Source organism: Xenopus laevis, chromosome 9_10S (assembly GCF_017654675.1).
Source record: "Xenopus laevis strain J_2021 chromosome 9_10S, Xenopus_laevis_v10.1, whole genome shotgun sequence".
Classification (NCBI taxonomy): Eukaryota; Metazoa; Chordata; class Amphibia; order Anura; family Pipidae; genus Xenopus; species Xenopus laevis.
Genome location: NC_054388.1, coordinates 1,611,865 through 1,753,157, shown reverse-complemented (window position 1 = coordinate 1,753,157; position 141,293 = coordinate 1,611,865). Strand labels below are relative to the sequence as shown.

At 42.1% G+C, this 141,293-nt stretch overlaps 2 protein-coding genes across 3 annotated transcripts; one reads left to right on the top strand and one right to left on the bottom strand.

Moving 5' to 3' along the window:
* The first annotated feature begins 22,706 nt into the window (after window positions 1-22,706).
* thra.S (thyroid hormone receptor alpha S homeolog) lies at window positions 22,707-110,762 on the top strand. Of its 2 annotated transcripts, none has more exons than XM_018237969.2 (9): window positions 22,707-23,083; window positions 77,638-77,859; window positions 93,619-93,680; window positions 97,712-97,812; window positions 99,757-99,904; window positions 101,067-101,272; window positions 104,422-104,568; window positions 105,541-105,799; window positions 105,917-110,762. In XM_018237969.2, exons 2-9 carry the CDS (start codon window positions 77,807-77,809, stop codon window positions 106,165-106,167), a joined length of 1,227 nt encoding a protein of 408 aa, XP_018093458.1. In that variant the 5' UTR covers window positions 22,707-23,083; window positions 77,638-77,806; the 3' UTR covers window positions 106,168-110,762. The 2 variants fall into 2 exon arrangements, with proteins under 2 accessions (XP_018093458.1, XP_018093457.1); XM_018237968.2 differs by having other exon boundaries at window positions 97,682-97,812.
* Window positions 110,763-123,677: 12,915 nt separating this feature from the next.
* LOC108702483 (nuclear receptor subfamily 1 group D member 1) lies at window positions 123,678-131,474 on the bottom strand. The gene is made up of 8 exons (XM_018237967.2): window positions 130,641-131,474; window positions 126,694-126,981; window positions 126,511-126,599; window positions 126,256-126,400; window positions 125,733-126,151; window positions 125,132-125,317; window positions 124,791-125,001; window positions 123,678-124,547 (listed from the first exon to the last, which is right to left on the bottom strand). Exons 1-8 carry the CDS (start codon window positions 130,669-130,671, stop codon window positions 124,348-124,350), a joined length of 1,569 nt encoding a protein of 522 aa, XP_018093456.1. The 5' UTR covers window positions 130,672-131,474; the 3' UTR covers window positions 123,678-124,347.
* Window positions 131,475-141,293: the final 9,819 nt, after the last annotated feature.

The window sequence follows — 141,293 nt, the reverse complement described above, 5'->3', positions numbered from 1 at the left end:
ATAATAAACATATAAAACTGAAAATAGTTGAATTAAACTTCTCATTATAGAACATTTGGAGGAGTGAGGGGCATTCTGTCTTCTGGGTGCAGCAACAGACCCAACCAACAATGTGCCATAGGCCTACTCCTTGTAACTTTATTCTTTATTAAAAAGTCATCATCTTCAGGCTGACAATTAGTTTCCTCTCCACTTTTTATAGCCTCCCAATAATCTGTTTTTACAAGGTAGCAATCCAAGGAGCATGACATATCATCAAGGGTGAGGTCACTTTTTCTGGGCCTCTCCATAGCAGGGTTTTTCTCGTAGATTGTATATTGACATAACATAATACAATGTCATCATAGGTAATCCACCCTAGTAATCACAATTCTACAGAGTATAAAGGCCTGGCTTCCAACATCTGCTTTCAGGGTTGTCCTGGGACCTCTACTATGTTGTGAGGATAGTACTGGAACCTGATATTCCCTGGACTTTGTGGGAACACCCAAGTGAATGTATGCGAGCCATGACACTGTTTTGCTTCATCATTTCATGTGTAACATGTTGGATGATGACAGGGGAGGATACTTTGAGCTGGAAGGCCCAATATGTTTCATACTGTGCTGCCCAAACATGGGAGTAACCAGTAGGCTATGGTCTGTGAGTACGATTTGGAGAGCAGCAATTTGTCTGAGGAACAGAGATATTCCCACCAGATGCTACAAGGTTCTGTTCTTAGTCCTTTGTAATTCCCCCCTATACACTCTGTCTCTGGGAGATCTTATCCGCTCATTTGGCTTTAAATATCATCTGTATACTGATGATGGCCAAATATCTGTAATCTATACGGTATTTATTTATTTATCGATATAAGTCCCTCTGCTTTCAAGGGAATATGGGCACCTCTTACCAAGAAAGAAGAACTTCAGGTACCGAAATCCATCACGTCAACATGGATCAGGGTGAGGGAGAGCCCAGGTGGGTGGGAACGGTTCCCAGATTACAGAAACTGATGTTTCAGGTATATTGATCTGAGGTTGGGGGTTTGAAATGCCTGTATCTTCAACTGATCTCTCCTATATACCCTTTCCCTGTCTATAATTTCAGTAGGTAAAGGTGCTTCATGAAAAGCACCCTCCTAGGTGACACATTTTTCCCATGGTGTCGCCTTGAACCTGGAAACATAGCTTTTCCTGCCAAAGACCAAGCAAATATATCAATGGCATGGAAAACGTTAAACAACGTCTGATGCATATGGGTTCCACATGAGTGTCACATTTGTCCAATGCCTACCATGGTGCCATCATTTCCTGGGACACAAGATGGAGTTCAAGAGTGCGCCAGCAAGAATACAGAAGGGATTTTATCTCTTCATGCCGTGCAAGTCTGTTTTCCTCATAGCTGTCAAACTATATAACAAGATGCATCTTATGGAAGTCAACTGACAGTACAGATGGCTTCACAGAGGGACTTTGCTAAGGATCTCTACGTGTGTAACTGAAGCAGCTGCAGCAGGTAGATAGGACTTAAGACGTAGGACTTTAGTATGGTGGTTGACTAATGTGGTCCCTAGAGTGGGAGACAGTTACATATATTTGTAGTATGAAGGGACCAACTCACAATCTCTAATACAGATCTAGGTAGATTTTAAAAAATGGTGGTGAACGGGGGCCAGGGGATTCTGTGGGCACCATAAGGGGACACAGATTGTGCATAGAGACCACGTGCCTTTTGTTAAGCAACAAACTTTTTTTTATCAAATAGCGATGCATGATCCTTGTTAAATGAACAAGGGGGGAAGGCAGTAGAGAGAAGAACAAATACGAAGCAGATGGGGAGCTCTATTAACAGAAATAAAAAGTGAAGTTAGGAAATAAGAAATGCAAGGTATGATGATGATGATGGTGAGGCATTGGCACAAAGTGGCAGATATATTTAGACATAACCTACAGACAAAGGCAGAGACACATGGGCCAATGGAGCAGGCAGGAGGGCACCATACAGACAAAGAAGCTGCTGCACCCTTAGGGATGTAGAAGATAATGGGGTTCATAAACTGATGCTCTGAGCTCTGTCGTTGGGCTCGAAGAGCACAAATGTGCAAGTCTTAGCACTTGAGCACAAATGAAATGTTACCTCTTCATAACACACAACTTGAGAAGCCGTTGCAAGCTGCCATTTTGAGTTGAAAGAAGTCACTTCAGTGTGAACAATGTGTGCAATTTGGGAACCATTTTTTACCCAAAAAACAGTGTTTCCACTGTTCTTCTTCATTAAATCTCCATTAGAACCCACATTGTTGGCGAGGAATTCTTTAAAACCCCAGGTTTATTGAGATGAAACTTCAGACACACTCCATAACTGCCGAGGATAAAGCCAAATCTTGAGTAAATCATATCATAATGAAACTCGAGTAAATGCACTGGTCTGGGCTGTTCTGATGAATTGCGCAAAAGTGCAAAGTGCAGAAAACACAGACGGGGGTTTGGGTGGACCAGAGGCAAGGTCATGGCAGATTGGCGTGGGAATGGGGTGGGCACCCTGGACTCTGCTCCTTCTCTGTATACACAAGCAATCTTTCATGCGGCAGCCATGTTGTTGTGCACACAGATGTTTAAGGGGCATTGAACGTTTCGAGGTTTGCAATTTACCCCTCTCACCCAGCATGCTTTGCAAAGAATTATCAATGACTGCTCTCAAAAGGCAGATTCATTGGCAGAAAGGCTTTCCATACGTTCATCCGATTTCCCCCCATTCCTAATACTTCTCCAGCCATTCCAAATGATGAGCTGTCTTAAAGGGATACTGTCATGGGAAAACATGTTTTTTTCAAAATGAATCAGTTAATAGTGCTGCTCCAGCAGAATTCTGCACTGAAATCCATTTCTCAAAAGAGAAAACAGATTTTTTTATATTCAATTTTGAAATCTGACATGGGGCTAGACATTTTGTCAATTTCCCAGCTGCCCAGTCATGTGACTTGTGCCTGCACTTTAGGATGGAATTACTTTCTGGCAGGCTGCTGTTTTTCCTTCTCAATGTAACTGAATGTGTCTCAGTGGGACCTGGATTTTACTATTGAGTGTTGTTCTTAGATCTACCAGGCAGCTGTTATCTTGTGTTAGGGAGCTGCTAATCTGGTTACCTTCCCATTGTTCTTTTGTTTGGCTGCTGGGGGGAAAAGGGAGGGGGTGATATCACTCCAACTTGCAGTACAGCAGTAAAGAGTGATTGAAGTTTATCAGAGCACAAGTCACATGACTTGGGGCAGCTGGGAGATTGACAAAATGTCTAGCCCCATGTCAGATTTCAAAATTGAATATAAAAAAACCTGTTTGCTCTTTTGACAAACGGATTTCAGTGCAGAATTCTGCTGGAGCAGCACTATTAACTGATTCATTTTGAAAAAAAAAAAATTCCCATGACAGTATCCCTGTAAAGGAAAACAGAAAGTCTGACAGGCTACAATGTTTCATTTTTTTTGGGGGGGGTAATTCTTTTTAAATGGCTACATGGGGGTTAGGGTTTATACGGCAAAACTGACAGTTTTCTGAAAAAAAACCCATTGCTTTTAAGTCATATCCCGAGGTTAAGGGACTTGTTTATCTGGAGACATTGGGGTAAAGAGCTGCTTTTGTCTTATAGACAAGGAAAATGTTAGCGGGGAATACTGTATATAATGAAGCAGTAGGTTAACTGCTTCCAGGTGCAGGGATGTCTGCAAGGTGTGGAAAACATGTGGCAGGGGTTAGAATGCTTACAGAAGGATTATTTTTGGACTTGGTGTATCTTCTGGAGTATATTTTGGCTTTGGCCCCGGAGTGATTGCTCTCTCTCTCTCTCTCTCTCTCTCTCGCTGCTCCCCCTACTGTACGTCATTGGGAGTGAGAAGTCAAGAATTTTATAAAGTGACATTATTTCATCTATTAATTCTGGATAATATCTGATAATAAAGCTCAGCTTTTAGGTACAATGAAGATAAATGATTAAATACACATGGAAAGCCCACTGCTTGTTGGGCTTTCCATGCCATTGCCCGATCCAGACCTGCCAGTTTACATCTGTTATAGTCGCCAAATATGGTGGAAACCTTCTGCTCAAATTGTAAAGAAATGGATAAAGTATAAAGAAAGCTAACTCGCCCTTTTCATTATTATTATAGACTTAGAGGTATTGCTTTTATTTACTGGAGGTCTCTTATATCGATGAACGCAAGTCACAACACAAACACAAAACAGAATTTTCAGGAATCTGTATTGCCAGAAAAGAAATCCCTTACTTTGCTTTATTTGAATTCTAAACCACAAGTGAACCCTGCAGGCAGTTAATTCGATTAATTGGATTCTACAGGTTCCATTAACATGCAGTAAACTTAAATAAATGTTTCTTTTTTTTCCATGAGTACACATTAAATATGATATTTCTAGCTGTGCGTGCGGGTGAGGGGGGCAGTTGAGTGTTGCAGATTTATGAAGTCAAGATTTCAGGAGCAGAAAATCCTTTGACCCAGAAGGGGCCCAGGCAGCTGTGAGTGACAGCAGGAGGCGGGACTCTTTCTTTCCTAATTGGTGGGGTACCCATGTGTTATGGATTAAGATATATAACCATATCAAATATTTGATACATTATATATATTCAACCTCTTGTCTGTGTGAAGTCAAATCAGTCATGCACACAGCACGATCATTATCATCCTACACAGTTATTCCAAACAAACATCCCTTTATACTACGTGCCTCCGTGACTTCTCTTTGATTTGTATGTGTTCCATTCCTAAATATATATATTTTACTCATAGTTACCTAACTACATTCCTAGCATGAATCCAATGCTCTTTATTCTGGGCTAAGGGCAAAAGAGTTTTTGCAGGTCTTCTAAGGGTTGGAATAGGATGGGTTCATTAAAAGTTTATAAAGGAACAATAGAAAGGGTGCTGCAATAATTACCAGGCTCAGTGGTTTGATTTGCTGTGTGTAGAGATGTATCATGGAGAAATAAGAAGGGTTGTCAATAATCACCATTATCCTGGGTGCAGGACTTTGCATAACTAAGACCTACGGAGGCCTTAGTCTGACATGTTGCATCTGTTCCTTGCTTCTAGCAGCCACGGTGGTCCTACTTTCTTACCCTACAAGTTCATGCTTCAAAACTCCAGACTTATTCACTCTTAATTATCTTTTGAAATTTGTACCAATGAATGTGGCAATTTGTTTTCTTGATCTCTGCAAAACTACTCTCAATGTATAGTAGACCCTGCATGAATTCCGTCTGCCTATCTTCACAATTCGGTACTCCCATGCTTGCAAACCGTAGGCTGTACTGGCCCAGACCTGTTCCGTGTACCCCTTGGTTGAGATGTTTGCATTTCCCACTAGCAGCTCAAGTTCCCGACTTTTCCAACCAGCTAATTAAGGATTCCCAAGTTGTCTGTCCTACTAGAATAATCAAGCCTTAAATATGGAACCCGCTGGTGTAGAGTGAGCAGCTACCCTGATTGCTAGATGAACAAAAACAATTCACAATCAAGCAAAATGAATGCAAATCCAACAAGGACAAGTGCAAGAGCTACAAGATCAATCCACCTCCATGCTTAGCCACTTGTTTGAGACTTTACAGCTGCTTCTTATCCACTGCCATACAAATGTTATGGTGACCTTCACAAGTTTAGACCCTGTCTGAGCCAATGCTTACTACACTTTCAGCTCCTGGCCCAGGGCTCCACAGAAGACCAAGCTAAATCTAGGTTATTATTTCACTTACAGTATGCCTTGCTGGCTATTCATGCAATTTGTTTTGTTTTGCCAGTTTTGCCACAGAAGAACAAGCTTTTGTGGGTTCTACACCTCCCTTGGTCAGGCTACACACCTGAACTCAAATCACCCTTAAAAAGTCCCAAGTCCTTCCTACATGGCATTAAATATAAGGTTGTGTCTTCAGTCCATATTCAACCCAATTTTAATTTAATATATATTTATTATATTATATTTAAGCTGCAATCTACATCCCAGTGTCTGGACTGCGTTAAAATTCAAACAGTTGGCAATCCATCATCAATCCCTTTTTCGGATATTAACAAATCTGACCCTTAATTCCAGGCTTTCCGAAGCTAAAACAGTTATGTACACTAATTTAATTTATTGCTGCATGGGACAATAAACAGTTTAATGACATTTATTCTGAAGAAGGAGCTTTCTGCCAGTCCTATGGAGTCTCATGCTAGTAACCTGGAATCTTGTGGTTGGAAAGCCATGCAAGCTGTTTAATGACCATTTAACATGCAGATGGTTTGTTAGGCTTGCTGCATTTATTATACAGTTATAATATATTTTGTCACATCGTTAAAGGAAGTAAGCAGGTTCAGGCTGTCATAGATTTAACTGCAAATTAATATTTTATGGTATATTTTACCATACACAGGCAGCTCTGTGCTCTTCAAGATGGCCCAAATGGTGAAGAGTTGACAGGGGCCTTCAGTGTTGGACTGGCCCACTAGGATACCAGGTGTCAGTGGCCCTCCTGCTTCTACACATTTGGCCTATTTCATGGTCATTCCTTATTTCTATGAGAACAAAGAGGCTAAATAGATGGAAAAATAGATTATAGTCTGTAAAGAAAAGAGACTGGGAGAATAGAGGTTGTGTGAGGAGAGGAAGAAAAATAGTACTGAGAGTGGGGCCCTGGTCTAAGGTTTTTTGGTGAGCTCCTGGTGTAAGGGTTTTGGTGGGCATCTGATCTAAGGTTTTTTGGTTTAAATTGTTCCAGTTGTTCATGCACCCTGCACAGCTTCACTCTACACTTCTTCATCTGCTAATGTGCCGTGCATTGGCCAACATGGTGCATCAGCTGATGAAACCTGCTGGATCCCCAAACCAACTTCATTTGTCCAATTTATCTGTGTATGTCTGGTGAGCTTACTTTTCTTGACTGGAGGCAAAACTGAGTGTGTATTGATGAATTTCCCAAATGCCCAGGCCTGGAACTTCCTGCAGCCTAAACCTGGTGGGAATTCTAGGATCTCTGTAGTGGGTTGTGTCCATTGAAGTGTGCCAACTCAGTTGAATACTAATGCTCTTATGATGCCACATTCTCCTGGAAGTGACATCATCTGTGTGCCACCACTTGTGCCACCCATGCAGTTTGTTCACCGATTTGAGGTCATAGCAGTCATATGAATGTTTGGCAGATGCTATTTAGTGAGCAGTTACATTGGAATTCTTGGGAAAGAACTCTGCATTATGGGTAAAATATGATGAATTGTGTTGGAAAATTGCATTTTGCTTTTGTTGGTGATCTGAATTACCCTCCAAGGGGAAGCCCAAATACCACCACCTGCCTGCCCCTCATGAATTCAGTGCTGCCAAATGGAAAAAGTACTGTATTCATGGGAGAGAGGTGCTTGGCCTTGCACTCCATTCTACATGGGGTAGAATACATACGTGATAAAAACAAAGTGGTCTGTGGCTATTTTGTGCATTTTGCACCATGCCTCATTCTTTCTATATGAGCACTTAGATTGGGAGAGAATTTGTAAAATTAGTCATTAGCAACAATTGCAGATTGAATATTTTTAGGTTGCTCAGAGAATACAGCACAGTTTAGTAGCAGACCCTATTATTTTTATGGCCTATTCATTAATGATCTGGGGGCTGGCATGGGAAAGCAATCTTTGATGTCAAACGGGCCGGGTGTGTAGAGTAATAAATGCTGAAAATAATGTGTTTTCTTACAGAGTGAATTGGATGAGCTGGAAAAATAGGCAAGTAAACAGCAGATGTCATTCAGTTTGGATAAATGAAGTTTATTCGTTTTGGCAGCGAAGATACGAATGCAAATTTTAAATTAAAACCCTTGATGAATTTACTACGGAGAAGAGGAATACTCGCTGAAACCCAGCAACAAGTTTACGTGCCAGGCACCATCTGCAAAGGAGAACAAAACTCTGCCTTGCATAAATAGGTGTGGAGATGTAAGAGATTAGGGTATCAAAAAATAAACCTCAACTTGGGAAATGGGGGTTCTGAGTCCTACCAAAAAGACACAGCTTAATTGGAAGGTGCTCAGAGACATGCAATTGTAAGAAAGCCTGAGAAACTGGGTTTGTTTATTCTAGAGAAAAAAACCTGGTGCCTATGAGAAGGTATGATTAATGTGATATATCTCCAAGGTCGGTGCAGGAATCTCTCCACGGAACTCTTTATTACTTGAACAATGCAAGTGACACAAGCTATTCCTTACAAGTGAAGGAAGGCATATTTAATGCTAAGCAAAAGAACTCCAGCCAAGGCATACTTCTCTTTAGATGAGCTTCCGTGCCTCTAATTATCTTGATACAAGTTTGTATCTAGTGCCTTTTTATCATTTCTCATGACATTGTAGGAGATGACAAGGTTTGAGGACCTTCAAAAACTGGGCTGACATTCTATTAGAATACCTTTCTTTTCATTATACCTTATTGCAATTCAATAACAAATGACAGGCGGTGTTATTCCCCATGATTGGCTGAAATTCAAATCGGTTTATAGACAATGGCAGTATCTTGTATCTTGAAAGTCTATGAAAGTGTATAAGCTGGTGTTATTTCACATACACACACACCTTCATTTGTGCTTTTGTTTTTAGTGGCCCCTATTTTAGTTTGCCTTTTTTGAGGCAAGTAGAGAATCCAAGACTTTGACTGAGGGAATGTACAGGTCAACACTTTTTTTATTGGTTTGGTCACCCTAAAGAACTGCTTCATCCTTAGGTATGCTTGTGTGCTTATTTCTTCTCATGAGGACCCCAGCCAGTCTTGAAAAGTCAACATTTGGAGTAGTGCTACGCAATAGGTTGGCGCTATATAAATACATGTTAATAATAATAATAATAGTTACACCAAAAATGAAGATTCCCCTCAACACCCTAATCCTAAAAGGAGAATTATGTAGAATTCATTTTACAGTAGTAAAAATTCTCTTTGCATGGGTGTAAATTCAAATCTCCGGGCAAAATTTCTCCAGGGATTATTCTCCAATCTATTACTACTAAAAGCACAAGAACCATAGAGCTGGTTCATAATCAGGACACTATTTTACATTAAACTGCTCCATCTCTTCCTGGTAACCACCTCAGACCTTCTTGAGCGTTGTCTTATTCTTTCCGTTTCATTCAAAGAGAGACAATTAAAAGAATGAGGCTATGAGTGTCAGAGAGGCCATTATAAAACAAGCTACAGAAGATGCAAAGCTTAAATAAAAGCAGCCTGGTAGTAATGAAAGAAAGAAATATGGCGTATTCTGGAAAAAATTAGTCAATTGACACAATGCTGAATGTGCTGGGAGAGTGATTTAGTGTTGTGGTGGTGTTGACAGAGTGAGAAAGCTTAATATTTTATGATGACTAGCTGTAAATTTTGAAAGTTGCATTTCAAGGAGAACTCTGCCCCTCGGGCTGCTCAAGTATGAAATATAAAGTGGCTTGTTGCCTGTTTCTGGTTTATATGGTTCACAAGTTAAGTTAAATCATCAGCTGACCAAAGAAGTGAGTATAAAGTGGCAACATTTGTGACCCCAAGAGCTATGAAGTACGTGAACTTGAGAAGTAATAGTTGAACTGGTCCACTGGAATACCACTAAAGCTCCCAGTGAGCTCAGGTGTAAGTTGGCCCTTCTGCTCACCCAACCATGTGGCCTTGTCTGACTATACCCTAGGCCAGAGATCCCCAACCTTTTGAACCCATGAGCAACATTCAGAAGTAAAAGTAGTTGGGGAGCAACACAAGCATGTAAAAAGTTCTGGTTGGTGCAAAATAAGTGCTGTGATTGGCCAACTGGTAGCCCCTATGTGGATTGGCAGCCTATAGGAGGCTCTGTTTGGCAGTACATCTGTTTTTTATGCAGCTAAAACTTGCCTCCAAGTCTGGAATTCAAAAATAATCACCTGCTTTGAGGCCACTGGGAGCAACATCCAAGGGGTTGGGGAGCAACATGTTACTCACGAGCTACTTGTTGAGGATCACCATTTGTGTTTGAGAGGAAGAGGATGTAGACATGGTGGAAAGAATAGATGAGTTAATGTAAAATGGACTTTTGGACTTTTTGGTGGGTCTTTGGTGTCCCAGTCTGACACTGACATTAGGGAAGAGGTACTGGAGAATGGCATGAGAAGTATGATGAACTTTGGAAGTGCTTGTGTTGACCATAACATCTCACAGCAGTAGTTACACCCTCTTGAAAGGGGAGTGCACATCTCCATCTGCAATGTCTGGTGGAAATTTAAACCTAATATGCTTCTGTTGTGGTGCCTTTCTGTTATTTGAATCACAGTCACCCACTCTCGTAGTCTGATTGCTTCCTCTGATTGATGGAATTAGATAAATGATTCTATTTAGACCTGATGTGGGATTACAGAATTTGTCACTTTGTGTGCAGATGGGGAATAGCCTTTGCTAAAAATGTCTGATTCTCCGTTTATTAGAGAAATAGTCTAAATGGTGGTTCATTAATGTGCGAGGGGTCCGATGGTGCCCGCAGTGGCTGTCAGCCGCATTATCTGACGCAATGTGGCGGAACTGATGCACGCAAGGTGGGGATCTGATACAAGGGGTTAATTGGTGTTGTTATCTAGCCGCTGGGTTTCCCTGTGTAATGACCTTGTGAAAGAGGTTAATTGCTGTGCTGACCTAGAGAATGGGATTATCATATGTCACCATGTGGTGAATGTGGCTCCCTGGTATGGTGGGCTGGGCTTTCACTTATTATCCATAAGATGTTATCATTTATAATTTATATATATATATTTTAATGCTCTCTGCTAAAGTTGCAATGGGAAAGCCAGAGACAGAGGAGACATAGAAAGGGGCCACAGCAGCGAGTGCTGATTAATAGACCTGGCACATTACGGGCAAAGCGCCAGGAGCAGAGAAAGTGGGAGGAAGAGAGTGAGACAATGTCAGTGTTCGAGGAAAGGGCCAGGGTGGGGGCGTAATTGGCAGAAAAGATAAGGGGACTATTTAAAAGCCGTGGCTCCCTAGGGCACCGACTCCTTCAGGAGGAAGACGTGGCTAAAAAAGACATTCTGTGTCCAGAAAATTGTTTATTTCTCAGGGTGACAATGGGACATGAGTGTTCAGCTACAGATATACAGTGACATTGTCCTGGTGGTTCATACAATCCTGTTGCATTTGTGGCCCTTGATCGGCAGCCTTAGGGCCACATTTAGGTGACAAGGAGCTTGATTTGCTCCCCACGCTCCTCGCACACCCTCTGGCCGCCTTCCATAAAGCCTTTCAAATATTCAACTGTTTTTTTTTTTACCCAACTCAGAATAAATAATAAAAGAGACAATTCATGTAGTCCTGTGGGACGCCACCGCCTCGTTTCATGCACACAAATATTTTATAGCAACGTGGCCACATGAATGATTAATGACCGTGTATAATAACCAGCCCCCCAAATCTCTCCTGTGACTCCTTAAATCCTCGTACCTTCCTGCACTCCTGTCTCTCCACAATGTAACCCCTCATACCTTTGTTCTACCATTCTGTTCTCTTCTGTTTTACTTGAGTTTTCTTTCTGCTCAACTGTAGAGTCATTCTTTGTATAACATTGTCACTTACAGGGGGTCCCCCCGTGACCAGCTTTATGGGTTCTATTCGGGCCTCTTACTCCATCGGAATCAACTCTTTCCCCTGTCCTTACATACTTGGGATGTTTATACTGACAAATCATTGCCATTGGGCTCCTAGTCCTAGTAACTCTGTTCTCCTAAAGACTTGGGGTGTAGCCCTACACTACATTATCCTTAATCATGGGGTCCCCAAGAACACAAGGGAATACGTGCAAATCTAACATTTGGACTGACTTTGCTGCCTACGTCTTAAACCCAATGGCATATGAGATAAGCTGGGGAGCTGTCCCTGTTATGAGGTGCAACATACGGAATGTTGATTTCTTGGAAGAGTTGAATATAAATAATTGGGGTGGGATCAAGCCAAAATTTTATATGCACTTGTGAAATTTTCTCTGTGTGTGACAATGACTTTTTGTGTGCGGATGCCATAACTTGTGTGTGGCCACGCCCCCAGTTGTTATATGCCACACCCCCTGCTGCCAGCCCATAACATAAAGGACTGTGGGACTTGAAGTTCTGTAGCAGCTGCAGATCCCAGAACTAATATATGTAATACTACACGTCTATTTCTCTTGATTGAGCCCTACATTTGCTTTTGTCGCCAGAGGATTTAACCTCCGGAGAAGGAAGATGATTTTAAAGGAAAAGTGGAATAGCCGAACGTAAAGCAGGTTCTGGCAACGCAAGGAAACAGTTACGTCTTCACATGGAAATTCTAAGGAATGTTCTTTTATTTTTACAAGGAGCAGCCATTTAGTTTTATTGTCCATGTGATATTTCTATATCATTCTGCACAGTTTTATTAACTTGGCAGCTTTTCTGAGATTCCCCAAATTCTGTTCATTTTCTTTCCTCCTCCCCTGCCCCTCATTATATGGATTAAACATCTCTGTGTCATTTCCCTCCAGCCTGACGTCTTACTCTTCTCTCTTTTTCATTTCTCTCCTCTGTCCATGTGTTTCTCCCTTTATTTCATCTCTCTCCTCTCCCACCCCCTGCACCCCTCTACTTCCCCCTCGCTCCATCACAGTGGTGACCCCCATCCATTACAGCACAGGCTTGGTTTTCATAAAATCGGTATGAAGAGGTTTGTTTGGGACCTGCTAACCTATGACCCCATCATTCCCTGCCTCAAAGCGCCATCATAAAGACGCCTTCCTTCCGCCTGGCGTTTTATGGAGACTCAACCCCACGTGGCGAACAGTTGTAGGAGCCCCCCAAGTTAACCCTTTCACATGGGAGAAGCTTTCCCTTACATAGGTTCTGGTGCCGATGTCATGAAGATCAACAGAATGGCAGAACAGTAGATGATAGAGAGAGAGATTGGTGATATATAGATATGAGGCAGATAGATAGATGGATAGATAGATAGACAGACAGACAGACAGACAGATAGATAGAAAGATTGATAGATGACAGATAGATAGATAGATAGATAGATAGATAGATAGATAGATAGATAGATAGATAGATAGATAGAAAGATAGACAGATGACAGATGATAGATAGATAGATAGATAGATAGATAGATAGATAGATAGATAGACAGACAAACAGACAGATAGATAGAAAGATTGATAGATGACAGATAGATAGATAGATAGATAGATAGATAGATAGACAGACAGACAGACAGATAGATAGAAAGATTGATAGATGACAGATAGATAGATAGATAGATAGATAGATAGATAGATAGACAGACAGACAGACAGACAGACAGACAGACAGACAGATAGAAAGATTGATAGATGACAGATAGATAGATAGATAGATAGATAGATAGATAGATAGATAGATAGATAGATAGATAGATAGATAGACAGATGATAGATAGATAGATGATAGATAGAAAGATTGATAGATGACAGGTGATAGATAGATAGATAGATAGATAGATGACAGACAGACAGACAGACAGACAGACAGACAGACAGACAGACAGACAGATAGATAGATAGAAAGATAGACAGATGACAGATAGATAGATAGATAGATAGATAGATAGATAGATAGATGATAGAGAGAGGTACAATAGGAAGATAGACACTGGCCTCCTGACTGTACTATCCCCTGTACCCCCAAATGGTGGCACTGTACCTACACACACATAGTGCCCAATACACGCTGAACCCTTTATCTGATCAGCTTTCTTTCATTGAACCATTCCCACCTTCTGTGTTTGTGAAGATTCTTATTGATCCGGGTCATGCTATTATCTGTAGAAATAAGTCAAATCAACTGGACTTGCTGTGTTTTCCTTGAAGACTTTTACCCAGTCGTCCAACTGACTTTCTCTTGAGAGTTGATTTGGCTTATTTCTACAGACTTTCCCACCTTCACCTCTGCACCAGCCTCTATTCCATGGATCTCCTGCTCTTCCGCTTCTCTGCAGTTCACTCCCCTGTCACACAACTAATTTTTACTTTTTTTCTTGAAACACAAGTCCATGTTCCTCCCTGTGTGCACCCCCTTCTGCTCTCCATGTTGTCCTCTCCATAACTGCTTTCCACCTCCCACTCCCTACCCAAGGCTCCCCCCCAATTACTGGACACCCCCACCCAGGCGCCAACCTTAATCTTATTATCTGTTCCCTCTCGTTCTTTTGCATGACATATATTATATACAGTATTTAACTCTTCCCCTGCTCTTTGCCTGGAGAGACACCTGACACTGGAGTAAGTGAGCTCTGTAATAAGACACATATGGCCGAATGAGTCCCTGATGTTGGGCCCTGGTTGGTTGTAGTTAGTTCAGCGAGCAACGACCGCTCAACTTTGTTCTCTGTCTTATCGACACATCTAAACATTCAATGACAAGCGTGCTGAGCTCTCCTTACCACCATGTTTCCTTCTTCTCCTTTCAACTTTCTCTGCTTGGCTTTATCCTTTCTCCATGTCTGCACCACTCCAGTTCAGGGACAGTTTATGCCACTTATTGGGAACTTGCCCTGGGCCTCCAGCATAACAAGGGCCACTTGGTGGGGGGGGGGAAAAAGCAATGTACAAATGATATAATGTAACAATGTGAACCTACATCAGAAACGTTTACCCTCCAGTTCCTTGGCTGACATTGCATCCCTGTTGTGTTGATACTGGGAGTTCTAGTTCATTATAACTTGAGGGCCACAGGTTTGACATCCTTGACTTATATAATACCCCCTATATAAGAACCTCAGCCTTGCTGCCCTCTTCTTAAACTCCACTCTCTTCTATATTTCTCTATATCATAGATGGTTTGGCACTGCCTTTGATTCCACTACAGGTCCATTTGTCTTGCGCTCTTTTCTTCTTTATGTCCTCTCTACCTCTTTGACTGTCTCTTCTTTTGCCTCCCTGTCTCTTGGCTTTCTGCCTGTCTCTTCTCTCCTTGTCTCTTCTCTCCCTGTCTCTCCCCCTGGTTTCATATCTACTCTGCGGGGATATTACAGATTTTGCACAGATGAGTTGCTGTAAACGAATTCCGGTATGAGCACAAACCAAGACAGTTGGGGGAATAAAAACCTTCAGACATAAGACCGAGGGGCGGGAGGGAGAGGAGAGAAAAGGGGGGACAGAGAAGAAGGAGGAGAGTAAGAAAAAGAGGAGAGAAGCAAGAGAAACGAAAGATCAACAAGATAAATGACTGGGATGAAAAGAAAGAGAGAGAAGAAAATGACAAGAAAAGAAATGTTTGGGATGTGTTAGAGCAAGAAAGGCATTTAAAGAAAATGAAAGGGGCTCCTTTACATTCTCTATCATATCTATTCCTGCTCCACCCTCCTCCCTTCATATTCTTTTCCATCAGATTAAACATGTAATAAAAAGGGTTACATAGAACACACCCAGATAGGTGGGAACAGATATAGATTAACCACTTCACCATAAAACTTTCTCTTCTTTTCTGCCAGACTTAAAGGGATATTCACCTAACGACTTCCTTATTGACGATTCTGTTTAGCTTTCAACTGTACTTTTATAGGGCTGTGTTGCTTTCTGTCACATTATTGATCCTCCTCTTATCTCCCTTATAGATAAATGTAGGAATTTAGAGGGGTAACTACAGGAGGAGCCCACCACTGCCCTTAGGGGGCACCTGCCCACCCACTCCTCCATGTATCTCACTTTTCCTAGTTACTGCCTCTCATATTTACATGGACTGCTTTAAGCGGAGAGAGGAAAGTAAAAAGAAGGGTCTCTTATTTGAGACCAGCATATGTTCTCTGTTACAGCTATTCCAGGATAGTCATTTGAGTTCTAATGGTTCCATTGCTGGAGACAACCCCATTGCTGGAGCTTTTTATGCTGGTGGCACCAGCCAAGACCATCTAGAGAATCTCAAACCTTGAACCATTTCAAAGCTAACCTGGTGGAGTTGGTTACAGCGGTAAACATGGAAATACCCTTTATCTATAAGGAATGTGTACTTTTTAAGGTCATTTTGCCTAATCTTTCATATGGCATTGCTAGAGTAAGTGACCTCAGTGACTTTGAGGGAGTTATAAGTGCCGATGTGTATTTGTCAGGAGCTACAAAGAGAGAGGAACATTTGCTCAACCTGCTGATGTTTCATATGGAATATGGAAAGTTGAAGCTGAGTTAAGGCTTGAAATAGAAATGTCTATCATTTCATTTGACCAAACAGGAAAGCGCCTCTAAAACATTGGCAAGTCTGAATCAAAGAGGAGAATAGGTAGTGTCATTAAGTTTCTTGAGAACTTCTCAAAGAAAGACTTTATGGTTGTGTAACCCTATGAATACTCTCTCTGGCGCCTATGATGGTGGTTATATGGGCAAAGACTGGGTACCTGTAGTGTGAGGACTCCACCTAGCGGGATGAGGAATACAGATGGCCTCACTAGGAACTGTTATAGAGAGTTGATATAGAAAATAGAAAAGGGAAAGGAGATTAAAAAGGGAAGGAGAAGAAATACATTGGAGAAGGGAGGAGAAGTCTGGAAAAGAGAGAAAGATGAAAAGGAAAAAAATGAAAGAGGTCAATTAACGGGGAAATTCTGCATTTTGCTTAACAAATCATTATTGGTTGACTTTCTATGCTTGTGTGTGGCTGGATTGTGCCAATGACATATTTGTTTTGACCCAGCGTCTCTAGAAGCTCAGTAAGGGCATGGCCTGTACAAGAGACAGACCGTTGGGCATTAAGTGAACTCTCTCCGTTACATTAAACTGACACATTCGCTCCTTTTCAGTGATGATTTGATGGCGATTTCCAGTCAGTGCCTCTTTAGCGTGTTTACTATAAATAGATGTTGCTATATCCTGAGTCTAGTGATTTAATGAGTTTCCGCATGGTTTATTGTTTATATTAAAGGGGCAATAATACTCACGGATTGCTTCAAATGTCAGCATCTTACAGAAGCACAGGGGAAGGCCAGAGATTCTGGGACCAGTTTGCCAATTCATTGTTATTGTCCCAGTGCTACTTTACAATGATTGCCCTATTCTGGGTAACTTTTCAGCTCATTTGTTTCAATCATTCATTTGTTTTGTTCTTTCGTGCTGATTTTTTATTACGTATCTTCCCCTTCAGGCCCTCTCCTATTCATCATTTCTTTTAACCACTGCCTGGTTGCTAGGGTGAGTTGGACCCTTGCAACCAGATAGCTGCTGGAATTTTCAGGAGAGTTTCTGAACAAAAAAATGAAATAATTAAAAAAAAAAAACTCTAAAAGATGAAGGCCAATTGCAACTTGCCCCCAGCCACCTGTCCTTCACTTCTTACTGAAGCCACAGGGGCAGGCTAAGGCGTCATATAAACTCCTTGTAAAGCCATAATCTAGATAATGTCACTTTTATATAATCCTTGGAGAATACTAAATGGTACAGACAATGTATCCTCTGTTGAGAAACTTGACTTTAGCCTAAACATGATTTTTTGTCATTTTAATATTAAAGAGAGCCATTAAGAGATCTTATAGTTAGTGTAGGTTTAGGCACTGTGAGGTACCGTTTTGTAGCAATGTCTTGTTGCCTGAGAGCTTAAACTGTAGTCTGGGGACCCAAAACAATAAACTGCAGAAATGGGGTAAATGCTGATTTTCTTTCTTCCCAACCTCAAGCCAATGGCATGAGCTTTGGAGTAAAGGTTTTATTGCTGCCAAAATTAGTATTAGAACCATAGCAGGTGTTCACATACGTGTACCGTATATACTCGAGTATAAGCCGAGTTTTTCAGCCCCCAAAATATGCTGAAAAACCCTACCTCGGCTTATTCTCGGGTCAAGCGCAAAAACGGTCGCCGGCGTCTAAGAATAGTCACCGGCGTCCAAGAATAGTCTCTAAGAATATTCACCGGCGTCCAAGAATGGTCGCCGGCATCCAAAAACGAGACACTGGCACCTCCGATGGGAGCAGAAACCCTCAATTTTTTGATTGAAACTTACCAGAAGCTGCTGCATTTCTCACCCTAGGCTTATACTCGAGTCAATAAGCTTTCCCAGTTTTTGGAGGTAAAATTAGGTACCTCGGCTTATACTCGGGACGGCTTATACTCGAGTATATACGGTCACTGGGTTAAGGGGAGTGCTGAAGAAGTGTCCCACAAAGGGGCATTGAGTCCAAAAAGGGCATTGGGGACATTGGGTCAAAAATTGAATTGAAAAGTTGAATTATACTGTATATATATATATATATATATATATATATATATATATATATATATATATATATATATTTATTTATTCTCTTGTAGTCTGATCTTGTGTCATATCAGATTATAAGGGTTGGTTCACCCTAAAATTGCCCCAAACATGGGACTTCCTTGGAAATAGATAATCACTATCAGTCTCATTGAGAGGAACAAACTGTAACTGATGAAGATGACAACCATTGTTACCACTGTAACCCAATAATTGAAATTCAACAAATTTCAGAGGTTGGTTAAGAACCGCTGGCACCCAAGATGCCCGATGTAGGTTAAATAAGGAAATAATTTGGTAATAAATGAGATCAATCTTTTTCTTTGCTGTATACAACAGTGGGGCCAGAGTGTCATGACCCAATCGAGGGCTACAGAAGGCTCCGCTCAGTCAAGTCAGTGGTTGACTAAATGGCAGTTGTTCACAGAAGTTCAGCTTAGGGGTTGTTGCAAATCATCAAGTAAAAAAATGAGGTTCACATGCCACAGAAGTTGAAGGTGCAGGGGTGATTATTATATTTTGGTGCAAATTGCACTGGTTTCCGAGTATTATCTCAGGTAACTGACAGCAGCCCACAGCATGTGCTTTGAATAAACAGAAAAGATGATGGGGAGGCTACTGGGGGGCATATTTGACAGGCAGACAGAGCTTTGGTTCCAAATAAAAAAAAAATAAAAATGCAATAGCACTGTGGGTAAATGAAGCTTCTTAAGAAGAATAGAAGTAATAAGCCAAGCGTAGAGAGCGCTGGGAGATTTGGGGAATACGAAGGCAAGAGGTCACGTTTAGAGGTGACTTTGATAGAGAGAGAGCGAATGAACATTCCAGGGGGCACATGAGAAAAGAACACAGGATTGTGGGTGACAGGCAACAGATGTCTGTATATGACTGTGATGTTCTCTATTCCCGGCCCATTGTGATGCACTGCGTATGAGTGTTCCATTTCTCTGCACTTTGTTCCTAATCACGCTTGTAAAATTCCATTCTCTGAACACAGAGGATGCTCCTCAGGCTGTATAGAACATTCTCTGGTTATGGCTTTTTCTATGGAGACAATCTATACATTTATTTACCTGTCTGGAAAGAGCTTGGCATCTCTGCCCGAAGCAAAAGTCAGGGGGGTCCATTGTTAGCATGCAATATATATATTTGCCTCCTTCCTTCATCTGGTTCTATATGTGACAAGTTGACAGGGCCTCCCCCAGGGGACCCCAATTATTATCCCACTAACACCTGAGCAGTGGACCCTGCCAACAAGAAGACTAGGGCCTTGTCAATGCATGACCATGACCTGACCCAACTCAGCCATGTACCATTACACCATATTCCCATCCTGTTACTTTGTCCACTTATTGACCCACATCTTTGTGTCTCTTGCCCCCCCCAGACTCTAGTACCTCCTGTACCCACTGGTGGTGGCCCTGTTCCCAGCACTCCCTTTACACGTTGCAGCTAAACATCCAGTTGACAGTTAATGAATTGCATGCTAACATTGTTTCTGGTACCATGAAGAACTAAACATGACTCCGTTGGAGCCCCACACTTCTGACAAAAAGAAAATGCAACTTCTAATCAACCAAATTGTCTCCACATAAATTGCTTTTAATTTGGGGTGCATGGGTACCAGTCATATAAGATTTTCATTCACCCAGGTCATGATGATGTACAGTATCCGGTAGAACAGAATCTGGTACAGTCCTTCCAATTAAAAACCAGTTGACTGACCCTGTTATAAATGAGTTACTAGCAATAAAGCTTTGTTTCTTCTGTCCTCTGGAAGGATCTTTAGGTAAAGAGTCTCCAGGAGAGTCTTTTTCATACACAAATCTTTTTATACGTATTGGGAGCAGTCATCATGTCCTGCCTCAAGTGCTTCTTCTCTAATATAAACAGCCTGCCTACATGACTAACGTCTTCCTTTCCTCCAATTCATCTGAACTCTTCCACTGATATTATAAAGTCCACAAGGCCTCAGTAACAGTCAGTGGATAGGCAGAATTATGCTGTTTGTTTCCTGGAATCTATGCATTCTTTATACAGAGGTTAAATAAGGAAAACCAGAATGCCCCAAATCACCCCATTTTCTGCTTAGAAGAAGCTCATGAATGCTCCAGTTGAGGAACATTACAAATTGGGGAAGACCCTTTCCATATTCAGAATGAGAATAACCATCTGTACAATGTAAGGTATATACAGAATAGGGTTGCTGAATTGAAAGATGAAGAACTTGATGGGTCTTCACAGAGCCCTGACCTCAACCCAACTGACTGACCTGTGGGATTTAGTGGAATTTCAATGTGAGCCAGGCCTGATCTCCAACATCAGTGTCCAACCTCATTGACCCAACATCTAGTGGAAAGACTTCCCAGAAGAGAACACTGTGTTTAATTTATCTCTCGGCTCATGTCCAGCGGTGCATGAGGTGGAGAAATGACTGTGAGAGGGGGATCCATAACTTCCTGAGGGCGGAACTTTGAGCTGGAAGAGGATGGTTCTTATATAAATGGGTTATCCTATTACACTCAGTTGAGCAGTTGATGTCTCTGAGAGAGGGGATTCTTGACCTGCAAGAGCTTGATCCCATTAAGTCCTTTAGCTGTTGCTGATGGGTGGAAGAAGGTGATCCTCTTGTGTTGACAGATGCGTGTGATCCTATGGCTTCCTCACTGCTGTTTGTCTAAGGAGGGTATTGCCCATAATAAATCAAATGAGGGAAGCGAGTGTATGAGGGAGGGAACTCTCTAACCTCCTCCACTTCACAATGTCACTGTTAGAAATATAGGATTTTCAGCAATTAAGAACCCTCTTGATGCACTCACCCCCTGCATTCTCCCTCCATTGCTCAGCATCAATCTTCCTCTAATCCTTGTCTTTAAACATGACTCAGGCCCTCAGAGGGAGTAACATTTTTTTCAATATGATTGAACTTTGTATAGTTCCCTGGCATATTGGAATTCCCCAAATGTATTCATTCTTCAACCTCTGTTTGGAACGTGACTTTATGTGACTTTGTTTTATTAATGAGACCAGTTTACTGTAAGTGCTCCCCTCTCTGTCATATATGCTGTGCCTTAGCTGAGCATTGAGCCATGAACAGTCTGTAATATATATATATATTCTTAGCAACGGTGCCTAGTGACGTCATCAGTTGTAAGTGATGTCACAATTGTCATTGAAAAGAAATAATGTACCCCCTGCCTTACAATATAGGAGGATATTTTTATCCAAACCTCAAGTATTATAAACCGTGGATATATATTTGTTCATTAATATTCATATTTGGCTTTTAATGCTTGGATTCATATTTGGATTTTCATTTTTATCTGTAATAATAAAACAGTACCATGAACTAGTTTCCCTTTCATGGTTTATTTAAATTACAGTCCGTGCAAACCTGTGGAGAATGTTAAATCCTTATGAATTGCTCCAAATAATAATAATAATAATAATATTTTACTGGAAATACATTTTAATCAAAACCTCTGCCAACAGTTGGCCTTGTGCAAAAACCAGCAGTCATCAGATGGATAGAATTTGCTTTAATTTTAATCCCACGTGTAAAGTAATCGCATTGAAAAGCTTTGAGGTTAATCAAGTGGCCTAGGGAGTTCTGTAGGAATATCACCGGCATTATCATAAGGTATAGCAGCTTACTCAGGGAACAGTTACCTGGCTCTTAAAGAATTTTGTTTTTGGCAGGACCAACATCTGAAACCTGCTATAAAAACATGGGCCCCACAGGTTCATAGCTCCTATATAGGTCCCCTGACAGTCCAAGCCTTGGCTGGCAAATTTAAGGGTTTATATATATATATATAAGGCAGTCACCATGTGCTCGGCCTCTCTCTCTCTCTGGACGCTTCTTGCTGTGGTTGGTGCTAGAGAGCCTGTGGTGGAGGTAGGCCTCGGCAGTAGAAGTGAGTGTCAAAATTGAGATTTAGGATGAAGATAGTTAGTTGAGCAGCCTGAGGATCCATTGGGAAGGCCAGAAGGGTTCGTACCCTGGGTGTAACCTGCTCAAGCAGTCAGGCTCAGGAATAAGAGATTCCCGAACTAAGGCACCTCTCTAAGCCTAGTGCAGGGGTTAGGCCAATGGGTGGTGGTTCCGGTATCCTGCAGGCCAAGTTTGACCCCAATTTCTGTGTGTGATTCAATGTGGTTAACCCTTTTCCTTTATCGGTACCGGGAGGGCCCATCTGAAAAAAAAGTCCCATGTAACACGTGCTCTACCGGGAGTTGCAGGGAGTTGTTTGCCCAAATTTCAGCTTCACGTGTGCAGCGAACCTCAGTTCTAAATAGTGTCACATATACAATGTCCAGCTGTTCTGAATGGAAGATACATAGGATAGTTCTGGGCACTTGTCCCAATGGAGTGCCAGTTCTTCAGCTTTAGCAGTAGTGAGAGCGGCCAGCAGGTGGCATGAGTGGGCAGAAGGATTTGATACACAGACACAGAGGGAGGAGCTGGAGAGAACTAGATTCTTTCCCCTTTCCTCTCAGTCTGTATCCCTGACACACACAGGAGGGAAGAAAGAGCCACAAACAGCCGGGAAACAGTAACGCTCACACGGGATCTATAGGGACAACCCTGCGCTTCTCCTTTCCCTGATGGGTTTTTATTACCCTGCTTGGGGGCAGGTTGAGAGGCTGCGGATTTTGGGGGGAAGCTGAGAAGGACTCGCCTGCCCCCCACCTGTTTTTTCACTAGTCCCATTTCCCCACTTTTCTTTTTTATTCTTTGCAAGTTCTGTGCCCCCCTTTCCTGGCAACAAAAGCAGCAGGAGGAGCAGGAGCAGGAGGATCAGGAGCAGCAGGAGCAGGAAGGGGGTGTTAAAGCCCCGGGTAGAAAGCAAAGAGGTGAGTTCTTATCTCCTGGGCACAACTGGGCGGGGGCTGTGCAACTATTCTCTGCAACATTGTATCACTGTTGCCTCTGATCTGCTTTATTTCCCCTTCTCCTCTGCTGTATAATATACAGGCCTCCTTGTGTATAACAGACAGACTTTGACCCGTTCTGCATGCAAGGGGGTGTGTGTGTATGGGGGGGGTTGCATTTATCTTGCACACTCATCATGCCCAGAATACCATGCGGGGCTGCCAACAGGAACCCACTTTTCCCAGTGAGGCTCTATATAAGTAGTAGTAATAAGTATGAAGAGCATTCGGCTATGTCGTTTTTCAGGACCCCTGAAGGCTTTGGCCCCTAGATCTGTTACCCCTGATTCCATGGCCTCTGAAGGTATTGGTCCCCCTAAAGATGTAGCCCCTGATTCCATGGCCCCTGTAGGGATTTTTTACCCTTGAATCCATGGTCCCTGCAAGGATTGGGACCCTCTAGAGCTGTAACCCCTGATTCCATGGCCCCTGCATGGATTGGGATCCTCTAGAGCTGTAACCCCTGATTCCATGGCCCCTGCAAGGATTGGGACCCTCTAGAGCTGTAACCCCTGATTCCATGGTCCCTGCAAGGATTGGGACCCTCTAGAGCTGTAACCCCTGATTCCATGGTCCCTGCAAGGATTGGGGCCCTCTAGAGCTGTAACCCCTGATGCCATGGCCCCTGCAGGGATTGGGGCCCTCTAGAGCTGTAACCCCTGATTCCATGGTACCTGCAAGGATTGGGGCCCTCTAGAGCTGTAACCCATGATTCCATGGCCCCTGCATGGATTGGGGCCCTCTAGAGCTGTAACCCCTGATTCCATGGACCCTGCAGGGATTGGGGCCCTCTAGAACTGTAACCCCTGATTCCATGGTCCCTGCAAGGATTGGGGCCCTCTAGAGCTGTAACCCCTGATTCCATGGCCCCTGCAGGAATTTGGGCCCTCTAGAGCTGTAACCCCTGATTCCATGGCCCCTGCATGGATTGGGGCCCTCTAGAGCTGTAACCCTTGAATCCAAGATTTCATGGCTCTTGCAAAGACTGGGCCCCCCTAGAGCTGTAACCCCTGATCCATGACCAGTCCCTTGTATACAGAACAAGCATATAGAGTACAGTGTAACTGCCACTTTTGCACCATAAAAGAGTTAGGGAAGTGTTAGTGAAGATGAAACTGCCACCACAGAGGATATTTAGTTGAGTAAGTTAGGGGTCCCTCCTCTTGATATTTCACACTCCCAAGAGAATAGGGCTGTTGCTGGTGTTGTCAGAAGACAGTCCTATAATCTGTAGCTGCTGCTGTTCAGCACATGTGGCCTGTGTACAGACTGAGATCTGCCAGGCAAGGTTGTTTAAGGCAGTCTGGCTAGGAAAGGGTTAAGCTTCGTGCCTGTGCTCTCACTCCTCTGCCCTGCAGTACGGATTCCAGTATAGAGAAACCCTACAGGCACATGGGACTCTCTGGCTGGCCTTGGTATTGCAATAAACTGAATTACTGGTATATATATATATATATATATATATATATATATACAGCGTGATAATGATATTATATCCCAGTCTCCCTCAGCCACATTCACTAGAGCTTTAGGTTTATTGTGCACACGTTGCATGTATGTCTCATGTCTGGTAACACACGTGTGCAGTGCAACTACGTCTATACATCTCAAGTGTTAAAAAGTCCTGCAGGATTCTGAGCAAGGAGCAATGTGAAGGCTGCATTGTACACACCAAACCCGCCATGTCTTCACTGTTGCCCAAATTCTGCACCACGCCTCCCTTTTTTTTTTCCATCTCGTGCCCGAAGCGCCGAGATGCCTGAATGTGTTCTGTTAACCCCCACCCTTCATTGCTGTTCCCTCAGGAGACGTTCACTTTCTTTCAATCACGAGAAAATATTCTTGAAGGTTTTTTTTTTTTTTTTTTTTTTATTGTTGCAGGCGGAAAATGCTCTTCGGAGCAATGACAGGTTTCCTGGGATCCAGGCCCAGCGGCTGGCACACATAGGCCTTGCACTTGTACAGTATGGAGTTTAGTGGCTGTGTGGGCCGCTTTGTGTGGTCTCCCGCACTATCCCCGTCCCCCCTGCACACGTTGTGTAGCTGTGTGATATCGGTCAGCGCCATTGTGCTGCTCCCTATTTCCTTGTAGGACAGTTTCTCTATGTCCAGTTGTGTGACGGGTGCAAGAAAGTGCTGTGCTATCTGCCGCCACCTTTATCAGTCAGTTCTTGCACACCGTGTAATGCTCATTATTTCTTTTCAGTCGCAGACATTTCTGTAGAACGTTCTAGTTTGGTGCCTGGGGTTGTTTTATGTAGTTGTGGGTTCTGCGGGCAGCGCTGTTGCTGTAGGTTTGTGTGTGACATGGATCTCTGTCTCTTTGTTGCTTGTTCTGTGTGTGGGTCATGATTAGTGGGTGGCTGTGTTTGTGTACCAGGCAGATTGGGCCGAGCTGCAGGTGCCTTTGAAGTGGTCCTGGCGCTGTGTCGCAGGCAGCTCAAGCTGTTGTGATTTGTGTGTTGGGCTCGGGGAGACAGGGGGTGTGTGGAGCTTGGCTGCAAGGTCCCAAAAACTAGAGCGGAAATCGGCCTCATCTGTGGGTGTGTCGAAGACACTGGCTGCCATGTGTGTTTGTGTGAGGAACTGACAGGCCCGAGGAAGTGCAAGGTCTTGGCTCAGTGTCACATCCCCACACAGGTTTTGTGTGACAGCTGCATAGGCCCTTATTCCTGGTGTGTGTGTTATATTAAACAGGCCCGAATCACAGTTATGGAACCAGTAGTGCCAGTGTGTAGTACAGCTCAGGCTTTTGGAAAGGCCCCAGGGGAGACTTGAACTACAGCTCACAAGGGTCCAAATAAGATCCCAGAAGGGACTGTGGGTGCTGTGCTTATTGCCACATACAGGTCTTGTGTGACGCGTGTGACACTGATTGTGTTGTTTTCTTCTAGGGGTTGTGACGCTGAAACAAAGTGTCAGACAGATTCCTCCATTGCAGCACTGCCTGGCCCACTACTACTGCTGGGTTGGACACACTTGGGCTACGGTTGCCACCTGGCCGCTATCACAATGTTATTAATAGGGAAAAAAAGATACATATATATATATTTTTCCAGAAAAGGTGGCAACCCTAAGTAGGGCCCGGCCTGAGGTGACACAAAATGGCTGACTTCCATAGGGAAAGGTTGAGGGCACGGCTGTCGACAATCTTTCCTCTCCCTCCCAATCCCTGTCACAACTGCTTTATCCATGTTTACTACATATAAGTGCAAAACTCTTCATAAAAGGCACAAAGTTTGTCCAGGGGCAGGAAGCCATAGCGACCAATAAGATGTTTGCTTTTAAACAGGTGACCAGGATATGCTGCCTGCTGATTGGTTGCTTAGGCTTTACTGCTACTGCTGCTGTGAGTAGCCATTACTGTACTGGCCTGAGAGAGCCCATGAGGCACATGTGAGAGGTAGTGAGAGGAATATTAGGATACAATCAGGTTGTGTGAGTGTGTGTGAGTGTGTGTGTGTGTGTGAGTGTGTGAGTGTGTGTGTGTAGCAGCCAGAAATGGAAGGTGCTCCACCTCTGCCAGTCTGTTGCCTGTGTGACTCACTGAGTCTTTATGATGTGCTGTGTGTGTGGTACTTGTATGTGAGGCCATTACTGCTGCTCCTTTCTAAGTCAAGTGGCCCCTCTCCCTGATGTTTCACTGATAGAGGCCCCTCTCCTGTGTGTCTGACAGGCAAGGAGGCCCCTGTGTGTGAGGGAGGCCCCCGTCCTGTGTGTGTGTGTAGCCAATATATACACATATATGAGAAACCCAATATATACACATATATGAGAAACCCAATATATACACATATATCTGAGAAACCCAATATATACACATATATCTGAGAAACTCAATATATACACATATATGAGAAACCCAATATATACACATATATCTGAGAAACTCAATATATACCTGTACACATATATCTGAAAAACCCAATATATACACATATATGTGAGAAACCCAATATATACACATATATGTGAGAACCCCAATATATATAGTGAATAAAGTACCCCCTCTTGTAAAATATAAGGACATTATAAGTTACCAAGGAGTTTCATGACCATATAAAAGTACGAGGCCGAAGGCCGAGTGTTTTTATACAGGTCATGGAACTCTGAGGTAACTTCTAATATCCTCATATTTTACAACTGGGGGTACTTTATTTATTATAATACACAAGTTTCAGTGAGTCATGTGACAGAAATGACATCAGAACTCACCGTTTATAACTGATGACATCACTAGTCACCGTTTATAAGGATATAATTTACAGGATATTCATGGCTTTTGTGTATTATATACACATATATCTGAGAAACCCGGGGGGGACCCCCTTTCTTCTGTGTATTTGGAAATTCCTGAGGAAACCCTCTCCCTCCTGCAATGGGAGATTGTTTGTTTAAACGGCTGAGGAGTTAAAAATAAGCGAATGAAAGAAAAATGCCTGTGTGAGATCCCTTTTGTGTGAGAGGTCTCATTCAGCACAGATTTTCCCTCTCTCTCTCTCTCTAACACTCTTGCCATTAATCTACTATTGATTTGTTTTCCTGCGTCTCACAGAAAATGCAAATCATTATGGCGTCCGAGCTTGCCGCAGCGTGCTGGCCAACTGCAACAACCCCTGGGGTGAGAGAGACTTGTAGTTCAACTCTTCACTCACGCCTTGTTTGTCACCAGTCTGACATTTATCCTGGAAATAAAGTCCTTTCTTGTCAGCAGGGAAACTTAGCTAAAAGTAGCCGTCACCTTTCAAACATATATATATATATAGTTGAGATCAAGTACAAGGTACTGTTTTATTATTATACAGAAAAAGGAAATCAGTTTTAAAAATGATTTGCTCATAATTATGTCTATGGAAGATGACTTTCTGTAATTCAGAGCTTTCTGGATACTGGTTTTCCAGATAACGGATCCCATGCCTGTTTATGGCTTTCTATGCAATGAATAATATAATATAATTTTTACCTTGTTCTGATACAAAGTGCATGCTTTCCTCAGAGGGTCAATTCAAAAAATGTGGTAACCAATTCCATATGAAATGGGGCACATGTTTACAAGTAAAAGATAACCGATAAGCTGTGTATAATACAGTGATTGACTTAACCAGCAAGATAAATCGGGATCAAATGTCATTGGCGGTTCTTTACAGAACAAAAAAACCTTTTCTCATATAAAACAGGACATTTGTGCCAATAAACAAATTCCTTGTGCATATTGAAGTGCTGCTCGGACACAAGCTTCTATCTGTATTCATGGCGTTACTAGTCCTTTAAATCACCTTGACTGTATAAAGAGAATTAGAAATGAATTCTCATACATTATATTGTTTACGTTCTTTTTGCCCAAGTCATGTTCGCGCTCGGTGGTTCTTTCCCTAATTGGACGGCAGTGCATGAAAATTTCGAGAATGTCCAGAGGCTTTTTGCTTCATTAGAACATTTAGCAGCTGTCTGAAGGCGCAGTTGATAAGATGGGACAGTTTAACTGTCTGCCCTCGCATTCAGCCTTATCAGAGTTGTATCGCATTGTGTTTTTTAAGCTGCACTGAGTTTTTGTGCGTGTGCCAACAGGCTTCATTCAGAGAAGGCAGCTAATAGAGAAACTTGTATTTACCCCTTGAAGTGCCAGCACATGTAGTAGTATCTATTGGGCCTATATAGAAGGACATGCAACTAATCCAATGTTTCCACGTTCCCTTTGACACAAACTTTACTTGACTTATTAAAGGGGATGTAAACACAAAATTAAAATGTTGCCCTTTTAAAAAGAAATTGCCGTTGTTATTTGTTTATCCAGCTGATGAGGATGCATGTTTAGTCTGGCTTCTGCTACATTGTTTTAAGAGGCACAAGCAGCTCAAAAAAAGTTGCTTAGAGAGACGTTACAGGTATGGGATCTCTTATCCAGAATTTTTTGGATAACGGATCTTCTATAATTTGGATCTTCATTTCTTTTAAAATTACTAGAAAATCATATAAACATTAAATAAACCCAATAGGCTTTTTTTTGCTTTTGATAAGGATTATAGGAACAGTAACACCAAAAAAAATGAACGTGTATCAACATTATTAAAATATAACCAAGGGGCAGATTTACATAGGGTCGAATATCGAGGGTTAATTAACCCTCGATATTCGACCATCGAAGTTAAATCCTTCGACTTCGAATATCGAAGTCGAAGGATTTAGCGCAAATAGTTTGATCGAACAAAAAATCGTTCAATCGATTAAATCCTTCGAATCGCTCGATTCAAAGGATTTTAATCCATCGATCAAACGATTTTTCTTCGACCAGACTTGTTTAACCAGGCTTGTCTGTAACCTGTGCCTTTTCTGCTTTTTTTCAGCTTGAATGGCTACACAGCAGCTTGTTTATATAAACTATAGTAGTACTTATCTGTTATCTACTGTGTATCCTGTGCTTGAATGGCTGCCCCCATGGCTACACAGCAGCTTGTTTATATAAACTATAGTAGTACTTATCTGTTATCTACTGTGTATCCTGTGCTTGAATGGCTGCCCCCATGGCTACACAGCAGCTTGTTTATATAAACTATAGTAGTACTTATCTGTTATCTACTGTGTATCCTGTGCTTGAATGGCTGCCCCCATGGCTACACAGCAGCTTGTTTATATAAACTATAGTAGTACTTATCTGTTATCTACTGTGTATCCTGTGCTTGAATGGCTACATAGCAGCTTGTTTATATAAACTATAGTAGTACTTATCTGTTATCTGCTGTGTATCGTGTGCTTGAATGGCTGCCCCCATGGCTACACAGCAGCTTGTTTATATAAACTATAGTAGTACTTATCTGTTATCTACTGTGTATCCTGTGCTTGAATAGCTGCCCCCATGGCTTCACAGCAGCTTGTTTATATAAATTATAGTAGTACTTATCTGTTATCTGCTGTGTATCCTGTGCTTGAATGGCTGCCCCCATGGCTACACAGCAGCTTGTTTATATAAACTATAGTAGTACTTATCTGTTATCTACTGTGTATCCTGTGCTTGGATGTCTGCCCCCATGGCTACACAGCAGCTTGTTTATATAAACTATAGTAGTACTTATCTGTTATCTACTGTGTATCCTGTGCTTGAATGGCTGCCCCCATGGCTCCACAGCAGCTTGTTTATATAAACTATAGTAGTACTTATCTGTTATCTACTGTGTATCCTGTGCTTGAATGGCTGCCCCCATGGCTACACAGCAGCTTGTTTATATAAACTATAGTAGTACTTATCTGTTATCTACTGTGTATCCTGTGCTGGAATGGCTGCCCCCATGGCCTCACAGCAGCTTGTTTATATAAACTATAGTAGTCTTTCTGAAGCAAACATAAAATATTTTTTTTTTATTTTGGCCACATTTAAAAGTGAAGTCACCTTATACTTTCTAAACCCAAAGAGCAAAGTCAAACGAACCAACAGTCCACTGAGAAGCCTCTGTGTAATGAGCTACATTTTATCTAAACGCTGCAGCCGGGGTGGGGAGAGTTGGGTTTGTTTATACAGAGGCATCTCAGTGGGCTGCTTAGTTGTCTGACTTTGCTCATTGGGATCAGGTAAAATAGAATGCGACTTTGGTTTCATTTTCAAAGTCTGCCCAGTTTAAAGGAAACAATAACAAAGCCCATAGATATTTCCTAATTAAAACAATAGGCATGCTCAGCACAAGCCCAGGTTATTAGAGGTCACTAAGGGAATCTGTGAATATATAAGGGCATAAGGTTTACGTCAGGCCACACCACAAAACATAAATCTTTGGAATGGCCCAGAGAACAGAAATCCCTACTGCCCCCCATTCCCCGCCACCAACCTGCCCCCACTGGTCCATTCTCTCACCTCCCTGCATCCTCCCTCCCCTGAGTCTCCATTCAAGGGTGGGAGATTGACTGGGGAGTAAGCCATTCTTCAGAACTATGGAGGAAGCTGACCTCATTGAACCAATGCTGGGGTATACTGTCCCTTTAACATTATGCCTTTAAGATTCTCTGAAAGGTTTGAGGGTTTTGCTAAACTGCCATTTTCTCCAGGGGCAGCCACCCAAGTGTCACATCTTATTTTTACACACTGATGAGGATGAACAGGAGACAGAGGGGTAATAGGCTTGAGGTGTGGGATGAGTATTGTGCCAATGCTGAACAGATCAAACCAAGTCTGCTGATTCTGGCACAGACACTCCTTCCCTCTGCGCCAGAATCTCGGTCAACCACCTTCCCCAATGAAAGCAACAGCCACCCACTGAGAGCCTGTCTGTTTCTGCACAAAATATGGCATTATATGAGGGGGGGGGGGCAGATTTACAAGCATTTTGCTTTTGCCCCTGTGATATTGTTCAGGATTAGGGTTGGTATTTTGTTGCCTGGTATGTAAACATGATACTTGATGCCAATGTTACCCATAAGGAGGAAAGAAAAAAGATAAACATCTGTAAAACACATGTAGTCAGAACCAGCAGTGCAATGGAAAGACTGAGACTGATTCCGATGCTGGAAGAACTTTAGTATGATTGGAAATTGGAGTAATTGATATACGTTTGAAAGTTAATTTGAGTCTCTCTACATCAGTGTTTTATAAAATTGTATGATAATGAAACCTATATATTGTCAGAATCCCTAGTTGTAACATAGAAGGATTAGCTGACAGCAGTACACTCAAATCCCTCCGCATTACTTCTAGGCCAGTATAAGCATGTAAGGATTTAGTAAAAATGCCTCGCTGGAGGATTGGAAAGATTGGGGTTCTGTGTTAAGGATATCATGAAGAGGCATTGAAGGTAGCGCTCAAGTTCAAAAGTAGATGAAAGATTTTACCTTTTTATGTATTCTTCTCTAGATCATTGGTTTTTTTTCTCTTGTATGATGATATATCAGGGAGTTGAGACTTGTGAGCAAACCAGACCAAACATCTAGTCCTATTTTAAGGTGGTCATATAGACTTCTGTGTAGATTTGGCCAACCAAACCCCTGTCTTGATGGAGATACTGATCCTCTTTGGGTCTTTTTGAGATGTTATTTCATGTTATCAAATGTGAAGGAGCATTTGTGCATACTAAAATTCAGGGCCACATCATTATCTCCCTTGTGACATGGGGTTGGTTGATATCTCTGATTTTGGTTGTTGTGCCCATGTAGATGACTAACCAGTATTTGGGATAGTAAAATCCAAGGCCACATCATTATCTCTCTCGTGACATGGGGTTGGTTGATATCTTTGATATGGGTTGTTGGGCCCATTAAGATGACTAACCAGTTTTTGGAATAAAATGGTGTATGACCATATTATGTGCTGCAATGAGTTTGGAAAGAATTATATTCCCAAATAGTCACAATGATGGGTTATATGGAGCAATTAAGGTAGTTGTATTCAAAAAGGTGTTATGGAGTGTGTTGTTATATGTAATTATAGGAAGAAATATATTTATCGATCTGCTAGAGTCCTGAGAGAGGAGATTCAGGGAAAGGGACTTTGATGCAATAGGGGGAATTACAGGAAAGATTTATGTGCAAGGCTAGAAATTACAGGGAAGGCATTTAATCTCCCTAAATGAAGGTTCCCTGGGGATGCAGGGAGTTGTATGCCAACTGCTGGAGTGCATAGACTGGGCATAATTATTATTTAGGATTTGACAGAAGAATATGGAAGAGCAATAGTTTAAACAGTGATCCCCAACCATTGGCTCATGAGTAACATGTTGTTCTCCAGCTCCTTGGATGTTGCTCCCAGTGGCCTCAAAGCAGGTGATTATTTTTAAATTCCAGGCTTGGAGGCAAGTTTTGGTTGCATAAAATCCAGGCATACTGCCAAACAGAGCCTCAATGTAGGTTGGCAATCCACATAGGGGCTGCAAAATGACCAATCACAGCACTTATTTGGCACCCCAATTAAATTTTTTATGTTTGTGTTGCTCCCCAACTCCTTTTACTTCTGAATGTTGCTCACGGGTTGTAAAGGTTGGCGATCCCTGGTTAAAACAATGGTTGTATCGCAGAGCAGAGACAAGAGAATGTGTGTATATAGGGCAATAGGAGCATGGCGTAAAAGACTGTGATTTCTCTCTTCTCTTTCACCCTCTGTATCTCTGCCAGCTTTGAGGTTGTGTAAATCTTTGCGTAACGAAGTGACTCAAAGGGAAGTTACTTGATTAACAAGTTTTAGAGACACACACACACGGGCCTTAGCCCAGAAATACATTGCGTCCTAGCGAGTGGGCACATCGCGCCAACTCATGGGCCGGTGTAAAAATAACTGCTCAGCTGCCGTTGCTGCTGTTTGCAAAACATGGCTGAGATGATGGAGGCTTGGCCTGGGAGACATGTGGGATTTTGGCTGACCGCAGGGAAGGCGAGGGGCCAGGATGGACTGGGCTGGGTTCCCACGCTCTCACGCGTGGCTTACGAGCTCTGATGTAAGATTTCATAATATCCCAGACTGAAGACAAGGGGGAGGATGAGCACAACCTATTTTTCTAATTGTTACTGTCCTCCAAAATGGGTGAGATTACAGTAGTGCTCATTAGAGTGTAAGCTCTCTCTGCAAAGCACCAGCCCTGTGCCTAAAGGGCACAGTTGAACTTGATGGACTTTGTCTTTTTTTTAACCCAATTTAACTATGTAACTATGTAAAGAACTATCACAGGGCTTTAATGTGCTTTTAAATTGGGGTTCCTCAGTCAATTGTTAAAATGTTCCCACTGTTTTCTTGTTTGGGCTGGGAGTGATATTTTCACGTTCTCCGCCCAAGAGCAAAAGAGGCGTGTGAGAAATTGGGGCAGATGAGCTCCGGTTTTCAGATAACAGCCAAAAAAGAATGCAGAAGAGGGGGAAGGAGAAAACGAGGTCAGAAAGAATATTTTTGCACACTTTACTTGCTGTGGTCTAATCAGTTAGGAAAACAGCAATAGATAAAGCAAAGGAAGCTTTGGGTTTGGCGTTATCTTTTTGTCTGTTGCTGGTTTGGCAAGTTAAGCAGAGTTCCAAGAGGGACAATAACAACTCAGTAGGTTGTTGAACTGGAAATTGGGGTTGATATGCAGCCGATACAGGGCAGCTCTGGCAACATTGTTTTTATCCCATCAAATATTACAGTGGATAAGAATTATTTGGATTTGGGTTTTGTGTAGTTAAAATGCAGCTTTTTCAATGCCATGGGAGGATGCCAGAAGGTCCTTTAGTCATGAGCTGTCCAGCCATTTCTATTGACCAATTGAATAAAACACTGTTGGTGCCTTATTAGAGATGTCATTGGAGCCCTTGGGCAGATTGGAAACATAAGAAATCCCTTGCAGAGACAAATCTGGCCTTCTGATTGAAAGCCCTGTTGTACAACGGGAGATCTACCACATATAGCAATGGCTGTTTTTTGTTTAAGATTCTTTTAGCTCAGTGATCCCCAACCAGTAGCTCGTGAGTAACATGTTGCTCTCCAACCCCTTGGATGTTGCTCCTAGTGGCCTCAAAGCAGGAGATTATTTTTGAATGGTTGTATAAAAAACAGATGTACAGCCAAACAGAGCCTACATGTAGGTTGACAATCCACATAGGGGCTATCAAATGGCCAATCACAGCACTTATTTGGCACCCCGGGAACATTTTTCATGCAAGTGTTGCTCCCCAACTCCTTTTACTTCTGAATGTTGCTCATAGGTTCTAAAGGTTGGGGATCCCTGTTTTAGCTCATACCAAGGTTTTATAAATATATATAAACGTGCAAACCTGGTTCTATCAGCCATGCAGCCACATGTTACCCCAAATTTCACCCTGTTTGACCTTCAGACTGGGCTTTCATGTATTTCTTGGAGAGCTCTGTAACCTTTTTCTCTTATTCTGCAATCTTCACTTGTTTATGTGCATGAATGTCTCCTGTCATAACATTATAATATATATAATAATATTACTGTGCATTGCACAACTTCCAGCCGCTACAAAAATAAACCACGATGGAAAAGCCGCCAAGAAGTTCAGAAAACATATAGAGGTCAAAGAACTTCGGAGCTGGCTTCATATCATCTTTTTAAATTTTTAGTAGGGGGGGACGTTTTCCCTTGATACAGGAATTTCATTTTGGACAAAGGAAACAGAATAGTTTTGTGAGTCTTTTCAGTACCTGTCATGGATTTGTGAGGCTACTTCTTGTATGAGGAATGTTCCTTTTGCAGTAGGTCAATGCTGTGTGGCAGGCAGATTTGGATCTGACTATGGTATTATGTCATATCAGTAGCATAATGTAGTATACAGAGGATAATGAACCCCCTACAGTCATTTGTAAGGAGCCATCAAGGAGTTATGCGACTATAGCCGAATGCTTAATCTGAAATCTGTCCTAATTCTAGGCTAGCTTATATTGGCTTCTGTGACTTTGCCAGTTCACTGCATTGGGTAACTTGGTCTTCTTTAAAGGTAGTGGTGCTGCTGTACCCAGGACCGCCATCAGAAATTGCAGGGCCCTATAAGACAAAATTTCCTGGGCCCCCTGGGCTGCACCCACCGCAAGCCCCACCTACAGGTCCGTCCTCCCCACCCCCACAGGTCTGCCCCCCACCACACAGTAAAAAAACAAAAAAAATATTGGTGGCTACGGTTCCCACATGTTAATAAAAAATAAAAAGATATTGGTGGTCAGGGCCCCCCCATAAAAAAACATTTGTGGCCAGGGCCCCCCCATTAAAAAATATTGGTGGCTAGGACCCTACATGAGAAAAGAAAATTGGTGGCCAGCCCCCCCCCCCCACATTATGAGAAAATTGGTGGCCAGGGCCCCTTAAACGTCCATGCCTTCCCAAAGTCAGCAGCTCTCAGAAAGATGGGGGGCCCAGCTAATCAAGTAAGTGTGGCGTGGCAGGGCCCCCCTTACCCTCGGGCACCCTACAACTGTCCCCCCCTGATGGCTGCCCTGGCTGTACCTTTAAGTTATAAACTGTACCTTCTGACATCAGAATGAGCCATTTATAAGTATGAAGCTTTTGAAAATTCCCATACTGTAGTGTTTATTGTTAGAATTATCAGCCCCGCATTGGAAGATTATTGCTGTGTCGCAGAGCTACTGAAAAGAATATAAGCTGGTTGCCTAAGAAATATTGTATCTTAAAACCAGCAGGAGCCTCTCTGTCAGCCATACCAGCTTATTTGGCGTTGTTTCTTTTATCTGCTCTAAACTAAACAGCAGCATGAAAGAAACACCACTTTATAAATAAGGATAATAAAAACCTTTCCCTTAAGGTTTTCCCCCTGCTTCTGTTATTTGTCAGGGAAAGTAAATATTTAGTAATAGTCTGATTTTTTTTCTTTTTTTTTTTCTTCTGTTCTTTGACGTTAGATTTGTCTAATGATGTCCATGCAGCCTCGCAGTAAACAATAACACACAGATTCTGTTTCCAAAGACAAGGAAATAACATAGCGTTCTCCTTAACCCATTTGTGCAGCTGAAATGGCACCGAAATGACCCTGGTTTGTATGTAAAGCTGGGAACTCTAGTGGGGTTAAGCCAAAATGGCTTTGGTTAAAGAAGAATGGCAGGCACGTACAGGTATGGGATCCATTATTTGGAAACCTTTTGTCCAGAAAGCCCTGAATTACAGAAAGGCTGTCTCTCATAGACTCAATTTAATCCAAATAATCAAATTTTTTAAAAGATTTCCTTTTTCTCTGCAATAATAAAATAGTAGCTTGTACTAAGATATAATTAATCCTTATTTGAGGCAAAACCAGCCTATTGGGTTAAGGTATAAAGATCCCATATCTGTATATGAAATATTTAAAGTGACCTACACTTGTACATTTGAGTATAGTTAGCTTTTCGAGTTATTTCGTTTACATGCAAAACCAGTTGCCCATAGCAAGCAGCCAGCTTTGGTTAGCATAGGCGAATGTAGGGCAATCTCTGGATTGGCAGCTGTGAATTCCTGCACTTGTGCACCTTGGTTATTTAATGATTGCGATAACTTTGATGTCGCATTACCCACCAGCCTATTACATTCAGGTACATTCAGGCTGTAGCTGTGCTCCATGGGGTATATTTATCAAAAAGTGAAGTTTATAGTGAAGTTCCGCCACTAGAGTGAAATTCCACCACTTCCCATTCATTTCTATGGGATTTTTATAGGCGTATTTATCAAAGGGCAAACTTTCACTTTCACCCATTGATAAATACGCCTTTCAAAATCCCATAGAAATGAATTGAGAGCTGCGGAATTTCACTCTAGTGGCGGAACTTCACTCTTTGATAAATTTACCCCTATGTGTTTTCATAGGCAAAGCAGGGTAGCCGGCTGGATGACTTGCCTACTCAATGCACTTAGTTGACCCTTGGTGAATTTTCTCAAATAGCAGAATGCATATAGAAGGAAGGTGTCATTCGCCGTGATCTAACTTAAAGGTTGATGACACGCATGGCCGGAAAAATGCTCCTGTGAGCTGCTTGGGGCTGAAAGTTCCTGTACCAGAGGTTTCAGGTGACTCCCAATGAAAGGAATGGGCTTTGCAGGAACCTGAAACAAGCAGAGAAAATGTAATATAAGCCTCATCTCATAGTAAGAGACTTTCTAAATATAATCAATTAAAAATGTTTTCCCTTTTATACAATATTCAATATACTCGTCCCTACTCCCCTCTCAGCAGTCTGTTTCGTTTGGCCCTTAATGCAGTAATTCAGGTGACAATTTGATATGACAGGCATGTCTAATACCTGCTAACTGATGTATTAAAGTTTACTCAAATAACCGACTCCAGCACAAATCCTTCATGTCAAGAAAGAGTATTTGTGCTTATTTTTAAAGAGTGAACTCAAATGCATATCTTAAGGTGCCCATAGACACACAGATAATATCGTACAAAACTAATTTTCGTCCGATATTCGGTGCGTGTATGGTGGAAAAAGAGCCGACCGATATCGGCAGAAGACTTGGATATCGGTCGGCTTGTCGATCGGGCTGGACGAAAAATTTTGATCGGGTGCCTTTGAAGGGACCCAAACATCACCCATTGTTAGTGCTGAATCGTCAGATACAGGTAGAATTATATTGTTTCTTCCTGTATATCTACCTGTATATCTGACCATTCAGCTCTACACGTTTGTATTGAAACAAACGATCTTTCTTGGAAAAGGTCTTTTCCAAGAAAGATCGTAATTGTTACGTCTATGGCAAAGGAGCCCCCCCCCCCAAAGTATGTTTTAAACCTAATCTGACTCCGACTCCTGCATGAAGAGACATCTGCTGAGAGGGAGATAGTAAAGATTCATTTCATTATTTCAGAAACCGTATATGATTTTTAATTAAGTTTAGAAAGTTTCTTATTTCTGTGAATCATATATCAAAATTTTGCTTTTAGCAAAAGGTCAGTCTATAACAGGAGAACCCCTTATCTCTTGTGAGCTAGAACATTTCTCAACCAACTCGTTTTGGGAGTTGATGTTGCTGCTGTAGACCCGGTGCTACGGTTCGAGATACTATTGCTGAAGATTTTTGGATTTTTCTAGAAAGACAGCTGGACAGACAGAGGGGAAGGAAGTCTACACCCATTCATTTTCTGCGGGAATTTAAAGGCCTACGTTGCATGAAGAGGCTAAAAAACCAAATGAATTGTACAAGATATATAGCTGTGTAGCAATTAACAGCACTGCATAAACACGTTACTTGTTTGACGTGTGGGGGGGGAGACTGGTTTCACTTGGTCCTCCTCATTCCTGAGGTTTACACAGTAGACTACAGTCTCTTCGACACAAGCAGAATAAGCGTTTGTGACCAGACTAGAAATCTGACATTTGGGGGCACATTTACTAAGGGTTAATTAACCCTCGATATTCGACCATCAAAGTAAAATCCTTCGAATATCGAATTCAAAGGATTTACCGCATTTATTTAGATGGAACAATCGAAGGAAAAATTGAACGATTTGAACGATTTTAAGCGATCGATCGAAGGATTTTTCTTCAATCAGAAATTGCTTAGAAAGCTTATGGGGAAGGTCTCCATGGTCCCTTATGGGGAACGTTCCCATAATTAGATCAGATCAGAATTAGATCAGAACAGTAGAACAAGGCTTATAGCTCAGTCACAAGCAACTTTTAGTTTTGTTTGTCCCAGTCATTAAACACTTCGGTTTTAGGAAGGATTAATCCCTTAATGTCATAGGACATTTCTAGGCCAAGGTGATACTCATGCCTTTGCTTTTCTCACTAACTGTCAACTGGACAGCCATAAACGTGCCTCATTCATGAACATGAATCTGTGAACATCATCCGTACAGAATTTGCAATTTCCCACATGGATAGGCGTGTTCCTGATTCTGCTGAAAATGTTTAAGGAATGAGAGATGTGGAACCCTGATTAGTTGGCCAGAGAGTGAGACCCCGCTATGGTTGAAAGATTGAAGAAACCAGCAACTGTAAGTCACTGTTACTGGGTTAATTTTTGTTAATACTTCAAGCTGAAGTACTTCCGTCTGCTGAACTAAAAATGGTAGGAGCCCCACTCAACCTTTGCATATAGGCTCTTTGACTGCATCATTGTAGTATGGCCTTCCACTTGAGTGGGTGAATGACCCACGGATGGAAAAAGACAAGAGCTTACTACTATTACATAGAGGAAATAAGTGAGAAGGGTTATGGGTATTCAGGCAGGGTTGGGCCTTAACTATATGCCTCAGCCTTTGCTTGTGCCGGGGCCTCAATTTTCCCTGGGATAGTCCCAGATTCAGCAGAACAAATAATGGGTGGGGTTCAGTGGAAAGGGCTGTGGTTAGGCCTGGGCTCAGACTGGGTGGTTTTGGAATGCTGACGGCCTGGCCACAAATGTCCATATAGTCATTTCCAGTTGGGACCGTGGGTAGTCACAGTGTTTGTGCTGAACGTTGTTTCCTTCACAAACAGATATTTTTTTTTTTTGTGCTCTCTGTGCCTTCACATCATTCCTGCTGGTGGCTCTACCAGGCTGATTCTGAAACGTATTGGCCCACGTATGGGGCCCATTTGATAAGCCTACTGATATTGACATGTTGATGCAGTCTTCTCCCATAGGCCACAATTATGAACAATTGTTTCCCTAGGGACCGAACAACTTCTGATTAGTAAAAATGTTCTCTGTTTTTTGGGGTCACTGACCCTGAGAGTATGACAGATAGCTATTCCTTAGCGTTCTTTTCAGGCCCTTTTTGCTGGCTTTCAAACAACTAGAGTATTAAGCCTTAGTAACCAGATGGCAGTTGATATTTCAAGGGGTATATTTATCAAAGAGTGAATGTCCAAGGAACCTTAATAAAGACAAAATAGTTAATATTATGCCCACACATGAGCCCACTGTAAAATGAATGTTCATGCCCCTCAAATGTCTGGGTAAAAAATGTTAAGCCAAAAAAAAGTTTAAATTGGGACTTTTGCAGGCAATCCTGCTTAAAAAAAGGAAAACTTTAATGCATTTTCGGCAGACAGGATATGATGTAATTGACATAAGATTGAGGAAGATCTAGCTTCATTTTAGCACTACAGCTGGCTTTACAGAGATGGGGTCGGTGACTCCCATGTGACAGCTGGAGAGGGTGTATGGGACAAGGGAAGAACATTGCCAGAGAAAGTGACTCTAGTCTGAGCTGGTGAACTCAACTCTGGCAAAAGAGGTAAAGTTCAGTAAAATCTGCACTTTATTGAATTTACAAATCAACGACCATTCGCCTGAGCGAAAAGTCGCCTGGTGGTAGAGTGCGAATGACGGGTCCCGTTCACTAGCGAATTGGTGCCTGCACCCGTTAGTGAAATTAAAAAATTAAAATTTCATACTTACAGGAGGTAACTTCCCTGTAAGATAAATCATCAGTTTGTGACTTTTCTTTCAAGCTGCCTGACAGCTCTTCTATAAACACGTATTAATTTTGATCAAGAATGACACTTTTAACATTGAGACTTGACATCCAAGGAGTGACTGCATTGAGAAAGGAAAAATGCTGGGATGCAAATGAAGCATTTAGCTTGGGGATACTTTATGCAGCCCCGCAGTCCCTGCAAAACTCTTCCCAGTCGAGTCTCCAGTTGACCCAAGGGGTCTTTGCTGAACTAGTGGCTCTGTCAGGGGCCAGTGTTGAGTTTAGGAGCCTCTGCTGAGCTCTAGGAATCATAGTAATCGTAGCTGACAGCACAAGCCCAGTCTTACATAAAATTATCTTTTGGCAAGTCAGCCAAAGCCATTGAGGTACTTTGTGACCTTCGTGTGGTTGGAAGGGACATCATCACTGGGCTGCACAATGAAGCCTCGTGTTGTTTCCTGGGTCAGCTTTAGCTTTAAGCAACATAGGAAAATGATTCCTACTTAATAATAATTTCTTACATCTCTGTTGCTGTATTTAACTGCACTACGACAATGCTGTAAGCTACACACATAACACTAGCATAGAGCCTTCTAGGAGCTCCCCATTAAAGGGGACAAGTCCGTCGAAAAATCAGCTGCTTGACCCACTTATTTGCCGTGGTTCTGGGAACAGTAAGAACATTCCAGCGAGAGCCTATGAATGCAACAGAGACTAAATGTATGTATTTTTTACTTAATTGAGCATCCTGTAAGGCACATATTTCAAATATGAATAATGGCAGGCATCCAGTACTGAGAACTTTGGGGAGCTGGCTGCAGACCAAGCTGTGCTGTTGTCTATGAGTGGATACAGATTTAGTAGGAAAATGGACGGCTGCTACTTTCTGCAGTTTTCTCTCGGGGTATTTGCCTGCAGGTAGACAAGCAGGCATTGGGTTCATTAAATCATTACTTTGGATGTTTGTGTTTATTATTAGAGTGTGTCAGAGCTGCCATACTGCTCCCATATTGCTGTGCTGAAACATGTTGACATAGAGTCCTGTGAAACAGTGCCCTCTGGTGGCCATACAGTTAAACCACAGCCATACCAAGCATTTCATGCAAGTGCCGTTCTGCCAAAAAAGTGACACAAAGGCTCTTTTGTAGGTGTAATGTGTAATTACTTAGTATGGAAGCGCTTTCTGTTGGACGCAGTAAGAAATGGAGGCCGTACGTATTGCAAATGCAACTGAGCCTTTTGCTATATCATCTCATTGTCTGTCCTTCCCTTGTAATAAGTGACTGTAATTATGTCATTTGGGTAATTCAAACGGTTTATTTGCAGACCCCATGCAGCGATACAACTGCCTCTCCTGTATCCACCACTGAGCTGTGGGTGGAAATCACTGACACCTTGCAGGACCCTGTGGGTTACTAAACATGGATTTCTGACCCATGAGTAGTTGTTATAGATACACATGTAGCTAAAGGTTACCATGAACGTATACATTTCTGCTCCCCGTAGTAATGGTGATTGTTTTTCATTGACCCTACGGTAAAATATTTAATCTCTCCTAACAGGCCAATTTGTAGGTAACAGATATTGTAATGCTTATTGTTCCTTTAAACGCAGGGACAGCATAGCAAACAGTCTGGACTAGGGTTACGAACAATACAGAACATACTGTCAATTGTGCTCAGTTTTCACTGTATACTTCTAATTTACATTCCAAAGAATTTGGTCTTTTTGCTCCGTTTCAGCCCCATGTTGCATATAAGCGCTAAGGGGTTGTTCTCCTGCACTTCTACACCAGGACTATGTACGTGAGCCCTCTCATTGCAGTCTCTATGAAAGAGTAGTAGTAAGCGGTCATTTGAAAAACTGGTACACTCAAACTGCCATTTAGCAGTGTAAGCACAGAAGCCCTCTTTTGCTTTAAAGGAGGTTACAACTAAATCAGCTTTATCAGAAAGGTCTATATAAATACACCAGTAACCCCTCAAAGTAATGTTGCTCTGAGTCCTCTGTCAAACAGCACATTTCTTTCCTTCTATTGTGTAGACTAACTGTTTTCAACTTAAACCTCCAGGGCTAGGGCTTGAGCATGCTCAGTTTGCTCCTCTCTCCCTCCCTGCTGTAATCTGAGCTCAGAGCTATGAATGAGCAGGAAGTGATGTCACACCAAGCTAATATGGCAGCTGCTATACTAAACAAACAGAGCTGTTTATTCAGGTATGGTAAAGCATTCTGCAGAATAAATATAGTGTTCTAGCTTGTACTATTGTGGCTAATCTATTGGCAATAAACTGCTTTGGCAGCTTTCCTTCTCTTTTAAGGCTGGAATTCAGAATATGCTCTCGGGTTCATTGATCAACGGAGGAACTTTCATCCCTATAATTGCTCCATATAACCCTCCAAAGATCCTTGTACTGTTCTAGCCCTCCCTACAACCCCACTGATAGTTCTGTGTAACCCCATCCTATTAGTGTAGGGAAACACTTGGTGTAACTTGCTTTAGAACCCCTAGCAGTGCCTCCAGTGCATCCGTATAGAAGCTCAGCTCGTCTCATTACTCCCTGTAACCTCACCTTATAACTCCCGTTGCTTTGTATACCAGTCCCTTTGATGTGCTAGACCTGCCCCTGCTGTTCTACATGAGCCATTCCTAGGTTCCCCGTGCCTTATTTTAGTGCTCCTTCCTGTATCTCAGCAGAGGTCGGCTCCCATTTGGATTACGGGGCCCCCATATCCCAGAATTCCAGGCGTTGCTGTTGCTTTTTTGCAGCTGTTAGACCCCTTTCCCTGCCCTGCCTCCCTTTCTTGCCTTTCCCACTCCCCTCACCCTAAGGCCTGTAGGGGATACTGCTCGGCTCGTTCCATCTGTGATTTTTTTTGTAGGGACCAGATTTCTCTCCCCACAGGTAGCGGAAGTTAGAGCTCTGAACAAACAGGTTTTGACAGCTGTAGATTGGTGTGTTGGTGGGGAGCCAGGGTAACGGCCGGCGGGTCTGTGACCTAGGTAAATTTGTTTTTGTAATGACACCAAAATAACGTAGCATTTAGTAGACACAGGCAGCATTAACTATTTGCAATGTTCTGCTTCAGTCTTACAATCCCATCCATTGTTTGTTTTTTTTTCCACTTTTACCTCTCTCTTTCCCCCTGTGCTCCGTGTTACATACAGGAATAGGATCCATTATCTGGAATGCTTGAGGGCTGGTGCTTTTACAAATGAAGGGTCTTTATACTATTTGGGTCATCAAAGAACAAACTTCAAAAACAAATAGGACTGTTCGCCTTTAAAATTTTGCTTTTGGGGGGGGCTGCAGTTATCTAGATGAGGTGGTCTGTCTGTAATTTGGATCATCGTGCTACTAAAGGGCAAGTGAAAAATAAAACCATGAACAAATAGGACTGTTTGCCTTTAGGGTCAGGGCACACGCTCAGATTTGGGGAGATTAGTTGCCCGGCGACAAATCTCCTCTTCTTCGGGCGACTAATGTCCCCAAACTGCATCCCGCCGTCTAGAATGTAAATCGCCGGCTGGATGGCACGTACGAGGGAACTTCTGGCGACTTTGCAAAACGAAGCGCTCCGAGTGCCATCTTGCTGGTGATTTACATTCTAGCTGGTGGGATGCAGTTCGGCGACATTAGTCGCCCCAAAGAAGAGGAGATTTGCCACCGAGCGACTCTGACCGTGTGCCCTGACCCTTAAGGCCCCCATACACGGGCCGCAAAAAAGCTGCTGACAGACCGAGTTGGCAGCTTATTGGCCTGTGTGTGGGGCCATCCGATGGGCTTCCTCAATCAAAAGTCGGCCAGATCTCGATCAAGCAGATTAAAAAATCCTGTTGGATCGCGCCCACATCTATGCGTCTATCCGACCACCCGTGTTGGATCCATTATGATCCGATCTTTGGGCCCTAGGGTTAGGGTTCCACTTCAATGTGGGCATATGGGAGAGAGATCCGCTTGTTTGGCGACATCTCTACGTCTATGGCCACCTTCAAGGATTAAATAGCAAATAGAAAATGTCATTTGCTGATTGTCTGGAACTATGTGATTAAGGGGTATCAGGTAGCAGATCCAATACCAGTATTCTCTGCTGAGAAACCCCCGGCATTAACCCATCAGAGAGGGCACATGTGGGAGCAGATAAGCTGCCGAAATCAGCAGCTAAAATCTGTGCATTTCTCCTCTCTGTCTGCCCCAAGACACAATGTTGCCTGTTAGTTAGTAAATTGTTGGTTAGTGGTTTTAGTGTGGGAACGTGGGGTATAAATAACCTTATACTGTTACCCTTCTGCCCACCCAAAACAAAAATAATTCCTTGCAGCTGTTTTAAGCAACTGGCGCATACGTCTAACATTATTATTATTATTATTGTTTCCGTAGGGAAGGGATGATTACAGTGTTTGGGGGTTCTGGCCAGCTGCTGAGGCGGAAGAAAATGGTTAATAAGGCTTCTTCCTCCTCGTGTCTCGTATCCAGACTCTCTCTAAGCTTTGCTCATTATTAATGCCCCTGGTATTTCACCCTGTTCTTAATTTTACTTCATTAGTTACAATGTTGTGGTTTTGGTCCTCGACTAACAAGCAGCGGCAGCAGTGCACCTCCATATCTACTGGGTCCTTAATTACTGAAATTGAAATACAAGGCCTGGCTGAGCCATGTGGTACAGCCATAGGATCTGTTTTCCAGAAAGCTACAAAAATACATGAAGGCCATCTCCTTTTTAATCAAACAATTCAAACGTTATCATTCTGCATAATAATAAAACACTACAGGGATGGGAGAGGTTATCCAGAATGCTCTGGACCTGGGGCTTTAGGGATACCCTAAGTCTACTAGAAAATCATGTAAACTATGGATGCAGGGAATCCATTATTTTGGATTCGGCCAAACCCCCGAATCCTTTGCGAAAGATTTGGCCGAATACCGAACCTAAATCCTTATTTACATATGCAAATTAGGGGTGGGAAGGAAAAACACTTTTTACTTCCTTGTTTTGTGACAAAAAGTCACGAGATTTCCCTCCCTGCCCCTAATTTGCATACGCAAATTAGGATTTGGATTCAGTTCGGCCGGGCAGAAGGATTCGGCCGAATACTGCTGAAAAAGGCTGAATCCTGGATTCGGTGCATCCCCAATTTTAACTTAAATTGAAATTCACTTATAATATTGCTTCCAATAAGGATTCATTATATCTTAGTTGGGATCATACACAAGATATTGTTTTATTACTACAGAGAAAAAGAAAATCATTTTTGAAAACTTGCATTATTTGGATAAAAAGTAGTCTAAGGGAGATGGCCTTTCTATAATTCGGAGCTCTCTGGATAACGGGTTTTCAGATAACGGATCATATACCTGTACTTTGTACCTGATCGCAATTAAGCAAACCAATTTTATCGGGTGTATATGTTTAAATTATTTTTTTGTAGAATGGAGATTCAAGTTACGGAAATATCCCTTATCCGGAAGACTCCAGATCCCCAGCATTCTGGATAACCATTTTTGGGCAAAACCTAGATTACTTTCCATTTGTAGTGCGATTGTAGGTTTAGAATCAAATATTGATTATCTTTTAATTACAGTTGCCCAACGTTGCTGGAGATTTCACATTGAGCATGGGACCGGTTTATCCTTCAAGGGGAACTATTCCATTAGATACGTCCCATATTATACTCATTCAGAAAGCAAAGCGCCTTTTTCTTTCTGACTGTAACTGCCTATGGGACTATGCGGCCTCTCTGGTTACAAAATTGTTGTTATTATTACAGTATAATGCCATATATTTCAGATCAATGTGTGTGTGTTCCTATTGCATTTTTGGATCATTATAGAATGCTGGCTGTTGATTAACAGGGACGAGTACATATGGGACTAATGAGACTGTTGGCATGCAGTCTAATATCTTGCTAGTGTTGCCATAACTTGCATGGCAGGCGTCAGCTGCTTCCCAATATTGGATACAAACTGATTTTAGCTCTGAATTACGGGAAGGCCGTCTCCTATAGACCTCATTGTAACCAAATTATTCAAATGTTTTTTCTCTGTATTAATACAAGTATGGGATCTGGTATCTGGAAACCCATTATCCATAAAGCTCAAAATTACGGAAAGGCTGTCTCCCATAGACTCCATTTTATCCAAATAATTCAAATTTTTAAAAATGATTTCCTTTTTCTGTGTAATAATAAAACAGTCGCTTGTACTTGATCCCAACTAAGATATAATTAATCCTTATTGGAAGCAAAACCAGCTTTATTTCATGTTTATATGATTTTCTAGTAGACTTAAGGTATGAAGATCCACATTATGTAAAGATCCTTGATCCGGAAAATACCAGGTCCTGAGCATTCTGGATAAAAGGTCCCATACCTGTACCCAGGGCCGGACTGGGAGTAAAAAGCAGCCCGGGCAAACAAATCAAAGCAGCCCACATGTAAACACTCAATGGACTTTTTATTCAGCAGTTCTCCATTTGCAGTTTTAGCAATCTGGTTGCTATGGTCCACATTACCCTAGCAACCAGACACTGTTTTGAATAAGAGTCTGGAATATGAATAGGAGAGGAGCAGAATAGAACAATATAAGGCATAGGCAAGACAACAAATAGCCAGAATAAAAAAATAAGGCATAAAACAAAAAATTTTATAAAATAAAAACTGTAACTAATTATTGTGCAATAACAGGTGGAGGTGTGAGGGAAGTACCAGACCAGAAAATATCATCAGACAATTAACATGCTATGCTGTATATTATCCATGAATTATGAATGATTCATGGATATTACAGCAGTAGAAAGTCATGTTACAGGGGGTGAGGTAAGGAGAGGAGTCTCTGACTCTGACTGAGTCTTTGACCCTAACTTACTACTGGAAGATATTATGGAGGTCCAGAGCTGGAAGGAGGCTTGGGTGCAGCAGGTGCTGACTGGAGAAAAAGAGGAGTCGACCGAATGCCGAATAGCCTATCCAAAGACATGGTGGTGGATGCTGCAGCCAGTCAGGCTAGTATGAGACAGTGGCAGTTCGACCGGCGAGCAGCTGGTGCCTGATGGTGCGGTACACTTTCTTTGACCGGTCCTTCCTGACTGAGCGTGCCTGGGGGAGGCTGGTACTGGTAACGCATGGGGCCTGCGTCGCATCATCACGGGTCAAATCCTGCGCACGTGTGCGCAGCTCAAGCACGTATATATGAGAATGGACTGTTCCATGTGAAAAATTAAAGAGGGGGACACTGCTTCGAGCAAGTAGGTGGAGGATTATTATTGCAGGGCAGCGCTGCAGTCGGTTGCGGGGCCCCCAGTGGCATGAGTTTCTTATGATCAGGAGCGGCCCACATGAACACAATGTAGATGCGGCCCCTCGGGCATTTGCCCGAACGGACAGGTTACCAGTCCGGGCCTGCCTGTACCTTGTACTTGATCCCAACTAAGATATAATTAATCCTTATTGGAAGCAAAACCAGCCTATTGGCTTTATTTCATGTTTATATGATTTTCTAGTAGACTTAAGATATAAAGACCCAAATTACGTATATCTGAAAAACCCCAGGTCTCGAGCATTCTGGATAACAGGTCCCATTCCTGTAAAAAAGTAGCTTGTACTTGATCCCAACTAAGATATAATTAATCCTTATTGGAGGCAAAACCAGCCTATTGGCTTTATTTGATGTTTATATGATTTTCTAGTAGACTTAAAATATGAAGACCCAAATAATGTATATCTGGAAAACTCCAGGCCCGACCATTCTGGATAACAGGTCCCATACCTGTAAAACAGTAGCTTGTACTTGATCCCAACTAAGATATAATTAATCCTTATTGGAAGCAAAACCTGCCTATTGGCTTTATTTCATGTTTATATGATTTTCTAGTAGACTTAAGGTATGAAGTTTCTAATTACGGAAATCCGTAAAAGCCCCGGTCCCGAGCATTCTGGATAACGGGTCCCATACCTGGAAAACAGTAGCTTGTACTTGATCCCAACTAAAATATAATTAATCCTTGCTAGAGCCAGAACAATCCTATTAGGTTTACTTAATGTTTAAATATTTTTTTAGTAGACGTATGGAGAGACAAAGTACAGAAAGATCCCTTATCCAGGAAACTCCAGTTCCTGCCCATTCTGGATAACAGTTCCCATACCTGTATCTCTCTGCAGGGTCTCTTGTTTGTGTACACCCTATTTTAACATGTGCCTGTATAGGTATGGGACCTGTTATTCAGAATGCACAGTAACTGTGGTTTGCCAGATTACGGATCTTTCCGTAATTTGGATCTTCATACCTTAAGTATACTATGAAATCATGTAAGCAATAAATAAAGCCAATAGGCTGATTCTTCTACCAATAAGGATTAATTATATCTTAGTTGGGATCAAGTACAAAATACTGTTGCGGGAAATGTGGATTATTTGGATAAATTGGAGTCTATGGGAGACAGCCTTTCCGTAATTCAGAGCTTTCTGGATACTGGGTTTCTGGATATCGGATCTCATAGCTGTTATAGTTTTGGAGATACTCACCATCATGAGTCATATAGATTGGTATAGTCATTATCAGTTTATGCAGAGTCAGCAGCGTTGCAGAAAGCTGTAATTTTTCATTAATTCTGTTCACATACTGGGTATAATGATATAGTACAGCTAATTATGATCAAAATGTATGTAATCATGCTCATTATATTGTGCCCAATGTTTATTGTTGGTGTAGAAAATGCTTTATTTAAACACTATTATCGCTGTGTATGAATTTGTCCCATGAGTGTGCAGTAAAGTATGCAGGGTTTTGTTGTGTATCATTTTATACAGCTAAATGGGTTAATGAGATGGATTTTTTAGTGCTGTGATGTCATGGGGGGAGGAGCCGGCGCCCTTGCCAGGTCATGTGATTTGGGCGCTGATCGTCTGCCAGTTGATCTGACAGCCGGCCATGTGCGTTTCCAACTTGGGCCAACTCTGTGCAGGAGCCGCTGTGCCAAGGCCCACGCCCATATTGAGCAAATCTCAAGTATATGTATCTAGCTAGAGAGAGAGAAAAAGTGCAAGCTTTGAGGGTTGAGCTCACTTTTGATGCATGTACTACAAAACTAGCTTCTAAATTCTTTATAGAAATGTCCATATACAGGATGATCTAAAGGGGTTGTTCACCTTTAAATGAACTGTTAGTATGATGTAGAAAGGGATATACTGAGACAATTTGCAATTGGTTTTATATTTTATTATTTGTAGTTTTTGACTTATTTTGCTTTTAATTCTGGTCCAAATTCCCCTAGCAACCATGCATTGATTTGAATAAGAGACTGGAGAGACTGGAATATGAATAGGAGAGGCCTGAATAGAAAGATGAAAGATTTCAGCAGGTATCTGGTTGCTAGGATCCAAATTCCCCTAGCAACCATGCATTGATGTGAATAAGAGACTGGAATATGAATAGGAGAGGCCTGAATAGAAAGATGAGGAATAAAAAGTAGCAATAACAATACATTTGTAGCCTTAGGGTCAGGGCACACAGGCAGATTCGGGGAGCATAGTTGCCCGGCGACAAACCTCCTCTTCTTCGGGGCGACTATTCTCCCCAATCTGCCTTCCCGCCGGCTAAAATGTAAATTGTCAGCGGGATGGCACTCGGGTTGCCTCACGAGGAAACTTCGGACGACTTTGGAAAACAAATCGATCCTAGTGCCATTCCGCCGGTGATTTACATTTTAGCCGGCGGGAAGGCAGGGGAAGCAGTTCGGGGGGGGTTAGTTGCCCCGAAGAAGAGGAGATTTGTCGCTAGGGTCAGTGAGATTTGTTTCTAGATGGGGTCAGTGACCCCCATTTGAAAGCTGGAAAGAGTCAGAAGACAAAGGCAAATAATTAAAAAACTATAGAAATTAAATAATGAAGTTGCTTAGAATGAGCCAATCTATAACATATTAAAAGTTAACTTAAAGGTGAACTACCCCTTTAATATATCATTTTATTATTTTATTATGCACATAGTTTGGTTTTGGTTAATTCATTGTTACCCTGTAGGCCTGTTTGGGTTTTTTTTGTCTTGCTTTTAGAAGAATGAAAATGTAGATGAGCCAAGATAGCCTGGAATAATAGTTATTCATGGAACCGATACGCTGGACCGATAAAGGAAGAGGTTAATATGTGGCATGCATATAAAATGAAAAGTTTGTTCATTCTGCATTATGGGAGCTGTGCAGCAGCAGCAGCAGCAGCAGCCGGCGTTGTGTAGGCTGGGGGTTATGGAGGCGCAGCAGACAATGACGACTTTTGTAGGGTATGGAAATGTACTGATGTGACGTCAGAAAGCTGCCAGGCAGGGAAGGGTGGAGGGGAAATAAAGATATGACAGGGGATGACGGACCGGTAGAACTGACACAGCTACCTGACAAGGAGAGACGAGAATATCCCCAATCCTATGGGCACTTGTAAGGGAAAGTGACAAATGTCAGTGAATATGATTTTGGAGGAAGGCACATAGGCAGGGGGTACAGGGGCCTCCGTTACACACGAGGGCTGCTTATACACAGTGCAGCAGTTCCTGCAGAGTAACTCACTTCAGTCTTATGTAATAGTCATTTAGGGAAGTGGTGTCTTTTGGGACCAAAAATGTTGTAAAAAAAACCCACCAATGTGTCATTGTCACACTATATATGTATGTGTATATATGTATATGTCACACTATATATGTATCAGCAGCATCAGCAACTCAATGTTGCACAAGCCGTACCCAGTGTTACACCCAGTGCCACAATAACTGGGGGGAAACTTTAACAGGTTATCCTTGGGGTCATTCCCAAGTTTGTGCTTTATCTGCCTTTCCATTTACAACCTGCAGCCGGGCCCAATCTGTGTTTTAACTATTAACTTTGTGTCGCTGACCTTGGTCTGTTTATTTCTACTGTACGTTCAACTCCAGACCTCAGCTAACTCTGATAATATATTTGTCTCTTGCGTTCCCTTGGGCACCCCCTATCTTCCATTTACCCCCCTAAGGAAGGTCAGATGGAAGGGAGGCGGGTAGTTACGCTAATAAGTCAAATGTTATAAACCAAGACCTTTATGTCCAAATGTTAAGCTTATATCAGTTACTAACTGATGATCCCCTCAAAAGTTTTTGGCCAAACTAAGAATTGTTAAAAGGATACTGTCATGGCAAACAATTCTCTTTTTTCCAAAACGCATCAGTTAATAGTGCTGCTTCAGAGAATTCTGCACTGAAATCCATTTTTCAAAAGAGCAAACAGATTTTTTTATCTTTAATTTTGAAATCTGACATATTGTCAGTTTCCCAGCTGTCCCCAGTCATGTGACTTGTGCTCTGATAAACTTCAGTCACTCTTTACTGCTGTACTGTAAGTTGGAGTGATATCACCCCCAGCAGCCTAACAACAGAACAATGGGAAGGTAACCAGATAGCAGCTGCCTGGTAGAACAGCACTCAATAGTAAAATCCAGGTCCCACTGAGACACATTCAGTTACATTGAGTAGGAGAAGCAACAGCCTGCCAGAAAGCAGTTCCATCCTAAAGTGCTGGCTCTTTCTGAAAGAGACCAGGCAAAATGACCTGAGATGCACCTACACACCAATATTCCAGTTTCTGGCAATGGCTGCCCGCAGTGAGTGAAGAAGCAACTTCAGGCAAGACACCACTGACAAATATCATTTAATATGTGCAGAAATATATTCTAAACATTTGTAAGTACCCACCTATCTATGGCACACAGTGAATATTTAAAGTGTAAATCCTATGCACTTTGGACTAAAGTAGAGGTGAATTGTGAGAGTGTGGGGTGCTGTGGAACTACAACATTAAGGAGCATACTACACTATGTTACTTTTTTTCCTTTTGCTTTCTTCCCTGCTTCCATACTTCATTTTGGCTAAATACTGAACTCCCCTGAGCTATTTTAGCGCTGACTCGATTAACTTTTGAATTGTGCAAGTTTATACTCGAAGGAGAACGAGTCTTGTAAAGCCGGATTAAAAGGGTATTTTTAAGGATTTTTTGACACACTAACTTTTATATGTCGCCCAGCGACAAACCTCTTCTTCTTTGGGGCGACTAATCTCCCCGAACTGCCTCCCGCTGGCAATCGCCGGAAGGATGGCACTCTTCGTTTTCCGAAGTCACCGAAGTTTTCTCGTGAGGCAACCCGAGTGCCATCCTGCTGGTGATTTACATTCTAGCCGGCAGGAGGCAGTTCGGGGAGATTGGTCGCCCCAAAGAAGAAGAGATTTGTCGCCAGGTGACTAATCTCCCCGTATCTGAGCGTGTGCCGTGACCCTAAATCTCCTGCGGAATGGCACTCATTTTCCAAAGTCACCTGAAGTTGCCTCACGAACTCCGTGCCTTCCTGACGGTGATTTAGAATCTAGCCAGTGGGCTTTTTGGGGAGATTAGTCGCCTGAAGAAGAGGCGATTTGTCACTGGGTGACTAAATCTCCCCGAATCTCCACAATTGTCTCTGCCCTAAACAGTATAACAGAGATAGCATACATCCGCCATCAATGGGGGACAAAAAGGCAAGCAGCCCTAAGTGAAGTCCCAGTGAGGGGATGATTGGATGGACAGATTTCCTCAGCAGGACAATGTTGCTTCTTGCAGTTTTTCATCAAATAACAGCAGCCCAGTGTTTTTCTGATGGTGACCTAATGGCACCCTGCAAAGAATCTTTTCACGGCACAAGAAGCCAGTAGCCCCGGGGAGTAGAAGCATTGAACATTTATTAAAGCTCCAAACTGCCGCCCATTATTATTCTCTCTGCGATCAAAAGTTATGTCAAAAATGGAGAGGAAAGTGGAGGGATTGTGCAATTCTGGGGTTAGTTCACTGGACTCTGGGAGGGTTGGGTCTCCATGTGGGTTTCATGTGACCAAATGGTCTTATTTAGATTTAGTTGTTTACTATGAGAACTGATTAGTATGATTAGAGGTCATTGTCAGTGTTTTAATAAATGCTATATACTAGAGCAGGGGTCCCCAACGGTTTTTTTACCCGTTAGCATGAAAAAATCCCTTGGGGTGCCAAATAAGGGCTGTGATTGGCTATTTGGTAGCCCCTATGTGGACTGGCAGCCTACAGGAGGCTCTACTTGGCACTATACTTAGTTTTTATGCAATTAAAACTTGCCTCCAAGCCTGGAATTGAAAAATAATCACCTGTTTGAGGCCACTGGGAGCAACATCCAAGGGGTTGGAGAGCAACATGTTACTTAGGGCAACTGGTTGGGGATCACTGGTCTAGAGCCCGGTCCTCTGATGAGCACTTTTTGGCATAACTGAGCCTGACTAATAGCAACAAAATAATAGTTGTGGCTGCCACTGAAAACGAAATTACTGAGCTTGTCTGAGAATGAGCATAAAGGCTATTGAGAGGGAACCGAGGTTCCCAAAATGTGGGACTTGTAGTGTGGCCAAGTAGAGGAAGTTGCCAACTTCTTCTTTAAAATGATCTTGCTTTTAGCAGATTTTTGCCCGTTAGCAGCTTTCAGGTAAAACTTTTTCAGAATGATACATTTTGACTTGCGTAATTGCAGACGACTGAACCCTCATGTTTATATATAGGGTGGGGTTCAGATTAGGGATGCACCGAATCCACTATTTGGTATTATGATCCCGGGTCAGGGTTATTACATCACTTATTTGCAACTGGCTGGATTTCTGTCCAGTTTTCACAATGTTTTCAATGCAACAGTTTTGAACGGACAGCACTTTGACAAACTGAGATGTTCAGTTGAAACCCACATGGCTGTGAAACACTACCTCTATCTATTCTGCCCCAGGGCCGGACTGGCAATCTGTGAGTTCTGGCAAATGCCAGTAAGTTGCCATAGAAAGTCACCATTTAGTGGGCTGCTGGGGGACTGTTTGGACCTCTGTGTACTTGACATGCCAGGGCCTATATAGAATCCCAGTTCAGACTGGGGCAAAATAGAATTCTGCCTCATGAGTAAGACCAATCCTTTAACTACAGGTATGGGATCTGTTATACAGAAATCAGTTATTCAGAAAGCTTTGAAATACAGCAATGCTAATTTAGAAAAACATTCTCATTTTTGATTGATTTGCTTATTTCTGTTTCTGTAATAACAAGAAATTAACTGCACTTGATAATCACTAAGCCGGATCAAGGTGAGTATCTTGGTATTTAACAGGTTTTTATATATTGGCGGATTATTGTTCGGGTTTCATAAGGCTGAAAACTGAACAGAAAGTTGAGACCCGAACAGGCCTTAGAAAAACGGAACTGTTTGGGTCAGAATCGAACAGGTGGCAACCCTAGATCCCATACCTGTACAAAACTTTGCTTATTCCATGTTAAATATGTTTCCCTTGTAACTGATTGCTGTGCAAAAGTCTGTGAACTGACGTGGCCCCAACCATGTGGCTCAATAAAGAAATGCCTTTGTTTTTTTATCAAACCGCATTATCTCTTAGAAATCATCCCGGAGAACCCAAAGAAGAAGATGTAGCACTATGGTAACCCATAAAATGCATACCGTATATACTCGAGTATAAGCCGTCCCGAGTATAAGCCGAGGTACCTCATTTTACCTCCAAAAACTGGGAAAGCTTATTGACTCGAGTATAAGCCTAGGGTGAGAAATGCAGCAGCTTCTGGTAAGTTTCAATCAAAAAATTGAGGATTTCTGCTCCCATTGGAGGTGCCGGCGTCTCGTTTTTTGGATGCCGGCGACCATTCTTGGACGCCGGCGAATATTCTTGGAGACTATTCTTGGATGCCGGCAACTATTCTTGGACGCTGGCGACTATTCTTAGGAGCCGGCGACTATTCTTAGATGCCGGCCACTATTCTTAGGTGGTGGCGACTGTTTTTGCGCTTGACCTGAGTATAAGCCGAGGTAGAGTTTTTCATCATATTTTGGGGGCTGAAAAACTCATCTTATACTCGAGTATATACGGTACCCCCTTTTTATCATCCCCCCCAATTCAGTGAGATGGGACACGTTGCTTAGGGGCAATTGAGCAGCCACTTCAAACGCCGTTAAGCGTAAGTCACTGGCGCTGTAACAGACGTTGCTTTCATTACATACTAATCATTCCATCTCTTTTAATTGACATGATTAAAATGCTGCAAGGATGTTGAGTTGTCATGCTACGAGAGCATTTAGAAAACAGAGGAGGACATGTTTAATTAATGCAACTGCCAAATGTCGTGGGGGGGGCTCATTTTCTAAATCACTGGAGGATTTAATGTGTGTGACGCTCGGCACGAATTGCCCAAAACGGGTCTGCGGTCGGCCTCGCAGCACTTCATGGACAGTACATGTATAATGCAAATGCCGCATGCTACAAATGAATGTACCTGTGTAATTAGGCACTTCAATGATGTGCTGCAACAAGTGCACTCGAGTGAAAATCACTTATTCACTATTAGCTGCTTATCTGATGCTCACGGTGATGAGCACACGCTGTGTTGTTCTGTGCAACCATTTTTATTCCATACTAATAAAAGAGACAGTATCACACTCTCAAATTAATAAAGGTAATAACATTCATCTGAATGCACAAACTGCTCCATAACCGTTGCAGACCAGAAAGTGGTTTTGAGTGCTAAATTCATGATTATTTTAATGATACTTTAATATGATTTATGCCTTCTACATCTTTTCTTCTATTATATTATAGAATTTGCCCTTTTCAGCAATTTACAGTGTACTCCATCTTCAACTTGACATCATTGGTTTCAGAGCAGTGGACCAGGGCTCAGTATTTTTTTGTCATAATGAATGGAATAGCTAGATTTGTTCTGTTGGAAATGTAATATATATATTATATAAGTTTAGATCCCTGAGGAGCAGCATGGTGACCGCTGTTTGCACTTGTAGCACTGGGGTCTTGGGTTCAACTCCATCCAGGGCATTATTTGCCCCATGCCCGGTGAGTTTCCTTCAGGTACAGCCACACATATAGAAGTTTTATAGGTGCGTATTTAGGAGTTAGACTTTAGGAGGTTTGGAGTTGCTTCATGTCCGTGCCATCCGAATGTATCCGTGCTGGTCAGTCTGTTGCTCCTATTCTTGGGCACATTCAGCTGGTGTGGGATGCTGGGAGCTGTAGTTCTGCATCACATTCATGCTGATGGTTCTGCTGCTTTTGTTGTGCAGCAAATGTTACTGAATTGAAATGCATTTGAGAGGAAAAGAAGCTTTGCTTTAAATACTGAACAAATGGCAGTTTTGCTTCTTTTTTAACCAACGTGTAGGCAACAGACAAAACAACAACACAGAAGGCTGGACATATTTGCATACGCAAATTAGGGGTGGGAAGGGGAAAACATTTTTATGTCAAAAACAAGGAAGTAAAAAATGTTTTCCCCTTCCCACCTCTAATTTGCATATGCAAATTAGGATTCGGATTCAGTTCGGCCGGGCAGAATGATTTGGCCGAATACAAATCCTGCTGAAAAAACTGAATTCTGGCCGAAACGAGAACCGAATCCAAATTAGGATTCGGTTCGGTATCCGGCTGAATCTTTCGTTCTGCCAAATCCAAAATTTTGGTGCATCCCTAGTGAAAAGCAGAATGAATCACCAACTATGTGGCCAATGATTGGGACCCCCTTATTTGCTTAAATGTCAGCCAGCCCTTTCTTGAAACAATCCAGTGTATCTTCCATTCCAGTGACTGAGAGCTGATATTTATGGCTCATTCCTCTATTGAAAAGGAAACCCTATAAAAAAAATTGCCTTGTGTGAAAATGGGTTAAAAGTCGCTGAGTTTCATGAGCTTCCCTCTAAATGGGGGGTTTGGCTAAGAAAGGGTTAGTAGTGTCTTAGTTCAAATCAAAGAAGAGGTGAGGGTGTTGGACCCTGTTTGTTCTTGTGTTGCCTCTGTGCATGTGGGGACCTGTGGGGACCTGTGTGGCCCAGAAGGAGTCAGAAGCAGTAGGGGGAGAGCTGTATGAGAAATAGGGGTGTGCGTTTGTTTGTCCATGGCCTGGACCAGCACAGTTGCTAAAGGGTTAATGTGGCATGCAGAGCTCAGTGCTGCGCCTGTTCCTATTGCAAACGTGTTCTTTCTCTCATAGGGCGGGTCGAATCATTTTCAAACCACATTGTGCCGCAGGGCTCGTTGGAGGAATTTCGGGGTCCTTCTGGTGAAGTTTTAGGTTACTTGGGAAACAGTAATTATGTTTTCTCAGACACAACCTGAATTGTCATCTGAACCTTAGTGTGGGACATACCATATGCTGACCCACTTTAATTTGCATAGAACCAAAGCAACAGCACCCCTCCGACTGGTTCCCCCTGCTGCTCGGTGTGAAACAATGGGCTTCTTATGCTGTGGGCCCACTAGTCCGTGGTTCATCATTCCATCAGACCTACCATTGCCCGTATACTTCCAAAAAGCAACAGAACCGCGTGCCACCTTCCCAGTGCTGTTCCTGACTGATGAGACGCTCCTTGCAGTTCTATGGTTTGTTAGCTCGTTTGCACTCCATTATTTCATTTGGAGCTGGAATAGAACCCCAGATAGGATAAGCTGCACATGTTGTTTATCCAATTGCACCTCTCTCCTCTGCACTCGCTAACCCCATCACTCTAACACACAGCGCAGGTATGTGACCTGGAGCCGGGGTAAAAATAAAAATAGCTCCCAGCACGCCTGCAAAATACACAAAGGCATGCGCAAACACAGACATATATATATATATATATATATATATATATATATATATATATATACTTGTGTAGAGAATCAGTATGCTAAGAACAGACACAGGGCTGTCCAAGAGCAAAAGACCAATTGCAATAAGCAATAACCCAGCTAACTAGAAATAACAGTGTTGATAATTGGGGCTCTGTGGGCACCTGGGCAGAAACCCATAGCGACCAATCTGTGATTAGCTTTATTTCGGCCTACTGCAAGTTGGACACTAAAAACAGGCGTCTGGTCGCCGTGGGTTACTGCCCAGGTGTAAATTTGCCCGGTGTTTATAAATGACCCCCTCTCTCCCCTTTTAATGAGACGGTTTGCAATTGGTTTGTAAATGATTTAGCTTTTTATTCAGCAGCTCTCCAGTTTGCAGTCGCAGCCATCTGGTTGCTAGGGTTCAAATGACCCTAGCAACCATGCATTGTTTTGGCTCACAATAACAAGTATAAAAAAGACTGACAAGCTGGTCCAATTGCTCTCAATTAGAAAGAGATGAGTCTGGGCCAAATATAACTTGATGACAAACGGCCCCTCTCTGGTTTCCTTTCCAGAGTCTTCTTTTTTTCCCAGTGACAACAATGGTGTTTTCATGTGGTTAAATATGATACAAGTTTCCTTGTCTTTCAATTGAATGTGGCCCCTCTGATCTTCTTTCCTCATCCCATGTGTGATGTGTTTCTGAGAGTTCTTTTTTGTGCACACGTGATACCCATGCGCCCACTTGTCTCCATGTAGATTAATAGACCCTCGCAGGGGCTGCTTACTCTACTGCATTGGCTGGCTACTCTACTGTAGGGGCTGGCTACTGTACCACTGGGACTGGCTACTCTACCGCAGGGGTTGGCTACTCTACTGCAGAGGCTGGCTACTGTACCGCAGGGGCTGGCTACTCTACCACAGGGGCAGGCTATTCTACTGCAGGGGCTGGCTACTGTACCGCAGGGGCTGCCTATTCAACCGCAGGGGCTGCCTATTAAACCGCAGGGGCTGGCTACTCTACTGTAGGGGCTGGCTTCTTTACTGCAGGGGCTGGCTGCTCTACTGCAGGGGCTGGCTACTGTACCGCAGGGGCTGGCTACTCTACTGCAGGGGCTGCTTACTCTAGTGTAGGTGCTGAACTGCCTTCATGCTGTTACCTGTAGCAACCAATTAGATAGTGCCTTTCATTTTCAGACATATTTGCTGATTGGTGCTTGTTGGTAACTAGAGGACTTTAAGTCATCTTATTGGCTAAATGTTATATTGTGAGGGCAGCTGAATCCTCCGCATGGACAGGGTGTGACATGGGGTTATTCTTTCTTTCTTTCTTTCTTTCTTTCTTTCTTTCTTTCTTTCTTTCTTTCTTTCTTTCTTTCTTTCTTTCTTTTCTTTTCTTTTTTTTGTATGGGATTCTGGCCTTTCCATAAGTGGATGCCTTTTATTACTGAAGAAGGCTGTGTTTTATTTTTGCTGTGCTTGGAAAAACACTTCCCGTTTAAGTGCCAATATCTTGGTCAAAGTTTGTGTTCACACTTGAGACAGGCCCCGCACACTAGTTAGGTTTAAAGGGGCCTTAGTGATGGAATGAACAGGATATATAGTGATATATATACTGTATATATTATAGTGATCTAGTGATCACACAGTTCTCCTGTGCACTTCTCACTTCCTGTTTGGAGACAGTGCAGAGTTCAGTGCAGATTCCAGGTGGCTATAAACTCCTGCATACTGTATATATCACCCTATAAATCATATATATCATGTATAATCACATGACACCACTAAAGGTACATTGATACACTGAGTACAAGGATTGAATTGCAGATCCCAGTTCCCCCTGCCAGACTTTCATGATTAGTTTTAGCCCTGTTCATGGCATTTGCGATGTTTAAGCCATTGTGGAATTCCAATTTCGATCTATTTTTTGTGTACTTCAACTAGGGAATAGTTCAAATTCAATTCGAATTTTTAAAAAAAAAAGTGAAAATTGGAATTTCAAAATTTATCATGTACTGTCTCTTTAAAAATTCGACTTCGACCATTCGCCATCTAGAACTTGGAGTCAATTGGTGGACTTTGAAAAATCAAAAAACACCTTCGAATCGAATTCGATCGAATGCGTTATTACTTCGATTTGAATTCAGCCGAATACGGACCTATTCGAAGAAAAACTTCGACTTAATTTCGCTTGATCTTTTTAAATTCAAATTTCGAAGTTTTTTCAATTAGAAATTCGTCCCTTGATAAATGTGCCCTCAAGAGTGTCGTTCCAGTAAGTGTAATAAGTATTGGACGGGTATTTATTTCATTATAACCACATTTGCATAAATTGAAAAGGAAAAGCAAAGTTTAGCTTTAAATTGACATTTAGGGGGTTATTTATTAAAGTCCAAATGCCAAAAAATGTGCATTTTTTTTTACTATAAAATGTAATTTTTTATCTTTATACTTTTCGAGATTTATTATCCCCCGATGATGCAAAAAGTCAGAATCTGAAAATACTCCATCTTTAACCTGTCGAGGTCCTGTGAGGTTCTATTTGCAATTTGAAGATATTATGGTCTGCACTGGGTTTCGTACGATAATCCGAAAATTGTGGGATTTTCCGCTGATGCCTTTAAAAATTCTGACTTTTGGGCTGTAAGATCTGAAAATTTTTTCTCAGATCCATGTTTTTTTTAATGATAAATAAGAGTAAACCATGGATTCTAGTTTGGTTGGACTTTTTTTTAATTTAAAATATCAGAAAAATACAGATTATGAAATCTACATGATGATGAGCACAATGACGCTCATTTGGCAATATTTATTGTTGAGGCCCAGGAAGGCGGATTGAGCAGACCTGGTCAAAACCAGATGATTCAATTCATGATCAGATGTCGCTCATGTGTCTGGCCCCATAGGATGCTATTGATCTCACTTTTGAGTGGTTACTGTGATTAAATGCAGATAGAAAGCAAAACCTTCCAAACCTGATATAAACCTGCTCCTTTAAGAATGCTCTGCGTGTTTGTACATTAGCATGGCTGCTCTACGGCTTCATCGATTTGGACTCGATTTCTTTTGTAGTGCGGCGGCGGCTGATCTCACTCAGCCCCTTTTATTCGGAGATGTCATCAATAAAATCGCCACTTACATGCAAAGGGACTCATTCTCCCGATTGTGTTGCTTGAGTGATTCTTCAGCAGGATAAACCTTTTAATAGTCACAGAGCGAGGCGCCGGCACTGGATAGGAATATATTTGTGCCGGGAGTGAAAAGTCGCATTTGGAAAGTTCCTTTGTGTTAACATTTGCATCTCTTCTTTGAGATTAAAGGGCAGAAATACCTATAATACACGCTGAGCTGTGTGATATTGTATTTTTTTTTTTTGCTTGATTTTTTCGTGTTTGTACCCAATCTGATAAAATTGTGATTTTTTTAATAATAAATTAGGTCCAATCATGGATTCTAGTTTGGTCAGACTTTTTTTCATGACTTTGGTTATGACTTTGATAAATAAGGCCCTAAAAGTTTATGAGCCGTAATATCGGGTATATCTGCCCCCAAGGCTCCAGCCCTCACATAAGAGATACATTGTTTTAATATCATTTCCTTTCCCATACTTATCTCTTATATATTTTCCAATGTAGGATCCGTAATCTGGAAACCCGTTATCCAGAAAGATCTGAATTACTGGAAGTCCATCTCTTATAGACTCCATTTTAATCAAATCATTGAGAATTTTAAAAACAATTTCCTTTTTCTGTGTAATAATAAAACAGTCGCTTGTACTTGATCCCAACTAAGATATAATTAATCCTTATTGGAGGCAAAACCAGACTATTGGCTTTATTTCATGTTTACATGATTTTCTAGTTGAATTTAGGTATGAAGATCCAAATTGCAGAAGGATCTGTTATCTAGAACAGCCCAGGTCCTGAGCATTCTGGATAACAGGTCCCATACCTGTACAGGTTTTTAACATTGGCCACATAGTAGCAGCAAGTAGGTTGTTGCTGTTGAGTTAAAGTTAACCCTGTCTTTCAGAATCTGACATTATTAATTCCAGCAAAATAGTGTTAATAACGCCAAAGAGACTTCAGGTGAAAACCACTCACCGGCCATTTGTCTGAAGGCTTTTGTGGAATTCATATTATATTTCTTTGATTTCCATATGTTCTCATTTATTGCAAAAAAAAGGCAATTGGAAACGTATTCCTGCTACAGGTCAGAGTTCAGGTCCTGGCAGGTGACATGATATTAGTCTTATCTTAATATGTCTTTAATTATTGTAGCCTTCCAATTAATGCTGGGCAGATTTATGTTCCTGAATATCTCTTCTTACAGTTACAGTTACATGCTTGCAGTTGTTTCCTCTGCCTTGCTAAGCTTTCTTATCTCAGTCATTCTGATAAGGTCTTAAAGGAGACATATTGTGTAAAAAATAAGAATGTACCAGTGCATTATACTCATTTAGATATAGACGAATTGTACTTAAAAAAAGTAGTGTTTCAGATTTATTGAATATTTCTGCAAAACCCCTAATAATCCCTCCCTTCTCTTCCACTTGCTGCTCCCTGAATTCCCAGGCTGTGCCCTCAGCTCACTGCACTGTAGGACAGGAACCAATCAGCAGCTAGCAGGACCTGATAGGGAACTGAAGCCTGTCTGTGCTTGTGTGACTGCAGGGCTGTGATTGGCTGTCCCCTCCTAGACACGCCCACCCCTCATTTGAAACAGGGACCAGAGAACATCTATAGGGAGCTCTAATAAAGGGGCTATTTTTAAAGATAATATTAATTTTTTAGCACCATGTAAAAGCAGCACCATATATTACTTATAATTGCCTACAAAATTAGGGTTTTTTCATTTATCCTATATGTCTACTTTAAAATCCTGCAGTAATGCCAATTGGGTATTTCCCATTGCTATTCAACTACTATTTGACATGTGTTAGTTCTGCAAAGGCAAGTGATGATCGCAGGTGCTTTTTGGGCCTGTGGCCTCATCCATTTATCCTCCCCAGAGCAAGGGATATTAGATAAGGTCACTTGGGGGCAAATTTATAATATATGGAAAAGGGATTCCAAGCAGTTTGATGCTTCCATCTCTTATAAATTAAACCATAGAGTCCCTTACAGCCAGGTGTGCTCCCCTTAGGTTAAAGGGATCCTGTCATCAGAAAACATGTTTTTTTCAAAGCACATCAGTTAATAGTGCTACTCCAGCAGAATTCTGCACTGAAATCCATTTCTCAAAAGAGCAAACTGATTTTTTTATATTCAATTTTGAAATCTGACATGGGGCTAGACATTTTGTCAATTTCCCAGCTGCCCCAAGTCATGTGACTTGTGCCTGCACTTTAGGAGAGAAATGCTTTCTGGCAGGCTGCTGTTTCTCCTTCTCAATGTAACTGAATGTGCCCCAGTGAGACATGGGTTTTTACTATTGAGTGTTGTTCTTAGATCTACCAGGCAGCTGTTATCTTGTGTTAGGGAGCTGCTATCTGGTTACCTCCCCATTGTTCTTTTGTTTGGCTGCTGGGGGGAAAGGGAGGGGGGTGATATCACTCCAACTTGCAGTACAGCAGTAAAGAGTGATTGAAGTTTATCCGAGCACAAGTCACATGACATGGGGCAGCTGGGAAATTGACAAAATGTCTAGCCCCATGTCAGATTTCAAAATTAAATATAAAAAAATCTGTTCTTTTGAGAAATAGATTTCAGTGCAGAATTCTGCTGGAGTAGCACTATTAACTGATTCATTTTGGAAAAATGTTTTTTTTCCCATGACATTATCCCTTTAAGGAGATGGCCTGGGTCACAATGGTTAACTATCTGTCCTAAGATGAGATCTATGTGGAAAGTCACATGTAGGTTGGCAGCTCTCTACAAATACGTTGCATTGTTTCCTGAGTAGGCACATGGTGTTATTTTATATATATTCCACTGGGACTGCTCCATGGGAAACAATGAGATCTAATTGAGCCACATACAGGTAATCAGCTTTAAGTCTTCATGAGTGACATTCGCCTTGCCAGGTGCACTAAATGGGCAGTGGACATGAGGTTTTCTAGGGTTAATCTATGTTGGTATTCCTGGAAGGAATTGGAGAAGGAGAAGTTAATAGTAAAGAAGACTTGGTATATTAATTCCTTGCTATGAATGGGCAGTGCACAGGCCACTAGTAAATAGCAAGTATTTGATGGTGAGACTCCATAAACATAGTACAGCTATGGGACCCGTTATCCAGAGAGTTCCAAATTACGGATAAAACTGTCTCCCATTATAATAAATGAATCTAAATTTTTTAAAAATATTTCCTTTTTCTCTGTAGTACTTTGTACTTGATCCCAACTAAGATATAATTAATCCTTATTGGAGGCAAAACCAGCCTATTGGCTTTATTTCATGTTTATATGATTTTCTAGTAGACTTAAGGTATGAAGATTCAAATTACGGAAAGATTCATATTCTGGATTAAAAGCATTCTGGATACATTAGGGTTCTGTGCAGGGGTTGATGGCTGCGGGGGTTAATGTGGAGGTGCCATGGAGTGAAGGGTTAACTCGGTCTCATTTCCAGCATCCCTAGACGCTCCCTCCTTTTTATTTTTAGAACCTGCAGTTCAGTCACCATAACCCATTGGGGTCAGCAGAGGCCCCGGAAATATGTCGGAGTCACAAGAGGGAACATTAGAAGGCACAGAGGTCATGGAAGCTCAGATATATTTTAAAGGGGAAACCGCCTCGAATGTCACATCTGATAGAATTGGGGCAGAATGAAGAGTGGCCGGAGCCTTTGGGGCCAATTTTTATTATTTAGGGCAAGGGCAGCCGAACTTTAGCCATGCAAACTGCTGCACTGCAGATCCCCAGGCTGACTTTGGTGGCTGATTGGATGCTGGTAGTTGCAGTTCAGCGGCATCTGGTCACAAATTGGATGTGTCTGGTTTGGAGCAATAGTTTTACACAAACAGGGTCTGGTGTAATGAAGGGGGGCTGCTGTGTGTGTGCAGTGAGTGGTGCCCGCTGCAATACATCTAATATCTGTACCCACAGCACCATATACCCACTATCTCTCAGGCTTTATACTGTGCCCACAGCCTTCCACTGGGTTCCCCATGTGCTTCTCCTTCCCTCCTTATTCTCCTGCAATTCAACCCAACCTACTGTGATTGTCTCTGCCTCTCCCCCATCTTTTCTCTGCTCCCCATTTCTCAGCCCCCTCCTCCCTTTTCTGCTGCCATCGCCCCCCTCTTTCTGGATTGAGTTAGTAAACAGATTAGGCCTGTGGATTTGCATGTGATTGAATTTAGTGATTCCCACGCTGGACCCAAGAGGGCACCGTCTCCCTCCCCACTCCCAAATACCAGAACCCCAGCTCTCCTTCATTCCCAAATTCCAGTGCTCCCTCCATCCCTCTCTGCCAAATACAAGCCATGGCCGTGCCACACTCCCTCCCCAACAGGCCATAAGGTCAGCCATTCATTTGTATTTCTTAATAACGGTTCTAGTTACAGTTGCGCTGAAACATCTTATTTCCACTTCTCTTCACAACGGTGATGCTTCCGTTTAACAAGCCAGCACCCAGAATCATCATTTATTATATAGTCCCAGCATGTTACACAGCACTTCATTTATAATAACACGGCTCTTAAAAGAAATGAATGGGATCAGTGGACCCTGCTCACAAGAGCTTACAATCTTGCTTATATGTATGTATATACATTCTTATCTCTATTTTCTATGTCCATGCTCATGTGCTTTATACCATCACATTAGTTCAGGCCTGGTGCCCTCATCTTTCTCCGTTGCATTTGAGGTGAGAGTGGGCAGTCGTTGGCAATTCCCAGGCAGTTCTCCTTGAGCCGCACTCATGGAATGTCAGTCTCCCGGGTGCCTTGTAAGAAGCAGAAATGGGTCAGCGGTGGATGGTGTCGGATCCAATGGAGTGTGAATGTGTGTCTGTGTGGTTCTCCCTCCTCCCAGACATAACATGGCTCTTTAGGGTTTATTTGCTTTGGAGATGTGGAAATCTGTGCTGGAACTGGAAGTCTGTCTGTGCTGACGCAGGCCCTATGCATTCTGGGAGTCTCCTACAAAGACCTTTTCTCAGTGAATCCTCCATGAGCAAATAGAACATTAAAGGACACATAGAAATGAAAAGGCATAAATGCCGCCTTTGAGTTAAGCTCATTCACTTGCGTTTATTTAGAAAAAATAAAAAAAAGTATATATATATATATATAAACACTATCTAGAGTCCTTCCTGATGCCTCAGATTGGGAGGAAACCATGATAGTCTGCTTCTGACTCACATGAACCATATCCCCGCCCCTTTAAAGTCATTCAACTCCGCCCTCACCCTGTCCCCTGTCGATGGATCCTGGGGCTTGAAATCCCTGTGCTTTCCGGGGAAAGGAGAGGAACGTCAACTCCCAGAATCCATCACTTTTCAGTTGTCAGTAGGGATGCACGGAATCCAGGATTCGGTTTGGGATTCGGCCTTTTTCAGCAGGATTCATATTCGGCCGAATCCTTCTGCCTGGCTGAACCAAATTAGGGATGGGGAGGGAAATTGTGTTTTTACATAACAAGGAAGTAAAAAATGTTTTCCCCTTCCTAACCCTCATTTGCATATGCAAATTAGGATCCGTTTCAGTATTCAGCCGAATCTTTCGCGAAGGATTCGGGGGTTCAGCCGAATCGAAAATAGTGGATTCAGGGCAATGACCCCTTATCTGGAAAACTCCCGATCCTCAGCTGTACAATTAATTATTAGCTGCTGCTAATTTTGGAAATCCCTGCGTACAGGCATGGGACCTGTTATCCAGAATGCTCGGGACCTGAGGATCTTTCCGTAACTTGGATCTTCAATAAGTATTCATTTAAATATTAAATAAACTCAACGGGCTGCTTTTGCTTCCAAGTAAAAGCTACGGTTTTATTATTACACAGAAAAAGGAAATCATTTTTACAAATTTGGATTAATGGTATAAAATCTAGTCTGCCTTTCTGTAATTCTGAGCTCTCTGGATAACAGGTTTCCGGATAACGGATCCCACACCTGTACAGGATTAGCATTATAGACATACAGACATTATATAAGGTCCATCAAATCCATTAATTTTGATCAGGCAAGTTTGGAAATGTGACTGAGGCTGATGATTGTGTGTCTGTGATACTATTATTCCTAAAGATATTAGTGAACATAACCAAGCCTTATGGTCAGGGATGGATGGGGAGGTAGCATAATGAGTTAATATATTTGGAGTGCCCTGGGGAGGCAGCAGCTGATCTAGACATGGGGTTAAGTAAGAGATACCCTACTGTCATATGGAAATATCTGGAACAACTGACAGCTGTAGCCTTGGCAGCAGCCGCTGGAGCACATTGTTATGCTAATAGGTGTTAATACTCCGTACAACTGGCCTATTGTGAAATACATACTGTTGGCAGTCAGGTGTTTGAGGCAATGCTCTTGCAGGCACATCTATAGGCAGAACTAGTAACATAACCTGTAATAGCCATTCTGATAGACTTGTGGGGCTGTGCATGACCAGATTGAGTGTTTTTGCTGGTGGAAACTTCTTTAGATAATAGAGATAATGTAAAAAATGTCACATGTTTAACAGTCCACATTAAATCAACACGTTACCTACTTTCTTATGGCAGTGACTGACATTTAGTGGAAATGACAGAGCTGGAATGCTGTCAGGTATGTGCCCCATGTACAACATGTACCTGTCACATGCCAATATAAGTACTTAGCACATACCACTCCTATACTAGTCCTTAACCAGTCCTATACCAGTCCTATACCACTCCTATACCACTCCTATACCACTCCTATACCAGTCCTTAACCAGTCCTATACCACTCCTATACCAGTCCTTAACCAGTCCTATACCACTCCTATACCACTCCTATACTACTCCTATACTACTCCTATACCAGTCCTTAACCAGTCCTATACCACTCCTATACTACTCCTATACCAGTCCTTAACCAGTCCTATACCACTCCTATACCACTCCTATACTACTCCTATACCACTCCTATACTACTCCTATACTAGTCCTATACCACTCCTATACCAGTCCTAAACCAGTCCTATACCACTCCTATACCAGTCCTAAACCAGTCCTATACCACACCTATACCACTCCTATACCAGTCCTATACTAGTCCAATACCACTCCTATACCACTCCTATACCACTCCTACACTACATCTATACAAGTCCTATACCACTCCTATACCAGTCCTATACCAGTCCTATACTACTACTATGCCACTCCTATACCAGTCCTATACCACTCCTATACAAGTCCTAAACCAGTCCTATACCACACCTATACCACTCCTATACCAGTCCTATACTAGTCCAATACCACTCCTATACCACTCCTACACTACATCTATACAAGTCCTATACCACTCCTATACCAGTCCTATACCAGTCCTATACTACTACTATGCCACTCCTATACCAGTCCTATACCAGTCCTATACCACTCCTATACCAGTTTGAGCTCATCAGCAAGTTAGTTGGGATCAAGTACAAGGTAATGTTTTATTATTACACAGAAAAAGGAAATAATTTATACACATTTGGATTATTTGGATAAGATGGAGTCTGTGGGAGATGGGCATTCTGTAATTCGGAGCTTTTTGGATAATAATGGATAATAATAGATCCCATACCCATATATATACATATATACGTACATACGTACCTGCCTTCTATTCATCTTCAAATTTCATTTCACTGTTCCCTGGTTGCTAGGGCAATTAAGCCCTAGTAACTAGGCAAGCATTAAAATTCCAAGCACGAGAGCCGCACAGAAAAAAAAAATGTAAATCATCAGAAACCATAAAAAAATGAAAGCCATTTGTCTTAGAATTCTATTTTCAGCAGATCAACCCCTATCCTTCATTAACGGTGCTCAGTGAAGCCATCAGTCACCTTTTACATTGGGCTGTGTGATGAGTAATAAGTGGTAACTAGTAACCCTGAGCAAGCAGTCCATGGGTAACATTTACTCACTGTTGAAAAGGAAGCATCTGATTGATTGCGGTGGGTTCCTAGACCTTGAGCTTATTCTTATACTGCCCCAAACATATTTGAAGTTGCCAAGTATTCCAGTCTTCTTGGCTCAAGGGAACCATAATTGGGGGGCCATACTTTTTTTTTTTTCCCTGAACAGTTCTGTTCTTCTACAGATATATATATATATACAGTATAAATATAGAGAGAGATGTGGTGAGCTTGTGTATGTCTCTCTGTATATGTGAATGTGAGCTACAGACATGTCTCTCTCGTGCTAATGCACCAAACACAAAGCAGCTGTTGATTCCAAAAGGTCTCTATAACCACGTGGAAGTCGGAGCCGGAAGGTAAGGCTCCAGCATTAACCCTTCCCCTCCCCCCCATTAAGCTTCTTTGGGTTTGGACCATGACTTTGCCTCGCCACCTTTCCTGCTGTCTCTCTCCTCTTGTCTATTCTTAATTCCATTGCACTTTGTCTCACTCTCTCGTTTTACCTGTCTCTTTTTCTCAGCAGCCCTCTTTTTCCAGCCTCTAGCGTCTGCTCTTTCCCTCCTCCCTCCAATATTTCTGTGTTTCTCTTCCCTCTGTTTTTGGTTTTTCTCCTCTCCATCCCTTCTTTCATGCCCTGCCTCTTCCCTCTCTTTCTCCGTCTCTCTCTCCTTCCCACCCTTCTATTTGCAGCACATTATTCTGCATGGGCCGTTTCCGTACAATCCTTGGATCACTGCTGTGCCTGTGGATCTCCATCTGTCTTGTGCACTCCTCACTTTCATATGTCCGTCTGTCTCTTTTATCACCTTATCCTCCTACTTCATTCCTTTGCTATCAGGGTTCCTCATTTCAAATTTAGTCTTGTATCTACTTCCCAAACGTCCTCACTTCCTTCCTCCTCCTCCTCCTCCTCCTGATCATTTCAGTGCAGGGCTGGTTGCTATGCTGTTGTCCTAGCAACATCTGGAGGGCCTGGGCCTGGTCTCATGTCCAGAGTCTGCCCACCCTACTCTTGTGCCCCTCACATTCAGCCCTTCTGCTCTATCTCCTTTCCTATTTCTCTTTCTATCTCTTGGCTGCACTCTCAGGCACAGCCATTCCCTGACACTGTCTCTCACACTCTCTCTTTCTTTCCCATCAGCTTCTCCTGGTGTATTAGCAGTAGGTACACAGTGCAAGCAATTGTCACTCATATTATGCCCTTGCCAAGTCCTGGCTTAAATAGAGGCTAAACATTTTCCCTAATATATTTGTTTATGTGCCTTTACAACTTGCCCCAGTTTGTCTTCTCTACAGCATCTCACCCATCCCCAGTGCAGATTGTACAGCACTTCCAAATCCTGTTATTCCTTCGGAATAATATCCATAACCAGAACAGAATGGGCAGCAGTGCCAAAATCCTGTTTTCTTATAGACTAATATCCATAACCAGTACAGGGTGAGCAGCAGTGTGCCAAAATCCTGTTATTCCTACAGAACCATATGCAAACCCAGTACAGAATGGAAAACAGGGCAAAAATCCTGTTATTCTTAGAGAATGATACCCATTCCCAGTACAAAATGAGCAGCATTGCAAGTCCTGTTTTCCTACAGAATGATATACATACCAAGTGCAGAATATCAATATCCAATATGGAATGGTAGAGAATGGTATCCATCCGCAGGACAGAAATATATTGTTTCCTAGCGCTGGGAGCACACATTTAGCTGATTTTATGTTCTTATTCATGTATGTGCAAAGATGAGAGACGTACAGAAAAAGTCCCGTGGCACCAAATCTGCGCTTCCCATGATAATGAGGGATTAGTATGGGAAAGTCTATAGGGAGAGCAGGTGCTGTCTTAAATCTCAGTGACCCCTTGATGCCCTATGGAACGTTCTTACTGCTCTGGTACTGACCAATGCAGCCCCACTCCTTCCTTGCATCTCTTTCCTGCAGTGCAGTCTCTCTGATATATATAAATATATATACACACGCCATTATTACTGTATATTCATCTGTGTACTGACCCACCAGCTCTGCAGTAACCTTCTTGGCCATTCTTTCTATTCATGGCAGTGATTCAAGATAAGGCCCACAATGAAATACTGCTAGGCCGCAGCAGCCACTGGGTCTGCTCTCTGTGTTGCCTATGTGGGAAGAGCCCTCCATTCCTTTTATGCTGCAGTTAGTAATTGTACAGCATTGCAGCCAGTATTCCTGACACCATCCACACCCAGCTGTTACTGTGAGGCTATTGTGCAGCTATTGTGCAGCTATTGTGCAGCTATTGTGCAGCTATTGTGCCTGACTCCTTTTCCTGTAATGAACCCAAGTCAGACCTGTCTATAAGTGAATCCCAGTCCCCAGCAAACCTCACTAATACATAGCACTGTGCTCAGCTTAGGGGCCTCCTCCTGTTATCTGCTGACTGTTTTCCTTCCAGCCTCAGGGGATTCTCATTGATCCCTTAATGTCCTGCAGGCCAGACAGTGCAGTGAGTTATGGTCTCTAATGCACTTTCATCTACTCTGTCTGAACGGGAGGTCTTCATGGACATTAACGCTTTTTGTGCTTTGGTGGTATGGTTAAGAGCCTCCATTTTTCTTGAAAGTGAAGGGGCCGTAGGGGTAGATAGGGGCTGTCACTTACAAGGTACCAGGCCCGGACTGGCAATCTGTGGGTTTTGGCAAATGCGAGAGGGGCTGCCATAAGATGCCATAGAAAGTCACTATTTAGTTCGCAGGTGGAAGCTGATTGGGCCTCTCTATAATTGGAATGTCAGCAGGTCCGGACAGTTAATTAAAATAGGCCCTGGCATTTCAGGTACACAGAGGCCCAATCAGCCGCCACCAGCCAACTAAATACTGACTTTCTATGGCACCTTATAGCAACCCACAGATTGCCAGTCCAGGCCTGAATGTCAGTACCTATTTTGACTCCCAGTCCAGACCTGCAAGGTACACATATGCTTTTCAGTTTGGGCACATTAACTGGGATCTAAAAGAATGGTCTTGCGAAAATGACCCCTGAGCTGATATATATGAGTTGATCGCTGGGCACTAGGACCAAAGCCAACCCAATCATATCTTGGCATGTAAGCCTCCTTGTGGTTGGTGAACTATAGATCACACATTAGTATTTTAGTTTAAAACTAGGGTACAGGTGGGCAGTGTAGGCCTTACCTACTCACTCCTGCCCCTTTTTTCATCTCTCTACAATCCCATGTTACCTTACTCTCCTCTCTCCCTTTATCACCAGTTCTCAAATCTCTTGTGACTGCCCTGCCTGCATGCTGACATATTCTCTCTTATTGCACCCATCTAGCCATCTCCCTCATATCACTGGCACTCTCATTCATGATAATGCCTGCAGGTTGCTATATAATGCAGTAACCTTGGAGACTCCCAAGACAATATTAGCTGAGTGAATGGACTCATCTCCTACTGAGCTGCACATTTTCATATGGACCCCGATTAAAATAGTCTGTCCCTCTTTATAGCGTTGCTTGTGTTCACATTGTACCCTTCTGCCATAGCTGTAGAATGAAACTTGCAATGGGAGGGGTGGTTTGATATATATATATATATATATATATATATATATATATATTTCTTTCATTTATGTCCCCCTTTCATCTAATCATGATGTCACTTTTAATGGTAAGAAGCATGTGATGTTTTTGTTCTCTCTTTGTTGGTTATTGTTCATTATTCAAATACTCTAGCATACTCAAGAAAAATTCAAGAATCATGGATAGTGGTCCATGCCAATGGTAAATAGTGCCCAAAGTACCACTTCTGGGCCAGGGCTTTGATTAGTATAGGTGTATAAGCCTGAAAGTCTTCAATGTGAAGCCTGTAGACCAATTAAAGAAAATCCCTGGAAATTGACTTTGTTGCAGTTGCTCCAGACGTCATTAAAACTGTCTCTAGATCAGTGATTTTCGGATGTTTTCCGTTCCAGACCCTCAAGGAGATCTTACTTTTGACAAAGTCCATGAAAACTCTATGGATATAAGGAAAAATTGGTGTATCAGTTGTAGGGGAACTATCACGGAAATGAATATATTGGCATGAAAATAAGTGATGAGTAAATTTAGTTTACCTCCAAGATGGGCTCCCAGGAGTATCTAGGGACTGAGGCCCAAATTCACTAACCTGCGGTAATTTGCCAGCGTCCGTTTCGCGCACTTCGCCAGGCGTAATTTCGCTAGCGCTACGCAAATTCACTAAAATCCGAAGTTGCGCTCAGGGGAAGTGTAAGGTTGCGAAGTTGCGCTAGCGCTAATTCGCAAAGCAAAGTTACTCTAGCGATGCTTAACTTGCATACGGCGCCAAATTGAAGTTACAATGGAGAAAAATGTGCACTTTAGTGAATTTGCGTAGTTACGTCCGTTGCGCAAATTCGCTAGGCGTAAGGGTGTGAAGTAACACTAGCGAATTTACACCAGCTTCCGTTAGTGAATCGGCGAATTAACGAAATTTCGCTACGCTGGCGAATTCACGCTAGCGTTAGGCGCTTCGTCCTTTAGTGAATTTTGGTCTATTTGTCCATAACTAGACTACTCTGCCCCCTCCAGCCAAGGCTCTCCATCTCTTTAGGGGCCAGCCCTATAATTGGGAATGATTTCTCTAGATGAGCTTCAATACCTCGGAGCAGATTGTGTTCATAAGTAAACCTTCTAACTGTAACTGACCACAGAATAGCATACATTTCTCCCTGCATTCAGATTTATTTTGTTTCTCTATTACAGCCAGTTCAACTGCAGCTCTGTTAGTTACTTCCTTGTCTACTGTGAAGCTCCATTCTCTTTTGCTTTCTGAGCGCTCCTCTCTCCGACTATGAAGACCTTTAAAAGGTGCCTACTGGGCATGCTTACTGCCTCTGTTTCAATGGGAATCATGCATGCGCAGCAGGCACCTCTTTGAAGTCTTCATAGTCAAAGAGAAACGGCGCGCGCATAAATTAAAAGGTGGGCGGAGCTTTACGCTAGACAAGGAAGTAACTGAAAGAGCTGCAGTTGAACTGGTTGTAACAGAGAAATCAAATAAACTAAATGCAGATAGAAATGTATGTTATTCTTAGATCTGTTTAAGGTCAGGGCACCATAAATGAAAAGGCACTCGGATCGATTCGTTTTCTGAAGTCGTCCAAAGTTTCATGAATCGCTCTGAGTGCCATCCCACCAGCCATTTTCATTATAGCCAGTGGAAGGCAGAGGAAGGCAGTTTGGGGAGATTAGTCGCCCCAAAGAAGAGGAGATCTGTCGCCAGGCAGCTAATCTCCCTGAATCGGCCTGTGTGCCCTGACCCTTAGAGTAATTTTAGGGGTTATAAAACAAAAGGCTTACTTATCCTTTTATTTCAGAATCTGACCTAATGAGTCTGTAGTAGGAAAATGCAGGTACAAGATGCTGTGTTTCTAGGCAAGCAGAAATAATAGGAACAATTGCCCATTTGCATCTTCATTATTTGTGGATCCCCCTTTCTCCTCTCATCTATAACCCTGTGAATCTCCTCGCTCACAAGTGCCATTCCTGCCTCCTACAAGTTTCTTAAATAAAAGGAGACGGCTTGTCCATTACCCCTGGCAAACAGGTGGGCTTCTTTACTAGTCTGCAGGGCAGGGGGCATTTGTTAGCTAAGTAACGGATAGCACTCTGTATTACAGTAACTAGACTCCGATAGCAATAAAAAGGATATAGACACCCCCTCCGTCTGTTGTGTACATAATGGTGTGTCCTTGGTATGCCTGTAGAATAGCAATGGGGTAGTGTCTGAGTCTATATCCCATTATCTTGTGGTGAGGGAATTCGATGGCCATCTGTCAATAGCATAGTCTTTTATGCTGCAGCCTGCATTGGCAAACTACTGGCGCTCAGCTCTGGCCTCTTTCACTGACTAAATGTTTCTTGCTTTGCTCCCTGGGTGTTGGCACAGGCTGTGAGAGGCACCATGCCAGGGGGGCAGGAGGGTTCAGAAGGATAAATCCCTCTGGTGGTGTCTCGGATACCAGGACTAGGCCGCAGCAGCTGGGCATCATGGGGGGGAAAAAGGACTTGAGTTTTGTGCCCGGGATCCAAATAGCACCGATAAAAGAATGAGGTGAAGGGAAGCCAACAAAAGTCTCATTTACTGATTTCTATAAGGGAATGTAAATCACAGCGCTGCCCCGTGCACTCCTCCTGCCTCTTTAAAATGCACCCTGGTAACTGGAAGCAGATCCAAGATGGACGGGGAGATTGTGTATGTGTATAAATATATATAATTATTATGTGTAGCAACAAAAATAGTCCGCACTCATAGGTCTTGTAAAGTGAACATAAGTTGTGTTTAGTCAACGTTTCGGCTCTTGTACGTGAGCCGTCCTCAGGAAGTGCAAATAAAATTCAAACAAACATATTTATACACCTTGTGAGGGAAAGAGCGCCGAATCCAGCTGTCATGATGTAAGTGTAGGGGGCGTATATCTTAAGTGTATAGTATTTACCCAAAGTGACATCCATCATTAGTGTATCTCATATGGAAATATTCGTGAAAAAGGTCAAGGGGGGACTCTATGATTTTCCATATAGTGCTCAGCAGAATCTTAGTGCAAACATCCTCAAACGTGCAATTAAAAGCCGCAAGGTATTGTTAAACTATTGTGTACTTACATCATATGTATATATATATATATACACACACACACACATAATAATGTCCTTTGAACTCTCTTTATCGGAGGTACCCGAGTGTAATGACACAACAATTAGCCAGTTGCTGATGTAGCTAGCCACTTTATGGATTAGCGTGCAGCCTGCTGAGATGACTTTCTTATATTAAATGCATCAACCTGTTTCATACAACGATCTCGCTGCTGGGCTGCAATGGCTGTGCCAGCAAATATAAAGAAGGGGGACTCAGGCTGGCATATAGCTCGTGTCCCCGTTCCTTCCACAAGGGAGGGCAGCACATACTGTATTTCTCTAGTTACAGCAGCGTCTCTATGTTAAAAGCAGACCCTGTGGTTACGCCAGACACAGACACCCCATGAGCTGACACCTACCTGGTTCTTGTTAGATGTCATGCTTCCTTACATTACTATATGATTTTATATGTATATATTATGGCTCGATGGGAGATGAATCTAATGAAAGATGCAAAGATGGTTTTAAGTATTAAAAATATATATTGATTGGTTTATTTGGATATTTGTATCAGTAAGAGGATGTATTTAGGTAGCTACTGCGTAGTACATAGTCATGTATTTACCAGGTAGGTTATATGGAGCAATTGGAGTCGTTACAGTGAGAGTTTATGGAGCAGGTTTATATGGAACACTATGAGAAGTATTACAGGAGAAGGAAAAAACATACAAGCCAAGGCACAATCTCCCCACTAGGGATGCACCAAATCCACTATTTTGGGATTTGGCAAAATCCCAAATCCTTTGTGAAAAATTCAGCAGAATACCGAACAAGATTCAAACCCTAATTTGCACATACAAATTAAGGCCAGGAAGGGTTAAACCTTTTTTAATTCCTTGTTTGTGTGACGAAAAGTTGCATTATTATAAGGATTTGCGCAAATCCAAATCCTGCTGAAAAAGGCCAAATCATGGATTCGGTGCATCCCTAATACCCACGGGCCTCTGGTTTTGGGGTTCAGTGGTGCATTGAGTATAGTAACTTGCAGACATTGATGTACTTGAGGGACTACTGAGAATTTTAGTATATTAGAAGTAGTCAGAGTGAGAAATGAAGGAATATTAATTGGAGTAATATGAAGACTTCAGAAGTAGAACTAGGAGAAATGGGGAGCATTATATGAATACAGAGGCAGCATATAGTTATGTTCCACATTGTATTTGAGCCTGCGATTAGACTTTGTAGCCCATTGGCACACCCTTAACAGCTGCACCTTCTCCTCGGTTATATAAAAAATATTTGCTTCCAGTACCAGCAATAATTGCTTTCCATTTTGCAAGATCTTCGGTATCCGTCTCTTCAACATTTCCATGTGTTATTTTGTCTTTCAGAGCTCTCCGAGGCCTCAGCTCCTCTCTCCGAATACTAAGGTGGTGATGGTCGACCTGTGAGAGGCGCCCGCCCGCCTCCATGTGAAAGCCACGCCCCATGAGCCTTGGGCAGCTGGGGGCGGAGCCCACCTTGGTCTCTTCGGATTGGTTCTGGATGGAATTACGTTGAATGGACCAGAATCTCAGCGGGCTGGACTGCTTGTCAGAGCCAGATGAAAAAAGGTAAAATGATCTCATCCCACCCTAGGAAGAGGGAAGGTTATATGGATTTATTGGAAATTTATTGCAAGGGTTATATGGAACAATAGCAGAGATCATTGTCAAGATTCTCATTCATCCTGGTCATGGTATATCTGTAGAAAAAAGTCAAATCAACTGGACTTGCTGTGTTTTTTCGTGAAAACGTTTCACCAGTCACCCAACTGGCTTCTTCTTAATTGAGAAAGCCAATTTACATTCTGAATTGAGAAAGCCAGTTGGATGACTGGTGAAACGTCTTCAAGAAAAACCCAGCAAGTCCAGTTGACTTATTTCTACAGATAATAGCAGAGATCAATATACTGCACAATATACTGTACACACATATAGAGAGAGACGAGAGTGGGATAGGTATAAGGTGAATTTTACAGAACAATATGGGGAATTATAGGAAGGGTTATATTGAACTAGAGGAGCAGTAATTAGGAGGCTTATATGAAGGCTTTATATTGGATTACTTACATGGAGGAGTTCTAGGAAGGGAAATACAAAGCAATAAATGATGTTACTTTGATTGGGAGCCACTGCCCTGTAGCTCGGCAATGTGCTCTGCTATTGCTGTCCCTATAAGTGCGATATTGGGCTATCCCATTCACATTTAGTGGGGTACTGAGCTCTCTCTTTCCGTATTAGTGGGATGCTAAGTGGTCTCTATCCCTATACATGGGATACTGGTCTGTCTCACCATATAAGTCAGTACTGGTCTGTCTCACCCTGAAAGTGGGATGCTGAGCTGTCTCTATCCCTATACTTGGGATACTGGTCTGTCTAACCATATATGTGGGATACTGGTCTGTCTCACCCTGAAAATGGGATACTGGGCTGTCTCACCCTGAAAATGGGATACTGGGCTGTCTCACCCTGAAAGTGGGATGCTAAGCTGTCTCTATCCCTGTACTTGGGATACTGGTCTGTCTCACCCTAAAAAATGAAGTGTATATATGACCCATAGAAGACTTTATGGAGCAACAGAGATATAATAAAGAAACATTCAGCTGAGGGTGGACCCAATAGAAACAAATTATTTGTTCATTTTTGCTAATAAGAGAGGTGGGTAACCCTGCAATTTGAATTAGAAGTTATTGGACAACTGGTATATTGGGGAGGGTTCTAAGAAATATCAGAGAGAAGTGTGTCATAGGCTGAGATGCTGCAGCATTTTTCTTTGTGTGTATTATAAGCATTCAGGGCTATGATCTCATTGTGTTGATTTTAGCTCCGGCTGGCCAGACGTAAGGGATAGAGTTTATATAATGTATCAGTGTAAATGGCAAGTATAGAAATATCCTTAGATCCTGTTTCTGGAGCCAGTGATCTCCTACCCGCATCACTGGCCAAGGACGTAGGAACCTTCGTTGGCTATTTGCTTTTCCATACTGCTCTCTGGCGCTGAAGAGTTAACTCTTATCAGTGGACTTGTTGGACTCTGCACAGAAATAAAACACCTGGATGTGAACTTTAACCGTTAAAGTGCTGGCGTGCCTGTGTCTGCTGCATAACTGCAGCTCCCTGTGACCTCAGTCACCTACTGTAAACCTGAAACTCTCTCTGTCTGACGCCTCCCCCTGATTCCAATGAACTTAACCATGTCACTGACGTGTCTTGGGCAGTAACCGGTTAAAAGCTTTTTCTCTTGTGTCTGAAAATATATTCAAGGGTTAATTTGCCTTGCAAAACATTGTTTTTTTGTCTACTAAAAACCAATAATGACATTATTAGTGTTATTAGTGTTTTCCAAAATGTAGCTTTTAGAAAATACCCGCACAATCAAATGCATGAATTTGTAACATTATTTTTTTATTGTAGTTTGACAGGTTGCAGGTATTTCTCAGTAGGTAATGAGCAAATTCATTGTAGATTTTAGTAAAATGGTGAAAATAGAAAATGTTTGTTTTAGCTTATATTGTTTGCTTTGAAATCCTTTTTGGAGCACAAACTGACCGAGCCCCTCGGGACATTCACCTTTTATCCCTGAGCCACTGCCCTGTAGCTCGGCCATGTGCTCTGCTATTGCTGTCCCTATAAGTGCGATATTGGGCTATCCCGTTCACATTTAGTGGGGTACTGAGCTCTCTCTTTCCGTATTAGTGGGATGCTAAGTGGTCTCTATCCCTATACATGGGATACAGGTTTGTCTCACCCAATAAGTCAGGTACTGGGCTGTCTCACCCTAAAAGTGGTATGCTAAGCTATCTCTAACTCTATACTTGGGATACTGGGCTGTCTCATCCTATAAGTGGGATGCTAAGCTATCTCTATCCCTATACTTGGGATACTGGGCTGTCTCACCCTATAAGTGGGATACTGAGCTGTCTGACCCTATAAGTGGGATACTGGGCTGTCTGACCCTATAAGTGGGATACTGGGCTGTCTCATCCTAAAAGTGGGATACTGAGCTGTCTGACCCTATAAGTGGGATACTGGGCTGTCTCACCCTATAAGTGGGATACTGGGCTGTCTCACCCTATAAGTGGGATACTGGGCTATCTGACCCTATAAGTGGGATACTGAGCTGTCTGACCCTATAAGTGGGATACTGGGCTGTCTCACCCTATAAGTGGGATACTGGGCTATCTGACCCTATAAGTGGGATACTGAGCTGTCTGACCCTATAAGTGGGATACTGGGCTGTCTCACCCTATAAGTGGGATGCTAAGCTGTCTCTAGCCCTATACTTGGGATATTGGTCTGTCTCACCCTATAAGTGGGATACTGGGCTGTCTGACCCTATAAGTGGGATACTGGGCTGTCTCACCCTATAAGTGGGATGCTAAGCTGTCTCTAGCCCTATACTTGGGATATTGGTCTGTCTCACCCTATAAGTGGGATACTGGGCTGTCTCACCCTTTAAGTGGGATTCTTGGTTGTCTCACCCTATAAGTGGGATACTGAACTATCTGTCCGTGTGAGAGTTGCAGTCCCTAGGCCCTAGGATAGGGAAAGACTATACCCCTCAGAACTCCGATCCCTCACATCCCTATACCTGGTCCTGCCTCAGGATACCAGTACACACATGGCCATGAAGTCCTGTGCCAGGAACAGACAAGGAGCTGCTTCCAATTAGATCCACCAAAGAACATTATATACATTAAATTGTAACCCTTCTGTTGCTGCAGAACAAATAGAATTCTAATGCTAAGCGCCTACATGACGGTCACATTCAGGACAGGTTTATGATGTAATGATGTTGATGCACTGGATAGTGATGCTGATACTGAGTAGAAGTCCAGTGGGTTCCAGTGAATACTCTATAAGAAGAGCCTGTTATTCTATAGTCAGTGGTTTCTATACTGGGGTGTAGGAGCAGAACCTGAAAGCTGCAATAGTCTGTAGAATGGGGCCAGGGCAGGTTTTGTGATGTCACTGCTGACTGTTCTGTGACCTCGGAGGGGCGTCCTCTGTAAAGAGCCCCTAAATATCTGTGCTGGGATACCTGCTGCACTGCATTATGTTTTAATCCAGACCTTCTGCTGGAACACGTCTCCCTGGGCCTACATTAAAGTAACATTCCTTCCCACAATAAAGGTTAGTGGATTGCGAGGCATTTAGTAAGTACATTTCTTCCAGTTTCAACTCTTCTCTCCTGTGTCTCCTGCGTATAATGATATTTCTATGGATCCCCCACATTTCCAGCGCTCCCTTAGGACATGGAGCACAAATGGTTTCTGTTAAATGTTTGACTTGTTCTTTTTTGCATTAAATTAACCCACTTCGTGGCCAGAATGAAGGAGGAGGAATGGAGCAAGAATACAATGGGAGCTGGGTGAGACTGGGCAGACTGGAGGAATAAGGGTAACTGGAAGCTATTCTAAAGACTTTTCTAAAGGGGTTATATGCTACAATTACAGACAGGGCTGAGATATAGAACCTGAAAAGCTGGAGGCCCCACCATTTACATACATTTGGGATATTCAGCCTGTGGCACTCCCAGCATCCCCTGTATACCGCTGGGTTTCTAAGAAGGCCTGAGCACTCAATAAATGTGAAGTTATAGGAGTTACAAAGTAATAAATAGGGACGCAACAAATCTACTATTATGGATTCGGCCGAACCCCTGAATCCTTTGTGAAAGATCAGCCGAATACCGAACCAAATCTGAACCCTAATTTGCATATGCAAATTAGGGGTGGGAAGGAGATTTTTTTTTTTTTACTTCCTTGTTTTGGGACAAAAAGTCAAGCCATTTCCCTCCCCACCCCTAATTTGCATTTGAAAATTAGGATTTGGTTCGGCCGGGCAGAAGGATTCCGCCGAATCCAAATCCTGCTGAAAAAGGTTAATAATGAGAAAGGATCTATAAATGAGAAGAGACGATTAAAATATGTTGAATTTCTGCGAAGCAAGTAGAGAAAATTAACCATTGCCCAGCCAGACACCTGCCCTGTGCCCATCACTTACCCAGTGCCGATGTGTCCATGTTACCGCAGGGTGAGTGACATTGGAAGGGACATTCTCGTGTTCTAGACTGCACATATGACAGTTTGTGCGGCTGGCAGTGCCCTGTAATCTGTATTAACACTAAACTTGGCAGCGTGTTTGTTTGTGCAAGAGGAAATCCCATGCTCACGTAGTAAGAGGCATCCGGTGCCAGTGATGATCCACACGCTGCAGAGCTGCCACTGGCACTGGCACTGGCATAGACATGAGTGGGAGGGACGAGAGCAACGTGCGCCCGCATGGGTATCACCACCTGTAACTTCACAATAAATGAATTCAGTTCAGTGCAACTGTCGTGTGGCTCATGCACTTTAACACACAGGAGGGGACAAAACATGACTTGCCTACCTATCACACTCACCTATCAGTCAGTGTTACACGTTTCTATAGCTTCCATATTACAATATTCCCTTATTGCTCCGTGTATTCATTTCCATTTGCTTCATATAACCCACCCTAGAATATAAATACTTCTAATGCTTAATATAACCCTCCCTATTATTCCATCTCATGTTCTATATAAGCCAACTTCTCATGTAACCCTCAGTACAATGCCTTGTATTGCTCTATATAAACCCTTCTATACCGTCTTCTATTGTCCCAAAAGACCCTCTCTATAAACACCCCCTATTGTTCTATTTAACTCTTCCTATTACTCCTCTTAGTGCTCAGTAGTATAATATTTTCTATACTCTCTACTGTTGCTCACATATAAACTTCCTTTAACACCTCCTAGTTCTCCATATTAACCTCCCTTGTATTGCTTCATCTAACCCTATAACGTCCTAATAGCCTTCACTTTAACTCATTGTATTGCTCTATATTACCCTACCTATAATACTTCTTATTGTTCCATATACCGTATATACTCGAGTATAAGCCTAGTTTTTCAGCCCCCAAAATATTCTGAAAAACTCTACCTTGGCTTATACTCGGGTCAAGCGCAAAAACGGTTGCCGGTGTCTTAGAATAGTCGCCGGCATCCAAGAATAGTCACCGGCATCCAAGAATAGTCTCCAAGATTATTCGCCGGCATCCAAGAATGGTCGCCGGCATCCATAAACGAGACGCCGGCATCTCCAATGGCAGCAGAAACCCTCAATTTTTTTGATTGAAACTTACCAGAAGCTGCTGCATTTCTCACCCTAGGCTTATACTCAAGTCAATAAGCTTTCCCAGTTTTTGGAGGTAAAATTAGGTACCTCGGCTTATACTCGGGACGGCTTATACTCGAGTATATACGGTAACCCTTCCTTTAACTCCCTGTATTACCCCATACCATGCCTATAACTCCTCCTATTGCTCCATATAACCCTTCATATTATTCCATATAACCCTCTCTATAACTTATCCTATTGCTCCATATAACCCTTCATATTATTCCATATAACCCTCTCTATAACTTATCCTATTGCTCCATATAACCCTTCATATTATTCCATATAACCCTCTCCATAACTCCTCCTATTGCTCCATGTAGCATTTATATAACTGGTGCCAGAGTTATCAGGGGGGCAATGCTTTTATATTTTGACCCCAACTAAGAATGGGGGATGGTGGTTATATAGAGGCATGTGTAATTTGCAGCCTTCTAGAGATTGCCTGCACCTCCTGGCATCCTACTGGAATGTTTAGTGTTCCTAATATTTATTTATCATATAGTTCCTCTTATATAACTCCTATATCTGCCACCTTGTAATGTTCAGGATATGACAGTTGCAAGAATCAGATCACTGCTCTTCTGTGTGTGTGTGTGTGTGTGTCACAGCTGGCAGTTTAGAAGTTGGCAGCTAGAACATACTTGATATAAAGGAGGAGGAACTGCCGCCGTGACATCTCTCTATGTACAACTGTCACTTTCATTATGATTTTAGATGTGCACAGAAAGGCTTGCTTTGATTATTCCTGCAAAATGACAGTTTTTGCACGGCAGGTGTTTGTGGGGCAAACAGTGAGTTGAGCAGGCCGTGTGTTTTCTGTACAGGCAATGGTGCAGGGGTAAAGGCAGTCGGATCCAGAGCAGCCCTTCCCCACCCTCAGCCATATGCGCTGCTTATCCGGTGACCCATCAGTATATAAATAATGCACATAATGCATTTACAGTAATCACATTATGACCTGAGCTCGGGGTTAATGTGCGTCTTGTGTGTCGGCTGTGTGTTTGTCAGTAAATGACCCGTGTGGCTGCCAGTGAATGGTGTGTTTGTGTTCTCTCTCTGCACAATGTTGTGATTATCTTATTACAGTGTAAACAACATATAGCAAAATGGCCGCTGCTCAGCAGCGAATTGGTGCAGCTGGTTTCACCGAGAATGATGGGAGCTGTATATCCAGGCACTTATGTCATTACAGGCTGATTTCAGGGCGGCTTGAAATTATCCTTAACTAAAGAGGGGGGTATAGAATTAGATATCTTCACTATATTCACTATATGTTTATAAAAAATAGATTCTCAAACAGGGTTGGGCCTGTGGGACACCTCTGCTGGCAACTGTGGGCACCGGCGCTCTCCCCGGCAGTATATGCAATAAGTAAGCAAGGTTTTTGGTGGGTTGTCCCTAGTGGGCCCCGGACACCTCAGTCCAGCGCTTTTGGGTTGAACTGATTTTGCTGTGGGGCCCAGTAAGTAGGGCTGCACCGAATCCAGGATTCGGTTCGGGATTCGGCCAGGATTTGGCCTTTCTCAGCAGGATTCGGATTCAGCCGATTCCTTCTACCCGGCCGAACCGAATCCTAATTTGCATATGCAAATTAGGGTCAGGGAGGGAAATTGCGTGACTTTTTGTCAGAAAACAAGGAAGTAAAAAATGTTTTCCCCTTCCCACCCCTAATTTGCATATGCAAATTAGGGTTCGGGTTTGGTATTCAGCCGAATCTTTCATATAGGATTCGGGGGGTTCGGCCGAATCCAAAAAAGTGGATTCGGTGCATCCCTACCAGTAAGTCATTGTTACACAACTGCAAGTTGTAAGCTTTGGTAATCATGCATGTAATGCTGCTTCTTGCCATGAACTATACACCACACATTCTTTGAATAACTTCAATTTATGTTCTATATAGGAAAGAAAGTCAGGGCTCAGTCCTCCTTCTTCAGTGCCCTTCAAAGGCTTGCTCCTCCCTCCTGCTCTGACGACAAGAGCTTGCAATCTGATTGCTATAGAGAGGGAAGTGGAGGCAAAAGGGAGAGTTATTGTTTGGCCTTTCAGGTCAATCAGGAGACGGATGTTTATCCCCAGGCTCCATGTCCCGTGACTGCCTCTCCTCTGATTTCGTGCAGGTCCCCTCCCTGTCATTGGGAGGGAGTTGTTGGTGTATATAGGGGGGGGGGGGGAGATATTTCAGGTGTCGGGATGCAGCTTTGGCTCCGAGCCATGAACTGGGAAAACCTCAAGTGCTGGCAAATTGCCCAGGCCCCTGTCTGGTACAGCTTGTACTTTACCACTGGGGGGGGGACCTAAGGAGAGAGGGGGACATAGGGGGGAAATTCTGCACATATTCATCTTCACTGAGGTGTCTCCATTCTTCACTTAACCCCTACAGCCCTGAACATAAACATCTGCTGGGCACATGTGGGGTTAATGTGTTGGGCTTGTTAGTGCAAGTCGTTCCCGGGAGCACACGCCCATGTATAGCATGGAAGCCATAGGAAACATACAGTGCAGCCCTCCTGCCTCCAGTGCTTGTGGTTCCCGGGAGCACACGCCCTGACATAATAAATATATAGCTTGAAAGCCATAGGAAACATACAGTGCAGCCCTCCTGCCTCCAGTGCTTGTGGTTCCCGGGAGCTCACACCCTGACATAATAAATATATAGCTTGAAAGCCATAGAAAGCAAACAGTGCGGCCCTCCTGCCTCCAGTGCTTGTGGTTCCTGTGGCGCTCGTGGCCCCGGTGACACCATTACACAGACAGGAGGCTCTTGTGATCGGCCCATGCTGCTTTTATCTTCATAAAGGAACAGTGAAAGAGTTTACCTTACCCCACGCAACCTTTGATATGTTTTGTGTGAGTAAATGTATGTACAGTTTATCCTCACACAACACAAGGCCATTCCATTGGGCCGCTCCCTGTTGTATAGTATGTGAGATATGGCTGAGTCTACCCGCAGGCCTCGGCACTTCTCTGCCCCTCAGCGTTTCCTCACTCACTGCTCAGCTTACTCCAATTTACATCAGGTATTTTACCTCAGTATATGTCCATTCATTCACTACAGGCCTTGTCCCCTCATTATAGGCCCTTAGACCATCCTTTCTGTCAGCACCGCATTCAACAGGGTGTGGCTGCACCTGAGGGAGGACATGAGACAAGGTGACATCCCCTCAGGCCTAGTTCTGACAAATCTCTGCTACTAATCTGCCCGTGTCACATACATTTTACTTGATAAAATCAAAATATTTGCAGATTTTAGCATGAGGAGTCAGGTGCCAAGATCTGACAATCATTGTATTTCACGACGCCGTGCCCAATTTGATGATCTGAAGTAAAAGTTACCTCAGAATTTGCCTCAAGTTATTTTTTCTATGGAACAGGCCCTGCTGTGAGGTCAAATGAATGTGACATGTGCAGATTAGTATCTGATATCTGTGAAAGCCAGGCTTCAGTCGCTTGGGATATTCCCCCTTGTCTCAGGCCTGTAGCGAGACATGCATGGACGTCTGCTGAGGTAAAAGACTTGAAGTGAACATGAGAATTAGTTGCTTTAGCTTGAGGATGCACTGCCCATATTGATGAACTGAGGTAAAATTATCCTCACCATTTAGTAACAAGTTATTTTTTGTATGGAACAGACACTGCTGTGAGGTAAAATGAATGTGACAGGGCAGATTAGTAGCAGAGATTTGTCAGAACTAGGCCTGAGGGGATGTCACCTTGTCTCATGTCCTCCCTCAGGTGCAGCCACACCCTGTTGAATGCGGTGCTGACAGAAAGGATGGTCTAAGGGCCTATAATGAGGGGACATGGCCTGTAGTGACTGTCCCAGGCATGAATGGACATATACTGAGATATCTTTCAGCAACCACGTTTACTCACGAAAAAGTTCTTTATAGCAGTAAGAGCAGTTTCATAAGTCTCATCAGGTAATGGTAATGTATAGAATATACGCTGTCCCTCCAGGCAGTGAATAAGTAAAGCCTTCTAGCAGCAGAAACCTACCCTTGGTCAGCAGCAATAATGTCATTTTCAAACATACAGATCCAAGCAGTAAAAGGTATGGTAGGCTCACCAGGGTTTGGGAGAAAAGGTGCAGGCTGCTGCAGAGGTTGTCAATTTGTTATGTTTTGGGTAGCCGAGGATGAGTAGAGTATAACAGTGATTTATTAGCAGGCTCATGCAGCCATTACACAACAGTAACTTTCACTTTTAAGCTGTCAGGAGGTATGCACAGTATAAGTCTGGGCACAGTGACATCTACAGGCCATTTGTATAAACACCACAGTAAACTACTTCAATTGTAGTGAATTCTAGTAAGTTGAGCAAGTTCCATACAAAAAATAACTCAAGCAAAAAATTCATGTCAGTTCATGAAATCAGACAGTGCATGATCCTAAGGGCCCTTGTAAGCACAGTCAGGCCTCAGATATTGCCTTGCTTAACTGTCAGCTCTGAACCTTTCCTTGTATATCTGTCTATTTTTCTTCCTAATGAATGCTTTTATGTAAGGCTGGCGCATCTATTTATTGCCATGGATATGGAGGCATTTTGCATTTATTATACATATGTGTGTGTGAGTTCCTCATCCTGAGCAGATATATTTAGTTGCTAGCTCACTGTTTAGTAGGAAATGTCCATTTTTCTTTCCTATTTGTCGATGGAATTTTTCTTCTTGTCACTGAGTAATACACTTGTTCCAACCTTGTGTATGTATATATAGATATATATGTGATTATGTGTGTGCCAAGTTTTCATAAGCACTGCCAAAACCCCTCTTTACATTGCTGGAGTGTCTGTTATCTGCATAGAGACTATATATGACTAATATTACTAATCTCAGTGTTCATTCTATGTTTCTCCCGGTTCAGATTCCATGCATATTAAAGGCTCCAAATAAGGATTAGAGAAGAGATGTACTTTGTACACAGGGCGGCTGTTCCATCTACAAACGACATGAAAAAAGCCGTTCCATTAAAGGGATTGTTCACCTTTGCGGTAACTGTTAGTATGATGTAGAACAGTGATCCCCAACTAGTAGCTCATGAGTAACATGTTGCTCCCCAACCCCTTGGATGTTGCTCCCAGTGGCCTCAAAGCAGGAGATTAATTTCAGGCTTGGAGGCAAGTTTTGGTTGTATAAAAACCAGGTGTTCTGCCAGAGTCTCAATGTAGGTTGACAATCCACATAGGGGCTACCAAATGGCCAATCACAGCCCTTATTTGGCACCCCAGGAACATTTTTCATGCTTGTGTTGCTCCCCAACTCCTTTTACTTCTGAATGTTGCTCTAAAGTTTGGGGATCCCTGATGTAGAGAGAGAGAGAGTGATATTCTGAGACAATTTGCAATGGGTGTTCATACTTGTGTTATTTAGCCTTTTATTCAGCAGCCCTCCAGTTTGCAATGTTAGTTGTCTGGTTGCTAGGGTCCACATTCCCTTAGCAACCATGCATTGATTTGACTAAGAGACTGGAATATGAATAGCAGAGGCCTGAATAAATAGACGAGTAATAAAAAGTAGCAATAACAATACACTTGTAGCCTTGCAGAGCATTTAAAAAGAGCAGCAGTTGATTATTTATTTGTGTATATTATATGCATCCATTATATACACATTTTCCAAGTTATTATTACATGTAGAAGGAAACACATGCTTGTGGTTAAGGCAGATGCTGCGTCAGGTATGCTGAGTAATCATTACCATGTCAGTGGTCCTTCGATGATTCTGTTGCTAAGCAGATCCTGGTTGCTAAGGCAACAGATGCTGATTGCGATAGCAAGGTCAGTGCATGGGGTAACGTTGCTTCCCTTGACCCACTATGTAGCAAGAATACCCAAATACTCGTGCACAGGGAAATGGTACTTATTCTGTTTACCCAGTTAGCTATTCTTCCCTCCCTGGCACAGCCCATCTAACTGTTTGGATGAGATTAAAGGAAAATATCTGCATTTTTATAAGCATGGCAAACTTTTATTATATCGTTTAGATCAGGGGTCCTCAAACTTTTTTAACCGTGAGCCACATTCAAAAATAAAGAGAGTTGGGAAGCAACACAAGCATGGAAAAACTTGCTGGGGTGCCAAATAAGGGTTTTAATTGGCCATTTGGTAGCCCCTATGTGGACTGGCAGCCTACAGAAGGTCTGTTTGGTACTACACCTGGTTTTTATTCAATTAAAATTTGCCTCCAAGTCTGGAATTAAAAAATAATCACCTGCTTTGAGGCCACTGAGAGCAACATCCAAGGGGTTGGGGAGCAACGTGTTACTCATGAGCTACTGGTTGGGGATCACTGGCTTAGAACATAGAGGTCAACATTTATACCTTATTATTAGGGATGCTTTAATACTGAAGTGTTACGGTGAAGACTAAGTAGTATGGCAGCCCTGGCTCATGTGCACTAATTCAAATATGCAGGTAGAAAAGTGAAACCTACTAGTACTGGGTCTAGTATATGTCATGGTAGTGCTGTGGCTCTTCACTCCCTCCTGGTGGCACGGCAGGGACTTCATTGTTCTATGGAAGCCTTTTTAGAAATCAAGTCTCTCCCTAGAACCATGGGTTCTGCCAATGAGACAGGTCATGGCAAACTTGAGATCATCATCATGTTTTTATATACAGCACCAGTCCTTTACAATGATGTGTTCTTTAGGGCAAAGACACACCCGAAGATTCAGGGAGATTTATTCCCCCGGCGACAAGTCGCCTCTTCTTTGGATCTCCCCAAAAAGCCTTCCCGCCGGCTAGAAATCAAAACGATACGAGTGCCATCACGCCGCGATTTAGATTCTAGCCAGCAGGATGGCAATAAGTCGCCCGAAGAAGAGTCGTTTTGTCGCCAGGCGACAAAATCTCCCCTAATCTTCGTGTGTGTCTCTGCCCTTAAGTGCAACAACAATTCCAACTTTTACAAGTGGCAGGGGCCTCCTGAAATTGGTATTTTTTTTTTAGTATCTGGAATTCTGAAGATAATTAACAATACACTAAGTTCCCAGAAGGTTAAATCTGATAGAGAGGTGTCATATCTGTGGTTGTAGTAACAGTTTCCCCTCCATCCTCATTCAGTCAACTCCACAGGACTCCCAAATGTCTTATCTCTGTCTAACACAAGGGGAGTACGGAATTCATGGTCGGACTGGACTGGCGGGACACAGAGAAAAAAAAAACCAGTGGGCCCCAGCCCTTGAATCACTGGGGTACAGAAATGGAAAGGGACCTTGGATTGTAAGCTCCTCTGGGGCAGGGACTCGTGTAATCTCTGTAAAGTGCTACAATATAGGTCCTTGCCACATGAATGAAGAAGAAGAATTCATTTTTGCTGTGTTGTAGCTCCTTTGCACCTTCACCTTCGGTTTACTTTTTTTTAATTATTTTTTTATTATATTTTCAGTCTACTGTAAACTTGGTTTTAATCCTCCACCGCCCACTATATATGTTTAATTTTGTCTATTTATTTTCCCTTATGTTTTACAGACACACTCCCTTCACATTCTTAAGGGTGTTGCTAGGTTCCTAGGATGTGGTGGGCAGGCACAAGCCCACAAGCAGAGCTGCTCAGCCAATACGGGACCAGCTTTTATTGTAGTGCTTTCTTAATATCTTCATTTTAATCATTGATTCAAGCAGCTAAATGGTCTTATTGCTGCTCTGCGGAGATCATGTTGAGTCTTTCTGTCTGCTCACCCTTTGAAGAATTTCCTTTAGAATATATTCAGAAATCTCTCATCTCTAACCTGAGCTTCCATGATGGGTTCCAAATTCCCCATAAGGCTTTTCCACATCTTAAAAATGTTAAATTATTTCGTTAACCATGGATAGAAGTGGTTAAAAAAAACCTCTTTTTATTGAACTGAGACGTCTATAAGTGGAGATCTACTATCCGAAACCCGTTATCCAGAAAGTATGAAAATACAGCAATACCATATCCAAAAGTGAAAGAAAGAATTCTTGATTTTGCATTGTAATCCCATGCAAGTGCATAAAGCAAGTGGCAGTCTCTTAAAGCTGCAGGCCATCTTTAGTTGCATTAGCACGCAAGGCTTTTAAATGCGTTTTCCAGTGATATTCTGCTTTCCTCATCACTGCATTGACTTTCTAACGGCACATAAAACCCCATTTGCTTTTGGATAGTGTCCTATTAAAGGGATAGGGTCTTGAAACGAAAGGTTTTCCATTTAACCGCGAGCGAGATGTAATAATGATGTGTAATTTGCTGTAATCGCATGCCGCTGCCTCCTTCCTGGCAAACGAATAATAGTCCTGACATGATTAATGGGCAGCATTCTACATGCAACGGAGAACTTAATAAGTAATAAAAAGTTGTTATGGGAAACCACACATGAATAAAGAAGAGCAAAAATAAATAAAATGTGTTTGTGAGGATAGCTAGATCTCCAATATGATTGGCTGTTTGCTCACCCTACTATATTAACAGCTTCTGATTGGCTGTGTTTGTGATAGAGTTTGTGTTATTGTACAGGATTGAGTCACATTGTTATAACCTTTATTTTATTTCCAATGAAATATTTACCTGTGTGTCTTCTATCTGAGAAGGGCAGGGAGCAGGTTTCAACTGCTAAAACTGGCCGGCCATGAAAGTGTTAAGTAGGCACGGAGCAGTTGGCTCTGCTTTGCAGATTTTGAAAGGCAATGATATTATTATTTTTGGAACAGTGTATAGCGGGGCTGTTTGGAATGACTTCAAATGCCAGGTCTGCCATAAACAAAACTGATTTCCTACAGATGTAGCAAAAATAAAAACAAGGGAAGAAGTAGATGAAAGGGGGGATATTTAGCAATCGAGCAGCAGCCGCACTTCCCCTGTGAAATGGGAACAGTCTCTGATTAAAACTGGTTGCTAGGGAACATGTGTCCCTAGAAACTGGATAGCTGCAAAACGTTCAAGCTAGAATACTGAAGGAAAAGCTAAATCATTAAAAAAAAAAAAAAAGCCACAAAAAATGAATCACGCTAAAGATAAACAACCCCCTTAATATAGTAATATATTTTAGGCACCGGTGCTGAATAAGGCTGTAGAAGAATATCACATTAAATTCCTCTGCTAGATATTGGGGAGCCAATAGAAATAGAGTCCAGTGTATTAACTGTTGATGTGCTTTTAAAAGATTTTGCTAATGCTTCTGGCACGGAGCTGAGGAGGATTACAGGGTCATCTGAAGAATATAAATCATTGGCAGCAGTAGGCAAAATACATTTCATTGGGCTGAACAAAGGCTACCTGTAAAGGGGAAGTTCACCTTGACCTTCAGTATGTTTCTTACAATGGCTGTTTGTACTGCCTCTTTCCAACTTTTGAATGGGGGGTCACTGACCCTGGCAGACATCAATCAATGGCTCTGCCAGGCTAATATCGTTGTTACTTTTTATCTATTCAGGCCGTGTTATTTTCATAGTCCTGTCTGTCATTCAAACCACTGCCTGGTTGCTAGGGTAAATCCTAAGACCCTAGCAACAACATACCTGCTAGATTTCCAGACTGTAAAGCTGGCAAACTGGTTTATAGGCGAAAAGCAGTAACCTAGCCATAGCCACCTAAACATGAAAATAAAAGAAAGATTTCCCTTTACTTGATTTATAAGTTGTACTGAATATGATCCAGACAGCACCAGCAGCACCACCAGCCTAAATGGGTCAGGGAAGGTTTGAGCTTGGGGATCCCTTTGTCTTCATCCTGTTGCCTTTAAAAGAATAATTCATGTCTGAAACAAAATCACCCCCTTTCTCAGTGAACCAATGCAATAACCCACAGCAATCTCCCCATGAGATTTGCTTGCTCATTAGTTGCTGTGGGTTATTGCTTTGGGGCATATTTGCCCAGTTTCAGTAAAAGAACTCCATTGTGTCCTTCAGTATCAAGTGTGGGGTGTCGAATCCTGGATATATATTTTCTCTTTTTCCTGGATAATAGAAATTATGCAAATTAGGGTACCTGGACTTTTCGCTTCCAGCTGCATTACAAAATTCCATCCCAATCATTGCATTTGAAGGCATCTATTACTGCTTCACATTTGCATATATATATATATAATGGCTACTGATAGCAGCCTCTGGCTCTGGGTCCCCGTCATTTTGTTCGACTCAAGTTCTCGCTCTCTCTCCCTGTCTTTTACAGGTGGCCGGATGGGAAGCGAAAAAGAAAGAACAGCCAATGTATGGGAAAAAGCGGCATGTCCGGTAAGTAGTTCATAGAGACCCACCTCCGTAAATTTATTATTGTATAGAATTGCATATATTATATATATATTTTATTTATAATCTATAATAAAGCATGTTTTCCCTATTAAAAAATAGAGCGTTCTTTAGATTTTGCTAAAAGGAGAAGGAAAGGCTAAAAGTAAGTAAGCTTTATCAGAAAGGTCTATATAAATACACCAGTAACCCCTCAAAGTAATGCTGCTCTGAGTCCTCTGTCATAAGAAACAGCACATTTCTTTCCTTCTATTGTGTACTCATGGGCTTCTGTATCAGACTAACTGTTTTCAGCTTAAACCTCCAGGCCTAGGGCTTGAGCATGCTCAGTTTGCTCCCTCCTCCCTGCTGTAATCTGAGTCCAGCAGGGAGAGACTCAGGCAGGAAGTGATGTTACAACAAGCTAATATGGCAGCTGCTATCCTAAACAAACAAAGAGAGCTTCTATGGTAAAGCCTTTTGCAGAATACATATAGTGTTATAGCTTGAACAATTGTGGCCAGTCTATTGGCAATAAACTGCATCACCAGCTTTCCTTCTCCTTTAAGGTCCTGCAGAGATGCTCATGGTAGTTCTTTATAATCCTATATCCCTTTAATAATGCCCTTTGTTGCCATATGTGAAGCCCAGAAAGGGGTTTGTTGTTGGCACAGTTAGTCTCACCCATGTAATTTACAATCTGTGTTTGGTGCCTAAGTCCAAAGAGTTAAAGCAGGAGCTGGTACCAAGAATCGAATGGAGGCTTCCCCCAGTGAATGAGGTGAATGAGACAGGGCCCTGGATGTGACGCAACCAAACCTGGCAGCCACCTAACTTACTGGCTGGAACCACAGCGCAGTGGAAGGGGGCGGAACTGAGGCACTCAGATGATGTAGTTGGAAGGGTTAGTTCCAAATAGGTAAAAACTGTCCCGTTTTTAGAGGGACAGTCCCTCTTTTGACAGCTCAACCTGCAGTCCCTCATTTGTACTGGGAAGTCCCATTTTTCCCTGCACTGAACAGCCAGAAAAAGAAATAAAGTTTCTAACTTCATTGGCTTTTGGCAGAGAGCACAGAGCAGCCACAACAGAAGATAAGATACATTTGTAACAATTCAAATGTATCTAGATAAGCAATCTAGATCAGTAAATAAGTCATTGTAACAAGGTTCCTTGGGAAAAGTTAGACCCGCAGCTTAACGGCCAATTCTCCTTCATTAGCAAAACTGTAATAACTGAAAAAAACCAAAGAAATATGATCAAGCGTTTATAACCTGCGAAAGTTTGTAAAATGACCACGGTAATTATGGGATGCGACCACCATGGTCAAAACATTTCGCCAGGCTACGTGCGGCAATGTTTTTGTCCCTCTTTTTATTTCCAAAATGTTGGGAGGTATGCTATAGCTTCTTTCATCCATTCTGTGGCCCCAAATAATGTATCTGTTCTATCATGTTGAACAAATCATCACTTCTTCTGAGTTTTCTGATTGGTCCAGTTCATCATTCCCTTAAATGACCTTATTGTCCTGTCCCAATTTTCCCAGCAATTCTTCCTGTTGTTCCTATAGACCCTCCTGTAGCTCTAAATAATGTCCCTCTTTCATCACATTGATTAAATAACCCGTGAGATAGTTTTTTTTGTTTTTCCTAAAAAAAACCTATCCTTCTAACCCTTCTGTTGCCTATGTAGTCTTCCCAACCACTGAGCAGCTTGAACAGACGCATCACTAGACATTTTGGCAGACATGATGATCACATTGTACTGCTTCCATCTGGTCAACTACATATACCTAGATGGTAAAATAAACCTTGCAAAATGTCAACTCTGTCTCCAGTTCAGGGTGGGGAATAGATGTTCCCTTTTGATCAAATGTAAATGTGTTAGAGGTATGGTACCTCTTGCCAAAACAAGCCATCCAGCCCTTCCTTGAAGCTGTCTAATATATCCACCAGTAGGTCTCACTGTATTTAGCAGAATCCCATGCGACTGGGCTGAGAATATAAAAAGAAGTACATTTTGTTAGATATGGGTCACCATTTTTTTCCATCAGCCTCATCATAGCTGATGGAAGCCTTGCCTGTAAGCATTTATAAACATTGAAGCTATTAATTCCACATTTTCACACAATATCACACAGTCATGCACAAGAAACAGCCATATCTCAGACTGGGAGGGGGTGCTATGATCTCAGCCATGTACAATTTTAAGCCATTGCAGCTGCCTCTTTAGACTGGATATTTCTCAGCTCCAAAATGCCGTGATGAGGGTCTTCTACATTAGAGACAATGCTCTCAACCAACCTACTGCTTCTAATATCCCATATTTTACAACAGGGGACACATTATTAACACAAGTTAAAATATGTCATGTTACCCCAGTTACAATCACCAATTAAGCAGAACCCTTCATTGCTCTAATTTCTGATTGTGTCTTTGGTGTACAGATAAGGAAGAGATTATTATACAATGGGAAGGGAACGTTGACTACTGCACTTTCCCCTTTATCGTGCTCTGGACCACCAGGGAATTGGGATGCAATGTAAAATGAAAGTAGTTTCAGTATCATCCTGCACTTTCATTGTATAAATGAATATAGTGGAAGAAGCAGGCATAACATTTGTCTTGGGCTAATGACTGACAACAGACAGTATATTAGATAATGAAAGCAAATATATATATATATACTGTATATATATATATATATATATATATATATATATATATATATATATATATATATATATACTTTTTATTGTCATGGTATCAAACCATGACAATAAAAAGTATTACATTTTAAAAGGGAGTGCTGGTCTACTGATAATTGATATACATACAATTACCGTGCACCCCGCCATTAGCAACAGCCCTGGAGTACGGATACACATTGGAAAGAGTATATATATATATATATATATATATATATATATATATATATATATATATATATATATTACTGTCAGATAGTAGAGATCAGGACAAATATTATTCTTGTTACCACCTCTTTAATGTTTAAACCTCCTCCAACTTCTTTCACTTTTGCTGTTCATTATTTATGAAGTTATAAAGGGGAACTAAAGCCCTATGTAATTGTCTATTATGTTTCTGCCTATATAGGGCTGTATTGTCACCCATCCAAGTACCCTTCAGTACTCCTCTAAAAAAATCATGGGATAAAAGGGGGAATTATAAAAGGAGGAGGTTCAAATCTTCTGCTTCTCTCTCTCTCCCGCCGTCTTTAATTTCTCTGAACAGAACATTTCTGTCAATTCGCTCTGTTCTCACCCCCATTTCACCCTCCGGCATTCTTACCCTGAAGAGCAAGTCAGCAGCTCTTCTGCCCCCCCCCCTCCATTCCATAGACTTGGTCCAGACAGGAGATCTCTTATAAAAGATAATTACTTCCGATGCAGAATAAGATTCAGCACTGGGACGACACAGTAATTACCCTCAACAGGATGAACTGGCTTTGTGCCTGTGTATGTGTGTGACTGGATGAGCCCCAGTGATTGTTGTGTGCCACTATAATCCCCGCCTGACTGCATGCATTTCTCTCTGCTTTAAATCATTATTAAGCAATTCATGGACACAGCCACCTGTGTTTGCATTTCAGCTTGGGATTTGCCTGTGCAGATATGGGAAATATGGGGCACCATCCAGTGATATTGCCTTTACTTCCCCTTTAAATGTGATTCTATGGGAAAAGGTCATTGCTGGATTTTGGAGCAGTTCTGAAAGCCAGCGGAAATAGATTCCATATCTGTAGTTTATTCCCTGAAAATATTATCAGCAGGCATCTTTTTATTTTGTTTAACTTTTAGTTTCAGATGTAGACTGTTTTAGTTATTCCTCTGTGTGTAATGTAGAATGCGTGGGGTTAACACAGACAGCAGTGTTCCATGATACAACGCTGCAAGGTGGCAGCCAATGAGAGTCATGGGACATTGCGTCCGTCTGCCCCCATTAACCACTTCTATGCCAATAGCTTGTCCTCTCATCCGGTGACACAGGTGACAGCTTGGTGTCTCTGCCCCCTGCAGGGTACATCCCCAGCTATCTGGACAAAGATGAGCCATGCGTGGTGTGCAGTGATAAGGCCACGGGGTACCACTACCGCTGTATCACTTGCGAGGGGTGCAAGGTATGTATCCTGAATTTATATCTTACTTATAATATACAGAGGTGTTCCTGTCTACTGGAAATCCTCTCTTATATATTGTTTGGATGTCTCCAGCCTTCAGACCAACTAGTGCATGGCCAGCAAAGAATATCACTATTCTGTCTTTCTCTGTTCAACTGCATTGTCCCCTTTATATCCAGGTATAGGAACTAATTCATTCAAATACATGCAATACGATCCTTAGGTATAGGAACCAATCTATACAGACACAGGCAATATGATCCCTATATATATATATATAGACAAATACAAGAGTCCTCTGCACTCAACCCATTATCAATATATTTAAGACAGAGACATTTTGTGCTACTGCTACTGAAAAATGCCTTACCCTTTAAACAACACAGGGATTGTTTGTCCATATATTGCAATATATTTAAGCTGAACAACTACGTCAAAGTCATCCCATATCTGGCCAGTCCTACGCTTAATTTTATCTGATTTATTAAGAATTCTATTGCTTCATTATACATTTTACAAATATATAGACTATAAAGGCCCTAAGTATAGGAATTAATCCATATAGATATAGGCAATATAAACTCTAGGTATAGGAATTAATCCATATAGATATAGGCAATATAAACTCTAGGTATAGGAATTAATCCATATAGATATAGGCAATATAAACTCTAGGTATAGGAATTAATCCATATAGATATAGGCAATATGAATTCTAGGTATAGGAATTAAGCCATATAGATATAGGCAATATAAACTCTAGGTATAGGAATTAATCCATATACAGTAGATATAGGCAATATGAATTCTAGGTATAGGAATTAAGCCATATAGATATAGGCAATATAAACTCTAGGTATAGGAATTAAGCCATATAGATATAGGCAATAATATAGATATAGGAATTGATCCATACAGATATAGGCAATACAGGCCCTAGGTATAGGAACTAATCCATATAGATATAAATAATACAGGCCCTAGGTATAGGAACCATTCCATACATATATAGGTAAGAAAAAACCTTGATATAGGAACTAATCCACATCGATATAGACAATACAGGCCCTAGGTAAAGGAACCAATCCATTCAGAAATAGGCAATACAGGTCCTAGGTATAGGAACTAATCCATACAGATAAAGGCAATAGAAGCCCTAGGAATAGGAACCAGTCAGTATGAGATATATGCACAAAAGCCTAGGTATAGGAACTTATCCATAAAGATATAAGCCGTTATAGCCCTGCTTATAGACAATAAAGAATATAAATGCAGGCCTGTGTATTGAAGCCAAACAGTATAACCCTGGGTATATTTGGGGGTGGGGGCACCAGGAAATATTCATCTTTTTTAAAATGTTTATTTTTAGTTACAATACAATTTATTGTTTAATGATTCAGGGCAGGGCTAGAGTATGAGACATGTCTGTGTCTAGGATGGGTGGAAAATATTTGGATGGGCTGTTTCCTAAAGGCAAAGGAGCTTCCTTTTGCATAATGGGAACAGGGCTGTTCATATATCAGCACTGGAACAAAGGTCCGGTTTAAGTTTTTAGCCGTAAATAAAAGAGTTGTTAGAGGAGGGGTGATGCAGAGCGTTCACTAAGGGTTTGGAGCTGATTGGGATGGGCATGGATCTAATTGGGGCACAGGAATGTAGACTTCATTCCAAAAGTAAGAAAAGCGGAAAATAAATTGTCTCTTATGCCCTGAATCATTCGGAACAAATAACTATTAGACAAATTAACCCAGTTGGAGATGCCCATTATTTATACCAGTATCTAGTATAATGCAAAACCATAGAGCAGTGCATACAGCGAAGTGCAGATGAAAGGCTTAATCACTTTGCCATCTCTATTGCACTGTCATTTGAGATATGTATTTATATATATATATCAGTTTTTTATTGTGCTTTTAGCCTAATCCTTTGCCCTTGTCTACACAGGGTTTCTTCCGCCGCACCATCCAGAAGAACCTGCACCCCTCCTATTCTTGCAAGTACGATGGCTGCTGCATTATCGACAAAATCACCCGTAATCAGTGCCAGCTCTGCCGCTTCAAGAAATGCATTGCCGTTGGCATGGCAATGGATCGTAAGTTTGGGCAGGGGGTGGGAACAAATCTGTGCCAGATTTAAGATGGGCAGAGTGCAGCATCAGACCTAACTATAGGGGGTGTAATACTGCACTGAGACTTTGTGAAACTCCTGGAATGCTTTTATATAGTAGCACAATTTATACTCAAAACCTTGAATCCCAAAAATGGAGACATTTTGATTCTATATTCAGCACTAAATATTCCTGCATGAAGTATGCAAGCCTTTGTGGCACTTGTAGAGCTGCAGGAAACTCAAACATTTCCTTCAGCATTTAACCAGCATCTTCTGGTGCTTTGGAGGAATTTCAGTCCTATTCATATGAAAAGAAACAATCTCAGGTCAACTATGGTGGCACAGTCTTAACATTTATGTTGATGATGCTGAGGTTACCCTCATATACAGCATTCCAATTCAATTTGCCCTTATGTTTGGGGTATGAGCCTTTACATCAACTACAGTAAGGGGCAGATGTATTAAGGGTCGAATATCGAGGGTTAATTAAAATTAAAAATTAAAATATTCGAAGTCAAAGGATTTTGCGCAATTCGAATAATCCTTCGATCGAACGATTCAAAGGATTTTAATCCATTGATCGAAGGATTATCCTTCGATCAGAAAAAACTTGGAAAGCCTATGGGACCTTCCCTATAGGCTAACATGGACTTTGGTAGCTTTTAGGTGGCGAACTAGGGGGTCGAAGTTTTTTCTTAAAGAGATAGTACTTCAACTATCGAATGGTTGAATAGTTGAACGATTTTTAGTTCGAATCGTTCGAGTCGTAGTCGAAGGTTGAAGTAGCCAAAAAAACACTTCGAAATTCGAAGTTTTTTTTCCTCTATTCCTTCACTCGAACTTAGCGAATGGGCCCCTAAGTGTATCCTTCCTCAAGTCTTCCGGCCTGATTAGTTCCCATTCATGTTTTAGTTGACTTTGTTCACTTCCTAACATCCATATAGCTTACAGAATTCTTACCCTCTGCCTTTCATTCCTCTTTCTCTCCTTTATTTTTGAATATTAGACCATATGCATTCCAGTCTCATGCTCAAATCTGTCTCGTTTTTATGCTCCTTTGCCTTTCTCTCCTCCTCCTCTGTTCACCTTCACCTCGGCCCTTTATTCTCACGGCTCTCCCTGTCTGTCTCTCTCCATCTCCCCAGTTGTCCTGGATGATAGCAAGCGAGTAGCCAAGCGAAAACTGATTGAAGAGAATCGAGTGCGGCGGCGGAAGGAGGAGATGATCAAGACTCTGCAACAGCGTACCGAGCCAAGCAGCGAGGAGTGGGAGTTGATTCGCATTGTAACAGAAGCTCACAGGAGTACCAATGCCCAGGGCAGCCATTGGAAACAGCGTAGGAAGTTTCTGGTGAGACTAATGATGATGATGTGGACGCAGTACAGCAGACATATTGCGCCTGTCGTTGTGGGCTGCAGCAGCTTGGGAGCAATTAATCTATAAAAAATGAGATCTTATGGAGTTAAGTACAGGAAAAAGTTGTTTGAAACTGGAAAGTTTTTCAAGGGGAACAAAGGCCAACTTTGCAGGGATATATATAATGGTATAAGTTTGGGAGATGTACTGTATAGGAGAGGGAATATGGAGACCAGTTTTTAATTAAATTATTCTTATACCTTAATACTCTTGATTTTCCCTTGTGCTCCGATTGAGTATTCCAGCGAGGAGCAGTGAAGTAGAGTTATCCTTGCAGGATACAGCAGGGAATCCCTGGGATTTCCGTCAATAAACTTCCTGCGCAGATGGAGAGGCTGTAACCTCTGGGAGAGAGCAAGCAGCATCTGTTACCCCTACAGCCTGTGCCCCCTGCCCCTCCGCCCGCGTTTCCACATAGTTTGCCTAGACAAGGGCATAGGTCAGCACGCAGATGGCAATCTAAAAAGCAAGTTCAGTGCCTTGTGAAAAGCACCATCTGGTCAGTGTTTGTTGCGATGCATTTAGGTTTGTCTTAGTACATAATGGTGCAATCTCCTAATTCCTGGGTGCAGCGGTGCTCATATTGTATAGGCCGCAGAGTGAGGAACCCATATATCACAGAACACTTTCTGTTACCATAGCCCGTAACCAGACTGCACTGCACACAGACAGATCTCAATGCAGCACTTATACGTATGGATGCCATATTGCACTGCTGCAGAGTGATGAGTACAAATACCTCCTTGCTCTACATCATACAACGATATCTATCCCATATGCACTAAAGGACAGGGAGATGCAGATATCACATTGGCACAAATCTATAGTTATATATATATGTTCCTGTGCTATCTGGTATCATTGTCTGTGCAGGTGTAATAGGGAATTGTACCTGTGTGCTGCAGCAACACTCGCTCTCTCTGTGTTATTTGTATGTTATAGTGGTGCAACGCTGTTCATGCTCTTTGTTTGTGTAGCAAAGTATTTGCTTCTTGCCAAATGCAACAGTGCCTCCTCTTTTCTTTTTCTACAGCATTGCATAATCGTGTCTGTGTTTCCTTCTATTCTGTTGCACTATATGATTTCTTTATAGTCCCTCTGTGTTGCTCCTATGCCTCATTGTTTTGCATTCTGTCGGGGTCCCCAGCCTCACTGCTTAGCAGTACATTTTTGGTAACCATGCATCGTGTTTAGAATTCTGTTTGGGTTACATGACCTATGTCTTTATCACTACATGTGTGGCACCCATACCTAGTGCGAGGTTGTACATTTCTAATACCTATTCCTTGGCACCTAGCAGTCCATTCTGGTACCCATTCCTTGGTGCTTATCTATACCTTACTGGTACCTATTCCTCAGTACATAGCAGTCCATTCTGGTAGCCATTCCTTGGTGCTTAGTAGTACCTTACTGGTACCTATTCCTCAGTACTTATGAGTCCATTCTGGTACCCATTCCTTGGTGCTTAGTAGTACCTTACTGGTACCTATTCCTTAGTACATAGCAGTCCATTCTGGTGCCCATTCCTTGGTGCTTAGTAGTACCTTACTCATACCTTTTCCTCAGAACATAGCAGTCCATTCTGGTAGCCATTCCTTGGTGCTTATCTATACCTTACTGGTACCTATTCCTCAGTACTTAACAGTCCATTCTGGTAGCCGTGCCTCAGTGCTTAGTAGTCGGTTTCACAACTTAGCAGTCTGGTACCCTTGCTTTAGTAGTTAGTAGTACGTTTCTAATACTCATTGTGTGATCCTTAGCAGTCGGTTGTGGTTGTGGTATCCATCCCTCCATGTAGCAGTACATTTATGGTCCCTATTCCTTGGTACGTAGTTACCTGTCTCCCTCTGTTTTGCAACCCATTCTCCCAGCTGTCCTTCTATGTTTAGCTATCCATTCTCCTATCTGTGCTTAGCCTTCTATTACCTGTGCCTTTATGTTTGGGAGTGCCATCTGGTGCCTTTGTGCCCTTCTGCCTCTGTTTCTAAACACATTGTGGTACCTGTTCCTGTGGGTTTGCCAGCAGCTACTGACTCGTTGTATTGTGGTACATTGTAGCTGTGTGTCTCAGTACATTAGTCTAATTATTCTTCCCTGCGCCGTGCATTTATTAGCAGCAATGCATTCTGTTCCAATGCCCGAGTGGGTTTGACAGTCTACTACGATATAATTGCCTCTCTATTATTGTGCCACTAGCATCGTCGGCTTTCTTTTTTGTCCTTGATCTCTGTCAATTAATGAGCCCCTGGTCCAATGCACTGTAAAGAGCTGGGACATAAATTATTATAAAGATACATTCTGACATCTTTCTTCATTTGTTTGCCTGGCTCAATCTGAAGGCAAAGTCATATGTATCCGACCCCAGTGCATTGTGCTCTTAATACTGGTGTCTATGTGCTGAGTATTCAGGGTATTCTGAGACCTATCGTTTAGTCTATACCTGCATCGCATTCTGATCTCATTAGTGCATGGCAGCCCTTTATCCGCCTGTTTGCAGCAGGGCACGTTAATAACTTTGTATGAGTTGCTCAATGCGAGGCATCTGGCGTTGGATTCTTCACTGGGAGTTCTGCACTTAGTATGCGCTGCCATTTGTATGTCTGGGGGCAGCTGATATTTGGTGCCCTGTACCTAGGGCCCACTTGTCTATCTAACAGACGGCTTTAACCCTTTATTCTCCCACTTAGGCTGCAGCATTGCAACAGGGCTGTGGGTGACGCATCCATGTGGGTTTTGTCAGAGAGGGTTATAGGCAACTGGGAGCAACGGCCTGTTTTCTCTCCCCTCCCTTCCGAAGTGACCTCCCCCTGTGTCTCCCTCTCCTCCCCCTGTCACGTGGATTAGACAGGCTTTCTCTTCCACCACCACCCATGATATCATATGTGGGTTACCAACACCCTCTACTGGAACATTTCAACTTCTGCACACTTCTGAAGAATAGATAGATACTCACACACTCTCAATCTCTCTGGATAATGCTCTTTTATTCTCTTTAACTATCTTTGTACTGTCTCGCCCTGTCTCCACTACCTCTTCTTGAGCCATTGCAATGCTGACTTCTCTCTCCCTTCTCCCTGTTACAGCCAGAAGACATCGGACAGTCTCCTATGGCTTCCATGCCAGATGGGGATAAAGTTGACCTGGAAGCTTTCAGTGAGTTCACCAAAATAATCACCCCGGCAATTACCAGAGTGGTGGACTTTGCGAAGAAGCTGCCCATGTTCTCTGAGGTGAGTGCGTGGCACACAAGGGACACTACATAATATACATACAGTTGGTATATTTCCTTATCTGCTCATATCTAGTTTTAATATTGTTTTGTCTATATTTCCTTTTTTATATCTTACTTATAATATTAGACGCCTGTTTTTCCCTTTCTTTAACCATAAAATGTCCATCCACCTATTACTGAATGTTTCTCCTCACCCATCCTCCATCCTTTTAGTGACATTTCTTTCCAGTTCATCCTTCCACTAAATGTCTTTACCTAAGCAACTATCCTCTGAATTTTCCACTCTGCTTCCCTCCCTCCACACTCAGCCCTCCAGTTAATGTTCCAGTTTACCCACCTTTTTATTAAGTGTTCCTCTCCAGATACCCATCTATTCTGTGTCCTTCCTCAGCCACCCATTAAATGTGCCATCCACCTACCCTTACACTGAACTCCACTAAATATTCCCATGCATCCTCCAAACACAATGGATTTCTATAACAAATACTCCACAAATTTCAAACAATTTTCTCCTTTACTTCTTATCCCTTTGTCTCATACAGCCTTCTCTCTCCTACATTGTGACTGCCACCTATGTATTGTGTTCTCTATTTATGTCTATTCTGTGCTTCTTTCCTCTTGACATTTACTACAGGTCTATGAAAAGCTATATATTTTATTTTCCCTATCATCACAAGTGCTCCCCATACCAGCATCCAACACCCAACATCCTTATAATGGTAGTCCTCCCCTTTTTACCCCAACAAACTACTTCCCATATCTGAATCTTCAACATCATTCTCTACCCTAAGATTCCCACCCCAATAAAATCACTTGTTGCACTGAGACACCCACATGCATTTCTGTTCTAAATGACCCCTTTATCCTTATTATTAGAAAGGCCTTTCCTACCACCTACATTAAATGTCCTTCTGCTCCTTATAACCAATGCCTCACTTCTACATTCAAAAAAGTGTCCCTGTCCCACCAGCTGACTTGTGAAGACCAGATCATCCTGTTGAAAGGATGTTGTATGGAGATCATGTCTCTTCGTGCTGCTGTGCGCTACGATCCAGACAGCGAGACCCTAACGCTGAGCGGCGAGATGGCGGTGAAACGGGAGCAGCTTAAGAACGGAGGTCTGGGTGTTGTCTCTGATGCCATCTTTGACCTTGGGAGGTCGCTTGCTGCGTTCAACCTTGATGATACGGAAGTGGCACTGTTGCAGGCTGTTTTGCTAATGTCATCAGGTAAATTTAAGAATTGTCTAGCTTCTACTTCCTTTTCTCTTCCTGGATGTTGCAGGGATGAATTGATTGCATTTCAGTTAAATTGCAATTGGTGCAAATGACTTTCTTCCTTTCCAGACCGTACTGGTTTAATCTGCACAGACAAGATAGAGAAATGTCAAGAGACCTACCTTCTCGCCTTTGAACACTACATCAACCATCGCAAACACAACATTCCCCACTTCTGGCCCAAGCTCCTAATGAAGGTGACGGACCTGCGCATGATAGGGGCATGCCATGCCAGCCGCTTTCTGCACATGAAGGTCGAGTGCCCCACCGAGCTCTTTCCACCGCTCTTCCTTGAGGTCTTTGAGGACCAGGAAGTTTGAGGGACAGTGCATGTCGGTAGAGAGGAAAGTGCATTTATCCCTTTTGTTCCTCCCTGCCTTTGTTGGCCATTATATCCTAAGAAGACAATGTAGGAAAAGCCTGCTACAGCTAAAGGAGCTTTTCATTGTGGTACATTAGGAAAACTCGGAAATGGAAGCTTGCCTGCTATCATCTTGGTAAAGCAAAAAAAAAAAAGAACAGAAGCTGTTTGGCCCAAAACCTGATACATGTAATGGTTGGAAGCTGAGTGGCACCACCTTAGGACACAAGATGTCCAAGGAAAAGGCACTTCTACCCTTTTTATTGTTTCCTGTGGCACCATTATGATGCACCCAGGAATGGATGCTTGTTTATTCCAGCATATCTCTCCCCAACCGCCTCCTCCACCAAAAGCCCCAGTGGAACATGACTGGGCCGCTCTTAATTGATATTTTTAAATATAGGAGGGGAGCAGAAAATGAGTGGCTTAAACTCTTCTGCATCCCCCCCATATACAAAAAGTGTAACCATAGGTAGATAGATAGATCGATCGATAGATAGATAGATAGATAGACTGCAACAGGTTCAGTGTCAAGCCTTATTAGCATAGTGCTCATTGTTGGCCTTTGCTTTCCACTCTTCAGCTTCTAGACTGAAATATATATTTGTGTATATATATATATATATATATATATATATATATATATATATATATATATACATATACACTCACATTCCCACTCAGATGCAAATATTTCATATTTCTTAAGTGCCAATGTCCATGCAATCCAGAAAACATTGCAATTTTTTGTGTACCATATAGGTAGTATATGTAGATATCTATCTATCTATCTATCTGAATCCAAGTTTGTGTGTGTGTGTGTGTATATATGATATACATATGAATATATGTATGTATATGTACACTCAGACCTATAACATATATATATATATATATGTGTGTGTATGTGTATATGTTATATCTGCAATCAGATCCCATTATTACTTCAGGTGCTGAATTCACCTCTGCAGAGTGCCTGTCTGGCCAAACGTTATTCCTCCTTCATTTATTAGTATGAAGCCAGATGGGAGGCGGGGCATAGTACATGACACGCCGCCTCCCTTGCACAGAATTCCCTCCATCATACGTTACATTTATATAAAAATCATCCCGTTCACTCAAACCGTTGAGTGTTTTTGGGTGATGAAAAAAGAAGCACCAAAACCTGCCTTCTAGTCCCCTCACCTTCCCACTGACCCTGCCCTGCGGAAAAACCAGAGACCCTCTGCAGCTACGCAAACCAAAAATTTTTCTAAGAAGCACTTTGAAATGGCAGATGCATGTGTTCTCTCTTTTTTGCTGCTCTCCTGCATCTTATTCTGCATCTCTGTGGAGGAGATATGATACGTGGCTTTACAGAGTTCCCGGCAGCCTTACTCTACAGCCTCTTAAGTCAAAGTCTAACCCCTTTTTTTGGGTTATTATTGCCAAGTTTTCTACACGATGGTGAGGTTCACCCCACATTCTTCTGTAGAATATATTGCCTTCCCTTAATCCCCTCTATTTGCACTTTGCTGAAAGCACTTGTTACCAATGATGGACTTGGATAATGTTTTTATCTTTTTCCCCTAAGAAGCACTTAGTATATTTTGATATAATTAACCCCGTTATTCTGTGGGCTGTTAATAGACACCTGTGTGGCTTCACTGTCTCCTATTGGACTGAGAACTAAACAACGGCACTGCTCACCTGTCTGCTGCCAAATAGCAGAAGCACTTAATATCTATCACTTAAAGTGTCCCTTTTGATTTCAATTTTTTTGGGGGTTCAGTATTTTTCCGCAGGCAGATTCACCCACCCCTACACCCTTCACAATTAAAATTGAAAAAGCACTTAAATTTATAAATGAAACCCATATCTTTTTCTCAATTTATTTTTTTGGAAGAGAGGTTGTCTCTGCAAAGGGAATTCTGTGCCATAATTTGGGGATTCTTCCCAGGGATAAGTCTGGAGCTTGCAGACTGCTGACTTTAATATGAGGGATTGCGAGTATATCAGTCCAGTCGCACCCAGCGCCAGAGAAAATGAAACGGAATAATTAGTGTATCAAATCGACCATGTCTCCTGTTTCAGCGACTCTCTATTGATAGTGTCTCGTTCAGGAAGAAGCTTTGCTCAAATGAAACGTAAGAGCAGTCAAATTGATATCTTATTCGGTCGATACTCGTTGAATATTAGAGATGACGGTTTCCTCTGGCCCTGGGTGCGGCTTTAGTGCTGTGAACTTGCACAGTGTTACAAGCACTCTGTGTTGGGCTTACCTCAGCTCTTTAGCAGAAGAAGAAGAAGAAAAAAAAAGGACAAAATATGTTGTTTTGTATTTGAATAGTGTTTTTCTTGCCCCTGGGCTCTGTTGGGGGCCTGCCTTTCGCACTGCCGACCCCCGTCATGGCCCCGGGAGCACAGCTATCTCTTTTAGCTTAACGTCAGCGGACTGGACGTTATAAAGAAATGAGGTCCGGTCCACTCAGTGGACTTTAAAGATTCCAGGCCTCAGAGACCTGGCTAATTGTTGTACCCCCCTCACAAAAACAACCCCAAAATCCCTTGCAAATGTGTGTGCTTAGCACACTCTAAACAAAGTAGAAAAGTATGTATATATGTGTATATATGTGCCGCGGTGGTGTCACCTCAGAGGTGGCTGCACTTCTTTATTTCCATGCTTGTTCACTTCTGTTTTGTTTTTTTTTCATTTTAACCCTCCCCTCCCCGTGCTGCAGATACACTTTGCCCATCTCCGGTGGCTGAGGCTTTTAGACATCTCTTTTTGTGGGTTTTGTTTTGGCTGTTTTAAATGGAGGACAAGTCAATGGGTTGGTACAGAAATATGTCTTAACCCAGGTTTATAGAATTCTTTATAGTGGTCTGTATAAGCTTTTGGTGCCATTCCTATTCCTCTCTGCTTCCACTGTGTAATGTGGCTCCAGTCCTTCATGGCTCCTGCATTGTAGGTTCCTGCTCCTGCATTGTAGGTTCCTGCTCCGGCATTGTAGGTTCCTTATTCTGCATTGTAGGTTCCTGCTCCTGCATTGTAGGTTCCTTATTCTGCATTGTAGGTTCCTGCTCCTGCATTGTAGGTTCCTGCTCCTGCATTGTAGGTTCCTGTTCCTGCATTGTAGAATCCTGCTCCTGCATTGTAGGTTCCTGCTCCTGCATTGTAGGTTCCTGCTCCTGCATTGTAGGTTCCTGCTCCTGCATTGTAGGTTCCTGCTCCTGCATTGTAGAATCCTGCTCCTGCATTTTAGGTTCCTGCTCCTGCATTGTAGGTTCCTGCTCCTGCATTGTTGGTTCCTGCTCCTACATTGTAGGCTCCTGCATTGTTGGTTCCTGCTCCTGCATTGTAGAATCCTGAAGCCACATGTAAATGGAGTCTTGCATCACCGATAAGACCACCCAACCATAGACTTCTCAGTGATAACCCACCACCTGTAGCCTCACCAGCTTCATTCATTTTTGAGTGCGCCTCTAAATCTTTATTTGGCCGCTCAACCATGATGCTTCATCTGGCACCTATATAAATATATATATATTTTTGGGGGGTGTGGGGAATCACGAGCAGCAGCTCACCCTGCAGATGTTTAGATCCTTACTCACATGCTGTAAAGCCCGGCTTCAGAGGCTGTGTTCACCTCGCAAGGAAAAGCTTCACCAGTGCAGGATCTACCCGCCGTATAGAGACTCTTGGAAGATTGTATGCTACGAAACATGTCGTGACTTCAGAGTATAAACAGGTTTTTTTTTGTCACCCTGCCATTCCCTCAACACTACATAGACTTGTCTCTGGGATAATGTTTTTTTTTCCGTTCAATCAATGGCTTATGCAGAAGCAACCTCTCAACTGACAGTAACTATGTCTGCATTGGAGAGAGACAGAGCATTTAGCCACGCTCGCTCTCCCAGCTCGCACACTCACACTTTATTCATACCAGGAATAAACCAGGAAGAATTTATTTTTGTTTTTCTCATACGCTCATACCTCAGACAACGACCCCTTCTCATCCCCTTTTTACGTTTGCCGACCTCACTGTTTTGACTTTTTGAAGGTGAGAACCCCCCATTGATTGAGAACCTGATGTGGAGGGGGTTTCTGTGGCTCACCAGCTGGAATGTGTGTATGTGGCCCCTACAGAAAGACCCTAAGCGGAGCGGACACACAAAGCAATGGACTTGAGAAACGGCACAGAAAGGGGGCACTATGGATAGCGCAGAACGTCTTCATTTTACTTTATCCACAGCATTAAGGAAAATAATACAAACCTCCGGCTGCCTCGGCCGCTAAACATTATGTTGGACTTCTCTGCCCCATGCAAATTACATCCAAATTTCCTTCTTTCTTTCTTTCTTCTCTATACCCCAAAAATTCAAAAAATGGTGGGGGGGGGCTTTTTTTTTTTTTTTTAATGAATTCCTCTTCGTCAGTTCAGAATAGTTTTTAAAGGAGGTTTTTAACACATTTTAACTGTAATTTACTGGAAAGTTTAACTTTTACACACACAAATATATATATATATATATATATATATATATATATATATATATATATATATATATATATATATATATAAACAAAAAACGAAAAATGAGCTGTTCGCACACCAATAGATAGCAATATACCAGGTGCTGCCACAGTGTCGAATATTTAACAGTCCATGGATAGTTAGCAGCGCACACTGGAATTTTAAAAAATTTAATTTATTTATTTAAATTTTAAAAAAGAGCATAATACATGCATCGGCGTTTCGGTCTTGGTCTTGGACCGTTATCTGATAACTTGATAACGGTCCAAGACCAGGACCGAAACGTCGATGCATGTATTATGCTCTTTTTTAAAATTTAAATAAATAAATTAAATTTTTTAAAATTCCAGTGTGCGCTGCTAACTATCCATGGACTGATATATATATATATATATATATATATATATATATATATATATATATATATATATATATATATATATAGTATATATAACATTGTCATTGCTTTTACCATTTGTTTTCAAAAACTCCTCCTCTTCCTCATCATGTTTGTATGGATTAGGCAGATTTAGCAGATAATATTCCAGTTTAAGCTTCTGGCTTTCAGGGAAATGATCTGGCAGTGTGGTGGTTAAACCTCTAACTTGTCCCACCCCAACAACTCCATGTTAAAGGTGATTTGAGATAAGCTGCAGAAATGTTGCATCATATATATATAAATATATATATATAGATTGCCCTGGCTGTAATGCAGTGCAGGAGGGGAGAAGGGGTGAGCACCCACCTCCTACAGTGCCTTACTGCCCCCTGCACACATGTAGCCTTGTTCACCTTCCAGCTGATTTCATTCAATCACTCGCACGTGCTTTGTGGGTTTTGACAGTTCTGTAAATTTGTTTTCTTGAATATTTGTGCGATTTTATTTTTTTTTCAAAATAATGTCTCTGTCCGCGCCAGAATCTCCTCGATGCAACGTGAAACCCCCCGCAGTCCCTACCGACACTCAGTCCCTTCTGGTAATGGCCCCGTCAGTTCAATTCGGACTCAAAATAAAAAATCAGCAATAGGACCACCTAAAGGTATTGCTCTATATACACTGGCATAACTAGATATTAGGGGGCCCCATAGCAAATTCCCCAAATATCTACAGGTTGATTGGTTTTACCAATATTTATTGAAACTGTATATGAATTAGGGCCTCTATATCTTCTGGGCTCCCCTGCAGCCGCAGGGTCTGCTCTGTCTGTGTAGTTACACCCCTGTCTATATAACGACCTTCAATAATAGGGATTCATGAAGATTTTGGGTCATTATCAGAAAGGAGCACATACAGGTCACTCTCTACTAGTCTCCATAATTTCTTGCTTTTTAACCCCAGTATTTTGCCGCCCAGATTGCAGGAATGAAGCCAGGGGTGTAACTACAGAGGAAGCAGACCCTGCGGCTGCAGGGGGGCCCAGGAGGTATAGTGGCCCCATGAGGCCCTAATTAATGAGCAATTTCAATATATATTGGTAAAAAAGGGCAACATGTGGTTATGTTGGGGGCCATAAAATGAATTTGCTGTGGGGCCCAGTAACATCTAGTTACGCCACTGAATGAATCCTTCGTATAACATATAACATATAAAAAAGTCCTGCGGGCTACTTGGTTACAAACCCGGCTCCTTTTCAACAGTTTTTGTGTCTTCGTTGGAAAACCTAATGATAAAAACCCCACGTCCATCTAGTTCACCCCTAGAAAATGATCTTTATACCTTTGTATCAGTCTTTCTCAGCTGTATCTCCATTGAGAGTTGGGTTAGTTTCAGTTCAGCCATGTAACAAGATTCCACTTCATTGCTTTTCCTTCTCTAACTCAGAAGAATTTAGAAGATTGAGGTTAATGTCAGGGTGAATTGTAACCATGGAAATAATGGTTTCAGGGCCCCTTAAATTGAAAATAATTCATAAGTAAAAGAATCCAATCATTTCCTGGGCATATCCATAATTTATAGGCAGTTACACGGGGTTACATGGTCCCAGCTCACATAAAACGTAGAGTCCCTTTCTATGTCTTCTGTGGTTGATTATTAATAAGTTGTGTATTGCTGGGTCTTCTCATTTTCTCTAATAATAATGAATGGTCTTCTGGGAGGAACATCCAGGTGTTAAGTGGAGCTGCTATGCAAGTGGGCTTGGACTGCGGTGGGTTAAAGAAAAAACGGAGAGCTGATTTTTCCATCAAGGTGACCTGCACACAATTTATAGGGGTCGGTCGTGTTTTTATTATTATTATCTTTAAGTCACTGGATGAGGGGATAATGAGGTTTACAGTGGACCCCATTATCTCTACCAGACCCCAAAATCAAAAAAGTTTTATTTTTGCTATTATTATTATTACAGGTATGGGATCCGTTATCCAGAAACCCATTATCCAGAAATTACAGAAAGGCCGTCTCCCATAGGCTCCATTTTATCCAAATAATCCAAATGTTTTAAAAATGATCTCCTTGGCCTGTGTAATAATTGTACTTGATCCCAACTAAGATATAATTAATCCTTATTGGAAGCAAAACCAGCCTATTGGCTTTATTTCATGTTTATATGATTTTCTAGTAGACTTACAGTATGAAGATCCAAATTACGGAAAGATTTGTTATCTGGAAAACTCCAGGTCCTTAACAGGTCCCATACCTGTACTACCAAGTCAATACATAGTGGTACCTCCTAGTATTGACCATCGTTCATTTTTATAGTTGGCATCAGTCTCGGGGGTCATTTATAAACACCCACGGCAACCAATCAGATGTTTGCTTTCAGTGTTGCAACCTGCAGCTGGCTAAAAAAAAAGCCAATCACTGATTGGTTGCTATGGGTTGCTGCCCGGGTGCAAAATTGCCCGGTGCTTTTAAATGAGGCCTGTGTAATTTAGCATTTGGGATTATATCTAAGTAACTCTTGTTAATTTTAAATTCATCATTGGAGTAAATAGATGCCATATATCCCTGCCCACTTAATGCTTCAATAGTGATTAAATCATGTTTTTCGGCCCATTTCTAGGGATAATACTTGTGAAGTGCAGGTCACCTTCAGTATAGACCCCGTCCCTCACACCAGCACCTTAGATCTACTGGAGTATATGCACAATGCTTTAGCTCCTATTGATGCAATTGCCTCTCTCTCATTGGTTTCTGATGCAACTTTTTGCTGATTGGTCTGCAGCAAAATGATGTCATGGGTGATTGCAAAGCGCCATTTGTGTCATTGAAAACCCCTGCTCCCCCTGATTTGTGGGGTATTTTGCTTCTATTTCTGGGGTTTTGGCTCATTCTAAAGCCAGAGTGGTTATAATTAATGGGAGGATAATGGGTCTTGTTCTACCACAGACCTTCTGGGAATGGTTTGTTTATCCAGCTATCAGTATCTAACATGAATATTAAAGGCAGAGCTTGAGTAGGAGCTGTTATACTGCTTGCTTCTGCTCAGCTATATCAACAACAACAGCTCTACATCTCGGGGAACTGCTGCTTTAGTTGTCTATTGAGCATTTTCCCATTGCCCTCACCCAAAGCAGTATTTGTAGCTAGAAATTAGGGATGCCCCGAATCCAGGATTCTGCCTTTTTCAGCAGGATTCGATCGGGCCGAACCGAATCCTAATTTAAAATTACGGGAAATCGCGTCACAAAACAAGGAAGTAAAAAATGTTTTCCCCTTCCCCATGTGCAAATAAGGATTCGGTTCAGTATTAGGCTGAAAATCTTTTGCAAAGGATTTGGGGGTTCGGCCAAATCCAAAATAGTGGGTTCAGGGCATCCCTACTAGAAATACACTAGGAATTAGTAAAAAGGAAAGTTCCTATGGCACACTGACTGTTTTGAGTATTGGTGGTGACCCTTTTCTTCAGCGTGGGCCCAAAAATGGGGTTTCCACCATGTATCTCCCTAAAGGCTCCTTGCTGGGCAAGACACCAATGGGGTTATTTATCAAAGTCCGAATGCCCAAAACTTGTAAAATTAGATGGGTTTTTTTTTACTATAAAATCTGAATTTTTAGTAGGAAAAAAAAACTTTTAATTTTTCGAGATTTATTATACCCCAAGGATGGAAAAAGTCAGAATCTGAAAATCCGGCATTTTAGACCTGCTGAGGTTGTATATAAGTCAGTGGGTGAGGTCCCTATCACATTTGGAAGTTTCTGTGGTCTGTGCTAGAATTAGCTCAAAAATCTGACTCTTTCTGACTTTTCAGGCAAAAATCAACAAAAATCCAGGCTTTTCAGGGGAAAAAAAGCAAGCGATTTCGTAAAAATATCCAGAAAAATTGTATGATTCGGATTTTTTTCTTGTTTGTTCCCGATCCGATTAAATCATGCTTTTTTCTAATAATAAATAATTCAAGTCAAATCATGGATTTTAGTTTGGTCTGAGTTTTTTTAATATAAATACTCAGAAAAATGTGGATTTTGATAAATAAGGCCCCAGGTGTATTCTCCTAAGAAATGATAGGAATGCACCCACAGCTGCAGTAGATTTCATCATAAACCGAGGTTATATGGGGCGCAAAGCCAAAAAGGAGCCCCATCCCATAATATGAATTAAACAGGACCCAACGTTGTCTGTTGCATATGCAAAATCCATGATCTTTTAAGTGTCCGTCCAGGATTACCATTTACCAAACAGTGTGTGTGCCATAGGCCTAAGCTCTGCCTTCTATTTGATATTTAAAGGAGAAGTAAAGGCTCTCTTAACTTGGGGTGCCTCTCCTTCTTACCCGTTTTCTTTGCCATATATTCTGCCTAGTTTCTAAATGCAAGCAGAGGGAATTTTTATACCTTTATCTGACTCTCTGTGGCTGTAAGGGTTAACCCCCTCCCCCCCAATGATCCTATATTAGGATTTCTTATGATCTAACAAACACTCTTCCCTTTAGCTATTCTAAACCAAAGGGATTTTTACTTGTTCCTCGTGACATAAAATACGATTCTATCCAAAGAATAACGTTATCTGTGTTAAAGGAACAGTAAAGCGTACAGATCCAAGCCTGCATATAAACCTACATTAATAACATCCCCCTAGTTCTCAAGCTAATATCAGCTAATAGAATGTTGTCAAAAGAACAGCGCCCCCCTGGGGTTCTGTGCAGCTGGCCAGATGGTTAGCCGTGGGAAAATTAAGTTACTGAGCAGAGAAGCGTCAGAAGATGCTTCTCTGCTCAGTTCTATCAATCATTATCAGCTGAGTGATATATAGATGTTTGAGGGTACTGGAAGGTGTAGTTCAGCAACATTTAAGAGACGCTATTCACAACTACAGAGGTAGCAAGCCTTTATATTTACTGGGCATCCCAGAAGATTTAAAGGGCACTGACTAATACCAAAGTTTAGCAGGGCCCCATACAGTTTTATTATTTGCTATGGGGCCCACTGAACGCTGTATTTTCTAAACATCCCCCAAGTCATTTGCACGCTTTACTGTTCCTTTAAGACTTCGTCGTTGGTCCTGCCGACATGTGATTTTGAGTGGTAATAAGTAGAAATCCAGTGAGTAACTTTGCAGGAAAGACAGCCATCACTTTATAGTATTTCTTTAAATTCAGTCTATTGGGAAAGCTCAAGAGATAAGTCAGGCGTATCCAGGGACGGCTATCCCAGGACCCAGTTAGGCCTTGCAGGAAGAAGGGTAGCGGGTGTAACCTATGGCAACCAATCAAATGTTTGCTTTCATTGTTCAACCTGCAGCAAAGTAAAAAAATAGCAAGTCATTGATTGGTTGCTATGGGTTACTGCCCAGGTGCAAATTTGTTTATAAATGAGCCCCAGTGATTTTTGAAGAATGTATTGCTGAGGACCCCTAGTGGCGGTATGATGGATTTGCATTCTATAGACCAACTAAGCAGAGTTGAACTGTGTTTTCCCTTTGAACTTAAAGGGATACTGTCATGGGAAAAAAAATCTCTTTCAAAATGAATCAGTTAATAGTGCTGCTCCAGCAGAATTCTGCACTGAAATCCATTTCTCAAAAGAGCAAACAGATTTTTTTATATTCAATTTTGAAATCTGACATGGGGCTAGACATATTGTCAATTTCCCAGCTGCCCCCAGTCATGTGACTTGTGCTCTGATAAACTTCAGTCACTCTTTACTGCTGTACTGCAAGTTGGACTGATATCACCCCCCCCCAGCAGCCTAACAACAGAACAATGGGAAGGTAACCAGATAGCAGCTCCCTAACACAAGATAACAGCTGCCTGGTAGATCTAAGAACAGCACTCAATAGTAAAATCCAGGTCCCACTGAGACACATTCAGTTACATTGAGAAGGAAAAACAGCAGCCTGCCAAAAAGCATTTCTCTCCTAAAGTGCAGGCACAAGTCACATGACCAGGGGCAGCTGGGAAATTGACAAAATGTCTAGCCCCATGCCAGATTTCAAAATTGAATATAAAAAAATCTGTTTGCTCTTTTGAGAAATGGATTTCAGTGCAGAATTCTGCTGGAGCAGCACTATTAACTGATTCATTTTGAAAAAAAAACATGTTTTCCGATGACAGTATCCCTTTAATCTTCACTCTCCTTGTTCACCCAACAGTTCTTAGAAAAGACAAATCCTCACGCCGAATGCAAGCCTTGTGTCCGGGTTTCCTCATATTATAAGGAAGAGTATCAATAGGAACGTATGTCATTACTGTAAAGAACAAGACAGCAGGTATGGAGTCCGGCAAAGGAGTAGTGGATTATTGTCGGGCACCCCAGCATTCCCTGTTCCCATGTGATACACTGTGATCACTACTGTAGGGGCCCACCTACAATGCTGATGACTTAGTAATAGGAATATACTGAACTATAATAACAACTAAAGAAGTCGTTTCAACTAATGATTAAAAAAACCTCTGTCCTGTATCTGCCTGACTACTCTATCAGCCATTAGTATAGTTACTAGTGACTGCGCCCTTGCTCCTATGAGCAGGTCTCCTTCATTGGATGCAACTTAGAATATACAATAATATAGCAGGTACTGTTTTCGGGCAAAAATAAAGAGAAAATCCAATTTCCCCTGATATTGTGAAAGCCAGTGTGCGTCATGCATCCATTCGTAATGGCGTCTTTTTGTGATATCCAGGTTTGGAAACTGTTCATTTGTGTACATGTTTGGCCATGCCTCGTCGCCTAAAAAAAAAAATTTCCATAAACCGATTTAGGGATTTAGGTGTACGTAAAATCTCTCTCTCTCTCTCTGCCCCTTCTTTTTTTTCCCCTTTTACCGGCTATGTTCCTTTCTATGGCTACTCATCATGTGATAGGGGAAGGGTTTAGCCATAGAAAGCTGATTGCACTCAGTCCTGTCCATTGCGATCCGATTGTTTTTGGAATGTTATATGCAGTGTTATATGGAGTGTGATGGACACAACAAGTGGGATGCTGAAAGGCGGATTCCCCCTCATTCCTTGGTACCAGGTGATACCCCCTTCTTTCATCCACAACCCACATACACTGCCTTATCTGTATCCTACACAGTGTACCCACCCCACGAGATTTTCTCTACTCTAGCGAATCTGATGCGAGGAATAAGGTGTAGACAAGCATTGACTGAGTCCTAAATTACAAAAGAACTGTCCTAAATCAGCAGAAGACTGTGTAGTAGGGTTAACAGCAGTGACTTACTAGAGTAGAGTTGATAGGTCTTCAAAAACTCAGGGTGCAGACCCACCTGTCAGTACAGCAATGAGCAGAACTCAATCATATATCAAAGTCACTAGTGATATCCTATCCAAGTTGTCATTGGGCGCATCATCGGTGCTATTTTTCTATACAATTCAACACCAGCAGTAAGTCGATGATCTTGGTCCAGCACTGGTTGATGGTCAAACAATCTTGAGTGTTTGGTCCAAGGGGCAATCGTCTTCATCCCTAGGTTTGCCAGCCTTTACCTCTTATAGGTTGGCTGTCTAATCATACACAACCCGAGGGTGTTTTTGTTTTGAGCAATGTTTTTGAGTAATGAGGTACCCCATGCATAGAGTGAGGCTCAGGCCCCATGCAATGATGAGTTGTCAGCCATAATGTCTAGCGATTGCCTGGTTGTAGACCCGAGGGTGGTCATCTGTTGACCAAGTTTCTGTTTTGAGCAATGGTTTTGATTAAAGAGGAACCTCATTCATAGAGTGAGGCTCAGGCCCCATGCAATGATGAGCTGTCAGCCATAATGTCTAGCGATTGCCTAGTTGTAGACCCAAGGGTGGTCATCTGTTGACCAAGTTTCTGTTTTGAGAAATGGTTTTGAGTAATGAGGAACCCCATGCATAGAGTGAGGCTCAGGCCCTATGCAATGATGAGTTATCTGCCGTAATGTCTAGTGATTGCCTGGTTGAAGACAGAGGGTGGTCATCTGTAGAGCAGGTTTCTGTTTTGAGCAATGGTTTTCATTAAAGAGGAACCCCATGCATAGAGTAAGGCTCAGGCCCCATGCTGTGATGAGTTGTCAGCCATAATGTCTACCGGTTGCCTGGTTGTAGACCCAAGGGTGGTCATCTGTTGACCAAGTTTCTGCTATGAGCAATGGTTTTGATTAAAGAGGAACACCATGCATAGAGTGAGGCCCAGGCCCCATGCAATGAAGAGTTGTCAGCCATAATGTCCAGTGACTGTCTGGTTGTAGACCCAAGGGTGGTCATCTGTAGAGCAGGTTTCTGTTTTGAGCAATGGTTTTGATTAATGAGGAACACCACGCATAGAGTGAGTCTCAGACCCCATGCAACGATGAGTTGTCAGCCATAATGTCTACCGATTGCCTGGTTGTAGACCCAGGGTGGTCATCTGTTGACCAAGTTTCTGCTTTGAGCAATGGTTTTGATTAATGAGGAACACCATGCATAGAGTGAGGCTCAGGCCCCATGCAACGATGAGTTGTCAGCCATAATGTCCAGTGATTGCCTGGTTGTAGACCCAAGGGTCAACCTGAGGGTGGTCAGCTGTTAACCAAGCTCTTGTTAATTGCTTGATTAGCATGGAGGGCTTAAAGCAGGATTAGGTTTTATTTTTAGCATGAGGTGCCCAAATGTTCAACATCAAGCCTGGAATGTATCTGTTTTCCCTTCAGGGATATTCTTATGTAGTCTCAGGGTCCCCCCTGGCTACCGATATATATTTATACACCATCCCACATACTGTGAGCTTTTGTGATTTTATACAATATACAAGAAGTGACCTCCTTAGTGCAGGGACAGGCCCCGACCGTGCTGATTTTCTATACAATTTAGAGTTACCTCCTGACTGCAGATTATCAGGGACAGACTCAGACAGTGCTGGGTTTTTTGAATCTAAGGTAGGGGGGTCTCCTTACTATAGATTATCAGGGACAGCCTGGACAGTGCTGGGTAATTATTATTATTATTATTATCTCATGTAGAGTTACCTCCTGACTGCAGAGTATCAGGGAGAGAGGCCCAGGCAGTGTTGGGTGTCTAGCTAAAAGAAGGGGGTGACTTTAAGTGGGGGAAACCAGCGGGAGGCTCAGGCACTGCTGTGTGTACACCTTACTCCCCCCTCGGATGGAACAAACGGCGCCATTTTTAGGGAAAATCTCTAAACCCGAGATATTGTTAACCAAGGGCTGACGTTTAACCTTGTGGGAGGCAACCAGGGGCCCCGGGCCCCGTTTGCAAATGTATCTATGCTTCGTTGTAGTTCAAAAAAAAGGGGTTAGCTCTATTGTCTAGTAATGTCTGTGTCTATGTATATTTTCAGGGACTCCATCCCTCCCAAAGCCTTTCCCCCTTCACCCCGTTTTCTCTCTCTCTCTCTCTGTTCTCTCCTAATCCTATAAAGAAATAATGCCTGTCTATTTTTTTACTGTAATCTTTATATGCAGAGAGCTTATAAAATGCTGTATTAAATGAAAATGCCATGCTAACGTATAGGGGTTTTTTTTAAAAAAAAAATGTCTTTCCCCCCCCTACTCCATTGTGTAGTGTCGCTCTCCTGAAATGTTTTGCTTTTTACCCCCATTCAGACTGGGAGGAGAAGGGTCTGAGCCGGTTCTGGGGGCACGAGTTATGCCTGGGTCCCCTCGGTTTGTGTTAAATACTTGGGTGACAAGAGCCGGCTCCCCACTTTTCTGTCTCCCCTTCCTTCCCTGTTTTTTGCCTGTTCCTTCAGTAAAGTAGGCTAAGTTATTAATATTAAATGTCATATTCACACACAACTTACCTCAGACCACAGACTAGGGGGCGCTAATGTCAGAGGGGTACGGATTGGATATGTACCCCGCCAACCCCTCTCTCTCGCCCTTTAGTCTGTTTCCCTCAGAAAATCCTCATCCCAAAACCATAAAGTATACCATTTTTTCTAAGTAAAACCTCTCCCTTATTGTTTTTTTTTTTAATTAAATGGTCCCGTTTTTGGGGGGGCCGATTGTCCTTTCCACCAATAAATTGTAAGCTTTGTAATTATGTGTCACAATGCATTCTGGGTCTTGTGCTTCTTTTTTTTCTCTGCCGAGTTTGGGGGGACGGGGGCTGGGATGGAAAGGGGGTGGTCAAAAAATTCAAAATGACAAGAATTTGGTTGATGTGGAGTTTACAATCTAAGGTCTGTATCACATTCACACACACTAGGGTCAGTTGTATACGGAAACGATGAACCTGTTCGTGTCTGGAGTGTTGGAGAAAACCAGAGAACCCGGAGAAAACCACATAGAATCATAAATGAAATCTGCCCTGGCTGGAATTGAACTCAGGACCCCAGCAGTGCCGCCCTCTGAGCCACCGAGCATCCGTACATTGCAGATTTTTAGGTAATTCTAAACATTCATTCATTTCTATTGCCTCAGGGACCCTCAAAGTCTGCTAAATAGTAAAGGGCTTCTCTGATTTATATCATAATATTCTAGTTTTCTTATGCTGTTCATTTCAGCCGACTGACTACGTTTGGCTGAAAATTAATTTCATGAGAAAATGGAACATCTCTTGATGAGAACTGACCAGCGGCTAATTTCTTTTATCTAAGCAGAGCAACATCGCAAGACTTTTCTCACTAATTCCATTTTCAGCCGACTGCAGCCTGATTGAAAGTTTAAAAGAAAAAAACAAACATCTTATAAACTAGAAAGAAAAATGTATTTCTATGCAAAAGGGCTCAGACAATTGGTTTGTTTGGGGAGTTTCCATTGCCTAAAAATGGGCAGTTCCGAAAAAGCACTGGTTTTCATACACATCTTAGGGCAGAGACAGATGGTAGATTTGGGGAGATTCTTCATCGGGCACCGGCGATTTAGTTTCCTCGTAAGGCAACTTCGGAAAACAAAGAGCTCCGAGTGCCATCCCGACGGTGATTGCGATTGTTGCAGGCCGGAAGGCTTTGTCGGGGAGATTCGTCGCCTGAAGATGAGGCGATTAGTTGTGGGGCGACTAAATATCCCCGAATCTTCACGTCTGTCTCTGCCTTTAAGAGGTGAGTACTGTGACCTTGAGAGTATAAAGTAGATAAAATCCCTGCCATAAAGCAAGATGGCGCAGCTGTTCCCTTCCAGGGAAATAAGTACCAAGATTTTCTTGCATGGGAGAGGTTACCTGAGACAGGGATGCACCGAATCCGGATTCGGTTTGAGATTTTGCCAAATCGGCCCCTTTTACAGGATTTAGGTATGGCCAAATCCAAGACCCTGCCTGTACTGAATCTGAACCCTTAAAGCCATTTGACTTTAGATCATGCGATTAACGAACGGGGCCCAAAATTATTTTTTTCCTGGACTTTGCTTTCCTATTCCATATCCTAATAGGGATCTGCCAATTCCTTCCCGAAAGATTTCCATTAACCACTGTCGCACCTACACATGTAAATGAGCCCCTATGTCTCACAGTCAACAATTTCTTTATTCTACACAGTTCGGTTCTTTGGAATAATATCCCCTTAATGATAGAGGATTCCAAGCTTTTTGACTATAGTTTAAAATTTAATTTATTATTCACTGTAAGTTCAAGCCCTTTGCTGAACCCAATTTCATAATTAAGGTTAAACTTCAATAGATTTCTATTTCAGTTCCATTATTATTATTATTATTATTATTATTATTAATAATAATAATAAATGCTGCAATCTCAAAATTCTATGAAGCATCAGTATTTTATAAAATTACCGATTTCAAAATATAACGCCCCGTTCTCTTTGCTTTCTCTCTCTCTTCTTTTTTAACCTTCCGCATTTCACTTATTTTGGTCAGCAGTGAGGGAAGCAAATACACGTCAGGCTTCTGATGTCTTTTTCCAGGGAGGTTAAAGGAGAACTAAAGCAGTAGCTATAAATGCTGTGCATTAAGTTTTGTGCTTCTGTACCAGCCCAAGGCAACCACAGCCCTTTAGCAGTAAAGATCTGTGTCTCCAAAGATGCCCCAGTAGCTCCCCATCTTCTTTTCTGCTGATTCACTGATTCACATGCTCTGTGCTGCTGTCACTTACTGAGCTTAGGGAGCCACTCACAATATACAGTACACATAGAATAGAAATGTCACAATATAAGGCTGTTTAGTAATTAATACAAACAATTACTACATGGCAGCACAGAAACCAGTGCAATTAGCATCAGAATTGAATAATCAGCAAACCTGTAGCATCAGCTTATATTACAGCCAGGGAAGCTCATTTTCTGCTGCTGGATAATTAGTGACGAGCCCTAAGCTTAGCTTCTCAACAGCCAATCAGAGCCCACTGAGCATGTGAGTGTCACAGACACTTTCCAAGATGGTGACCCCCTGTGACAAGTTTGAAGTCCTGGATCATTGCTGCTATTGACAAACTCAAACTTTAGCCTCGTGCAATAAGTTCACTATATCAAATATGGGCATATTCATTTTTAAGGTTTAGTTCTCCTTTAAGGAAGTAAGGGGCATAATCCTGTATATCAATGGGTGCACTTAAACCATCCGGCCACTAGGTAGCGCTGGTCACTTTATTTTGAAACAAAATCCTTGTTCCAGCTCTTTTACAGTGCGATTATTTGGGCTAAGAATGGGCTGAATTGATAAAACATGTATTTATTAGTAGCTGCAGTATTGATTTATAAATAGTTACAAAAAAAATAAATAAAACATGTCTATATATATATATATATTTACACACACAAAGAAATGTGATCTTCACAGCACGGTGCCCCTAGAACCCTGTATATTCACATCAATACGTCTGTCCTGTTTCCCGCTACCAAATGGAAATACGCGATGCGTCGTAGAATCCAAGATGGCTGTACATGGCTTTCATTCCCTATACGACATTCTGAAGCCAGGACAATACAAGGGTAACATGCAGAGCTTAGCACTGAGTGAGACAGAGAAAGACTTATTGAATAAGGATTGAATAAAATGTTCATATTTATATCCACCAAGTTCTGTGAAATTTATAGATCTATATATATACAGGTCTATGTACATCCCTCGCAAATTAGTCCCAAAATGAGAGAGAGCCATGATTCAGCCCTCGGCATCTCTTGGAACAGTCTATGCCAATGTTTTACTCTGATGCCAAGGTCATGTGATTCACCACCACCGCCAGGGTATCATTACGATTCCGCCATCCTGCCCGCGAGCAACGGGTTCCCCCCAATAGGCACAGTCCATGTAGTCCCTCGGCTTCCAAGGTTCAATTTAAAGTGCCAGTGCTCTGCCCGACCAACTCTAGCAGCCATTGTACCGTCAGTGGGCAACCACACGGAAGGAGAGCAGTTTCTCCGAGTGCAAGTTGTTGAGGGTGCGCAGGTCCGGGAGGCGCAGGAGCAGTTTGGTGAAGCGGGAGGTATCGTTTGGGCTGTTCTTCATGATGAGGGAACGTAGGGCCCGGATGAGAGTCTCTTGAAGCTGCTCCACTAAAGAGGAATTCTCCATCCCGGAGCGATCTGTACGGAGACATGAAGAGCATTAAATCATGTTCGAACAATAGGAATTTATACTAAACTTTTATATATGTATATACTGTATCTAACCCACTATTAACATTTGCTTAAAATCCTTGACTAATGGCACTGCTGCAAAGGCTCAAGCCAGCGTACAGCCAACTTTGAGGCCAAGGCACATGCAGGCAAGAGATAGCCCACAGCCTAGGAAATCCATGTGCATATTAGAAAGAAAACTACACTGACCTGCAGACACCAAGACAAGAGCAGTGAAGATGCCCAGCTCCTCCTGGCTCAGGCTGAGAGACGCCAGCTTTTCACTGAAGTCAAACATGGAGCCGAGAAGTTCCCCCATTCCCATGGCCTGCAGATCAGGGAGGGAGTAGGTGGCGCCACTGAGAAACCTCAAGGAACGTTCCCGAGCGTCAAACAGAGAGGCAAAGCGAACCATCAGCACCTGGAGGTGGAGAAGGGAATCAACGTCAGGGAGATGAGAAGAGGTGCAACTCAAATGAAGAGGGAGAGGCAAACGTACAGGAGAACAACAAAGAGTAATAGGGAAATGTATGAAGGGCCCACAAACCTACCTCAAAGGTGCCAGCCTTCAGCAGGGTGACCTGGTCATTCTGAGTGAGATCTTTGAAGCCTGGAATGTGACGGGCAAAATCCACGACTTCTCGTACAGCCGGGGTGAAACTGAGGGAGAAATCCTCCCACACCTCTTGCACAGAGCGAACGGGACCTCCCCGATGCAGAGCATTCATGGGGCACGCCTGCAGAGAAGGGGCACGGCCAATTAGTATGGACGCACTGCACAGAGTATCTACACACACTCTCATATACACACTCTTATATACACACACACTCTGATATACACACACTCTTATATACACACACACACTCTCATCTACACACACTCTCCTACACTGTCTCATACACACACTCTCACACACACACTCATACACACACTCTCTCATACACAGTCCATACACACACTTCCTCCTATTTATTTATTCTCACCCTCTTCTATTTCATCCTTAATGATGTATTTCTCACCTTTCCTACTTCTCTCCCCTTCCCTCTATATAAGCCTCTCCATCGGAATTCTCTCACACCTTACACAGACTATGGGATGAACATCGGTAACAGAAATAATAATAATGCAGGTAATATTCTTTGTTTTCTTACCAGCCGAATGTCATGGTTGCCATGGGATTCGTCACTGTCACGTGACCAGCATGATGGGGGGTGGTTCCCATGTTGATGGTCCCAGGAAGTCTTTTTGCTCAGTTTATCGTTGGCATAGACAAAGATCTGCCTGTGAGCCATAGCCACCTGACTAATCACTTCTTCATTGTGGTCTGGACTGGGGGACGTGGGTGGGGTGAGCTGCTGTGGGTACTGTGAGTAGGTCTCAGGCAGGGAGGTGGCTGCTGTGCCCATGAGAGGAGAGGAGGAAGGATGGAGCTGCTGTTGCTGCTGATGGGGTTGAAGTGGAACTGGACTGCGCCTTCCAAAATGGCCACTGGTGATGTGGTTCATAGCACTGTGCATCTCCGCCAGCATCCTCTGCTTCTCTCTCTTGGGGATTCGACCAAACCTCACAGCTAAAGGCAGAAAAGAGAGAGTTGTAGTTCTCACATAACAACAAGAACAAACGGCTGCTTACTGACATGGACCTTCAACGTCCCCACCCAGCAAGTCTACTCACCATCTCTAGACATTCCCACCGACAGGCACTTGCGGAAGCGACACTGCTGGCAGCGGTTCCTATTGATCCTCACTATGGAGCAAGTCTCGTTCTTCAGACACTTCTTGTACTGGATGTTCTGCTGGATACTGCGCCTGAAGAAGCCCTGCGACAAAGAGAGACATCATGGAGTTAGCCTGCATCTCGTTAAAGAACAACCTTGTTCCAGTAACCCATAGCAACCCATCAGCTGATGCATCTGATAATGCGACTCACCTTGCAGCCTTCACAAGCATGGACCCCGTAATGAAATCCAGAGGCCACATCTCCACAGACTTTGCACAGCAGGACCATACCATTCAGCTCTGCCAAAAAAGGGGGGGACAGAAGATTAAAACTCTACTCTTGAATCAATATGAAGTGCTGGTATCATGAAGTATCTATGGGAAGCTCACTTACTGGTGATGCTGCTGGAGGTTTTACTGGGGGACACTCTGCTTCCATCATCCAGAGCAACATGAAGCCCCCCTGGTGAAGCCGCAAGGCCGTAGGATGAGCGTGGAGAGGATTCACCCCCAGATCCAGAGGGGCTGCCACTATAGGAGTAGGAGGGTGAAGGTGGCAAGTAGTTGGGATAGTGGCTGATGCCGCTCTGGGGGCTCCCACTGGAGCAGTCGCTGTACAGGGACACGGGGCTGGTGCGATTGGGCGATGAGCCATTGGAGCCCACGTAGCTGATTACACCTCCTAAAGGACAGAGGAGAGAATGCGATCGAGTTTAGACACACGCCCATTGAATGCAATGCAACCAGGTAGTAGTTCAACTGTAACATTATCCCTCCTGTCACTGAGTATTCACCTTTCACTAGCAACCCTTTGCCCCAATGTGACAGGCCGAGTGCATTGCCCCACGTGAGCTGACACACGGCCATGACATGGGATCACTTTATAGCACTGGCCACAGAGTCAGCGGATCTCACAGGATCAAACAATCCGCACAGATCATTTCAGCACTCGTGTATATTTATATAATAAACAGTCATTTAACTGGCCGGCCGCTTATATTTATTGGATCCCCCGAGGTGCAGAGACAATGGCACGCGCCCCCCGCGTCATTCCCACTAACTGGGTCAAATGTATTTTCAGGGACGAGTTCCCTTTAACGTCTGGCAGGAGGGAGGGGCCTGTGTGAGACTGCAGTGCAGAAGCAGAATGGAGCATTGTGGGAAATGTACGCAGAACACGGGCAGGAGGGGGGGGAGGCACCCTAACATTTAATCTGGAACCCCAAGGGGAGGCTTCCATACAAAACAGCAGACTGCAGGCTTTGCACCTATTCCACCATTATATATATATATATATATATTATAGCAAACGGGATCTTGCTGAACTACAAGAACGTCAGCTCAGCAGCACCCACCTCTCCCCCCCTCTCGCTGCTGCTGCAGTCGCCCTCCCCCTTCAGTCCAATTTCCCAAAAAAGTCCTGAGGAGGGGGGATATTATTAGAAGGAGCAACAAACTCACCCTCCTCCACACTCCCCAGTGCCTCCATTTAAATTACAGCAAAATAGAATACTTAAAGGAGTTGTTCCCCTTTAAATCAACTGGTAGTATGATGTACAGAGGGAGATTCTTATTGGTTTTCATTTGTTATTATTTGTGGTTTTTGACTTATTTAGCTTTTTATTCAGCAGCTCTCCAGTTTGTAATTTCACAAATCTGGTTGCTAGGGTCCAAGTTCCCCTAGTAACCATGAATTGATATGAATCAGAGACTGGGGTATGAATAGGAGATTCAATAAAAAGTAGCAATAATAATTCGTTTGTAGCCTTACAGAGCATTTGTTTTTGTTTTTAGATGGGTCAGTGACCCCCATTTGAAAGCTGGAAAGACTCAGAAGAGGAAGGCAAAGAATTACAAAACTATAAATAAAAAATTGTGAAGACCAATTAAAAAAGTGCTAAGAGGTGGCCACTCTAGAATATATTAAATGTGAATCAGCCCTTTAACGACAGGATATCGTTCCACTAGATGATTGTGTTGACCTGAGTTGGCACTTTTCTCACGCCCCACACATCACGTTTCTGCAACTGTCGCCTCACGTGGCTCCTCCCCGCCCCTCCCACACACCTGACTCATGGCTACCCTACTAATGGAGGCCACGGGGCTAATTCCACAATGACATGTGGAGGGAGGAATGTGTTATTGTACGGGCAACTCCCATCCTCCCTAGTGCTGACAAGTGCTGAACTGCAACTCCCAGCATTACTTCAAACAATGTTGACTTTTTTCAGTTACTTTCTACTTGCGACTGGTTTTCTAATATTGAAGTTTCACCTTCTGATGTCTTTCTGAAGCAGCTCTGGGGGTCGCCGACCCTGTAAGCTGTTCTAAACTGATCCATTGGTTGTTTCATGACAGGCACCTGTATCCCAGTAACAAGACACAACACAAGTGTTTATCGGGGGCAATACCCTTATTCTTCTCTCTTTCCCCTGGCTGTACCCCAATGTTCCCCTTCTCTCACTATTACACTATCATTGAGTTGCACCATTGTGCCGTGCCCCTCTTCTCTTTAATATTCTACCCCCCTAACCCACAATTGCTCAGCAGAACTTTATATAACCTGGTGCTGCTGAGTGTAAGCAAGTCTGACCTCAGGTTACTTCCCCTCCCCCGTCTCACGCACACGCTACACGTGTTGTCACTGCACATGGACACCCAGGCCGCACCCATCTCATCCTCCTGTGGCCAATCAGAGGTGGCCGCTTGGTGACATCACCCTCCTCCCTTCACAGATGGCACCGCCTCTCCTATTAACCAGCTAAATGCCAAACCCTGAGTTAAAAACTAAATATAATACGAGAAATAAAGATATTGAATATAGAGGGAAGCGCCAATGTTTCAATCTGTAATTTCACAAATAAACATTTCTATACATTATTCATATATAAAACTCTTCACATTCAATGTATATCCAATGCATTAGGATTTCATCCCCTAATTGGGAACACAACACCTCCATTATTATTGGGGCGACTGACCCACTGACTCAGATATTTGGGGAGACCCCCTCCCACATCAAGCTCTGGGATTCATCCTGTGGGAACCCCTCTGCCAAGGAATCTAATTGGATGACGGTGGGAATAAAGACTGCAGAATGGTGGTGGGTGTGGCTTAATCAGCAATAAAGTCATCAAAGCAAGGGGGAGTGGCGAGTGCGGGAGCAGGAATGAAAACACGGTGCACATGGCTAGGGCGGTGGGACACGTGAGGAGGGACGGATATAACTCACACACAGCCTCCGTGACCTACTTTATCCGCTCCATGTGACTGCAAGCTCTGCAGGACAAACAATCGACTCGTGTTTTGGGAGGGAACCTCTGGCATCGACAGTTTAGAAAAACACAACAAGGCAATAGAAATATTATGTGGATTTACCCAATGGAAGAGCAGCATTGCTGTACAAATAGTCGCAGGCATTTCCCACAGTGCACAAAGCCTCTATTAATGGGGTGGGTCACCTTTCAGTTACATTTTAGTATGGCTAATTCTAAGCAACCTTTCAATTGGTCTGCAGTATTTATTTTGTATAGGTTTTAAAGATTTGCCTTCTTCTTCTGACTCTTCCTGGCTTTCAAAGGGGGGTCACTGACCCCTTCTCAATTGCGAATGCTCTGTAAGGCTACACATTCATTTTTATTGCTACATTTTAATTCCTCAACTTTCTATTCAGGCCTCTCCTATTCATATTCCAGCCTCTTATTCACATCAGTGCATGGTTGCTAGGGGAATTTGGATCCTAGCAACCAGACGGCTGAAATTACAAACTGGAGAGCTGCTGAATAAAAAGCTAAATAAGTCAAAAACCACAAATGATAAAAAAGGAAAACCAATTGCAAATTGTCTCAGAATATCCCTCTGTACATCACACTAACAGTTAATTTAAAGGTAAACAAGCCCTTTAAGCTGGACCATAAAGTAGGGGTGGAAGTCGCTGCCCCAGGCGTCTATAAGTCACAGACAGCACATACATTACACAGATGCCTCCCTTGGGCTATTGCTGAACTACAGCTCCCAGGAGCCCCAGCAGAGGCAGAGAGAAAGCGTTTCAATTGGTCTCTTTGTAGAAGAGCGAGGGTTAAGCAACGTCTCATTTTCCCATTCAATCTCTGTTTATATTTCCTACTAAACCCAGACAATTGTATCGTTAATGTTCCCCCCAAACAGCAGGAACCACAAGAAACCCCTAATTCTGCTCTTTCCATTAGACTGCAAGCTCTGCTGCCCAGCGCACACACAACGCACCCCCCTTACCGGTGTTGTTGGCACAAACCACAAGAAATCCCTAATTCTTATCTTTCCATTAGATTGCAAGCTCTGCTGCCCAGCGCACCCCCTTACCGGTGTTGTTGGCACAGTCCAGCGTAGTCATGTTTGGGGGTCCCAGGCTGGTGGGAGTCACGAGGTTTTGTCCTTCACACTGACCCCCAGCAGGAAATCCTTGCACAAAGGTTGTGGGGGGTTCAGGGCATTTGGGGAACAGAAATCCTGGTGTGTGTGGGGGGGAGAGACTGAGCAGACTCTAATAATAATAATAATAATAATAGAGAGCTGAGTGAGTGAGTGGATGAGTGAGTGGATGAGTAGATAAGTGGGAGCTCAGTAAGGCACGTCCTGTCTCCGCTCAGCGCTGGGATCTAATGTTCTTCTCACTGTCTCACCTCCCGGTCTCTATAGTCCGCTCCTGTCACTGCAGCACTTGCGCCTGCGCACAAACTCCCCGTCCTCCTCAGGCCCCGCACGAGGCAGCTCAAGCCCGCACCACGTGACCCCGGGAGAAGCCTCGTGCCCCAGTGACACACTTTTCTCGGCAGCCAAGAGTCACGCATGCGCAGGAGTCACTTCATGCTGCTGCTCCCTAGGCCCCTCCTCCGCACAAACATTGTTGACAAGCGAGTCGGGGAGAGACGGAGACATCTCGGGGCTGTTGTTTTTTTGTATCACAGCGAGAATGACACGTGACTGGGCAATGACAGAGGGACGCAGAGCAGACGCCAGTGCTGAAAGGGTTACGAGTGTCTCTGTGAGACCGCGGGGATTAGTGGGAGTCACGTGAGCGGCGGAACAGATTGAGCAGCACGAGCCCCTAGAGTCATTGGATAATCACTTACACGTGACCCGCTGTCGCCTCCGCGCTCTCTTCACTTCTCTACAGACCCGCATTGAGACATTTGCTGCTGCTACTGGGGGGGATTGTTCAGTTTCAGTCACTTTAATGGACCTTCCTTCCCTTTTTCCCCTCACACACCTGTGACCCCTCCCCTTTCCCCTCACACACCTGTGGCCCCTCCCCTTTCCCCTCACACACCTGTGGCCCCTCCTCTTTCCCCTCACAGAGCTGTGACCCCTCCCCTTTCCCCTCACAGACCTGTGGCCCCTCCCCTTTCCCCTCACAGAGCTGTGGCCCCTCCCCTTTCCCCTCACAGACCTGTGGCCCCTCTCACACAGCCCGGGGCCCCCCTGGACTCCCCATTACCCCCACAGCCCAGTCTGACCCTGTGCCACATACAGAGAAGGGGATCGTTTATAACACGAGGCAGATTAAGCCACAAACCTCTGAACTGGGGCGTTAATCAGTGTTGGACTGGGGGCTCAGTTTCCACCCACAAGCCCTTCAGCTCGGGTGCCCCAAAATCCTGTCGCCCCAACTGCCACTCCTCCCCACACAACTTATTCTTCTCTTGAGGGACAATCGCGGGTCTTTCCCTCTCTCTCCCGGTGTCACATTCCGACGACTTCTGGCGATTTCCAGTGAAAGTCCAATGTGCGCCACGCGTTTCTGTAGCCTCACGAGACATTGTGTGTGACATCACTTGTGCTTGTGACATCACTACTACATGTGACATCACTTGTGCCAATGTCATTTCCCATTGCGTCAGTCCCAGCAATTGTTTCAGTGGCATGTCCCGTGGCACTTCATCAGTCCTTGCTCCGATGGAGCTTACAATCAAACAACTATACACAGTCACATAGTTTGTGAGCAGAAGGCAATAAAGCGACATCCCTCTGTTGCTATAGTACATCTATACGGCAGTTGCCAGGGGAAGCAGACCCTGTGGCTGCAGAAGGGCCCAAGAAGTATAGGGGTCCCTAATTAATGATAAAAGTCAACATACAGTGAAACCTCAATGTTACACCCCCCCAGACTTTAAGTATCCCCTCATGTTACATTGTTGTTTTGTGGTCCCACCTATATATTATACACAATACATTTCCCTCACGTTACATTGTTGTTTTGTGGTCCCACCTATATATTACACACAATACATTTCCCTCACGTTACATTGTTGTTTTGTGGTCCCACCTATATATTATACACAATACATTTCCCTCATGTTACATTGTTGTTTGTGGTCCCACCTATATATTATACACAATACATTCCCCTCATGTTACATTGTTGTTTGTGGTCCCACCTATATATTATACACAATACATTCCCCTCATGTTACATTGTTGTTTGTGGTCCCACCTATATATTATACACAATACATTTCCCTCATGTTACATTGTTGTTTGTGGTCCCACCTATATATTATACACAATACATTTCCCTCATGTTACATTGTTGTTTGTGGTCCCACCTATATATTATACACAATACATTTCCCCTCATGTTACATTGTTGTTTTGTGGTCCCACCTATATATTATACACAATACATTTCCCTCATGTTACATTGTTGTTTGTGGTCCCACCTATATATTATACACAATACATTTCCCTCATGTTACATTGTTGTTTGTGGTCCCACCTATATATTATACACAATACATTCCCCTCATGTTACATTGTTGTTTGTGGTCCCACCTATATATTATACACAATACATTTCCCTCACGTTACATTGTTGTTTTGTGGTCCCACCTATATATTATACACAATACATTTCCCTCATGTTACATTGTTGTTTTGTGGTCCCACCTATATATTACACACCAATACATTTCCCTCACGTTACATTGTTGTTTTGTGGTCCCACCTATATATTATACACAATACATTTCCCTCATGTTACATTGTTGTTGTGGTCCCACCTATATATTATACACAATACATTCCCCTCATGTTACATTGTTGTTTGTGGTCCCACCTATATATTATACACAATACATTTCCCTCATGTTACATTGTTGTTTTGTGGTCCCACCTATATATTATACACAATACATTTCCCTCATGTTACATTGTTGTTTGTGGTCCCACCTATATATTATACACAATACATTTCCCTCATGTTACATTGTTGTTTGTGGTCCCACCTATATATTATACACAATACATTTCCCTCATGTTACATTGTTGTTTGTGGTCCCACCTATATATTATACACAATACATTTCCCTCATGTTACATTGTTGTTTTGTGGTCCCACCTATATATTATACACAATACATTTCCCTCATGTTACATTGTTGTTTTGTGGTCCCACCTATATATTATACACAATACATTTCCCTCATGTTACATTGTTGTTTGTGGTCCCACCTATATATTATACACAATACATTTCCCTCATGTTACATTGTTGTTTGTGGTCCCACCTATATATTATACACAATACATTTCCCTCATGTTACATTGTTGTTTGTGGTCCCACCTATATATTATACACAACACATTTCCCTCATGTTACATTGTTGTTTGTGGTCCCACCTATATATTACACACAATACATTCCCCTCATGTTACATTGTTGTTTGTGGTCCCACCTATATATTACACACATACATTCCCCTCATGTTACATTGTTGTTTGTGGTCCCACCTATATATTATACACAATACATTTCCCTCACGTTACATTGTTGTTTTGTGGTCCCACCTATATATTATACACAATACATTTCCCTCATGTTACATTGTTGTTTGTGGTCCCACCTATATATTATACACAATACATTTCCCTCATGTTACATTGTTGTTTTGTGGTCCCACCTATATATTATACACAATACATTTCCCTCATGTTACATTGTTGTTTGTGGTCCCACCTATATATTATACACAATACATTTCCCTCATGTTACATTGTTGTTTGTGGTCCCACCTATATATTATACACAATACATTTCCCTCATGTTACATTGTTGTTTTGTGGTCCCACCTATATATTATACACAATACATTTCCCTCATGTTACATTGTTGTTTTGTGGTCCCACCTATATATTATACACAATACATTTCCCTCATGTTACATTGTTGTTTTGTGGTCCCACCTATATATTATACACAATACATTTCCCTCATGTTACATTGTTGTTTTGTGGTCCCACCTATATATTATACACAATACATTTCCCTCACGTTACATTGTTGTTTTGTGGTCCCACCTATATATTATACACAACACATTTCCCTCATGTTACATTGTTGTTTGTGGTCCCACCTATATATTATACACAATACATTTCCCTCATGTTACATTGTTGTTTGTGGTCCCACCTATATATTACACACAATACATTCCCCTCATGTTACATTGTTGTTTGTGGTCCCACCTATATATTATACACAATACATTTCCCTCATGTTACATTGTTGTTTTGTGGTCCCACCTATATATTATACACAATACATTTCCCTCATGTTACATTGTTGTTTTGTGGTCCCACCTATATATTATACACAATACATTTCCCTCACGTTACATTGTTGTTTTGTGGTCCCACCTATATATTATACACAATACATTTCCCTCATGTTACATTGTTGTTTGTGGTCCCACCTATATATTATACACAATACATTTCCCTCATGTTACATTGTTGTTTTGTGGTCCCACCTATATATTATACACAATACATTTCCCTCATGTTACATTGTTGTTTGTGGTCCCACCTATATATTATACACAATACATTTCCCTCATGTTACATTGTTGTTTGTGGTCCCACCTATATATTATACACAATACATTTCCCTCATGTTACATTGTTGTTTTGTGGTCCCACCTATATATTATACACAATACATTTCCCTCATGTTACATTGTTGTTTTGTGGTCCCACCTATATATTATACACAATACATTTCCCTCATGTTACATTGTTGTTTTGTGGTCCCACCTATATATTATACACAATACATTTCCCTCATGTTACATTGTTGTTTTGTGGTCCCACCTATATATTATACACAATACATTTCCCTCACGTTACATTGTTGTTTTGTGGTCCCACCTATATATTATACACAACACATTTCCCTCATGTTACATTGTTGTTTGTGGTCCCACCTATATATTATACACAATACATTTCCCTCATGTTACATTGTTGTTTGTGGTCCCACCTATATATTACACACAATACATTCCCCTCATGTTACATTGTTGTTTGTGGTCCCACCTATATATTATACACAATACATTTCCCTCATGTTACATTGTTGTTTTGTGGTCCCACCTATATATTATACACAATACATTTCCCTCATGTTACATTGTTGTTTTGTGGTCCCACCTATATATTATACACAATACATTTCCCTCACGTTACATTGTTGTTTTGTGGTCCCACCTATATATTATACACAACACATTTCCCTCATGTTACATTGTTGTTTGTGGTCCCACCTATATATTATACACAATACATTTCCCTCATGTTACATTGTTGTTTGTGGTCCCACCTATATATTATACACAATACATTCCCCTCATGTTACATTGTTGTTTGTGGTCCCACCTATATATTATACACAATACATTTCCCTCATGTTACATTGTTGTTTTGTGGTCCCACCTATATATTATACACAATACATTTCCCTCATGTTACATTGTTGTTTTGTGGTCCCACCTATATATTATACACAATACATTTCCCTCACGTTACATTGTTGTTTTGTGGTCCCACCTATATATTATACACAACACATTTCCCTCATGTTACATTGTTGTTTGTGGTCCCACCTATATATTATACACAATACATTTCCCTCATGTTACATTGTTGTTTGTGGTCCCACCTATATATTATACACAATACATTTCCCTCATGTTACATTGTTGTTTTGTGGTCCCACCTATATATTATACACAATACATTTCCCTCATGTTACATTGTTGTTTTGTGGTCCCACCTATATATTATACACAATACATTTCCCTCACGTTACATTGTTGTTTTGTGGTCCCACCTATATATTACACACAATACATTTCCCTCACGTTACATTGTTGTTTTGTGGTCCCACCTATATATTATACACAATACATTTCCCTCATGTTACATTGTTGTTTGTGGTCCCACCTATATATTATACACAATACATTCCCCTCATGTTACATTGTTGTTTGTGGTCCCACCTATATATTATACACAATACATTTCCCTCATGTTACATTGTTGTTTTGTGGTCCCACCTATATATTATACACAATACATTTCCCTCATGTTACATTGTTGTTTGTGGTCCCACCTATATATTATACACAATACATTTCCCTCATGTTACATTGTTGTTTGTGGTCCCACCTATATATTATACACAATACATTTCCCTCATGTTACATTGTTGTTTTGTGGTCCCACCTATATATTATACACAATACATTTCCCTCATGTTACATTGTTGTTTGTGGTCCCACCTATATATTATACACAATACATTTCCCTCATGTTACATTGTTGTTTGTGGTCCCACCTATATATTATACACAATACATTCCCCTCATGTTACATTGTTGTTTGTGGTCCCACCTATATATTATACACAATACATTTCCCTCACGTTACATTGTTGTTTTGTGGTCCCACCTATATATTATACACAATACATTTCCCTCATGTTACATTGTTGTTTTGTGGTCCCACCTATATATTACACACAATACATTTCCCTCACGTTACATTGTTGTTTTGTGGTCCCACCTATATATTATACACAATACATTTCCCTCATGTTACATTGTTGTTTGTGGTCCCACCTATATATTATACACAATACATTCCCCTCATGTTACATTGTTGTTTGTGGTCCCACCTATATATTATACACAATACATTTCCCTCATGTTACATTGTTGTTTTGTGGTCCCACCTATATATTATACACAATACATTTCCCTCATGTTACATTGTTGTTTGTGGTCCCACCTATATATTATACACAATACATTTCCCTCATGTTACATTGTTGTTTGTGGTCCCACCTATATATTATACACAATACATTTCCCTCATGTTACATTGTTGTTTGTGGTCCCACCTATATATTATACACAATACATTTCCCTCATGTTACATTGTTGTTTTGTGGTCCCACCTATATATTATACACAATACATTTCCCTCATGTTACATTGTTGTTTTGTGGTCCCACCTATATATTATACACAATACATTTCCCTCATGTTACATTGTTGTTTTGTGGTCCCACCTATATATTATACACAATACATTTCCCTCATGTTACATTGTTGTTTGTGGTCCCACCTATATATTATACACAATACATTTCCCTCATGTTACATTGTTGTTTGTGGTCCCACCTATATATTATACACAACACATTTCCCTCATGTTACATTGTTGTTTGTGGTCCCACCTATATATTACACACAATACATTCCCCTCATGTTACATTGTTGTTTGTGGTCCCACCTATATATTACACACAATACATTCCCCTCATGTTACATTGTTGTTTGTGGTCCCACCTATATATTATACACAATACATTTCCCTCACGTTACATTGTTGTTTTGTGGTCCCACCTATATATTATACACAATACATTTCCCTCATGTTACATTGTTGTTTGTGGTCCCACCTATATATTATACACAATACATTTCCCTCATGTTACATTGTTGTTTTGTGGTCCCACCTATATATTATACACAATACATTTCCCTCATGTTACATTGTTGTTTGTGGTCCCACCTATATATTATACACAATACATTTCCCTCATGTTACATTGTTGTTTGTGGTCCCACCTATATATTATACACAATACATTTCCCTCATGTTACATTGTTGTTTTGTGGTCCCACCTATATATTATACACAATACATTTCCCTCATGTTACATTGTTGTTTTGTGGTCCCACCTATATATTATACACAATACATTTCCCTCATGTTACATTGTTGTTTTGTGGTCCCACCTATATATTATACACAATACATTTCCCTCATGTTACATTGTTGTTTTGTGGTCCCACCTATATATTATACACAATACATTTCCCTCACGTTACATTGTTGTTTTGTGGTCCCACCTATATATTATACACAACACATTTCCCTCATGTTACATTGTTGTTTGTGGTCCCACCTATATATTATACACAATACATTTCCCTCATGTTACATTGTTGTTTGTGGTCCCACCTATATATTACACACAATACATTCCCCTCATGTTACATTGTTGTTTGTGGTCCCACCTATATATTATACACAATACATTTCCCTCATGTTACATTGTTGTTTTGTGGTCCCACCTATATATTATACACAATACATTTCCCTCATGTTACATTGTTGTTTTGTGGTCCCACCTATATATTATACACAATACATTTCCCTCACGTTACATTGTTGTTTTGTGGTCCCACCTATATATTATACACAACACATTTCCCTCATGTTACATTGTTGTTTGTGGTCCCACCTATATATTATACACAATACATTTCCCTCATGTTACATTGTTGTTTGTGGTCCCACCTATATATTATACACAATACATTTCCCTCATGTTACATTGTTGTTTTGTGGTCCCACCTATATATTATACACAATACATTTCCCTCATGTTACATTGTTGTTTTGTGGTCCCACCTATATATTATACACAATACATTTCCCTCACGTTACATTGTTGTTTTGTGGTCCCACCTATATATTATACACAATACATTTCCCTCATGTTACATTGTTGTTTTGTGGTCCCACCTATATATTATACACAATACATTTCCCTCACGTTACATTGTTGTTTGTGGTCCCACCTATATATTATACACAATACATTTCCCTCATGTTACATTGTTGTTTTGTGGTCCCACCTATATATTATACACAATACATTTCCCTCATGTTACATTGTTGTTTGTGGTCCCACCTATATATTATACACAATACATTTCCCTCATGTTACATTGTTGTTTGTGGTCCCACCTATATATTATACACAATACATTTCCCTCATGTTACATTGTTGTTTTGTGGTCCCACCTATATATTATACACAATACATTTCCCTCATGTTACATTGTTGTTTTGTGGTCCCACCTATCTATTATACACAATACATTTCCCTCATGTTACATTGTTGTTTGTGGTCCCACCTATATATTATACACAATACATTTCCCTCATGTTACATTGTTGTTTGTGGTCCCACCTATATATTACACACAATACATTTCCCTCATGTTACATTGTTGTTTTGTGGTCCCACCTATATATTATACACAATACATTTCCCTCATGTTACATTGTTGTTTGTGGTCCCACCTATATATTATACACAACACATTTCCCTCATGTTACATTGTTGTTTTGTGGTCCCACCTATATATTACACACAATACATTTCCCTCATGTTACATTGTTGTTTGTGGTCCCACCTATATATTATACACAATACATTTCCCTCATGTTACATTGTTGTTTTGTGGTCCCACCTATATATTATACACAATACATTTCCCTCATGTTACATTGTTGTTTTGTGGTCCCACCTATATATTATACACAATACATTTCCCTCATGTTACATTGTTGTTTTGTGGTCCCACCTATATATTATACACAATACATTTCCCTCATGTTACATTGTTGTTTTGTGGTCCCACCTATATATTATACACAATACATTTCCCTCATGTTACATTGTTGTTTTGTGGTCCCACCTATATATTATACACAATACATTTCCCTCATGTTACATTGTTGTTTTGTGGTCCCACCTATATATTATACACAATACATTTCCCTCACGTTACATTGTTGTTTTGTGGTCCCACCTATATATTATACACAACACATTTCCCTCATGATACATTGTTGTTTTGTGGTCCCACCTATATATTATACACAATACATTTCCCTCATGTTACATTGTTGTTTGTGGTCCCACCTATATATTACACACAATACATTTCCCTCATGTTACATTGTTGTTTGTGGTCCCACCTATATATTACACACAACACATTTCCCTCATGTTACATTGTTGTTTGTGGTCCCACCTATATATTATACAAAACACATTTCCCTCATGTTACATTGTTGTTTTGTGGTCCCACCTATATATTACACACAACACATTTCCCTTATGTTACATTGTTGTTTTGTGGTCCCACCTATATATTATACACAATACATTTCCCTAATGTTACATTGTTGTTTTGTGGTCCCACCTATATATTATACACAATACATTTCCCTCATGTTACATTGTTGTTTGTGGTCCCACCTATATATTATACACAATACATTTCCCTCATGTTACATTGTTGTTTGTGGTCCCACCTATATATTACACACAATACATTCCCCTCATGTTACATTGTTGTTTGTGGTCCCACCTATATATTATACACAATACATTTCCCTCATGTTACATTGTTGTTTTGTGGTCCCACCTATATATTATACACAATACATTTCCCTCATGTTACATTGTTGTTTTGTGGTCCCACCTATATATTATACACAATACATTTCCCTCACGTTACATTGTTGTTTTGTGGTCCCACCTATATATTATACACAACACATTTCCCTCATGTTACATTGTTGTTTGTGGTCCCACCTATATATTATACACAATACATTTCCCTCATGTTACATTGTTGTTTGTGGTCCCACCTATATATTATACACAATACATTTCCCTCATGTTACATTGTTGTTTTGTGGTCCCACCTATATATTATACACAATACATTTCCCTCATGTTACATTGTTGTTTTGTGGTCCCACCTATATATTATACACAATACATTTCCCTCACGTTACATTGTTGTT

What these genes read in the sequence shown, in the direction of transcription:
- thra.S (XM_018237968.2), top strand. Translation starts at nt 77,807, where the DNA reads ATGGACCAGAATCTCAGCGGGCTGGACTGCTTGTCAGAGCCAGATGAA. An exon ending in TCAGAGCCAGATGAAAAAAG is followed by an intron (nt 77,860 to 93,618) that starts GTAAAATGATCT and finishes TGTCTTTTACAG; the next exon opens with GTGGCCGGATGGGAAGCGAA. An exon ending in TCACTTGCGAGGGGTGCAAG is followed by an intron (nt 97,813 to 99,756) that starts GTATGTATCCTG and finishes TTGTCTACACAG; the next exon opens with GGTTTCTTCCGCCGCACCAT.
- LOC108702483 (XM_018237967.2), bottom strand. Translation starts at nt 130,671, where the DNA reads ATGACTACGCTGGACTGTGCCAACAACACCG. An exon ending in GGACTGTGCCAACAACACCG is followed by an intron (nt 126,982 to 130,640) that starts GTAAGGGGGTGC and finishes TCTGTCCTTTAG; the next exon opens with GAGGTGTAATCAGCTACGTG. An exon ending in GCAACCATGACATTCGGCTG is followed by an intron (nt 125,318 to 125,732) that starts GTAAGAAAACAA and finishes CCTTCTCTGCAG; the next exon opens with GCGTGCCCCATGAATGCTCT.